Source organism: Arvicola amphibius, chromosome 3, assembly GCF_903992535.2.
Source record: "Arvicola amphibius chromosome 3, mArvAmp1.2, whole genome shotgun sequence".
NCBI lineage: Eukaryota > Metazoa > Chordata > Mammalia > Rodentia > Cricetidae > Arvicola > Arvicola amphibius.
Window position 1 is genome coordinate 77,741,746 of NC_052049.1, and position 144,179 is coordinate 77,885,924.

Here is a 144,179-nt window from a genome sequence, read left to right on the forward strand (position 1 = left end):
CTTAGCCTTCTTTTTCCCAGCATTCAGTTTAGCCCCGAACCCCCTTCTCTCCCCCGTCCCTGTCTAGCTCTACTGTGTCCTGTCACAGACCAAGGCAGCTTCTTTATTCATTAACCAATAAAAGAAGCACATATACAGAAGAACGTCCCACACCATTTAGGGACTGAAGGGACAGCACAGGGCTTAAGATTGCTGGCTGCTCTTTCCGGTGGCCCCTGATTTGATTCCCTGCACCCACATGGCAGCTCACAACTTCTGTAACTCCACTTCCAAAAGAATTGGCACTGCGTTTGGCCCCTGCAGTCACCAGGCAGTACCCGGAAATACACTCAGGCAACACAGCCATATAAATTAAAAAAAAAAAAAAAAAAAAAAAAAAAAAAAATTTTAAAAAAAAAAAAAACCCAGGGCTGGAGAGATGGCTCAGAGGTTAAGAGCATTGCCTGCTCTTCCGGAGGTCCTGAGTTCAATTCCCAGCAACCACATGGTGGCTTGCAACCATCTGTAATGGGGTCTGGTGCCCTCTTCTGGCCTGCAGACATACACACAAGATAGAGTATTGTATACATAATAAATAAATATTTTTTCAAAATCTACCATTGTCCTAGGCCATTATCAATGTTTGTGTAGATCACTAACTTTACAATTAGTTGACTCACTGGGCAGTGGTGGTGCACACCTTAAATCCCAGCACTCGGGAGGCAGAGGCAGGTGGATCTTTGAGCTCAAGGCCAGCCTGGTTTACAAAGTGAACTCCAGATAGCCAGGGCTACACAGAGAAACCCTATATTGCAAAAGCCAACAAACATGAACCAAAGGATACATTTGGACTCTGCAACAGTAGACTTTCACCTTTGCTTCTCTTTAGCCACAGACCCATGTTGTTCGGAGCATGGCAGCTGGGACTTGAGGCTTATGGTCCTCTCCTCTTAACAGCCAGTCGGCAGTGTGGTTTCAGCCACATCTCATTTGTCATGACCCTCTCTCCTGAGCCACCCATCTCCCTCTTCCTTCTGCTCTTACTGGAATGTTTGCGACCTCCCAGAATTAATTCAGGCTGCACTTCATGTCTAGTGCATCAGAGCTTGCTCCCATCTGGAAGTTGTGATAATCCTTCTGCCTCAGCCTCCCAAGTGTTAGGATGATTTCGTTTCAACTTTTTTTTTCTTTCATGCACCACCTTGCCTCGCATATGGGCTCTAGACTCTTATCAATTAAAAGCTTCAACCAAGCATTTAGCGCTGTTCCTGAAGCTCAGTACTACCATTCCGTTGGTGGACTGTGATATGCAACTGGATGAAGTTATTCAATGTGAAACTTTAAACTCCACCCGTTCATCAGATGACGCTGTCTGTGCTGCATTATGAATTGGTCCTGTAAGAACATTCTGTAACTACCTTGGTGTAATGGTTGGTCCTGTTTCTTTAAGAGACAAGCCACACCCACTAACCCCCCCCCCTCCGAGGCAGGCAGATCTTCCTGCTTGCAGCCTAAGTCTCTTCCTTTTCCATCTCCCTCTCAAAGAGGCAGCTTCTGTCTCTCCCCTCCCTCCCTCCCTCCCTCCCTCCCCCCCCTCTCTCTCTCTCTCTCTCTGCTTTTCTCTTCTCTTCTCTTCTCTTCTCTTCTCTTCTCTTCTCTTCTCTTCTCTTCTCTTCTCTTCTCTTCTCTCCTTTCCCCCTTCCCTTCCATAACCCACTAAATAAATTTCCAACTTCACCCTGCACGGTGTGCCTATCCATGTCTCTGTCTCTCACCCACCACCGCATGGATCCCTGCCCAGGACCAGCCACATTCGGAGACCTGCAGTGTGGTCTTGTGGCATGTCTGTCTGTCTCTCTTCGTGGTCTGCTGCAGCCACTCTGAACTGCGCTGTCCTTGCCTGGGACTGGCTGCTCTCGGGACCTGCTGTTTGCTACCTGCTGCCACATGGCCCACTGCCTTCGCTCAGGGACCTGCAGCATTTTGTTTAATCCGTTATACTCATGGCATTAGTTCTTGTAAAAAATTATCTTGTGTTGGGGGGCTGGAGAGATGGCTCAGAGGTTAAGAGCACTGGCTGTTCTTCCAGAGGTCCTGAGTTCAATTCCCAGCAACCACATGGTTGCTCAGAACCATCTATAATGAGTTTTAGTTTTGGTGTTCAGGTAGAACAGTGTATACATAATAAAGAAATCTTTTTTTTTTTTTTTGTTTTCGAGGCAGGATTTCTCTGTAGCTTTTGGTGCCTGTCCTGGAACTAGCTCTTGTAGACCAGGCTGGCCTTGAACTCATAGAGATCCATCTGCCTCTGCCTCCCAAATGCTGGGATTAAAGGCATGGGCCACCACCACCCGGCAAGAAATCTTTTTTTAAAAAAGAATTTATTGTGTGTTAAAGGCATTAAACTGTTAACATTTTGGAACCAAGCTCATGAGGGTAATACCAGCACTTGGGAGGCTGAAGCAGGAGGGTTTCAGTGAGTTCAAGGTCAGCCTGGACTGCCTAGTTAGTTCCAGGTTGTCCTGTCTACAGCATGTAACTCCATCTCATCCAGGCGGTGGTGGCACACCCCTTTAATCCCAGCACTCGGGAGGCAGAGGCAGACGGATCTCTGTGAATTCGAGGCCAGCCTGGTCTACAAGAGCTATTTCCAGGACAGGCTCTAAAACTATGGCGAAACTCTGTCTCAAAAAACCAAAGGAAAAAAAAAAAGAAAACTCCATATCAAACAAACAAACAAATAATAATAAAAGAAACAGTCAAGAATGGTGGTGCCTGTCTGTTATACCACCATGGGAGCTTGATTCAGAATGGCCACAAGTTTGAGGCTAGCCTGGTAACAGTGTCATCCCTAGGGGATAATAGGGATATCCTGCACAAAAATGAAAAGTAGGCAGGTGGTGGTGGCACACACCTTTATATCCCAGCATATAAGCAGAGGCAGGCAGGTCTCTGAATGTGAGGCCAGACTGGCTTACAGAGTAAGTTCCAGGACAGTCAGGGCTGTTACACAAAGAAACATTCTCTGGGTGGTGGTGGGGGGGGGGGTCAAAAATAACTATTTGGAATGTTCCCAGCTTGGTAACCATTTCTTGGTGTGCTGGCGTGCCTGAGTAGACCGGAAAAGGAATAGAAGTTATCAGATCTTTCCCAGCCTCTTGGAATCCTGGTTAAAGGACACCTAAAATTGGGTGGATTGGTGCTCCCACATTTATTATGTCTAGTCATATTTCCTGGTGTCTGTGAGTAGCCACTTCTCACACCCTCATCACATTTATTCTTTACCTTTCTTCCCTTCAAAATTGGCTTCATTTGCAACTGCTCTGAGACATGAGGTCCCCATGCACAAGTCTCCCCTGAACCTGCAGAACCAGAACCACCCTGGCAGCTAGGAGTCCTCCCCTCCACAGCTGGTGCTGGGAAAGTTGGCCTAGGCTTGTACTGAGTGCCTTTTGTTCATTTACCTGCCAAGCTAACACACTGAGTTCTCCCTCCCTCCCTCCCTCCCTTCTTCCCTCCCTCCCTCCCTTCCTTCCTCTCTCTCTCTCTCTCCAGGTTTTCTCTGTGTAACAGTCCTGGCTGTCCTGGAACTCGCTTTGTAGACCAGGCTGACCTCAAACTCACCCTCCCAAGTGCAATCTGGGTCTTACTGAGCCATCATGGGAATTCTGTTACATCTAACATTTGAAAAACAATATACTATCATATTCTACACTGTTTTGTTCTTCAAATGAAAAACTCATTTAAGTTTATTATCTAAGTATACACCTAATACATATTTAGTTGATTGCTGAAAATAGTTGATTACATTTGTGTTGTAAAGGATCACTGAAAATGATGTCCTGAATCTTAACTGATAGCTAAGAAGTTTGAGATCATCTTTGAGAATGTGTTAGTTCTAGGTCAGCCTATGCTGCCTGAGATTCTTCCCTATTTAAAAATAATAATAATAAAAAGAAAGGCCAGATGGTTGCGGCATACGCCTTTAATCCCAGCACTTGGGGAGGCAGAGGCAGGCGGATCTCTGTGAATTCGAGGCCAACCTGGTCTACAAGAGCTAGTTCCAGGATAGGATCCAAAAGCTACAGAGAAACCCTATCTCGAAAAACAGAGAGAGAGAGAGAGACAGAGAGACAGAGAGACAGAGAGAGACAGAGACACAGACAGAGAGAGACAGAGAAAAAGTCAGGCAGTGGTGGCACACACCTTGGGAGGCAGAAACAGGTGGATCTCTGTGAGTTCAAGGCCAGCCTGGTCTACAAAGCATGTTCCAGGACAGCTAGAGCTGTTACACTGTTTCAAAAAACAAACAACCACCAAAAAAAGAAAAAAAGAAAAGAAAACCCACAAAACAAAAACTGACGTTATTTTTTTAATCTTTTAAAAAGGTTTTAATTTTTTGTGTGTGTCTGTGAGTGTATGCTGTGTGGCAGCAGTGGGTGCCTTCAAAGGCAGACTAGAACATAGGGTCCCCTGGAACTGGAGGTACAAGCAGTTGTGAGCCACCTAACATGGTGTCTCTGCCTAAGGCATCTTATTTGTTTAATCAAGAGATAAATGGCCAATAAGTAGGCAGGAGAGACTAGGCAGGACTTCCAGACAGAGAAAGAAAGAAACTGGGAGGAGAAATCTAGGCACTTGGAGAGGAAACAGCAGGTATAAGATGGAAGAAAGGAAATCCCATGTGGCAGAGCGTAGATTAATATATGTGGGGTAATTTAAGTTCTAAGAACTAGTTTAAAATGCCAAACTCTGGAAACAACTCTTAATGCCTATGTAATCCGGTCAGTGAAGAAGGACTGATACTCTTGAATGGCTTCTGTGCTAGAATATCGTGGTAAAGCTTGCTTGTCTGTTTCTCTATGCTCCTCAACTCTTCAGTCTTCTTCCTACAGCTCTGACTTGTTTTCAAATATGCCGTGCCTTTCTCCAGCTAATGGTACCGAATTCACACCATGGATGTTGAAACATCATTTACGAACACCTGATTAATACTTGCCTATTTGTCTGTATGTAGAAAGTGTTACATTCCTTTTTTTATTTTATTTTTGATTTTTGAGACAGGGTTTCTCTGTAGCTTTGGTGCCTGTCCTGGAACTTGCTCTTGTAGACCAGGCTGGCCTCGAACTCACAGAGATCCACCTGCCTCTGCCTCCTGAGTGCTGGGATTTAAAGGCGTGCGCCACCACCGCCCGGCTTAAAGTGTTACATTCTTTAGTAATGTATTTTGTCTGGGGAGATCAGAACTTGCTCTCCTCTGTGAAGCATGCCTTGCGTGAGCTGGAATGATGGTGTTGGACTGCACGGCAAACAATAGCTCGGATCATAGCTTCCCTCTTTGAGGGAGAACCTCAGCTTTCAGGGGCTTTCTCTGCACTGTCAGGCAAGACGACCACTAAAGGTTCTGAGAGCACACATGTGACCGCACTGTGTAGTTGTGTGGTGCTGACTTGAAGCAGCCTCCTCACCACAGAGGCTTCTGGTATGTCCTGGTGTGCGTGGTTTGCTTAGAGCCATAGAGCTCATCAGTAATAAGAGGATTCCGGGCTCTGAGGTACTTCACTAGAAAGACAACACATAATTATTTCTCTAGCTGGGCATTGGGTGCATGCTCGCAATCCCAGCATTGAGGAAGCAGAAGAAGGGAGGATTGTCATGAGTTTGAGGCCAGATTATTACACAAACCTTTTTCAGTTTCTCAACGAAGTATGTGTTGTAGGCATCAATCCTGACCCCACATGGGCTGCTTAAAAGGTGAGTTGGTTCAGATAAGATAGAATGATGGGTGTGCCTGGTGTGTGTGTGTGTGTGTGTGTGTGTGTGTGTGTGTGTATGTGTGTGTGTGACAGAGAGAGGAGAGGGGGGGGGAGACTGTTGTCTCTAGTCCCTCTGGCTTCCTCAGGAACATCAGCCCCTTCTCAGCTCACACCTCAGGTTTTTCAGTCAGTTCCTGGCTGCCCTCCCAGTCCCCATCCAATCTTTCCTGTTCCCATCCATCTTTTACCACTCAGCACCAGTTCTCTCTCAAGGGACATTTCCATTCTTGCTCACCCACTGAAAACTGCAGTTGGTCCCCGCTGTGTGTCTCAAACTAACACCAGCCATGAAGAGTTAACAGTGACCTCATCCGCACACTTGTCCAGTTCCCAAGGCTTCCATGCATTACTATGTGAGCCCATATTAGTTCCCATCCCTCTTGATCTCAAAGCTCCAGTTTACTGCATCAACAAACATATCACCATGCTAACTCCCAATTGTTCTATTAAGTTCTAAACAAGTCTCTTGGAAATCCACCAGTAAGTAACACTGGCTACAGCAATGTTCAGGGAAGCATCTGGAATATCCACTTCCCTCCATATATTATTGGAGGCTGTCACAGCAAACTGCAGACTTGACTGGTCTGAACAGCCAAAACTTTCCCCACAGATTGGGAGGCCTGAAGCCCGAGGTCAAGACCTTTCGAATTCTCATTTGTATTCCTGGTTTCTACACATTCCTCCCTGTTGGTCTATCTCTGTTCTGTTCTGTTTCAAAAAAATAATATATTTATTGGTGTGTGTATGTGTGTGTGTGTGCGTGCATGTGCCACAATTGTGAAAGTCAGAGGAGAACTTTTTGAAGTTGTTTCTTTCATTGAGGGTTTCTTTCATTGTGTAGTCAGGTGTATGCAGCAGCCTCCTTTATCCCCGAGCCATCCTGCCCAGCTCCTGTCTGTGTTCTTCTAAGAACGCCAATGAGACTGGACCATCCAATGGGTCTCCTGTTACAATCTACCTTCATCTAGCTTTAATTGTCTCTTTAAAGGCACTATTTTTAAGTAGAGTTATCTTCTTGGCTACTAGCAATTAATAAGTTTTTCTAGATAAAACGATTATATATTTGCAAGACAAATTCAGGAAGAGGACCCAGCACTTGCCATAACACTCCATCTTCAGAGACGCCGTCTGGCTCAGCTGCTTCTCATAGTCGTTGGCTCGGATACTGCCTTCCCACTTTACATGGCCTTCTTGACCGCTTACCACATAATGGCCATAGGGATCTTTCAAAATGTGCAGTGCCCCCCCACACCCTTAAACCTTCCATCAGAGCTGGGGACACAGCTCAGGGACTAAGGGTGCACACTGCTCTCCCAAAGGACATGATTCAGTCCCCAGCACTCACACTATGTGGCCTGGACTGCCTGTAACTTCAGCTCCAGGGGTCTGACTCCCCCCCCCCCCCCCCCCCCGCCTCCTTGAGCACTTGAGCATGTGACGTACACACACACAAAAATAAAAATACACCTTTAAAAATGCATTAAAGGTGAACATTTAACCTTGTAGAGAGGATGGGCAGAACAAGAGAAATGCATACCCTGAACTTTTTATTTATGTATAAAGTATGTGTATATGTGTGAATGTGTGCACATGCATGCAGATACCTGGGGAGGTCAGAAGATGGTGTTGGCTCCCCTGGAGCTGGAGTACAGAGGCTTTGTCAGGCTATCACTGCAGCTCAGGCTGGCCTCGAGCTTGCAGGACGCCCCACCTTGCCTGTCTAGTACTGAGACTACAAGCACTCGTCACTCCAAACCATTATTTAGACATAATATGTGGATCCTGGCTGGAACACAGTAGGCAATAATAATAAACATTTGTGGAATGAATACCAGGTTTTTGTTTGTTTTAAACAGGGGCTCACTCTATATCCCTGGTTGACCTGGAACTCAGAGGATCCTCTTGTCTCAGCCTCCCAAGTGTTAGAATTATAGGTGTGTGCCATCACACCCAGCTATATTATATACATTTACTGCTGATTAAGTGGTTAAGAGAATTTAGGATAGTGTGTTCCTTAAGAAGCCTCCAACCAGCTTTTAGTATCTGCAAATCTGTTTTCAAAAGTGTGAGAACCGAAGCTGGTTGAGTACTGGTTCAGAACAGCGCCCACGGCACAGCACAGTACCTACAGCACAGCACACTACCTACAGCACAGCGCCCACAGCACAGTACCTACAGCACAGTACCTACAGCACAGCACAGCGCCTACAGCACAGCACAGCGCCTACAGCACAGCACCCATGGCACAGCGCCCACAGCACAGCGCCTACAGCACAGCGCCCACAGCACAGCACCCATGGCACAGCGCCTATAGCACAGTACCCACGGCACAGCGCCTACAGCACAGCACAGCGCCCACAGCACAGCGCCCACGGCACAGCGCCTACAGCACAGCACCCACGGCACAGCACAGCGCCTACAGCACAGCACCCACGGCACAGCACAGCGCCTATAGCACAGCACCCATGGCACAGCACAGTGCCTACAGCACAGCACCCACGGCACAGCACCTACAGCACAGCACCCACGGCACAGCGCCTACAGCACAGCACCCACGGCACAGCACAGGGCCTACAGCACAGCGCCCACAGCACAGCACCCAGTGCCTACAGGGTTGTGAATCAGAGAACAAAGGCTCTAGGAATAAAAAAAGAAAGAGGAAGGGCTCCGCTGAGGGATTTCCCCATCTAAACACAACTTCCTCCCGCAAATCCCACTTCCTGTCCTCAGAGCCCTGTCACCTCAGAACTCACCCCCTTGCCTAACCCTTTCGTTTTGAGGCCACACTGATCTTGTCTTACTCCATTTCCTCTTTTGCAATATTCAGATTGAACTCAGGAATTCACAGCACTGTAGACAAGTGCTCTTGTATGGGGCTATACTCCCAACCCTAATTTTAATTTTTTTTGGGGGGGGGCAGCTTTGAGACAGAGTTTCTCTATAGCTTTGGAGCATGTCCTGGAGCTAGCTCTTGTAGACCAGGCTAGCCTCGAACTCACAGAGATCCTTGTGCCTCTGCCTCCCGAGTGCTGAGATTAAAGGTGTGTGCCACAACTGCCTGACTTGACTTACATTTTTAAAAAATTCTACTTATTTATTGTGGATAGATGAGCAAACAAGCATGAGCCATGATTTGGGTATGGAGGTCAGAGGACATTTGCAATTAACTGTCTTCTTCCACTGTTTTTGTCCTGGGAGCTGGCATCAAGTCTGTTAGACTTGTCACCAAGCCCCTTTCAGCACAGAGACATCTTGTTGGCTCATCATTTTCATTTTGTTGCTGGCTTTTGTTTCGGTCTTCCGAGATAGGTTTCTCTGTGTAGCCCTGGCTGTCCTGGAACTCGTTCTGTAGACCAGACTGGTCTTGAACTCAGAAATCTGTCTGCTTCTGTTTTCCAAGTGCTGGGATTCTTTGCTATTATTTTTGTTTAGAGACAGGAATTCACGCCTCCTAGTCTGGCCTCAGATGGCCTTGAAGTCATGATCCTCCTGCCTCCAGTTCTCTGGTTCCTGAGGTTCTGGGGATCAAACCCAGGGCTTTGTGCCTGTCTTTGAGGGCGCATTCGACCAGTGAAGTGACATCCCCAGTCCTGTTTTGTCTTCTTCTCCCTGAGCACTGTCTACTTCGTGGTGTCCAGACAGCCATCAGTTGGTATGAGTCATAGCTGGTGATCCCTGCTTCGATAGCTCCCAGCATGCCTCTGATCTCTGGACTTCCTTCAGCTTAGCACAACACAAGTCGTCTTTCCAGGGTACTGCTCAGTCTACTGATGGTGGCAGTGTGCTGCCTGTGACAGAATGGAGCTGCTCACTCGGTGCGGTGGCCTCCGTGAGCAGGTCCCCACAAAACTGCCTTCCTGAGCTGCGCAGTGTCCTGGACAGAACGCCACCAGTTCAGCTGCCCTCTCGGGTGCACCTGTGTTTCCCGAGTCTCCCATGCGTTGGGAGCTTGATTGCTCACGGGAAATACAGTGCCTCGCATTCCCCAGTCTTCACCCATGTCTCATCTAATATCCTAATTACAATCCATGACCTTCCTCCTTAAATAGCAGCTGGGATTTCTGAAGAACATTTTGAAGTCCCAGAAAACCATTCATATGACACTGGTCATGTCGGCTGTCACAGGGTCAGCTGTCCCAGCCCTTTACACTCTCAGTTGACTCCCCCCCCTCTTTCTCTACCCCCCCCCCCACAGGCTGCAGCTATTTTCCAGACCTCATGCGGCCTGAGGTGTGTTCCTAGGCTCCATATCTCACTCCACAGTGCACTACTAAATACAGGTTCTGACAGTTCAAAACTTCAATAAATGCTTCAGGGATAACTGGAGGGACTTAAGATGGGGCTTGTAGACAGCAGCTGACTCAGTGCTGGTATGCGTTACAGAGGGGCTCCTCTCTGTGCCCCGCCCCTGCCCCTGAGGGACCGTCTACCTCACTGCACATGCTCATCAAGGTCACTCCAAGGACAAGCTTCTCTTTGTCCAAAGACCTCTGTCTCTCCAAGGCCAGGTGCTGTGTCTGGCGCTGGGAGCACAGAGTGTAGATGGGTCCACGGCAGCCGCTTTGGGGCTGCCCACCTGAAATCCCCGTGTTCTGGAGGCAGAGGAAGGAGGACCGAACCAGTGGGGGACCAGCTGGGTCTATGACCCTTCCTCAAACAAACCCTCCACATATAAAACAAACAATAGAAAAATGCAACTAGACACGGGGCCTGGTTTTTATTTTGTTTTTTTTTTTTTTTTCAAGACAGGATCTTTCTTTGTGTAACAGCCCCGGCTGTCCTGGAACTCATTTTTGTAGACCAGGCTGGCTTCAAATGCAGAGATCCATCTGCCTCTCCTCCTGAGTGCTGGGATTAACAGTGTGTGGCTCCACCGCCCAGCTAGTAGCATTAAAGTGTATACTTGGCACCATTGTACACTCAAGATACGTTTTAATTTTTATAATTTTCAAAACAACTTATGAAGGAATCTCCTACATTTTACAGAGAATGTCACTTAGGAAAGAAAGGTTAAGCAATCCCCTCAGGGTCACAGTTTAAGTAATGGTAGAATTAAGAATACAAGACCTAGCCAGTTCTTGGGGCCTACAATTGTCACCCGGCACCTGGGATGTAGAAGCAGGGGGGGTCAGGAGTTCACAGTCATACTTGGCTATATATCAGGTATGAGGCCAGAATGGGCTACATGTGACCCTGTGCTGACATACCATAGTGGATAAAGCAGTTGCCTAGCATGCATAGAATGCTGGGTTCCACTGCTAGCAACACCACCTCCAATGGACCCATAACATTCATATCACTACTATGTTTCAGTTAGAAACTCTATGGCAGCCAGAGGTTTAATTCATTATATAATAAGAATTTATAATGATTTTTAATTGAGGATTTTAAGTGGAAAAAAAATGAAGCAAAAGAATTCTCTGTTTTTCCTACGTGTAGAGACATAAACCTTCCTTTTTCTTTTCAAGCCCTGGCTGTCCTGGAACTCACTTTGTAGACCAGGCTGGCCTCAAACTCACAGAGATCCGCCTGCCTCTGCCTCCCAAATGTTGGGACTGAAGGTGTGTGCCACCACACTGGCAAGACATATACCTTTCTGGGATGAGAAAAATGTAATTAACTGAAGTTTAAAAATTGTATTAATTCACATTAATGACTGGTGGTGGTGATGTCTAATGTTTCCATTCTAAACCAGAATTAATTAGTTCCCCAAACAAAGCACATAGAGCAAAGCCTGGTGGTACACACTTGCATCCCGACACTAAAGAGGATCAGGAGTTCAAGACCAGCTTCAGCTGCATAGGGAGTTCAAAGCTCACATGGGATACTTCCTCAAACACTAAAACCAATCTTTTAACTAACTAATTAATTAATTTGGTTTTCTGAGACAGGGTTTCTTTGTGTAGCCCTGGCTGTCCTGGAACTAGTTCTGTAGACCAGGCTGGCCGTGAACTCCCAGAGACCTGCCTGCCTTTGCCTCCCAAACAATTTTAAAAAATAGGAAATTGAGACTGGCTACATCTTGATAGAACAAACATAAACTGTGACATTCTACTTTGTACAGGCTCCACCAGGTGTTCTTGTGTGAGTGTGCCAGGCTAACGAAGAGAAAGGCACTTTAGTGTTTGCTTTCTTCAGCTCAACTTTCTCTTTAGAGCTGCTTTTGACGGATCTGCAAGAAAACATCTGTCCGTCTATCAGTGCTGACGAGGAGACACAACAGAGGGTGTAAACCAAACTAAGCCATCTCCCCCACACCATAGCAATGGTACAAGACGTTCACGTGACGCTTGATGGGATCCACGACGAAGTAGGAAAAGGTCTGCTCATGCTCCTTAGCTGAAGGGTAGCACAAGCCAGCAGAGTCCTGAAAAGACAGGCCTGAATTTTTCAGTGTTCAACCACATTGAAGTCTTTGACTGTCACACATTTTTCTGCCCAAGTATCATGAAACATAGGCAGGTGTAATGGCACACACCTTTAATCCCAGTCCTCTGGGGGCTGAGCCAGGAGGATTAAGTTTGAGGCCAGTCTGGAATGCACAGCAAGATGTCTGTCTCAATAAACAAGAATCATTAAACATACCTAAAAGTTTTTGATAATAAATTGACAATAAACTTCCAACAGCCGTACTAGCAGTACAAATCCATTGTGCGCATGTATCACAACTCTTAACTCCGGCCTCAGGGAGTGGCTAGTGCAATCATAGGCTTCCCAAGAGCTTGTTGCTGTTTGCTGTGCTTTGTGTAAGTGTGTGCCCCCGGCTGGCCTCAACTGATGGGTCCTGCCTGACTGCGGGGATGACAGGTGTGAGCCATCACTGCCGGCTTTTTTCTTGTGTTTCACTATGTAGACTACACTAGAGCTCAGCAGCCCTCTGCCTAAGTCCCCTGGTGCTAGGACTCAAGTCTGTCCCTTCCCCGACTCTATCAGATGGTTTCCATGAACCACGGAGATACTCGGTGAGTGAAGTGCCTGCCATGGGTGCTGTTTGCTTTTGTCAACTTGGCTCACACCTAGACATGTCTGCGGAGAGGGATTTCTATTCAGGAATTACCTCCATCAGACTGGCCCGTGGGATGTTATCCTGACTAATGATGGATGGGGGAGGGCCTAGCCCACTGTGGGTGGTGACAACACAGGGCAGGGGTCTGGAATGCATAAGAAAACAGGCTGAATAAGCCACAAGGCTTGTGCCTCTGTCTCGGCTTCCTCGACAGTGGACTGAGGCTTGGACATGTAAGGTGAATAAAATAAAGTAAAGCCTCTCTTCCCCTCAGCTGGTTTAGTCAGTGTTTCAGCACAATAGAGAGCAAACAAATGGAGAACCTGGCACCAGATGTTGTTTGGGGAGGACTGTGGAAGGAGCTGGAGTTTGGGCTGGGAAAGCAGTTAGTGCTCCTCTCAGGGCCTTGAAGAAGAGCAATGAGGGAAACCAGTCAGCGACACTCCTTCAGTCTCTGCTTCTGCCTTGGCTCCAGGTTCCGGCCCTAACTCACTCCCATGAAGCTGTACCCAATAATGTCAGAATTTTATAGAATAGTCAGCAGCGGCATCTTTTCTTCCAAGTATAACAGGCTCTGCTTCCTAAGCCACAAACATAGCGGCTCCATCTATAATGAGTAATCAAGAAGCTCAATACTGAGCCAGGTGATGGTGGCGCACGCCTTTAATTCCAGCACTCGGGAGGCAGAGGCAGAGGCAGGTGGATCTCTGAGTTCGAGGCCAGCCTGGTCTACAAGAGCTAGTTCCAGGACAGGCTCTAGAAACTACAGGGAAACCCTGTCTGGAAAAACCAAAAAAAGAAGCTCAATACTCACGTAGGCCTTCACTTTAAAGACGGAAGAGGTAATTTGTATTTCTTTGGTTCGAGGATGTTTCCGAACACTAAGAGGAGGAAAAAAAGGCACATTTAAAATATAACAAGCCTGGGGATTGGAGAGATGGCTCAGCGGTTGTGAGCACCCACCGCGCTGGCAGGGGACCTGGGCTCAGTTTTCCAGGATGTACATGGCAGGATGCTTAGAAACATCCTTACCCTTGGTTCCAGGGGATCTGATACCCTCTTCTGGCTCATCAGGCAGCAGGCAGACATGCAGACAAAATGCCCTTATAATATCTTTAAAAAGAGAGAGCGATTGCTGCTTTGGCCAAGGATCTGGGTTTGATTCCAGGACCCACATCACTTGCCTCGTCAACCCAACACCCTTTCCTTGGACTTGTGCGTGTGTCCACATACAGATAAATCTTAAAAAGGAAGCATCATCAGCTTAGCTGCTCTTTTCATGAACGGTTGTTACTCTTCAGGGCTTTTTAAAATTTAACACACCAAAATGTAGAAGAGGGCCATGAGGAGAAGACAATCCAAACACATTGGACACATGTATATTAAATTATCATCATAAAGCCCATCATTATGTATAATTCAAAGCTACCAATAGAACCTTTGTAAATGTAAAGGAAGTTGCAGGCTAGGCTACCAGGAGGATTCAGTAGGAAAAAGCATTTCTATTTAAGCTCTAGAACTGTTTGTTTCAAATACCTCAGTGAACCCTTCCCTACCACACACAGCAGTGAGACATTCCACAGACTCCTGTGGCAACAGAATGGTAGTGTGGTAATGTGTGCGTGCACGACTGGGGTGCAGAGGACCTCAGTCTCCTGGGTCCACAGGAGCTGGTAGCATGTGCATGCACTGCTGGGGTGCAGAGGACCTCAGTCTCCTGGGTCCACAGGAGCTGGTAGCGTGTGCATGCACTGCTGGGGTGTGGAGGACCTCAGTCTCCTGAGCTCACAGGAGCTGGTAGCGTGTGCATGCACTGCTTGGGTGTGGAGGACCTCAGTCTCCTGGGTCCACAGGAACTGGTAGCGTATGTATGCGTGGCTAGGGTGCGGAGGGCCTCACTCTCCTGAGCTCACAGGAGCTGTAAATGTGCAGAACACACTGCCTCGCATGTTGGCTGCATATTCCTGAAAATGTTTTCTTTTTATTTCCTTTCTTTTACATAGCATCAGTGTAGAGGTCAGAAGTCACTCTGTGAAGTCTGCTCTCTCCTACTCCCTTTACATGGGTTCCAGGAACTGAGCTCAGAGCTCAGGTGGTTTGGTTAGCTAGCATCGTTACCTGCTGAGCAGCTTGCTACCTCCGTGTTTCTGTGACCTTTTTCTTTTTCTTTCCTTTCTCGTTCTCTCTTTTTCTTTTTCTCTCTCTCTCTCTCTCTCTCTCTCTCTCTCTCTCTCTCTCTCTCTCTCTCTCTCTCTTTTGGAGGCAGAGTTTCACTTATAGAGCCTAGGCTAGCCTGGAATCAGAATGTATAAACCAGGATAGCCTAGAACCCGCAGTGATCCTCATGATTCTACCTCCTCGGGGTTGGAATTAGAGGCATGGCTCCCAATTCCTAATCTTGAAATTATGGGTTTTTTTTTTTAAAGATTTCTTTATTTATATTTTATGTGTCTTAATGTTTGCCTATATGCATGTATATATACCATACAGTGCCCAAAGAAGCCAGAAAAGGACCATAGGTCCCCTGGAAGTGGAGTTACAGGTGATAGTGAGCTGCTGTGTAGGTGCTGGGAACGGAGCTGGGGTCCTCTTAGAGAGCAGAAGACTCTCTAGTGCTGAGCTTCTCTCCAGGCTCGAGTTTATAGTTTAATCTTCATTTGAGTTTCAAAAAGTAAGAAAGGGTGGAAAGGAAGGAGGGTGGGGAGGAGGGAGGGTGGGAAGGAGGGAAGGTGAGCCTAGTAGAATACTTAAAATTAACTACCCGTCTTTGGGATTAATTTGGGAGGGCGAAAGATTACATCTAAATTAAAATTCTTCCACTTCTTTTGAATAAAGGTTTTGCACACATTCTCTCTCTCTCTCTCTCTCTCTCTCTCTCTCTCTCTCTCTCTCTCTCTCTCTCTCTCTCTCACACACACACACACACACACACACACACACACCTGAGCAAAGTCACACATTCTTTGGGATCTCTTGTGTTCTTTTGGTATTGAAAAGAGAGTGGGAGGAGAGGAAGGGAAGCTGGCAGAACCAGGTGGGACAGAGTCAAGGAGGTCTGGATGAGAAAAGGGGAAGAATGAAAGGCTAACAACTAAGCCTGGGGGGCTGGGCGTGGCAGTAAGACCCACACTTAGGCTGGACAGCCTGGGTCACAGAATGAGTTCTAAGGCAGCCTGAGTTGCAGTGTAAGACTGTCTCACAAGACCAGACACACCAAACCTCACAAAAACTGATAATGACCTGAAATACAAGGCTGCTGCCTCAACGGTAGAATGTTTGCCTATAAATCAAGGTCTTAGTCAAATACCAGCTCTGGCAAGAAACAAACAAAACTGAAAACAAAAATATAGACACAAAATCTTCTGGCCTGGAGAAGAGAAAGGCCGGCCGCCAAGGGCCAGTGGAGTCGCCAATATGAACACAAGCGATGCTGGGTAATCCTACCAGGGTCACACAGAAAGGATTTTCTCTACTAGGAAGAATTTACACACTGAGAACATTACCTCACCATATCCTTATAGATCAGCTTTGCGGTCTCCAGATACGGCTTAATCATATCTTCATACTGACAAAGGGAGCCTCCAAGGCAGAGATGCTTAAAAAGACGGAACAGGAACTCTTCCCTTTCCAGTAGGCTGAAGACTTCATATTTGTCAGAGTCTTCCATGAGCAAAACCTAAGATGATAAAAATCATCTTCAAGCAATGCAATGTAGAATATAGGGTTATGATTTTGAGCTTTTAGAAGGTCGAGGCCACCCTAAACCACACAGTGAGTTCAAGGTCAGCCTGTACAACACAAGGCCACCTAAATCAAACAATACTTGGGTTGGAGAGACGGCTTAGCTTCCCTCTCTTGCAAAGGACTGAGGCTCAGTTCCCAGCACCTGAATGGTGGTTCAGAACCATCTGTAACTGCGATACCAGGGGATCCAGACCTTGTTTGGTCTTCATGAGCACTAGGCCCACATGTGGTGCATACACATGCATACATATAAAACATTCATACACATAAAATATATCTGTTTAAAAACCAAACTACTGCTGGGAGGTGGTGGCGCTCACCTTTAATCCCAGCACTTGGGAGGCAGAGGCAGGTGGATCTCTGTGAGTTCGAGGCCAGCCTGGGCTACAGAGCATAGAGACAGGCTCCAAAGCTACAGAGAAACCCTATCTTGAAAAACCAAAAAACAAATTACTAATATCTTTTTTCTTTTAATTCCTGGGCAGGGTCTCATGTACCCCAAGCTAACCTTGAACTACACAGATGAGGTGACCTGTAACCCAAGTGCTAGGCTAATAGGCATGTGCCACCACGCCACACGTATGGAGTGCTGGGGATCAAACCCAAGGCTTTGTGCACTAGATTAAATACTCTCTCAACTGTGCTGTGTCCCAAGCTCCATTTTTAGTTTAGTCTTGTTGGTCTTGCTTTTGAGATAGGTCTTGCTATACAGCCCTGGACAGCGTGTAACTAAGTAGGCCAGGTGGCCTTGAACTCCTGATTAGATTCCCTGTCTCTGCTTCCTGAGTACTAGAATTACAGGCGTGCCACTATTATCAACTTTTCAGGTATATTCTTAATATCCATTTGATGTAGAGACTGATAGGGAAGCCAATAGCTCATCATTAAACAGGCCGGAGTTTCTCTGCTGTTGACACACTGGGCCCGATACCTGTCGGGAGTGACCTCCTGTGCACGTGTAGCGTCAGCCCAACCACCACAGTCACGTCAGCAGTCCACATCAGTCCACCCTGAGAAGGTCGACTAGCTAGAGAGAACTCCAGGTTGAGCGGCTGAAGGTTTTACCCTTTCGCATTTCCTTTCATAAACCCCCAATGCAAAATTTAAAAACTCTATACTTACTTTTCTCAGTTCATCTGAAATGAGAAAGGGATCGCAGAAAGAATCCAAGCACTTGACAATGTGTCCACTCTCTCGAACGATATTTTCACTGTATAACCGCTGGAAAAATGACATTGAAAGCTGTGTGCACGGGACATTTATAGCTTCAATTTTTTTCACCTCAGTTCCTGAAAAAGATATTTTGTAAAGGATGACAATATAAAAGTGAAATTTAGTGATTTTAGTTATTTCTAAACTTTTTTAAAGATATGCTTTTATCTTTTACTTCTGTGCATATGTGGCGTCTGTGTGTTTGCCACCTGTGTGTAGGTGCCCACAGAGGCCAGAGGTAGCACCCATGACCTGCAGCTGGAGTAACAGGTGATCGTGAGTCATGGGACACAGATTCAAATTCCATCCCTCCGTTTTTGTTTTGTTTGTTTGGTTTTTTTTTTTTTTTTTTGGTTTTTTCGAGACAGGGTTTCTCTGTGGCTTTGGAGCCTGTCCTGGAACTAGCTCTTGTAGACCAGGCTGGTCTCGAACTCACAGAGATCCGCCTGCCTCTGCCTCCCGAGTGCTGGGATTAAAGGCGTGCGCCACCACCGCCCGGCTTGTTTGTTTTGTTTTGTTTTGTTTTTTGAGTCAAGGTCCTGGAACTCACTATGAAGATCAAACTCATGGACAGTTGCCTTTTCTTTTTTTAAAAATATTTATTTATTTATTATGTATACAATATTCTGTCTGTGTGTATGTCTGCAGTCCAGAAGAGGGAGCCACCATGTGGTTGCCAGGAATTGAACTCAGGACCTTTGGAAGAGCAGGCAATGCTCTTAACCTCTGAGCCATCTCTCCAGCCCCACAGTTGCTTTTTCTTGAGTGCTTTGATTAAACTTGTGGGCCACCATGCCTGGTCCCAGCCCCAATTTTTAGTTATTTCTAATACTAACCATTATGCATGGATTCTAAGAAGTAACCAAACACAACACATATCTCAATGACTCAGTGGATAAAAGTGCTACACAAAGTCATGAATTAGGTCCCTGAACTACCATGAAAAGACAAAACCTGTCCCCAAAGTAGCTTCTGTAGTGCACACAAACACACACACACACACACACACACACACACACACACACACACACACACTACTACCTACTACTACTACATTAACCTGAAATAAAGGTTAGGGACTAGAGAGGTGAGTTGGTGGGTAAGAACACTTGCTGCCTCTTCCCAAAGACCAGTATTTGGATTCCAGCACCTTCCTCAGGTGGCTCACAACCACCTATAACTCTAGCTCCAAGAATTCTCAGTAGGTACCCTATCTCAACATACAGATATAAAACAAAAATAATCTTTTTCATTTATTTAGGTGTTTTGGTAGCCAGATAAGGCCAGCATCCAGGAGAGTAAGCCAGGAGGATTGCCACAGTTTGAGGATGGGCTGGGCTGCAGAGCAAGTTTTAAACCAGGACTTACGGGATATACGGTGTTACTCAAGTCTCAAAACAAAAACAAAAACATGTATAATAAAGTATTATTTCAGAGCTAGGTGAACATAAACTAGAGCAGTGGTTCTTAACTGTCCTGATGCCGTGACCTTTTATACGGCTCCTCAGGTTGTGGTGACCCCAGCCATAGCATTATGTCATTGCTACGTCATAACTGTAAATATCCAACACAAACAATATCTGATATGTGGCCCTGTGAAGTGGTCTTTCCACCCTAAGGGTCTTGACCCACAGGTTGAGAATCAGTGAACTAGAGAATGCTTAATGCAAAAATGCTTTGTGTGTTTAGTAGGGGGGTTATGACTGTGTGTATGTGTGTGTGTGTGTGCGTGTGTGTGTGTGTGTGTGTGTATGTGTGGTGTGTGTGGTATTATCAGGACAAGGTTTTACATAGTCTATGCTAACCCCGAAATCACCGTGTAGCTGGGGATGAGCTTGACCTTCTGATCCTCCTGCTTCTACCTCTTCAGTGGTGGGATTTCAGGTATGCACAGGATTACAGCCATGTCTAGCTCTAGTCAGTGCTGGGGACAGAACCCAGGGCTCTTACAGCCCGGCATGCCCTCTACTGAAATGCATTTGTCAGAACTGCCTAGAAAACTTTGCTCCTTGGCCTTCTGGCAAAGATCAAATATAGAATCAATAAAATTCCTTCACATAAGTTTGGATTTCCATAATGAAATGCTCTATAATTCAAATTTAGAGCTAGGTTTGATAACACATACCTATAAGGCCAGCACCTGAGAGGCTGAGGTAGACTAGCATTTTCAGTCAGCTACAGGGCCAGTCTGGGTTTCAAAGTGAAACCCTGTCTCAAAATAGGTAGGTATAGGTGCGGTGGGGTAGTCCAGAAAGACGGCTCTGTGGTTAAGAGCACAGACTGCTCTTACAGAGAAACTGAGGTCAGTTTCCGGCACCCACAATGGATGGCTCACAAGACTATGTAACTCCAGCTCCCAGATGTGACAGCTCTGAACTCCATAGGCACACACGCATGTACACACACACACATATATACACACAAACACACACACCCTAAACCAAAACACGAACAGTTGGTGCAATGGGTTAGTGGATAAAGGTGTTTCCTACCAGTTCTGATGACCTAAGTTCAATCCACATGGTGGAAGGACAGAGGAGCTCCTGCAAATTATCGTCTGGCATGTATGCACACATAGAGACACGCTGACTAAATACACATTAACAAGAGGAGGAGGAGCACTGTTGTGCCTCACGTCTACCACCGTCACTTGAGGGAAAGGCAGGAGGACAGACATACACTGCAAGTTCCAACTAGGGCTGCATAGCGAGGCCTTGTTTCAGAAAACAAAACATCAAAACCAAAACAATAATTTAATTAATGATCATTTGTAAAGTCTTTGAAGATACCTTGAAAATATTTTTTCTTCATTACAAAGTCTCCTATGAGATCTCGCTGACAGTGTAAGACACAAAAACTTTTCCAAGCCAAGGTTACACTCAAGGCAGGGCTGGTCGAGTCATCTTAGACCAGAAGAGAAATGTGGGACAACCGCACTGGGGCTCAACCGCTTCTTGGTTTTCTGAGACAGGGTTTCTCTGTGTAGCCCTGGCTGTCCCAAAACTCACTCTGTAGATCAGGCTGTCCTCGAACTCACAGAGATCCACCTGCCTCTGCCTCCAGAGTGTTGGAATTAAAGGGATGTGGCACCACTGCCTGGTGGGCTTGGCTTCTTTTATATCCTTAGCTCCTCCCTCTTTGAGTCCTGGTCCCCAGACCACACTTTTTCCTTAAATATATCTTTTAAAAATAGTTTTTCCTGTGAGTACACCTTAAATTACATAGCCATAAAGATTAAGACAAATATTTTTATTATTGCCTCAATCAGCTTTCCCTTTCTTTTACCTACACATAGTTTGGTACAATGTTCTTTTGTCTTCTGGCTCCCTTGTTGGTATTAGGGAGCACAGGCAGGGCCCTGCACATGCGGAGTTCCATCTTCAGGCCCCACTGCTGTATTGCTAGCCTGAGAAATGCCAGGGCTTAAAAGTAATCCTGGCAATTGTTTGCCTTTCCTGTTTTGACTCTCCACCAGGTCATGCTGGAACCTGTTCTTACAGGTCATGATCCTGGACGTGGGGGACAAGAAAGATGCCTGGAGCCAGGAACTATGCATTTCAATGACTTCAAAAACTGTGCTCCTGAGAGAAGCCCTTCTTGTTTTGAGGCCCAATCCTTTTAGGGAGTAGATGAGGCAAAAAGCCTACAGACTGTGATGGAATAACTCTGAATGCTTCAGAAAGACTGGGCGGGGGGGGGGGGGTAGTGAAGAGAGCCTGGCAGCTCCAGAACATGGGCTGGTGAGCACAGGGGAGAGATGATGGTGGTAGGGTGTGTGCATGTGTGCGTGTGTGCGTGTGCTCGTGTGCTCGTGTGTGTGGAGACAGTCTTTGTAACCCAGGTAGTCCTCAACTGGCAATGCCCTGCATCTACCCGACCCAGCAAAGAGACTACTGGTGTGCACTCCCACCTGGCTAGCATGCCATTTTAATAAGTCAAACTTACTAAATTCAACTCAAACCCCTTAGTCTAAGTTGTGAAAATGGCATCTACTATGCACTGATGTCCATCACCTCAGAGTTCAGAGGATGATGGCCTAACCCAGTGCCACTGCATTCTGAGCTGTGGCAGCCTCAAAGTGACCTAGCACACACAGAGTCATCAGGGGGCACTGGACTTTGGGTAAGACAATTCAGCCAATCGGATTTCGTCCCCAGCTCCTAACTTCAGTTTCCTCATATGGAAAGTACTATTCATTCCACTTCAAAAGACTCCAAATTTGAACTCACTCAGGTTCAGAGTTTCATCTAAATGCTATAAAAGGTAAGACTGAGGTACAGTTCATTCTGAGGAAGAATTTCTTTCTATGTAAACCTGCTACACGAAATGTATGCTTCTAAAGTACACTGGTAGGCCAGGCAGTGGTGGTACACCCTTTAATCCCAGAACTCAGGAGGGAGAGGCAGGAGGATCTCTAGGTTCGAGGTCAACCTGGTCTACAGACTGAGAAACCATACACTGATGAGCTGAACACAGGACAGCCATTTCCACCCCAAAACCAGATTAACAATTATTAGGCACCAGGTGAACCAGTACCTAAGGTTTCTGTTTACTTGGCCCCAAGTTCTGTGTCTGGGTGGCCCAGCCTCTGAGGATAAGATTAGAGGCTGTCTCGTCTGGTAAAATGAACTCTCACTGACACTTTTTAAAAGATTTGTTATGGAATATTTGTGCACTGTGTGAAGGTGTAGCCAGGCAGGAGTCATAGGTGGGACTTCTAGGCAGAGGGAGAAAGTAGGGGGATCTAGGTGTGCCAGGGAGATGAGAGACAGGGACGAGACGAGGAGGAAACAGGATGGGTGGTCCATGAGATAATGTGAATTAATGGGAATGTGCTAATTGAAATTATAAGGGCTAGTTAGAAATAAGCCTAAGATAATGCCAAGCTTTCAGAATTAATAAGAGCTAGTTCCAGGACAGGCTCTAGAAACTACAGGGAAACCCTGTCTTGAAAAACCAAAAAAAAAAAAAAAAAATTGTGTGTTGTGTGTGTCTGTGTGTGTGGATGTGGATGCAGGTGCCTTCACAGATCAGAGGTGTTAGATCCCCAGAATCTGAATGGCCTAGCATGGGTGCTGGGCACTAAACTCAGGCCCCCTGGAAGAGCAGTACAAGTTCTGCACTGCTGAGCCATCTCTCTAGCCCTGATTTACCTTCTGGATCTTTCCTTAACACACAGCTCATGTTGGCAGCTGAGAAGCTTTATGGCCCAGCCCACAGGAGTAAGAAGTCCAAGAGCCCTTTAGATCAGCATCTTCACTGATAACCACCCCATTCTACTTTTGGTTTCTGCTGAAATGACTGATAACTCCAGAGACACGCCCTGATCTCTTTATCAGATGGTTTTCCTAGCACATCCTTGGTGTTCTCTTCAGAACAGGGTTTCTGGTGTCTCCTGATCGAGCAGGGCTATAAACATTCACAGGTGTCCCTTTCCAGTCTCCTCCTTCTTAACAATGCCTTCCTGGGCTGCAGACAGCTGCGGTGGAAGACCACTTCCTAGCTTCCGTGAAGCCCTGGGTTCAAGCCCCAGCATGGCACAGAGTGGGTGTGCTGCTGTAAGCCTGTAGCCCCTCAGCACTCCAGAGGCTGAGGCAGGAGAATGCGGTGGTGAAGGCCTGTAACCCAGCACTCCAGAGGCTGAGGCAGGAGGACTGCTTTGAGTTCAAAATTAACAGTCCAGGCTGTTGAGATTCTAGGCAATCCAGACTGATTTTGGGGGTAGGGATATAAAGACTCCAAATGAAAACTGAGGGGAAAAAAAAAAGAAAACTGAGGGGGAAGACATCAATATACCAGAGAAATAACAACAACAATAAAAAAAAATTGCAAAAAATGAGAGGAAAGGAAGCCAAGTTGGTAGAAAAGCATTGGTAGCATTCAAAAAATTCCTCTTCAAAAACACGAGTGCTGGGCTGGAGAGAAGGTTCATGGTTAAGAGCACTTGCTGCTCTTCCAGATCTCGGCATCAGTCAGGTAGCTCAGTGCCTCTAACTCTAGCTCCAGGGGAGCCAACACCCCTTCCTTGTCTCTGTGGACACCTGCATGCACGTGCACATCCATACATGTACATACAAATAAAATATCAATCTTAAAAATCCAACCCAAGTGAAGTGTTGTAATTTTAGAGTTCTTTTCCTACCTGTCAGGCCCGTGTGGCCTCTCAGAGTCTCTGTGCGGCACTCTGTTCCACACTTAGAATAAGGTCTGCTGAGATGGCTCAAAGGGGGAAGAAAGGGACCTGATGAGCCAAGCACCTGAGTTCCATCCCTGGGACCTACCTGGTGGAAGGAGAGCCAACTTCTGCTAACTGTGCTCTGACCTATATACACACACACACACCATAAATAAATGTGATTTTTAAATTCAACAACAAAGGCTCAGGGAACACTTGCTAGAGGCAGCAGACAGAATGCAGTGAAATGCTGTCCTCTAGACATGGCAGGACAGCTGCCCTCAGCTCCAAACAACTGTGCTCACCTGCGCAGGACTGAGCTGGCTAAATCCCAACAGGGATGCAGGGTGAGGGTGGGGAGGCATGAGCTAAGAAGGACTGGTTCTTACCAGAGGAGTTAGTCTGGGGGGAGGGAGAATTCTTCTTTTGGGAGACTGGCCTCTGGTCAATTACCCATACTCCAGGGGATGCCCAACACCCATGCACACCTGGACAGCACTACTATTGGGCCTGGAGAGTTAGCTTAAAAAATATAGAAACCAGGTGTTGGTGATACACACCTTTAATCACAGCACTCGGGAGGCAGAGGCAGGTGGATCTCTGAGTTCGAGGCCAGCATGGACTATAGAGTTCCAGTACAGCCAAGGCTGTTACACAGAGAAATCTTGTGTCTAAAAACAAAAACAAAAATCTAAAATACATTAAAAAGAAATTAAATCATTGTGGTTGTTTGAAAGAAAATAACCCCCAGAGGGAGTGGCACTATTAGGAGATGTGGCTTTGTTGGAGTAGGTGTGGTCCTACTTGGAGGAAGTGTGTCAACGCGGGGGCAGGCTTTGAGGTCTCATCCATGGTCAAACCTTACCCAGCAAATCAGTTCACTTCCTATTGCCTGTGGATCAAAGATGTATAAATTCTTAGACCCTTCTCTAGCACCATGTCTGCCTGCATGCGGACATACTCCCAGCCACCATGCTCCCTGCCATGATGATAATGGACTAAACCTCTGAACTATAAGCTGCCACCTCCATTAAATGGTTTTCTTTATAAGAGATGACATGGTCATAGTGTCTCTTCACAGCAATAGAAACCCTAAGACAATCATAAAAAACAAAATAAATTAACAAAATCTTGAACAAAACTTAGGACCAAGTCAGACCTTTCTGTGAAGCCTGTGCCAAGAAGACGGAGACTGCACACACTTCTGCGGACTCTGTTTTCTTTTTAATTTTTTAAAAAAGATTTTATTTATTATGTATACAGTGTTCTGCCTGCATGTCTGCTCGCAGGCAGACCCTAACTCTAACCCTCTTTAGCCCACAGGTCCTTTTTCTAAATGGAATTGTTGGGGAATATTATTTCCAGAAGTGTGCCTTTTGTTTCCGCTGCATTTGTTCAACTCTGTGAAGTTGTGTTACTGTGCCTGTCTACAGCACCTGATAATGAAGAGCTGAATGGCCAATAGTGAGGCAGGAGCAAGGATAGGCAGGGCTGGCAGGCAGAGTATAAATAGGACTCTGGGAGGAAGGGAGGAAGAGGAGCAACGAGAGAACAAGGAGAGGAGGACACCAGGGGCCAGCCACCCAGCTACACATCGAGCCACAGAGAAAGAAGTAAAGAAAGGTATACAAATAGAGAAAGGTAAAAGCCGATAGGCAAAAGATAGTCGGGATAATTTAAGAAAAGCTGACAAGAAACAAGCCAAGTAAGGCCAGGCATTCATAACTAAGAATAAGTCTCTGTGTGTGATTTATTTGGGAGCTGGATGGTGGGCACCCCAAAAAGAAAAAAGTGTAAAACATCATTCAGCATGGAATGGTGTTACCAGTTCCACAGTTGAAACCTCAAACTTGAATTTAAAATATAGTATTCATGTTGGTTTTCAATGTGGACTTTGGGGGTGATGACAGCACAGGTGGTAAAATGCTGGACGTGGACGTTTGGAAGAACTGGTAGGAATCAGTTGTCTTCTGACCCCATGTGGCATGCTTGCATGCTGCATGGGTAGGCAGACACAGTCAAGGGGCTGGAGAGATGGCTCAGCGGTTAAGAGCACCACCTACTCTTCCAAAGGTCCTGAGTTCAGATCCCAGCAACCACATGGTGGCGCACAACCATCTGTAATGAGGTCTGATGCCCTCTTCTGGTCTGAAGCATACATATAGACAGAATATTGTATACATAATAAATAAAAATGAATAAAAAAGTCACTTCTCTATGATTTGTTATTCTAAACAATTCCAGGTCAGCCTGTTCCTGTGAAAACCACATGTGCCCAGGAATTCCCATCATCGGACCTGTCCCGGGTAGAACTGGCCATCTCCCTCCCACACTCTCACTTCTATAGGAAAACTTGGAATGTACAGTCTTCCACGATTTTTAATTATGTGACTGTATCTGTCCATGTGAGGGGGTGTGCATGTGTGCACAGGTGCCATGGAGGCTACAGGTCCTGGACCCCCTGAAGCTGGAGTCATAGGCTGTGGTGCCATATATGGGCACTGAGACGTGAACTCAGACTTCTGGAAGGGCACAGTGTCTCTTCACTGCTGAACAGGACTATCTCTCCAGCCCCTCTTTTTATTCCCTCCATCACATCCTCTCCCTTTTAAATTTATTATTATGATGATGATGATGATGATGATGATGATGATGATGACAGGATCTCATATTGCCCAGGCTGGCCTCAACTTGCTATGTATAAACTTCTGATCCTCCTGTCTCTACCTCCCCAGTGTTGGGATTACAGGAGTTACAGGTGTGTACTACTATACTTGGCTTTATGTGATTGTCTAAGTTAGGCTTTCTATTGCTGTGAAGAGACACCATGAGCACGGCAACTCTCATAAAGGAAAACATTTAGGGGCTGGAGCGATGGCTCAGTGGTTAAGAGCACTGCCTGCTCTTCCAGAGGATCTGGGTTCAATTCCAAGTACCCACACGGCAGCTCACAACTGTCTGTAACTCAGTTCCAGAGGATCCAACACCTTTCACAGACACACCAATGCAAATAAACAAATCATTCAAAAGCAGAAAAACAGTCACTGGAGGAGGCGGCTTACAGTTTCAGAAGTTTAGTTCGTATCTTCATGGCAGGGAGCGTGTGGTGGCTGGTTGTCCGCATGCAGGCAGACATGGTGCTAGAGAAGGTTCTAAGAATTCATACATCTTTGATCCACAGACAATAAGAAGTGAACTGACTTGCTTGACCATGGATGAGACCTCAAAGCCTGCCCCCACACTGACACACTTCCTCCAAGTAGGACCACACCTACTCCAAAGAGGCCACATCTCCTAGTAGTGCCACTCCCTCTGGGGGTCGTTTTCTTTCAAACCACTACAGTGCTGCTGGAGAGTGAACCCAGATGTCAGTACACGGAGCTGCATCTCCAGCAGGTATCCCTTGATGCAGCAGTGAGCTCCCGAGTGCCCTTTCTTCTCACTCATCTCAGTGTGAACAGCATTTGGCAGAGTAAATGGAAGGTACGGGGTGTATGCTTTCTAAACTACTGAGAGAAAATCGCTCTGATGTGCTACGCCAGGATGATAGCAGATTTCCAGGACAGAGATGCAGGGCGAGCGTGCTACAGCTGGTCACACATTATGAATGTCACAATTTGTATATTAGTGACACAAATCACTAGTAATAGTTGCTGAGGCAAACTTTTATTAAAATAGTTAACTTGAAAATACGAAAATTAATTTTCTTTACCTAATGTGGTCCACTGTCCAGAAGAATCTGAAAGTAACTGCAAATTTGGAATGATATTTGGGTCTTTGAAAAAAGCCTAAAATACAAATTTCAAGGGAACATGTTAGAAACTTTATCATAAATAAAATTAACTTCTGAAACAAAATTAATAAAAAATCATTTAATCTAAAGAAGAAAATCTCTGCTTTAATTACTGTTCCCCCCCCCACCCCGAAAATACTGGGCATTAAACCCAGGACTTTGTCTATACTGAGCAACTGCTCACTCCCGAGGTATTTCCCCAGCCCTTGACTTTTTGACAGGGTCTCATTATGTAGCTCAGACTGGCTTTGAATTTGCTTTGTATTCCAAGTTTCCCTAAAAATCTCAGTTCTCTAGCCTCAATACTGTGGGCTGGGATAACAGGTATAAGCCATTATGTCCGGCTTGAAGGACTTTGTGATTTTTTAAATTTTATTTATTTTTATTTTATGAACATTGGTGTTTTGCCTGCAAGTATATCTGTATGAGGGCATCAGATTCCCTGGAAAATAAGTTACAGGCAGCTGTGAGCTGCCATGTGTCCTCTGGAAGAGCAGCCAATGCTCCTAACCGCTGAGCCATCTCTCTAGCCCCCACATATCCTTTTTTGCAACAGGATCTCATGTATTCCGGCTAGCCACTCACAGTACACCTGGGGCTAACCCTGGACTCCTGAGACACCCGCTTCTATCTTTCGGGTGTTGGATAAGGTGAGTACCATTACACTGACTAGAAGAACCTTAAATTAAGAAAAAAGCTAATGAATTTTTTAAAGAAACAAACTAAATGAAACCAAGGGAAAGTGAGACGGTTCAGAAGCTAAAAAGCACAAGGCTTATGGCCCATGCCCAATGCCCAGGCTCCACGTAGAAGAAAAGAACTGACTCCCAAAGTTGTCTTCCAATTTCACGTGTGCACGGTGGCACAAGCTCGCCCTAGCACATGAACATGCACACAGAAAATGATAGAAATTTTTTAAAAGAAAGAAATTAAACAGATATGGAGGCATGTGCTTACAATCTTCAGCGCGTAGAAGGTGGAGGTAGGAACATCAAGAATGTAAGGCAGCCCTGTCTCATACTGTGAGCACCACTGTTTAGATGCCATAAATAGACCAACTGACTCACAGCAGTTGACCTAAAGCCAATCAAAATGTGTTTAAAATAAATTTTATAAACATATTTTACTTTATTAGTGTACATGAGCATTTTGGATCTGTATGTATGAAGGTACCCCAGAAGAGGTCACTTCTGGAACTGGAGTTACAGGTTGTTGTGAACCACCATATGGGTGCTGAGAACCAAACCTGGGTCTTCTTCAATAACAAGTGTTCTTAATGCTAAGCCATCTCCAGCCCCTGAAATATCTTTTTAAATGTTCATTAGTGTTTTGCCATGGGAAGTTTCAGATCACCTGAAACTGGAGTTGCAGACAGTTGTGAGCTTCCATGTGGGCGCTGGGAGTTGAACCTGGGTTGTTTGGAAGAGCAGTCAGTGCTTTTAACTACTGAGCCATCTCTCCAGTCTCCAAATACTTTTTATAAAGGCCTCTTAAGGGGCTGGAGAGATCGCTCAGTGGTTAGGAGCACTGACTACTCTTCCAGAGTACAGTTCCAAATGTTTGTAACTACAGTTCCAGGTGATCCCACACTCTCATGCAGACATGAATGTGGAAAAAAAACACCAAAGCACATAAAATAAAAATTAAATAAAGGCCTCTTAAATAAGTCAAACCAATTCTTTAAAAATTGAAATTACAGCTATATCCATAAAAATGAATTAAAAACAGTTTTGTCGTTTTGTTATAGTACTGACATCAGCTGGGCGGTGGTCGCACACACCATTAATCCCAGCACTTGGGAAGCAGAGGCAGAGGGATCTCTGTGAGTTCGAGGCCAGCCTGGTTTACAGAATTAGTTCCAGGACAGGCTCCAAAGCTACAGAGAAAAACAAAAAACAAAAACACCCAAAAAACTGACATTAAGGCATCAGAAGGGACTTCCTGTATGTCAACTTTAGGAAAACTGATACACTTTTCAAAAATAGCAGCTGACTCATAAACTAGTTTGCAGTAACAAATTTATACAGATATCAAAATGCGCACAAAGATTAGATGATCTTGTTTGGTGCCATGAAAGAACATACACCCCCGTAGAGCTGGCATGCGCCCATCCACATCTGCTAGGGTTGGCGGGACGCAGCCATGGTCTAAGTTCTGCTCCTGAGATGTACATGGGAGCATGTGCCAGCTTCTGGGGAAACCGTAAAATAAACAGCTTGTCACTGTTTACATGGAAAAGTCCTTCTCATTATCGGGCACATTTGATAGAGCTCTCGTTAGACCCTAAAGTGAGATTTACAGCCAACGAACTAGAAGACAGCTAACTCTCATCAAATTTACTCTCCATCTTTTACGTGTTTAAGAGTGTAATACACACACACATATAATATATATATTGCATATTATATATATATATATATGAATATATATTACGACTATAACAGAAACCTGGGATTTGTCCTCATGTTCCTCTCTCCCTGCTCTCAGCATCTTAGTCTGTAAACTTTCTTCAGAAGTATGTCTCTGAGTCACTTTTAGGGTTAGTCTAAAATAAGGGCCTCACCAAACACTGTCCAGAAGGCAACCATACTCATCATGATACTGCCAGTGCAGAAACCACACGCTGTCTGCCAATTTTGTTTCACTATTTCCAGACTCTACGCAGAGCAATAAGCCTTTCACAAACTGCCAAACTGACATTAGTGTTTTAATTATGTTTTCTTTGAAAATAGGGCTTCACACCTTGTATGGTGGCACACAATTTTAATCCCATCTGGTAGAATTCTGAGTTCAAGGACAGTTGGATCTACAGAGCAAGTTATAGGACTACCAGGGATACACAGAGAAACCTTTTGTACAAACAAATAAAAGAACCAAAAAAGGAAAGGAAACAGGGTTTCACTATAGCCCAGGCTAGTCTTTGACTCACACTCTTCCCACCTTAGGCTCTGGGTGCTGGGAATCTACACATAAGCTATCATGCCTGGTTTTAATTACTTTAATAAAAAGGTACTTTTGAGCCAGGCCTGGTGGTCAAGCCCTGCTTGGACTTCAAAGTAAAAAGAAAGCTGGCTCAGCGGCTGAGAGTGCATATTGCTCTAGCAGAGGACCTGGGTTTGGTTCCTTGCACTCAAATGGCAGCTCACAATCGCCTGCAACTCCAGCTGCAGAGACCAATTCCATAGGTGCTGCCTGAACATATGCCCTCTACACACAGATACACATCTGTAAAAACTGGCTGCAGAGGGCTCAGTGGTTAAGAACACTTGCTGCTGAGTCATAAGGACTGGTATACCAAGCATAGCCCCCATGTAAGATGGTTCACAACACATGCAACTCAAATTTCAAGGGACTCAGTATCCTCTTCTGGTCTCTGGGCATAGGTACATACAATAGATACACATAGATATAGATACACAGACACACCCATAAATCTCATCATTTTGGTTGTGAGCTCTCGTCTTTAAAAGCCATCTCTCCAGCCCCACAAATTATCTTTAAGAAGACTTCAAAGAATCGTATGCACGTTTTTTAGTGCCAGAGATGGAACTCAGGTCTCCGTGTATGCTAAGTAAGCACTCTGCCACCGAGTCACTTCCTTGGCTCTCCAACATTTTAGTTATTTGTTTGTTCATTTGTTTGTTTTAGACAGGGTCTTTCAGTATAGTCCTGGCTGTCCTGGAATTCACTATGTAGACCAGGCTGGCCCCAAACTCACAGAAATACACTTGCATTCTGAGTGCTAGAATTAAAGGCATGCACCACCACACTGTGCTGTGGGGTAATGTTCTTGTACACTGTAAAGATTTGTCACTCATATTGGTTTAATAAAAAGTTGATTGGCCAGTAGCCAAGTAGAAGTATAGGTGGGGTGAACAGACTAAGAGAATTCTGGGAGGAGGAGAGGCAGAGAGCCAGTCACCACCCAGACATGGAGGAATAAAGATGAGAATGCCTTACTGACAAAAGGTACCAAGTCATGTGACTAAATATAGAAATGAATTATGGGTTAATTTAAGTTGTAAGAGCTACTTAACAATAAGTCTGAGCTAACAGGCCAAATAGTTTATAAATAATATAAGCCTCTGTGTGTTTCTCTGGGACTGAATGGCTGCAGGACCAGGCAGGACTGAAACTTCTGTCTACAACACTGGATCCCCAATATTTTAACTATGAATCTTAATTTGGTTTTAGTGATGGCCTGGGCCAAAGGTGACCTTGAACAATTCTGATCCTCTTGCCTCCACCTTCTCAGTGCTGGGATTATAGGTCTATATCATCGTGCCTCGTTTATGTAGTGTGGGGATGCATGATAAGCTAGTACCCTACCACCTCAGCTATATCCTTAGCACAAGAAGAACTTTAAAATGAGAAAAAATGCTTGGGGTTATAGAAAAAAATCTATTGAATTTTATGAATAAATATTGAACCTGCAGAAGAGCTCTACTGAGCAACCAAAAAGAAAAAAAAGAAACGTACTCCTTCTCTCACCTGACCTTCCTTCTGTGCCCAGAACATTTTCTACAGCATCTAACAGACACTATTTCAGTGTCCTGTGGAGACTGGCTTGTTGAAATTGTGTGTGCCTTACAATCTGGGAAGAGGTTTTATCTTACTTTAAAGCATTAAAGAAATATCTAATAAATAAACAGGCATATTAAAAGTTATATATGAGATGGGAGGGTGGTTGCATGTCATTTATTCCAGCACTTAGGAGGCAGAGACAGGTGGATCTCAGTCAGTTTGAGGCCATAGTCTACAGAGCTAGTTCTAGGAGAGTCAAGACAACAAAAAGAAACCCTGTCTTTAAAAACAAACAAACGTACAAAAAGTTATATATTAAAACAAAAAGAGTATCAAAGAAAAAAAGCCAGTTGTGGTAGCACACACCTTTAGTCCCAGGACCTGGACAGGCAGATCTCTCAGTTTGAGCCCAACCAGGGCCATATAGTAAGAGCCTGTCTCAAAAATAAATAAAAAGAAAAAAAATTACAGCATTCCAAAATTCTGGACTTAAAAAAATAGTTAAGTATGCTTAGATGGCCAGGAACTGAAAGCTGGACAGCTCAGAGACCTAGGGTAGACCAAACAGTACTGACAAGAAAAAAATAAATGATTCCTAACAATATTCTGCTATATTCATAGACTGGTGCCTAGGACAGTTGACCCCAGAGAGGCTTCTTCCAGGAGTTGATGGGAGCAGATGCATCAAGCCATGGCCAAACAGTAGGTGGCATTCAGGGAACCCTGTGGAAGATGGGGAGGAAGGATTATAGGATCCAGAGATGAGGACACCACAAGAAAACACAGAACCAACGAACTTGGACTCAGAGGGGCTCACAGAGACTGAACAGACAACTACCCAGGTCCTCTACATATATGTGACAGTTGTGCAGCTTTTTGTTCTTTGGGGACTCCTGACAGTGGGAGTGGGGGCGTCTCTGACTCTTCTGCCTGCTCTTGGGATCCGTTTCCTCCTACAGGGTTGCCTTATCTAATCTTGATATAAGGGTTTGTGTCCATTCTTATTGAATCTTGTGATGTCATGCTCAGTTAATATCCCTGGGAGGCTTGTTTGTTTGTGAATGGAAATGGAGGCGCAGTGGATCTGCGGAAGAGGGAACGTTGGGGGGGGGTGGCACGAGGAGTGGAGGGATGGGAGGCTGTGGTCAAAATGTATTGTATGAAAGAAGAATAAGAAATAAAAATAGTTGAGGGCCAGTACTGATTAATTATCAAAATCTAGCCACAAATAAATTGAGACTGTTGGGGAATATTATTTTCAGGTGTGTTTTGTTTATGCAGCATTTGATTGACTGTGAAGCTGTGATTCTTTGCCCGTCTAAAACACTTGATGGTCCTAATAAAGAGCTGAACAGCCAACAGCGAGGCAGGAGCAAGGGCAGGTGGGACTGGCAGACTGTATAAACAGCAGGAGACATGAGAAAAAGGAGGAACAAGAGAACAAGGAAAGGAGGACCTCGGGGCCAGCCACCCAGCTAGCCATGGAACAGGAAGGAAAGTGAGACATACAGAAGTAAGAAAGATAAAAGCTCAGAGCCAAAAGGTAGTGGGGATAATTTAAGCTAGGGCAAGCTGGCTAGAAACAAGCCACTCTATGGTCAGGCATTCATAACTAAGAATAAGCCTTCGCGTGTGATTTATTTGGGAGCTAGATAGTGGCCCCCCAAAAAGGCAAAATAATAAAACATCATACAACATTAGACATGTCATAATAATAGTATCATTATACTACAGTGGCATTATAACCCTATCACAGGTAAAGGAAAATGAATGAATTTAACTCAGTTCAGGTCCTTCCTTCAAGCTCAGAAAATGCCCTCAGGAAGAGGGCCACTGCAGATGTTAATGGTGTAGGATGGGTGCTAATTCAGTACGACTGGTGTCTTTAGAAATAACGACAAGAACTATGGGAAGCTGCCCAGCCAGAGCCAGCAGCAGGCCAAGATTCACCTCTACAGGTTTTGGCAGAGTGAACCACTTCTGATCTTCAGAATTAAGAGACTTTCTCTCTTCACTCTTGGCAGTGTGTACGATGACCTGTGTTATTTGCTGCCATTCTTGGTAAGGACTGAACATTCTTCAAAGACCATCCTTTGACTCATTTCTGTCTCTAGCTATTGAGAAGTTTCTAGCACACTGTGGGCCTTCAAGAAGTGTCAGAGTGAATACATTACACATGAACTATAAAGCCAGAGGACAATGGCAAAAACAAACGAAGGTCATTTCACAAACCTAACAATACTTTCCCCTTTGTTGGGTAAGAGACAACATTGAAAACAGTGGGGCTGGGTTTTAAGACACACGCCTTTGAATGAACTTTGCCTTCTTCAAAGAATTCCTCTCTAGTTAAAGGCTTTTTCCACACAAGCCATTGCTTGACACCTTTGGGAGGAAGTCCTGTTTGGGCACCGTCTTGGAGCTCAAGGCCCCCTTCTCAGACTTTCAGAAACCAGAAGTATTTAGAGTTAAGCTTAATAAAGTCAGAGATAAAGCCGGATAATAGTACTTAAAAACAAGATGTACTTATTTAAAAAAAATACCTCTCACAATGTTCAGTCAGAATTGATAGCACAACCCTGTATTCCAGCACAGGGGATGCTGAGGCAAGATGATTGACATGGGTTCAAGGCCATGAGAATTACATTGAGACTGTCTAAAAACATTACAGAATTGTAAAGTTATCTAAGGAAGAATCCCAAAGGTAGGTAAAAGATGCTGTTTGCAAGGAGGTCGTGGTGGCCCTTGGAAGGCAGAGGCTAGAGGATCCGGGGAGTGCCAGGCCAGATACAGAATGAGACACCGTCTCAAAAGTTCCCTAAGAAACAAAACAAAAGAAAACCCAACTTGCACATTCTATTACTCCAAGAACATGTCATGGAGTATTCCCAAGAACTTCAGAAGAGACCCCCCCACCCCATACCAACCATGACGAAATCATCCTTCTGGTAGGGCTGGAACGTCTGGTCGAAGCTGAATGCCTGCGCCTGGATTCTGCCCAGCATGGACCTGGCAGAGGGGGAGAGTCAGTGGGCTGAGGCCGGAGTTTGGGAACAGAGTGCAGAGTCCGGAGCCCGTATCCCTGACCCCGGACCCCGGATCCCCGAGCCCGGATCCCGGAGCGTAGAGCTGCAACCCCGAGCGCGGCCCTAAGTCCACAGGACGGGAGCGTGGCCGCTCCCACCTCTCGCTCCTCACCACTGGCGGAGCCGACTGGTGATCTCCCGGGTGCTCAGGGATGAGAAAGTTCTCTGAGGCAGAAATCTGAAGTAGAAGCCACCTAGATAGCTCGACTCCCCAGCCGCCATTCTGCTTGTGGCCACAGGAAAGCAGTAGCGGTTCCCATAGAAACAGAGCAGCAGGCGCCTCATCACGCTCGGGGGCGGGGCGCCGCTGGGGGGCGGGGCGCCGCTGGGGGGGCGGGGCGCCGCTGGGGGGCGGGGCGCCGCTGGGGGGGCGGGGCGCCGCTGGGACGAACGCCGCCCGGGGGTCGGAGTTGGAGGGGGAGGGGACGTGGCCCCTTCGGCGCAGGGGCCTTGTTCCCTTGCTACTGAGGACGCCTGGCCTGGCTGTTAGGAGATGGAGAGAAGTTGCCGGTCGCTCTCTGCTGACCCGAACTCAGTTACTCTGCAGCGGCCAGTGACCTAATATCAAAGTCTACGGTCTCAAACTGACTGCGTCTTTAGACGCTTTGCTGGAAGAAAAAATCTAATTAGGTTGATTTGATTTAAAAGACAAAGGGACTGCTTAGGAGAATAGTCTGCTTTTCTGTGGCAGACGCTTTCCTTTTGAAGTTGCATTTCAGGGAAAAAAAAATTCCGGCAGGCACTACACCACAACACGCTATTCAGTAAGGAAAGTACGTTTATCAGTTGAAAATCGCTTTCAGGAGCCAACTTTCAGATTTTGCCGTAGGAGCTGGACAGGATTTAGGGGGGAGAATTTTTATTTATTTATTTTTATTTTATTAGTGTTTTGCCTGTATGTGTGTCTGTGTGAGGGTGTTGGATCCTGGAGTTAATGGTTGTTAGCTGCCATGTGGGTGCTGGGAATAGAACCTGGGTTCCCTAGAAGAGCAGTCAGTGCTCTTAACCACTGAACCATCTTTCCAGCCCTGTAGCTAGGGGAATTAGTAAAGGTTTACAATTTTTTTTCTTCCTCTTGATCTTTAAGAACCAAGAGGACATAGAGATAGATCTGGAGGGGGGTGCAGGGAGAGAGAGTTGGGGAGACTTGTTGCTTTTGCTGTTGCTTTGTCTACTATCTACTATTATGCCACAGTTTATCCTTTTGTGTTATTATTACAATTTGAGGCTGCTAGGGATGCAGTTGTGAACATTCTTATGTAGATTATTTTCTTTCTTTTAGTTTTCCCACCATTCACAAGTTTATAAATGTTTTGCTTGTTTTACTTAATCTTTTTATAATTTATTTTTATTTTATTCACATTGCATATGTCTGTGTGAGGGTGTGAGATCACCGAAACTGGAGTTACAAACAATTGTTAGCTGCCATGTGGGTGCTGGGAATTGAACCTGGGTCCTCTGGAAGAGCCGCCAGTGCTCTTAACTGCTGAGCCCTCTTTCCAGTCCCCTCCAGCCCCTCCAGTCCTGCACTATGTGGAAGCCTGGTGCCCTCAGAGGTCAGAAGAGGGCACCAAATCCCCTGGGCCTGCAGTTCACAATTGTGAGCTGCCATGTGGGTTATGGGAAGCCCTGTCCCTTGCAAGAACAGAAAGTGATCTTAACAGCTGAACCATTTCCTAGTCCCTCATAAGTATTTTTGTAAAGGAAACAGAACTTTTTTTTTTTCAATATACATAGAAAGGTTTTATTTGCAGGGGAGCAGAGATTTAATCAAACAAGCCAAATCCCATGTCATCATCCGACTCCTCGGATTCCTCCTCCTCTTTCTTCTCTGCCTCCCAAGTGCGACCTTGGTAGCATTGGGCGGCGAAGGGCCAGAACGTTTTATTATAAGGTATAAGTACAAACTGCCTTAATTAAGGTTTCTATTGCTGCTATGAAATACCGTGAGCAAAAGGCAAGTTGGGGAAGAAAGGGTTTATTTGACTTATACTTCCATATCATCAAAGAAGTCAGGACAGGAGATCAAACAGGGCAGGAACCTGGAGGGCGGAGCTGATACAGAGGCCATGAAGGAGTGTTGCTTACTGACTTGCTCCTCATGGTTTGCTCAACTTGCTTTCTCAGAGAGCCCAGGACCACCAGCCCAGGGGTGGCAGCACTCACACTGGGCTAGGCTCTTCCCCATCAGTCACTAATTGAGAAAATGCTTTAAAGGTATGCCTACAATCAGATCTTACGCAGGCATCTTCTTAATTGAGATTCCCTCCTCTCAGATGACTTTAACTTCTGTCAATTTGACATAAAATTGTCCAGCAAATTAGCCTTGTCAGGTTGACACACAAATACATCATTGCTTAACCACAACCTTTCCTTTCTCATTCATCCCCCAAATCTCACATTAAAAATATAACTTTAGAAACTACAGGGAAACCCTGTCTCGAAAAACCAAATATATATATATATATATATACATATATATATATATGTATATATATATGTATATATATATATATATTTAAAAATCATACAGTCCTTACAAAATCAAATGCAGGTCAGACTTTTTAAAATAGCCAAGCTCTTAAAATCCAAAGTCTTTTAAGATTCTAAGTCTCTCGACTGTGGGCTCCTTAAAATAATAATAAAAAATTACTTTCTTACATCAAGAGGGAAGAACCAGGGAAGAGTGACAATCAGATCAAAGCAAAACCATACTCCCCAATTGTAAATAACTCAGCATCTAATGTCCGGGACACATTGGCATTTTTCTGTGTTCCTCCAGGGAGCTTGGGTCATTTCTCTCACTCTGTCTTCTTCATCACACTCACCTTGTTTTCTAGCTCCCCTCGCTGGTGCTGCAGTTCTTTTTGCTTGTCTCTTGGCACTGGCATCTCTGAAATGCTGGGGTCTTTTGTGCAACTGGGCTGTACTTTCTCCACTGGTCTCTCATAAGCTCTCTTCATGGTGCCAAGCCTCAGCTTCTCTGCATGACCCCTTCAGGCCTGGGTCTTCAACTGCCACTGAGGCTGCACCTTCAATGGCCTCGCCTGATCTTTCACAGTGCCAAGCCTCAGCTGCTCTCCACGATCCCTTCATGCTTTCAAAGCCAGCACCACCTGGGTGACTCTTACACTACCAGGTTCAGCTGCCAGCACAAGGTAAAACCTTGACCACTTCCGGAACACAGCTTGTGTGTGCTGACCCTGAGCAAACATTTCCCAGAAGATTTCACCTCGACAATGCTGGTCTCTTCTTAGTCATCACTAATCTTTCAGCTCCAGCCAACCAGCATTGAGTATCCCAGCAAAGCAAAGGTTTCATTAGTAATTCTGGTCTCTTGTTATTCACAGCTGATTTTTTTCAGTCTCAGATAACAAGAACCAAAGAATCTTAATTCAGAAAAGTAAATGGCCCTGAGAGTATTTAAACTTCTCTCTGAAACTTCACAAGCCAGGCCTCTGTGGTCTGTCTTGCCCTCAACATCCTTCTCTTCCAAACGCCTAAAGAACAGCTCATGAAGTGCTAAAAGTTCAATGGCTGTTCTTGCACAAAGCTCCAAAGTCCTTCCATAGTCAGGTCTGTCACAGCAACACCCCAATCCTTGTCTTAGGAAGAATTTCTGTTGCTGCAATGAAACACCATGACCAAAAAGGCAAGTTGGGGAGGACAGGGTTTGTTTGGCTCACACTTCCTCATCACTGTTCATTATCGAAGGATCAGGATCCTGGAGGCAGGAGCTGCGGGGAAGGCCACAGAGGTGTGCTGGAGGCAGGAGCTGCGGGGAAGGCCACAGAGGTGTGCCGTTTACTGGATTGCTCAGCTTGCTTCCCCCGCCACCCCCTTCGGCTTTTGAGACAGGGATTCTCTGTAGCTTGGGAGTCTGTCCGGAACTCGCTCTATAGACAATGCTGGCTTCACAGAGATCCGCCTGTATCTGCCTTCCGGGTGCTGGGATTAAAGGCGTGTGTACCACCACTGCAACCACCTGGCTTCATCCTGCTTTCTTATAGAACCTAGGACCACCAGCCCAGGTATGGCACCACCCACAATGGGAAGAGTCCTCCCCCATTAATCATTAATTAAGAAAATGCCTGACAGGACTGCTTACAGCTCCATCTTCGGGAGACATTTTCTCAGTTGTGGTTCCCTCCTCTCCGATGTCTCTAAACTTGTGTCAAGCTGACATAAAACTAGCCAGCATACAGAATGAAGAGGGAGTGGGAGCTACTCAGCACAAGGTAACAGAAAAATAGCCATTTTAAAGACCAGACTCTAAATGCATGAGGGCTAGTCATGACTTGGGGAAAGAAAGATGTGGAATTTCATGGGGAAAAAGGGTATTTTCCCCTTCTCTGTCTTGCTGGTTTGGGAAGAGAGAGGGTGTTTTGAAACAGGGTTTTACTATGTAGCCCTGGCTGGCCTTGAACTCACAACGTAGCTCAGGCTAGCATCAGACTTGGTACAATCCTCTTATCTTAACCTCTTTGGTTGCTGGAATTATAGGCAGGAACCATAATGCCAGACTCCTTTTCTGCCTTTCTATGGGTTTTCAGGTGCATGGTGTCAGGTGGCATTTTGAAGTGCAGGTGGTGCAGTCCTGAAATCCCAGTACGTGAGAAGTGAAGGCAAGAATCACTGTGACACCTAGGGTAATCTGACATATACAGGAAGTGAGGTCCCTTTCCAAACAGTAAAAGCTGGGAGTGGTGTCCCACTGGGGGATGGGAGGGGGGAGAATCTGAAGTTCAAGGTTATTTTTGGGTACTCAGAGAATTAGGGGCAAGCTCTAGGTCACATGACACCTTGATTTAAAAAAAATACCAAAGTAAAGTAAAACGTCAGTCTACATGTTTAACTTACAAAGTACATTTCATTTTAATACATTGCAGTTTTGATTTTTTTTTTTTTCGAGACAGGGTTTCTCTGTGGCTTTGGAGCCTGTCCTGGAACTAGCTCTTGTAGACCAGGCTGGTCTCGAACTCACAGAGATCCACCTGCCTCTGCCTCCCGAGTGCTGGGATTAAAGGCGTGCGCGATTTTTTTTTTTTTTTTTTTAAAAAAAGCCTACAGCACCCGGTATTCCCAGGCAGTCTCCCATCCAAGTATTAACCAGGCCCGACTCTGCTTAGCTTCTGTGATCAGAAGAGATCTGGCAAGTTCAGGGTGGTATGGCAATATATGTATTTTTATTTTTATTTATTTTTTTGGTTTTTCGAAACAGGCTTTCTCTGTAGTTTTGGAACCTGTCCTGGTACTAGCTCTTGTAGACCAGGCTGGCCTTGAACTCACAGAGATCCGCCTGCCTCTGCCTCCCAAGTGCTGGGATTAAAGGCGTGCGTTACTACCGCCTAGTGATTGTGATTTTTGTTTTTTTTGAGACTCACTAGCCCACTCACTAGACTGGCTAGCCCAAAGCTTGCTGTGTAGATCAGGCTGGCCTCAAACTCAAAGAGATCTGCTTTACCTTTGCCTCCCAAGTTCTGGGGGGGGGGGAACCCATGCACTGCCGTGCCTGCTAAATTGTATATTTTTATAGCTAAAAGTAAAAAATCTTCATCGTAGTGTTTGTGTGTGCCACAGCCTGCATATGGAGGTCAGAGGACAGCTCGGGGGGTCAGTTCTCTCCTTCCACCTTTACATGTTGTGTCCAGGATTGCTCAGGCCTTTACCCTCTGAGCCATCTCCTGGCCCAGACTGCTAAAGTTTTCATATTAACTCTGTAGGCAATGCATTAAGTATAAATTACTTTATAGTCAAATCAGTGATTTTAGGGTTTAGCCTCAAATCTGCCTGCCTCTCTACCTGACTGATGAGACCATAAAGGTTTTAAGTTTGTTTCCTCTGAGAGCTGTTGTGTGTGTACATGCTCATGTGCGTGCATGCGTGCATGAGGGCGGGTGGATGCGGATGCTCTCTGACAGAGCTTGGTATCCACCAAGCACAGTTAAGCACATCCTGTCCATCCGATTTTGTGTGGTGAGGCAGCAGCCTGTTCACAATGGAATGTGTCTTCAGGTACAGGTTGGACTTAAACCTGACACAAAGCTTTCAGTTTCTGGAAGACAGATTTCCTGGGAGGAGTTAGGGCCTCTGGAAGAGGTAAACAAGCAGGGACTGGAGCCTGTCTCTTCTGTGGCAGGAATGCTGGCTGGGGTTTCCATTAGTTTTAAGTTCTGTAGGGCCATCAAGCAAAACTGCTCCTTCAACTTCTGGCAGGCTGGATATAATAGCACGTGGCGGCCTTTGTTTGGTCCCCATAAAAATCAGATTTAATTACAGAATCCCAACTTACAAAATGATACAAATCAAAGTAACCAATTTCCTCCTTGTATAAATTTTCAGCACTTTGGAGGGGCTGGGCCAGGGGTCCATGGCTAAGGCAGGGCAAGGGACTTGGCCTAGAGGCAGAAAGGGCTAATGACCCAAGTCAGGGGATCCAGTCTTAGAGAAACTGGTGGGGAGAATTAAGGCTTTAGTGGGAGGAAGTGACCTTTTTTATGCATTTTATTTATTTTGAGAGGGAGGGGAGAAGGAAGGGAGAGCTATGGAGCGCACACATGAGGGAGACTTAGAGGACAACTTTAGGGAATCAGTTCTCTCCTTTCCCCGTGTAGGCATCGCTCAGCAGCAAATGCCTTTGCCTGCAAAGCTACCTGTCTTGCCAGCCCACGTGACCTCCTTTTCTCCTCAGAGGCAGGGTCTCTTGACTCCCAGGCTAGCCTCGGACTCAATTGTATAGCTAAGGACATCTGAGGTTCTGATCCCCCACCTACACCCTGAATCTCGAGGTTATAGGAACAAGCCTGCTTGCTATGGTCCTAGAGATCCAGCTCTTGTACATGCCAGGTAAACTGCCCACTAAGTAGTAAGCATCCATCCCTAGGCCACAATTTATTTAGACTTCCTTTTGAGACAGGGTGTCATGTCTCTCAGGTTGGTCTTTAACTCACAGTCATTCAGCTGATGTTCCTGCTCACAAGTGTTGTGGTTACAGATGTGGATCAGCGTGCCCACTGAGAAGGTGGCTCTCTTGACTGGTATGCTCCTCATTGCCGACAAACCTATAAATCTGTAGGTAACCCAGGAACTCTTCGGTAGTGTCCAGAGGAGAGGATATCAGCTAACTTTGTCCTGCTCTCAATATACTCAAAGATCAGTCCCTGTCCCAGCTATCACCAGGAAGTTTTTTTTTTTTTCTTCAGCGGATGGAACAAATACAGAGACCCAAAGCCAGATGACACGTAGAGGGAGAGACCTTGGAATACTCAGCCCTGAATGGAGCGACTCTATCAAATCCCTCCCCTCGGGGTTCAGGGACCCCTGAAGAAGGGGAGGTGGAAAGAGTGTAAGAGCTGGATGGGATGGAGGCCACAGGAACAAGACCCTGCAAACCAATGGGAGAGATTCACTGGGGCAGCATGCACCTGGCATGCACCGCGCATGTACCGCGCATGCGCCGGTCTGCACCAGGTGGAGGTCCTAGAGCTGAAAGGAGAAATGGACACGTACCACATCCCTAACCCAGAAGCTATCTCCAATCGATAACCACATGCAAATAAAAATTTAATTTCCTCCAAGGGAGCCTTACTGGAGAAAGGAGCTCCCCTAAGGAAAGGCTGCATGCCCAGCATTAAACGGCCACTGAAAAGTGGACTCACTGGCATCTTTGGTGGTTTCTTGTCTCATATGGGCCTGTCAGAGCTCTTCCTTTTTTAAAATTAGAAAAAAATTATATATATGATAAATTTTTTAAAAATTAAAAAATTTATATTAAGAATGTATATTTTTATTTATAAATTTAAAATCTTTAAATATATCTTCTTTTCCCCTATAGGTCCTTTGCAAATATATTATGCCTTTCAGTTTAGTGTTTTTGTGGGATTCCTGAGTGTACAAACAAGTGGGTCTCTGTTTCTGTGCCTACTCTTGGGTCTTTACCTTCCGTTTGCTTGTTTTGTCCTATTCTAATGTATGAGTTTTTGTTTTATCTTATTATATTACATTAGGTTATCCGATAGACATCTGTTTGTTTTCTACTGAGAGACAGAAAGGGGGTGGATCTGATTGGGACAGGAAGTGCAGAGGAGCTAGGAGGAGGGGGGGAATCATAATCAGGATATGTTATGTGAAGAAAAAAATCTATTTTCAATAAGAGGAATAAAAAGAAAAAGAAAAAACTGCCTCAGCCAACTGACAGAGAGCAGGGTGATTTGGGCTCAGGAGTTTGTTGGTTGGATTTCAGAGCCAGGCCCACGGCTTTGAACTGCTGCTGAGGCCTGTGGTGGGCAAGCTATTTACCACCTCCTCCAGGAAGCGAAAAGCAGGGGACCCGGATTCCTCACCCTACCCGAGGGCAAGCCTGCCAGGGCCTATGTACTTTCTATTGAGCCCTACTTCCCAAAGGTTCTCAGCTACCCAACAGTGCCAACCCTGGGGACTGAGAGCCTTTAAACACGGAAAGGACAGTCATCGAAGCCGGAACAGTACCCAGTACCTGGTTTATGAAGTCTGCTTTAGGAGGCTTTTGTTTGTTTATTTGATAAGATCTCGGGTGGCACAGACTGGCCTTCAATTCTTTGTCTAAGGAAGGGCGACCTTACATTCCCGATTCTCCTGCCTCCCTCTCCTGAGTGCCCAGCCTGTGTGTGCCGTGCTGGCTAGACAAGCCTTCCACCAATTAAGCTGTAGCCCCAGCCCTGGGCCACACTGTTGTGTATTAAAGCTGGCTTTGGTTAGAGCTCTGCCACACTAGCAGGGCCACAGCTTCCTTCCGCACATCCCCGGCCGTCTCTCCTCACCCTGTACCCCAGGTGTTGTTTTCTCGTTTGAAACTCTGGCCACATCGCTAGTGCTCAGGTGGCGACTGCTCCCCAGGGCCTCTTGTATGTGTGATATTTATCTGGCTTCCCAGTCAAGGAGGTGCAGCTGCTTTCGGGCCACAGGCGTCTTTTCTGTTTGTGTGCCACCACGTCCTGTCACTGTGGGGCAGGTTGGGAGAAGCCAACCAGACAAGTCTTTTTGCAGATCCTAGATAACAAATTCTTGAGATGTTTAAATAGTTCTATATGTATTTCCAGAAAGGGAAGGGCCTTTGCTGATGCGTTTGAAAGATTGTTATGCTTTGAAGTCAAAAGCTTCTCAGAAATACAAAGTTTTGTCAAGCAAGCCCATGTAGGGTCCTAGAGATTGTCACATGTGTTTGCTCATCTTTTTGGCTATAGAGTCAATAGAATTTTCAGGTCTGTGTGTTTCTTGCAGCTCACTGTCAATGGTACTTTAAATCCTTGTCGTGGCAGAGGTGCTGACACGTGAGGCTGCACTTGGAGTTTCACCACCTGTTTCCTCGTCTGCTGCTTCCTCCCTGTCCCCTTTTGTTCACACAGATTTCTCAAGATTCTTGGGTGTATCCAGGCTCCTGTGACCTAAATAAATCCATTGCCTCTGATTCAGCCAGATAATTGAGGTGGCACGTTTTGAAGATTCATGAGTTGGTTGATATATGGAGCATACGTAGACCAGTCTCAGCGCACAGTAGGCACTGGGATGCTCACCGTTACTGCTTATTGAGTGCGTAAGGAAACCACATGTGCCAGACTGTGATTAGCGGCAGAGGGGTCTTCTAAAAGCTGAAAAGACAGAAAGGAGTTGGCATATACATGATAATTTGGGGGTTTGGGTGTGGCTCACTGCTTGAGTACAGTTTGTGTTTAGCAGATGTGAGACCCTGATTGATTTAAGACCCCAGAACTTTCTCCTGCTCTCAAAACAAACATCATCCCTAACCACCTGATCACACACTGTTGTGTTTCTGTTAATTTGATGGTTTGGTTTTTGAGATAGGATCTTGAGAAGTAGCCCAGACCGGCTTTGAACTCATGGCAATTTCTCTGCCTCAGTATCCCGAGTGCTGGGATAGTAGGAATGAACACCCAGCTGGCCTGAAACTATGCCAGGATGTTAGCGCTTTGGCCTCTGCCTACCTCTTCACCCCTTCTAGACTCACACTGTTTCCCTTGTTCTCCAGCTCTGATAACACTGGCTCCTTTCATTTCCCCGACCAAACGCTCTGGGGCAGACACTTTTCTTCTGTTTTGGCTCCCTGATGGAGCCGGAGCACTTCAGATGTCTGGCGTGGAGGATGGGGTGACACATGGACTTGTGGCATGAATTCAGGATTAGCATTTGCTCTCTGACTCGCCACCACGTGCCATGTTTCCACTGTGATGACGTCTGCTTCTCCCTCTGGCCTGAGTATATCATTCTGTAGAGAACTGATCCCTGATACCCTCCTTTGAACGAACTGTCCCTCACATGCCCCTCACCTGCTCCCTTGTGTTTGTGGATCTGGATGTGAGCTCTCAGCTCCTGCTCCAGGGCCATGCCTGCATGCCTGCTGTCGTGCTCCCCACTGAGATGCTTCTGGACTCTCCCTCTGAAACTGTGAGTCCTCAAGCTCTTCTTTTTTTGTCAGTTGCCTTGATCATGGTGTCTTTGCACAGCAATAGCTAAGTAACTAAGACACCGTCCATGGGCTAATTGTTAAAATCTGGGACTTCAGCCGGGCGGTGGGGGCGCATGCCTTTAATCCCAGCACTCGGGAGGCAGAGGCAGCCAGATCTCTGTGAGTTCGAGGCCAGTCTGGTCTACAAGAGCTAGTTCCAGGACAGGCTCTAAAAAAGCTACAGAGAAACCCTGTCTCGAAAAACCAAAAAAAGAAAAATAAGGAAAAAAATAAAATCTGGGACTTCTAACTTATCTACCAAGGCCTTCTTCTTCTTCTTCTTTTTTTTTTTTTTTTTTTTTTTTTTTTGGTTTTTCGAGACAGGGTTTCTCTGTAGCTTTGGAGCCTGTCCTGGAACTAGCTCTTGTAGACCAGGCTGGTCTCGAACTCACAGAGATCTGCCTGCCTCTGCCTCCCGAGTGCTGGGATTAAAGGCGTGCGCCACCGCCGCCCGGCCCAAGGCCTTCTTAATATGCGACATTGGTGTCCGGCCAGACTCACTTCCGCATGGTCAACATCAGCCACCTCTCTTCCTGCTTCTCCACCATTTTCCCAGTTGGAGTCCAAAATATAGGAATTAGGGGAGCCTGGGCTGTGTAGCAGGACCATGTCGCAAAACCAAATCAAAACACCCAAAAGCTAGTACAGTGATCAGACTTATAACCTAGTACTCAGGAGACAAAGGCGCGAGGCTGCTGTGTGTTCAGCCTGGCCTACAGGAGGAGACTGGCCTCAAATACAATACTAAAGCAACAAAAACGTGGGTGGGTGTGGTGTCCCAAACCTGTAATTACAGCATTTGGGAGGCAGGGGCAGGAGGATTACCACAAATTTAAGGCTAGCCTCATTTACATTTATAGGGAATTCTAGGCCAGCCAGAGCTCCACACTGAGAAGCTGTCTCCATGTGTGTACAGGGCTGGTGAGATGACTTAGCAGGTCAGGGCTCCGGATGCTACGCTAACCATACATGTGCCATGGTACAAGTGCCCATACATTTCCACACTCAGGCACACACGACAAAAATATAACCTAAAGAAATTAATGATATGTACATAAAAAATATACATTCGATTCTTATCTTTTCCTTGTACAGTTTCTGTAGACTGTTCCTAGAATATCCCATGTCTGTTCCCGCTTGGACAATGAGCTCCTCACCGAGCTCTCATTCTGCCTTTATTCATGGCCACTGCTCAGCTCAGAGCACTGCACATACATACCTGCTGAAAGATCCTGTCATTCTGTTTACAGTCCCCCACGGGATCATAGAAACAAGCTATCTGAAAAAGGACACATGGTCAGATAGAAGGATCACCGGACGTGTACAATGGTTGGGAGAGTCTCGCAATGGTCTCTGTCATCAGACCTTAAACCACAAAGCCACACGAGATCTTGTTGCTCCCTTGTTTTATGCTGCCCAGGGAGTATAGATCCTAGCGTCAAAAAGAAAGTCAAGAAGAATGACTTAGTGGTTTGAAAAGACACTCACTCCAGAGGATAAATGGAAGAAAAACAGCATAAGAGAGAGCTGACACCTTTGGTCCTTAGGGAAATGCCAATTAAAACAAAATTGCATTGTTCCTCTGCTCAGCCCTTGTCCAGCCGTCCATCACTTCTCCCCTGGACCTGTGTGTGTGTGTGTGTGTGTGTGTGTGTGTGTGTGTGTGTGTGTGTTGAGGCAGGCTCTCTCAACTGTGCTCTTGCGTGTGTGCGTGCATGCATGTGTGTGTGTGTGTAGGTCAGAGGACAGCTGTGGGAGTTGGTCTCAGCCTCTTGAGTGCTGGGATTTCTCTCTTATTTTGTTTTGATTATAATCAGTTCTTACTGCAGGTGCGTGGCCTTGTTTGAAGTACCTTGTTGCACCTCTGGTGTCTCACTGGACCATGGACCATAGACTTATTGTAGGTGCTAGACAGTGGGAAAACTGAGAAAAGATTCCTTTTCAAACGAATGGAATGATTATATAAATAATATAAATTATATAATATAATATCATACATATTATATAAATAATATAATACATATAATAGACAATTTTGAATCACACTGTGTCATCTATAAAACAAACTCAAAATGTACTGAACTTAGAAGAAGCAAAATCTAAAATTGTGAAACTTCTGTGAAAAAACAAATGGGAGAAAAATCTATTGAGTCAGCAAAAGTTTCCTAGGTGGGTCCCCGAACATGAACCATATAAAGAGGAAAGCTGCTCAAATGAACTCAATGAAAAGCTAACAGTGGCCGGGCCGTGGTGGCGCACGCCTTTAATCCCAGCACTCGGGAGGCAGAGGCAGGCGGATCTCTGTGAGTTCGAGATCAGCCTGGTCTACAAGAGCTAGCTCCAGGACAGGCTCTAAAGCTGCAGAGAAAAACAAACAAAAAAAAAAAAAAAAAAAAAAAAAAAGCTAACAGAAGACCCTGTCCAGTGACTTATACTGAGTGATCTTGGTCAACAGTTTCCTTTCCGGCTGCTCCAAACTGGAAGCAGTATCAATGAGTGTGTTTGTGTGCACGTGGACAGGTGTGAGTGCTAGTGTGGAGGCCATAGGTTGCTGTTGGGTATCCTCCTCAACTGTGCTCTTCTGTGCATGCGTGTGTGCATGCGTGTGTGTGTGTGTGTGTGTGTGTGTGTGTATGTGTGCGTGAGTGTGCGTGCGTGTGTGTTGAGGCAGGATCTTCCATCTGACCTAGGTGAGTCTAGGCATCCAGCTTGTTCTGGAGGGGTGTGTGTGTGTGTGTGTGTGTGTGTGTGTGTTGAGGCAGGATCTCTGAACTGTGCTCTTCTGTGCATGTGTGTGTGTGTGTGTGTGCGTGCGTGCGTGTGTGTGTGTGTGCGTGTGTGTGTGTGTGTGTGTTGAGGCAGGATCTCCCATCTGACCTAGCTGAGTCTAGGCATCCAGCTTGTTCTGGAGATCCCATTTCTGCCTTCAGTGTTTGGATTAGAGGTGGCATTTATGTGAATCTGAACTCCGGTTCTCATGCTTGCGCCGAAACTCTTTGCCCACTGAAACATGTCCTAAGTCCTCCTCCAGGGTCACTGTTGGCTAGGTTGGCTTCCGGTAAACCCGGTAAGCCCAGGACTTCCTGTCTCTGCCTTCCCAGTACTGGGGTTACAGGCACAGACCACCATGTACAGTTTTCCATGTGGGTGCTGGGGATTCAAACTCAGCTTTTCTGTTTGTGAGGCCAACACCCTATGAACTGAGTGCTGGCTAGTTTTATGTCATTCAGAGGGGAGGGAGCCTCACTTGAGTAAATGCCTCCCTAAGGTTAGTGATTCATGGGGGAGGGCCCAGCCCAAGGTGGGTGGAGCCATCCAGGGCTGGTGGTCAGGCTGAGCAAGCCATTGGTGGGCAAGCCAGTGAGGAGCTCCCTCTGCCTCCGTTCCTGCTGTTAGGGATCAGATCCCCAGTTGCTGGGTTCCTCCAAATCAAGCCGAATTAATAAATTCAGATTTAATAAACAGAGCAATGCAGAGCAGAGCACTCCGGGGTGGCCCTCAAGGCACGAGCCAGGAGAGCACACGGCACCTATGGGACAGGTCTTAAATAGCCAGTAGGCTAGGTCCCAGGCGTCTGGGGGGGGGGGTCACCATTGGAGGGGCTTCTGGATGCCCCCACCCCCGCCCAGCTGGAGATTACAAACATTCCAACCTTTTTGGGTCTATGTGGATGGGGATAGGGCTTCCACCTAAACACTTGCCTCCAGGTTTCTGCTCTGTTTGGGTTCCTCTCCTGACTTCCTCTGCTGCTGAACAGTGCTGTGGAACTGTGAGCCAAATAAACCCTATCCTCCCCTTGAATGGAAAAAAGAAATAAAAAGGAAAGGACAGGACTGCTACAAGGTGTGGTGGAAGGTGGAAGGTGTGGTGGAAGGGCATAGCCAGAGGCATGACCCTGGGAGATGGGGGCTGGGGTGGGGTGGGGCAATGGGACCAGACACAGTGGCCAGGAGCCCCAAAGAGAGTAGACAGGTAGCTGAAGTGACTGGATTAAATAGGGAAGGGCAGTTGGGGGAAGAGCAGCCCAGCCCCTGGGCTAGAGAGGTCAGGGTAGTGGGTGGGGTGTGCTAGCCAGGAGTGCCCTGTCAACAGATAGGGACTGAGGGGTGCAAGGAGAACCTGGTAGCGGGTGTCCACTTTGACATGTTGTCCCAGGTTTGAAACCCAAGTTTGCTTTGATCATGGTGTTTCATCATAGCAATAGAAACCCAACTAAGACACTGCCCTCTCTCCCTAGCTCTCCTGGGAACTTTCTATTTACGTTCTATCCCACTCAACATTTCCGTCAATCAACTTGTATGAAGTTGATGGTATACCTATGGAACAAAACAAAAAAGCAGTTTGCTGTTGTTTGGCTATAGAATGTTCCCCAAGGGTCCATAAGCTAGAGGTTTAGTAACTAACTTTGTGCTATGGAAAGGTGCTACGGAGGTCTTCCAATTCCTGGGAGCTTGCTTCCAAAGGGAACAATGGGGCCCAGAGCCTGTCTTCCTCCCTTCACACCCTGGCCGCACAGCTCTGTTGTGTGTTGCTTCTGCCACGCCGAGCTACTCACTTACCACCAGAGACCTCATGCAATGGTGTCTGCAGTCATGGCCTGACACCTCCAAACTGTGAGCCACAATAAACTCATTAACACACAACATCATCAAACACAAGGAAACAATGAACTACAAGCAGTTCAGGAATAAACATTTTTTAAAATATTTATTTATTTATTTATTTATTTATTTATTATGTATACAATAGTCTGTCTGTGTGTATGCCTGCAGGCCAGAAGAGGGCACCAGACCTCATTACAGATGGTTGTGAACCACCATGTGGTTGCTGGGAATTGAACTCAGGACCTTTGGAAGAGCAGGCAATGCTCTTAACCCCTGAGCCATCTCTCCAGCCCAGGAATAAATTTTGAAAAATTATTTATTTATGGACAGAATGTCATGTAGCACAGGCCAGCCTGGAATTTATTATGTAGCCGAGGATGACCTTGAACTTAAACCCCCCCAAAAGTTTTTAACTAACTTGGTGTCCACCTATCTGATTTGTGTCCTAAGAACTCCATGAGGAAGTCTTGTGCCTCCAGGCCCTAGCTGCTCTGGTTTTTGTTTCTGATGGTCTCCATGGTCTCGATGTTGCTAGCTTTAAATAAACCCTTACTTCCAAAACTTATTCTGAGCTCAATGGGACTTTGATTGGGGAGTCACAAGCACACCGGGATGGTAAAGGGAAAATCAAAACCACAGGAGCTTAACCTTAGGTTTTCCACCATCAACTTAGTCTGTGATTAGAAAAAGTCACCACGCCAAAGCTGGGTGATGGTGGTACGCCTGTAATCCTAGCACTCAGGAGGCAGAGGCAGGCGGATCTCTGTGAGTTCGAGGCCAGCCTGGTCTACAAGAGCTAGATCCAGGACAGGCTCCAAAGCTACAGAGAAACCCTGTCTCGAAAAAACAAAGGAAAAAAAAAAAAAAAAGAAAGAAAAAGTCACCAACCTTCTCAACCTTCTTTCATTCTCAATCGGTCCTCCTGTACCCCCGCCCCCACTCCCGCCTTCCTGCCTCTTAGTGCTGGGGTTACTGGCTTGTACCATCAAATCCAATATTGTTTGGTGCTGGGGAAGGAGCATAAGGTCTTGTATTTGTTTAGCTGGGATCTGCTGGGGCGGGGGTGTGGAGGGAGTTGGGGAGAGCTCCATCTCTCTCCAGATCCTGTCTTCAGAAAACCCAAGCAGTGGCTCCTTCCATGGAGCTACTCAAGACCTCTCCTACAGGGCTTTTAAATTGCCTCCTGGAAACTAGCCGTGTGTTTTTTTTTTTCTGGCACCCACTCCAGTCTCATCTCTAGGGTCTAGAAGATCACCCAGCAAGGTTTTTTTGCCCTTTAAACTTGGTCTTTGATTTTTAACTTGGCTTGATTTGGATTACTGAGATGGTGGAGAGACTTAACACATTGGTACAGAAATATTTCAGTGTTTACTTGGCAAACACTACTGAGCAAGCCCCAGGCCGGGAATAGGCACCTTCAAATGCTGACGGCTGGGGATGGAGAGACAGTGGCTAGGAGTACTGGCTGCATTCGCTCGCAGAGGACCCAGATTCTTTCATTTCCCAGCACCCAAGTGATGGCTCACAACGACCTGTTGTTACTCCAGTTCCAGGCAGTCTAACCACCACTTCTGGCCTCTTTGGGTAGTAGGCATCCATGCGGTACATATATACTCATTCAGGAAAATACTCATATACATAAAAATAAAATAAAAAAAGTTTAAATGTTGCCAAGTGGTTGTGGTGCATGCCTTTAATCCCAGCATTTGGGAGGCAGAGGCAGCCTGATCTACAGAGTAAGTTCCAGAACAGCCAAAGCTATTCCAAGAAATTCTGTGTTGAAAAACAGACAAACAAACAAATAAACAAACATGCAAATACACACACACACATATATACATAAATAATATATATATTTAAATGTTGATGGTTTTCCACAGCAGTTCATCTCTGTGAGACCTGGAGTGCAGAAGCAGACTCTTGAAGGGGTCAACACATTCAAGACTTATATGTTAAAAAGAATTAGTGAAAGAGCTTCACAGCTCCCAAGCTAACAGTTAGCTTCTTAGGAATGAACCTCCTGCCCACCAGCACTATCACAGTATCACAGTGCAGGATGTGTGTGCTCACCAGACCACAGGGGCACCAACGTCAAAAGAACAGGAACTGAACTTCTGGAAGCCACTGCCAGCTCCAAATTAAAGGGTCCAGAATAGAAATTACCAGCATCACTAGGAAGCAAGCAAATAATGCAGAACCCAGGCAGCTGGGCTCCTCCGTGTGCTGCTGTGTGCATGTGTTTCCTCACCCAACAAACACCTTTCTCAAGGGCTGATTCTGTCAGCTGCTGTCTGAGATTTCTCTGCTGCTACCTCTTGTACTCCAGACGTTTCCAGCCTTTTAAGTCTTTAACTGGCAGAGAAAACAATCTCAAGAAAGATCCCTGTACTGTATTATTTTGGGAGCTCTTCTTGGGTTTCTTCTGAAGATGGTATCAGTTTGGGATCTTGTCCTGGGATTTCTTTTGAAGTCCACCAAGTCATCGAGATGCCACTTGGCTCATATGATAAATGGCAGAGATAGACACCATCACCAAATGGCTATCTGATATTCTCATCTCCATCGTTGCTTAAGTTTTATTGTGGCTCCTCAGAGAGGAGCCCCTGAGGCACGCTGGCTGCTGCCTCTCCAGCAGTTCAAAGCCCTCAAAGCCTCTGAGAGGACAGGAAGAAAGATTAGGAGTTCAACAGACTCTCTGGTAGACTGCGAAGGGGCCTTGGCTAGGTAATAAATGTGACGAATTTCCAAACAGACACATAAAAACAAAAACTAGAGAGAAAGGGAAGTGACCCCCATCAGAAGCAGTGATGATACACAGCACCCTGCCAGCTCCAGGCACCCTTCAGGCTCATTAAGATCTGCACCCATGCCGGCATCCCAGAGGAGCCAGGGCTTTTCTGCTTGGCATTCTGTTACCCACCACATCCCAGAGAACGAAGTGTTTATCAGCATGGTATTCCACGAACCATCTCAGATAAGTAAAGCTCGATGTTCCGGAACGTGGAGCTGAGGGCATATTTTGAGCTGCCCAAATGAAGAAAAGTAAAATCAGTGTGGGAGCAATAGAGCAGTTAGGGTGGGAACATCCTAGGGTCAGTGATTCCCACAAGGAGGCTCATTCTCTGGGGCTCACACAGAGAAATAGAGAACGAGCTCTACGGATTGTCCTCTGACCTCCACCATGGTGTTAAGGCAAATGTAGGCCAACACACACACACACACACACACACACACACACACGAGAAAGACAAGACAGACAGACACACACACACACACACACACACACACACACACACAGAGAGAGAGAGAGAGAGAGAGAGAGAGAGAGAGAGAGAGAGAGAGAGAGAGAGAGAGAGAGAGAAGAAAAGCAAGCTCTATATCTCCTAATGCTTTCTTGGCAGCAAAGACGGTGACTCCAGAAATAGCATCTTTAGGTTTTGTACCTACAAAAGTTTTCTTTAGGGATTTGAATGAAAAACCTCCAGAAATGTTTAGCATGGTAAAATAAGATGTATATGCTTAAAATAGTAACTATTATTATACTACCATCATCGTTAGTACTGCACCTGGTGCTTGTCATTCCTTGTGGGAGACCTAGGCCAGCAACTGGGGCAGAGGTATGGAGACAGCACAGTGCTTTTGACATGGGAATGCTTTAGGCCTGTTCCAGGATAAAAGCAATGCTATACTACAGAGAACAGGAAAGTTCTCGTTATTTTTTTTTAAATCAAATATTTTTATTTTATTTATGTGTATATGTGTGTCTGTGAGTGTATATAATGTTTGTGTGTGTCCTGTGGAAGACAGAAGATGGCACTGATCCCTAGGAGCTGGAGGTACAGGCAGTTCCGAGCCACCCTACTTGGGGGTTGAGAACTAGCTAGAAACTGAGCTGAGCTCTAGCCCTGGTACACGCGTAGTGGAGAGGGAGAACGGACTCCGGCAAGCTGTCCTGTGACAACGGGTGCTGTGGTGAGCTGTCTGTCTCCCACCCCCATTCCCTTCCTCTGTTCCCACATACAAGTAAGTGACTGTATGTAACAAAAAATTATTTCACACTTTATCATCTTATAATTGTCTTTTCTAGACAAAAAAAGAGCAGTCATATTACCTTAAGGTTTAGGCTCAAGGACACGGGCATTCTCTCCCACTCTGTCTGTCTCACACAGAGTAATAATAAAAATGTTTTAAATTTTCTGGGAAAAAAGAATTCCTTAGTAAAAGAAGTGTAGGGTACAGGTTTCTAAGCAAGAGCAAATACTAGTCAGAGAAATACATGCAACTAACTTCCCTCCCTCCTCCCTCCCTGCTTCCTTCCTTCCTTCCTTCCTTCCTTCCTTCCTTCCTTCCTTCCTTCCTCCCTCCCTCCCTCCCTCCTCCCTCCCCGCTCCCTGCTTGCTTGCTTCCTTCCTTCCTTCCTCCCTCCCTCCCTCCCCCCTCCCTCCCTCCCCCCTCCCTCCCTCCCTCCCTCTCTCCCTCCCTCTGTCCTCCCTCCCTGCTTCCTTCCTCTCTCCCTCCCTCCCTTCCTCCCTGCTTCCTTTCATCTCCCCCCTTTTTCATTTTCTTCTCTCCCTCTTTTTAAAAACTTATTAATATTTGTTTATTAAACGTGTGTGAGTGTGTGTGTCTGTGTCTCCCTGTGCTTGCAGATGACAGAGCAGGGCAGTGTGTCGGTGTCTTTCTCTATCTCTCTTCATTTTATTGCCCTGGGACAGCTCTCTCACTGACCCCCCAGCTCCCTGTTCCGGCTAGGCTGGCTGACTTGGCTGTCCAGTCCCTGCCTGCCTATGCTGGCCTTACAGACACAGCACACATAGTCATTTTCGCACGAGATTTGGGAATTAGAATTCATCTTTACACTCGCATAACAAATGCCTTTACTGGCTGAGCCACTTCCTCAACCCCGCCCCCACCCCATGAGACAGGGTCTCATGTAGCCTGAGCTGGCCTCTCAATGCTCCTGCCTCAGCCTCCAGTGAGGCCTACTACTACAGCTACATGACTTTTATTTTCTTGCAAATTGTTATAATACTATAAAGTAAGAATGTCAAAGAGAGAATGCAAACTACTCTCACATATTTTCCTTAGCTTGGTAAAATAAGCTTTGTTAAGGGCAAATGGATTGAACAAGTTAGTTACACATTTTGGATTGAGAAATTAACTAGGTATTTCTCTTAAAAGTTGCAGAATAATTAAGAGGCTAGTAGACATTTAATGAATATTTAAGAAGAAAAAAATGAAAACGTTTCATGTGATAGTTTTGGTCCCTGTGCTGTAAAAGGAAGCCACAAGAGGTTGAAGAGATGGCACAGGGTTAAGAACATGTCCTGCTCCTATAGTCCCCAGCACATGGCCACTTCAGGTGGCTCACAACCACCTGTCACAGCACCAGAGATCCTGACACTCTCCTACCTCTAGGGACAACCGCACTCACAGACACACAACCATAATCAAAAAAGAAAACCAACTTTATAAAAGGTAAACTTCCAAGATGATTTAAAATCACTCTGAAGTGACCGACTTGGGGGCTCTTTCCAGACACTTAACTTCTTGCTCCGTTTGACTTACAAAGTTAATTCAAAAACAGTTTTAGAAGTAGCATCTTCAGGGGGCCTGGAGAGAAGACTCAGAGGTTTAGAGCACTGGCTTCTCTTCCAGAGGTCCTGAGTTCAATTCCCAGTAACCACGTGGTGGCTCACAGCCAACCGAGTGAGATCTGGCGCCCTCTTCTGGCGTGCAGGTGTACATGTAGGCAGAACACTATACGTAGTAAATACATCTTTTTTTAAAATGTAGCATCTTCAATAAAATCTGTGATTTCTCACTGATTCCCCGTGGAGATGACTGGAAGGCAATGAGACAGGTCCACGGATGAGGCAGACACACTCCCGCTCTCAGAAAGGAGACTTTGGGCTGGTGCTTTGGTGGGCCTAGGCCTGTCTCTGCTTCCTGGCTTGGCACACCTTCCCTCCACTTGGTGAGAACCTGTTTTGAAGCCTTGTTTCAGACAGTAGGCACGTTTGGAAAGCAATCTGAACAAGTAACAGATGTGTGCATTAGGGGAGACCAGCTAGGTCAGGTGGTGGTGGAGCACGTCTTTAATCCCAGGAATCGGGAGGCAGAGGCAGGCAGATCTCCGTGAGTTCGAGGCCAGCCTGGGCTACAAGAGCTAGTTCCAAGGGAGATCAACTAGGTTTTCCTAGGACTACCATATTTTCTTGTTATCCAGAGACTTCAACGGTTACTTTTTTTAAAAAAAGGAAATTCCTCTTATGATCTGTTTTTCCCTCAAGTCAAGGAGAAACATCCTTACTTCACTGTTGGTCACAATAGACTTTTTGACAGCTTTAATTTTAACCTGTATCTTTAAAAAGCTATTGTTTATGGTGTTTTTTTTCTTGGTTTTTTGAGACAGGGTTTCCCTGTAGTTTCTAGAGCCTGTCCTGGAACTAGCTCTTGTAGACCAGGCTGGCCTCGAACTCAGAGATCCGCCTGCCTCTGCCTCCCGCGTGCTGGGATTAAAGGCGTGCGCCACCACCACCCGGCTCTTGTTTCTGGTGTTGGCATGGTTGTTTTGAGACTGTCTCACAGTCCAGTCTAGGCTGGCCTCTAACGTACTGGGTAGCTCAGGATGTCCTTGGATACCCATCCCTCCCTCCTCAGCATCTAAGTATTGGAATTCAGGCAAGTGCCACCAATGCCTGCTTTAATATCCAGCCTTTAAAATTGTATATTTGGGGCCGGGCGGTGGTGGCGCACGCCTTTAATCCCAGCACTTGGGAGGCAGAGGCAGGCGGATCTCTGAGTTCGAGGCCAGCCTGGTCTACAAGAGCTAGTTCCAGGACAGGCTCTAGAAACTACAGGGAAACCCTGTCTCGAAAAACCAAAAAAAAAATAAAATAAATAAATAAATAAATAAATAAATAAAATTGTATATTTGTTTCAAAGGAAAACCAACCCATTTTTATTAGCAATCGGTATGTAAATTAGAATGGAGTTTAGGCTCCCGGTTCTTCTGCCTCCACCTCCTGAGTGCTGGGACTATAAGGTATGAGCTGGCTTGCCCTGCTCAGTCATTCATTTATAATAGAAAATACTTGTTCTTGGATTATTTCATTTTTCTCCCACTTCTTTCTTTTCTAGTTTTACTTTTTTCTTTGGCCCTACAGATCTCATTGCTGCGGCTGCTTCTTTTTTTTTTTTTTTTTTTTTTTTTTTTTTTTTTTTTTGGTTTTTCGAGACAGGGTTTCTCTATAGCTTTGGAGCCTGTTGTGGAACTAGCTCTTGTAGACCTGGCTGGTCTCGAACTCACAGAGATCCGCCTGCCTCTGCCTCCCGAGTGCTGGGATTAAAGGCGTGCGCCACCACCGCCCGGCTGGCTGCTTCTTTCTTTTTCACCTTTTTTTTTTCTTTTTAATTACATCTTTTGTGGCTCTATTATTTTATTTTTTTCTCTTCTTTTTTGTGTTCTTTTTTTAGTTTTTTTTTTTTGGTTCCACTATTTTAAATAACAGATATATAGAAATGTAATTCAGCCAGGTGGTGGGGGTGCACACATTTAATCCCAGCACTCCAGAGGCAGAGGCAGCTGGATCTCTGAGTTCAAGTTCAGCCTGCTCTACAGAAGGGGTTCCAGAACAGTTAGGGCAGTTACACAGAGAAACCCTGACTTGGAAAAACAGAAACAAAAACAAACAAAAAAGGAACGGAAGAAATGTAATTCAAATACCACAATGTCCATATGTTACATAATTCAATGGCTTTTAAAGCATCTGCAGACTCGAAATGCTAACATTTACTGGAGAATGTTTGCATAAGCAACTGGAAGGAGCATATCTATCTGCACACATTTCCCGTCTCATACTCATAGCCCTGGAAATAGCCACCCATTTCCAGAAGAATGTCTTCACGCAATGCACGGCCTTTCAGGTCGGCCTCCTTCCACTTACCACGATCACTTAATGACTTATCCTCTTTGCATCATGTTATTTTTTATTTTTACATTCCAATGTGTGCATAAACCAGGTTAAATTTTGTTTACGTTTATTTTGTGTGATATATGTGGTGATCAGAGGACAACCTGTGGGAGTCAGATCACCCCTTCTATCCTGTGGGTCCCGGGCATGGAATCCAGATTGTCAAGCCTGGGGGCAAGGGTCACTCAGCCATCTTTCTGACCCATATTTTAATTATATACTCATTGTTCTAGAAACTTATGAGCTAGAATTAACTATGATAATTTATACCCCGTGAATATCTGTATCAACTTTTTCTGTAGACACATGTTCAATTTTCCTGAGTACCCACTTTTACTGTTTTAGTTACTATTGAATTGCACTTTGCTCTGTTTGTCTGTGTGGGCATTGTATCATATGTCAGGCTCAGCAGCAAGAGACTTCACCCACTCAGCCTTCCTAATGTTCTCTTTTGTTTGTTTGCTTTGAGACAAGGGCTCACTCTGTAGCCTTAGCTGTCCTGGAACTAGCTCTGTAGACCAGGCTGGTCTCAGATTCTGCCTCCAGAGTGCTGGGGTTAAAGGTGTGCACCACCACACCCTGCTTTGTTTCAGCCCTATTAAAACAAACAAACAAACTTCCAATTGATTCTAATTTCCAATTAGGGTTTTTCTTTCTTTTTTTTTTTGTTTTTTGAAACAGGCTTTACTAAAGGCTTTAAGCCTTACTTTAAATGAGAAACAAGGCATCTACTTTCTTCATTCTTATGAATACAGAATGAATCTGTATTTACATTTTGGTTTTTTGTTGGATCAAGTGTTTCCCCAGTTCCAGAACGTAGTTTTAATTGCTCCCAGTGTCTAGAAGCTCTCCTCAGAACACTTTGATTGGGAAATTTATAAAGGGTGCAAAACTAGAAGGAAAACCGAGTAGGTGAACAGAAAGGGCTGTCTGGAGGAAAAGAGGTGGGGAGGGAAGGCAGGGGAAGTATGGGGGCAAATATGCTCAATGTATAAGCTCATGTGAAAATGTCCTATATACCAGAGTGCAATGAATGCACACAAGGGAAAAAAAGATAAAAACCTTGTGTTTTCAACTATAAAACCAAACTTAAATCCAACTGAACCAAATCTACCAGTGTTGTCTGACAGGAATGTTTATTTTTCTGTCACCCCTAGAGGGCAGTACACTACATTAGTACTCAGACAACAGCTTAACACCAATTTACACGACTTTAAAACTGTTCATTTGCATGCTGGGCTGAGCTCCCAATGTCCAGTCTAAGAGAGGGAGGAGCAATAATAATGAGTAAAGGGGTCAAGACCTGATGGGATATCCACTGAAACAGCTTACCTGAGCTAGTGGGAGCTCACTGACTTGGCACTGACGGGAGTGGGAGGTTTTGGGAGGGGGGTGGGGGGTAGGAGGGAGAGGACAGGGACACGGGACGGGACCCTGCATAGGACCAAACCAGGCCCTCTGAATGTGGGTGATGTTTGTATGGCTGGGACAGTCTGTGGGGCCACTGGCAGTGGGACCAGGATTTATGCCTGCTTGTACTGGCTTTTGAAACTCATTCTCTTTGGAGGGATACCTTGCTCAGCCGAGATATAGTGGTGAGGACCTTGGTCTTGCCTCAAAGCAAATGTGCTACTTTGGGGGGCTGGAGAGATGGCTCAGTGGTTAAGAGCACCGCCTGTTCTTCCAAAGGTCCTGAGTTCAATTCCCAGCAACCACATGTAATGAGATCTGGCGCCCTCTTCTGGCGGGCGGGTATACATGGAGGCAGAATGTTGTATACATAATAAATAAATCTTTAAAAAAATGTGCTACTTTGTTGATTCCCCATGGGAAACCTTACCCTCTCTGAGGAGTGGATGGGGGTGGGATGGGAGGGGCGGAGGAAGCATAGGAGGGGAGGTAATGGGAACTGGGATTGGCATGTAAGAATGTTGCAGAGCTGTTTTGTTTTGGTGTAGTTGTCTTTTTCTTCCACAGTGTGGGTCCTAGAGTTGCCAGGTTTGGTGGCAAGTGCTTTTATCTACTGAGCTATCTAGTTGACCCCTTTTAACCTATCATGAGTTAATTTTGTACTGAATCTTTATTCAGGTTTAGAATTCTCAGAGATCTGTTAATTTTTACTTGTTTCCAAAAGTGAGTTAGACAAACATTCAGGAGGACTGTGACTCCTATAAAGCTGTCCTTGAGAAGATTGTCCTGTCTCAGTGACCATCCATAGTCGCCCTGTAAGAGTCTGGTGGCTGCGGTCCTAGTCCACGCCCCAGGTTCTGACCCTGTGCTGTGCACGCCTGTTTTTATGCTCATATTGAGCTTTTGATTACTAAAGCTTTGTAGTATATTTTAAAGTCATACTTTGCTAAAAATAGCTTTTGCTATTTTTATTTTTAGAGGAGTTTCAAACAAATTTTTGGGTGTATTTTCTAGTTCTATGTAGAATGTCATTGGTATTTTGGATAGGGGTGCATTAAATATCTAAACTGCTTTGTGTAGTCTGGCCAATAATATTTATTATTCTAACTCATGAATACAAGGCAAGATACCTTTCAAGATTTTTGTGCTCCCTTTAATTTCTTTGATTAATGCCTTTTCATTGTCATTATAATCTGTCACCTCTTTGGTAAATGTAGTCCTAGCTATTTTATTTATTTTTTGACGGCTATTATAAAGGGATGTTGCTTCATTTCTGTTTCAGATAAGTTACAACACAACTAATTTTTTATGTTGATTCTGTATCTTATCTTACAGTTTTGTAGAGTGTCCTTCAGTTTTTTGGTGTTGCTTGGGTTTCTACACATAAGAAAACTCCACTAGAAGCAAGATGTGGCGATGCTCCTCTGCAATCCCAGCCAAGCTCTCTCGACTCCTCCCTTAAGGACATCTCATCCAGTTACGGCTATTTACATCAGGGGACACTGACAACTCCCCAGTTATATGTCCATCGGTCCCTGCATTCCAGACAGAAGTGTCTAAGGGAATAATTAGCCAAGTCACCATGGGGACAGCTGATAGAAAAATCAAAATGTAAGAAGTGTCTTTTAAAATAGCTACTCTTGGCTCTGTGTACTCCACCCCAGGATTTCTACCGTTCTCACAGCCAGCGTGGCCACAGTCACCAGTACAACCATACTGGACTTCTCCTTTCCACTCTATACTTCATCAAAATTTATCAGAAAATAAGAATTCAAAATATCTTCATTACTGTCTGCTTATTACCATTGCTGTTATTGAGACCCTGGTTCCTGGAAGAGCTCGTCCCTGGCCCTCCCTCAGCCCGTGCTGGTTTCTCTCCACTATAACATACAGAGGACTCCGAAAGGCCCAACCTCGGTCCGGTGTCTGGCCTTTGACTTCGTGTCCTCTGTGCGAGCGCCATCCTCCCAGCACCGAAGCTGCCTTACTCACTTCACCCAGACCTCTGCTCAAACGCCAGCTTCTTAGAGCTTCTCCGTTCCTTCTAGCTTCCGACTGTTATCCAGATTTCATTCAGTACATTGATAACAATCTCACAGCTTATTTTAAATATTTTAAATTGCATTTCTCATATAAACTACAGCCTGTCTTCTCTTCTCTTCTAGTTGAGTACGGAAGAGTGTTGGCTGTTTTCTCCTTTATTCCTGACTTAGGTCTACCATCGTTTGTTTAGACTACACAAGTGACAATATGGATCTTCCAGGGGAAGTCTCGACCTACAAGAGACACATATGTCTACAAGTAAATTCAGTTTATGGTACAAATATATCACTTGTTGGGAGTAAGGAGTAGAGATGATCATTATGAAAAAAACCGAACAAAGTTCAACCTCACAGGATTTAAGACAGTGAATATTAAGAATATTAAGAGGATCTTCCTGCAGGGGTTATTCTCCCCGGATACTGCCTCTCTCTTCCTGTCCCTTCCCAGCTTGCACCCAGAACCCCCTACCCCGCCTCATCCCCCCGTCTTTGGGGCCACAAAATCCCACAGCTCAGCCTGTTTGGGCTCCGGGGTCCTAGAATTGAGTGCACCCAGGCCAGTGGAAGGTCCCCTCCTTCATTAGCCTGCCTCCAGCGAGGCAGGCCCTTTGTCAGCGAGCTGCTTGGCCTGCAAGGAGACCTGACAGTCTGCCAGAGGATCCATCATTCATTGGGGTGGGTTAATTGAATTTATTGGGGGGAATTGAACTTCTAAAAGAAGACCCAAAGGGGATTATTCAGAGGAAGAAATGGGCAGGCGCCAATGCAAGAATTCCTCCAACAATTTGAAAAACAACATGAAAGCACCAGAACCCAACGAAGTTATAACAGGAGGACTTGAACACACTAATCAAGAAGAAGTAGAAAAAATTGACTTTATGAAAGTAATAGAGTCCCTTAAACAGGAGGTGAAAAACTCCCTTAAGGAAATGGACGAGAAGAATAACAAAAAGTTTGAAGAGTTGAGTAAATCCGTAAATGATATCCTAGGAAACCATGAAAAAACAATCAAACAGATAATGGAAACAGTGCAAGACTTGAAAACTGAAATGGAGGCAAGGAAGAAAACACAACCCGAGGGCCAGCCGGATATGGAAAATCTATGTAAACGAACAGAGACTACAGAAACAAGCATAACCAACAGAATACAAGAGATAGAAGAAAGAATCTCAGATTCTGAAGATACCATAGAGAAAATAAACGCACTGATCAAAGAAAACAGCAAATCCAACAAATTCTCATCACAAAACATTCAGGAAATCTGGCACACAATAAAAAGACCAAACCTAAGAATAATAGGCATAGAAGAAGGAGAAGAATTACAGCTCAATGGCCCAGAAAATATATTTAATAAAATCATAGAAGAAAACTTCCCAAACCTAAAGAAAGATATTCCTATTAAGGTCCAAGAAGCTTACAGAACACCAAATAGACTGGATCAAAAAAAAACATCCCTCCGCCATATTATAATCAAAACACAAAACATACAGAAGAAAGAATATTAAGAGCTGCAAAGGAAAAAGGTCAAGTAACATATAAAGGAAAACCTATCAGACTAACACCTGACTTCTCTATGGAAACCATGAAAGCCAGAAGGTCCTGGATAGATGTTTTGCAGAAACTAGGTGACCATGGATGCAAGCCCAGATTACTATACCCAGCCAAGCTTTCATTCACTATAAATGGAGAAAACAAAATATTCCAGGATAAAAACAAATTTAAACAATACATAGCCACAAATCCAGCCTTACAGAAAGTAATAGAAGGAAATTCACAAACAAAGGAGTCCAGCATTGCCCAAAATAACTCAGACATCTAGTGACCCTTCACCAGCACATCTCAAAGAAAGGAAACACACAATCTCTACTACCAAATAAAATATGACAACCGGAGTTAACATCCACTGGTCATTAATATCACTTAATATCAATGGACTCAATTCACCTATAAAAAGGCACAGGCTAAGAGATTGGATACAAAAACAGGATCCAACATTCTGCTGTTTACAAGAAACACACCTCAACCACAAAGACAGACATCTACTCAGAGTAAAGGGTTGGGAAAAGGTCTATCAAGCAAATGGACCTAAGAAACAAGCGGGTGTGGCCATACTAATTTCTAACAAAGTTGACTTCAAACTAAAATCAATCAGAAGAGATGGAAAGGGACACTTTATACTCATTACAGGAAAAATCTATCAGAATGAAGTCTCAATCCTGAATATCTATGCCCCTAATACAAAAGCACCCACTTATATAAAAGAAACATTACTAGAACTCAAGGCAGCCATCAAACCAAACACACTGATAGTGGGAGACTTCAACACTCCTCTTTCACCAATGGACAGGTCAATTCGACAGAAACCTAACAGAGAATTAAGAGACTTAATAGAGGTAATGAACCAAATGGACTTAACAGACATCTATAGAACATTCCACCCAAACAGGAAAGAATATACCTTCTTCTCTGCGGCTCATGGAACCTTTTCGAAAATTGACCACATACTTGGTAACAAAGCAAACTTCCACAGTTACAAAAACGTACTAGTAACCACCTGCATCTTATCGGATCACCATGGATTAAAATTAGAATTCAACAACAATGCTACCCCCAGAAAGCCTACAAACTCATGGAAACTGAACAGTCAACTACTGAACCACACCTGGGTCAAGGAAGAAATAAAGAAAGAAATTAAAGTCTTTCTTGAATTTAACGAAAATAAAGACACAACATACTCAAACTTATGGGACACTATGAAAGCAGTGCTAAGAGGAAAATTCATAGCACTAAGTGCCCACTTAAAAAAAATGGAGAAAGCACACATTGGAGACTTAACAGCACACCTGAAAACTTTAGAAAAGAAAGAAGCAGACTCACCTAGGAGGAGTAGAAGACTGGAAATTATCAAACTGAGAGCAGAAATCAACGAAATAGAAACACAGAAAACAATCCAAAGAATCAATGAAACAAAAAGCTGGTTCTTGGAGAAAATCAACAAGATTGACAAACCCCTAGCCAAACTAATCAAACGGCAGAGAGAGAACACACAAATTAATAAGATCAGAAATGAAAAAGGGGACATAACCACAGACACAGAGGAAATTCAGAGAATCATTAGATCTTACTACAAAAGCCTGTATGCCACAAAATTGGAAAATGTAAAAGAAATGGACACTTTTTTAGACAAGTACCATATACCAAAGTTAAACCAGGACCAGGTAAATGCTCTAAATAGTCCTGTTAGTCGCGAAGAATTAGAAACTGTTATCAGAAACCTCCCTACCAAAAAGAGCCCAGGACCTGATGGGTTCAATGCAGAATTCTACCAGAACTTCCAAGAAGACCTAATACCTATACTCCTTAAGGTATTTCATAATATAGAAACAGAACAGTCATTGCCAAATTCCTTTTATGAAGCTACAATTACCCTGATACCTAAACCACACAAAGACTCAACCAAGAAAGAGAACTACAGGCCAATCTCACTTATGAACATCGATGCAAAAATTCTCAATAAAATACTGGCAAACAGAATCCAAGAACACATTAGAAAAATTATCCACTATGATCAAGTAGGCTTCATCCCAGAGATGCAGGGCTGGTTCAACATACGAAAATCTATCAATGTAATCCATCATATAAATAAACTGAAGGATAAAAACCATATGATCATCTCATTAGATGCAGAAAAAGCATTTGACAAAATTCAGCACCCCTTTATGATAAAGGTCTTGGAGAGATTAGAGATACAGGGGTCATTCCTAAATATAATAAAGGCTATTTACAGCAAGCCGACAGCTAACATCAAATTAAATGGAGAGAAACTCAAGGCCATCCCACTAAATTCAGGAACGCGACAAGGGTGTCCACTCTCTCCTTATCTCTTCAATATAGTACTTGAAGTTCTAGCAATAGCAATAAGACAAAACAAGGGGATCAAGGGGATTCGAATTGGAAAGGAAGAAGTTAAACTTTCATTATTTGCTGATGATATGATAGTGTACATAAGCGACCCGAAAAACTCCACCAAAGAACTCCTACAGTTGATAAACTCCTTTAGTAGCGTGGCAGGATACAAGATCAACTCCAAAAAATCAGTCGCCCTCCTATATACAAAGGATAAGGAAGCAGAGAAAGAAATCAGAGAAGCGTCACCATTCACGATAGCCACAAACAGCATAAAATATCTTGGGGTAACTCTATCCAAGGAAGTGAAAGACCTATTTGACAAGAACTTTAAGTCTTTGAAGAAAAAAATTGAAGAGGACACCAGAAAATGGAAGGATCTCCCTTGCTCTTGGATTAGGAGGATCAACATAGTAAAAATGGCAATACTACCAAAGGCAATCTATAGACTTAATGCAATCCCCTTAAAGATCCCATCAAAATTCCTCACAGATCTTGAGAGGACAATAATCACCTTTATATGGAAGAACAAGAAACCCAGGATAGCCAAAACAATCTTATACAATAAAGGAACTTCTGGAGGCATTACCATCCCTGACTTCAAACTCTATTACAGAGCTACAGTATTGAAAACAGCTTGGTATTGGCATAAAAATAGAGAAGTCGACCAATGGAATCGAATAGAAGACCCAGATCTTAACCCACAAATCTATGAACACCTGATTTTTGATAAAGGAGCTAAAAGCACACAATGGAAGAAAGAAAGCATCTTCAACAAATGGTGCTGGCATAACTGGATCTCAACCTGTAGAAGAATGAAAGTAGATCCGTGTTTATCACCATGCACAAAACTCAAGTCCAAATGGATTAAAGACCTCAATATCAATCTGAACACACTGAACCTGTTAGAGGAGAAAGTGGGAAGTACTCTACAACATTTGGGCACAGGAGACTGCTTCCTACGTATAGCCCCAGCAGCACAGACATTAAGGGCAACATTGAATAAATGGGACCTCCTGAAGCTGAGCAGCTTCTGTAAAGCAAAGGACACTGTCACTAAGACAAAAAGGCAGCCTACTGACTGGGAAAAGATCTTCACCAACCCCGCAACAGACAAAGGCCTGATCTCCAAAATATATAAGGAACTCAAGAGACTAGACTTTAAAATGCTAATTAACCCAATTAAAAAATGGGGCACTGAACTGAACAGAGAATTCTCAACAGAAGAAGTCCGAATGGCCAAAAGACACTTAAGGGCATGCTCAACCTCCTTAGCAATCAGGGAAATGCAAATCAAAACAACGCTGAGATACCATCTTACACCTGTCAGAATGGCTAAAATCAAAAACACCAATGATAGCCTTTGCTGGAGAGGATGTGGAGTAAGGGGTACACTCATCCATTGCTGGTGGGAATGCAAACTTGTGCAACCAATTTGGAAAGCAGTGTGGAGGTTTCTCAGGAAATTTGGGATCAACCTACCCCAGGACCCAGCAATCCCACTATTGGGAATTTACCCAAGAGATGCCCAATCATATTACAAAAGCATTTGTTCAACTATGTTTATAGCAGCATTATTTGTAATAGCCAGAATCTGGAAACAACCTAGATGCCCTTCAGTGGAAGAATGGATGAAGAAAGTGTGGAATATATACATATTAGAGTACTACTCGGCGGTAAAAAAACAATGACATCTTGAATTTTGCATGCAAATGGATGGAAATAGAAAACACCATCCTGAGCGAGGTAACCCAGACCCAAAAAGAGGAACATGGGATGTACTTACTCATAATTGGTTTCTAGCCATAAATAAAGGACATCGAGCCTATAATTCGTAAAAAATCCTAGAGAAGCTATATAAGAAGGTGAACCCAAAGAAAAACATATAGTTATCCTCCTGGTTTTTGGAAGTAGACAAGATTGCCGGACAAAAAATGGGAACATGGGGGTGGGGTGGGATGGGGGGATGGGGAGAGAAAAGGGTGAAGTGGAGGATGGGAAGAGCTTGGGGGAATAGGATGGTTGGGGTATAGGAAGGGTGGATATGGGAATAAGGAACTATATATCTTAGTTAAGGGAGCCATTCTAGGGTTGGCAGAGACTTGACTCTAGAGGGGTTCCCAGGTGTCCAGGAAGACGACCCCAGTTAGTTCCTAGGGCAGCTGAGGAGAGGGTGCCAGAAATGTCCAGATCCTATTGTCATACTCATGAATATTTTGCATATCACCATAGAACCTTCACCTGGCATTGGATGGAGAAAATGACAGAGCCCCACATAGGAGCACCAGACTGAGCTCTCAAGGTCCTGATGAGGAGCAAAAGGAGGGAGATCATGAGCAAGGAAGCCAGGACCGCGAGGAGTGCTTTTACCCATTGAAACGGTGGAACAGATCTAACGGGAGACTACCAAGTCCAGTCGGAATGGGACTGATGGAACAGGGGACCAAACCGGACTCTCTGAATGTGGCTGACGGTGGAGGAGGACTGAGAAACCAAGGACAATGGCAATGAACATGAACTCTACAGCATGGACGGGCTCACTGTGAGCCTTGTCAGTTTGGTTGCTCACCTTCCTGGACTTAGGGGGAGCTGGGAGGACCTTGGACTTAACATAGTGAAGGGAACCCTGATGGCTCTTTGTCTTTGGAGAGGGGTGGAGTGGGGGTATGGGTGGAAGGGAGGGGAGGGAAGGGGGAGTAGATGGAAATCTTGAATAAAAAAATGAGAAAAAAAATAATGTAGCAATAAAATGATTCCAAATTGAAAAAAAAAAAGAATATTAAGAGGAATATTAAGAGGGTGTGGGGAGAGCATTCCAGCATTGAAAGAACAGGCATGGAGGTATGAAACAACAGGCTTTACTGAGGGAAATAACAAATAATTTGATATAACTGTCACAGGAGGAAAGGCGGCAACTCAGATGACAGCAAAGCAGGACTCACAACACTAGATGCCAGATAAACACGGCTAAGGCCTGAGGAAAGGAAGTTCCTCCAGCAATGAGAGATGTGTCTTTTTATAGCGGCTTGTGATTCTCACTTCAGAGATCCCACAAGAAGCAAGAAATCAGGCTGAAATTGAGCTGAAATAATCTCTATGAGGGTCTGAGCAAAAAGTACTGGAGGGAAGTAAAACAGTGAGAGACGATCATAATTTCTTTGGTTGCTTTGTTCTTTGAGACAGGGTTTCTCTGTGTAACAGCCCTGGCTGTCCTGGAACTTGCTATGTAGACCAGGCTGGCCTCGAACTCACAGAGATCCATCTCCGTCTGTCTCCCAAGTGCTGGGTTAAAGGCGTGCACTACCACAACTCGTCTTATCATGTAACTTTCGGCTTTGCTTCAGTATTTTAGAAAGCAAACCTCTAATACAAGTCTAGTTGTACAAGTAGATATTCCTAACAGTGGATAAAAAGTACTGGTTAGAGAAAAGTTATCGGGCACATTTCAGTTTTTATGTTCGCCATCTGACCCCTTTGGATTTTAAAACTATATTGTTTACATGGATGTGTTTGTGCATTTGCTCATGTGTGTGAATACACCTATGGTAGCCACAAGAAGGTGTGAGATCCCTTGGAGGTCGAGTTGGTTACAGATTGTAGTGAGTCCTGGAAACATACTTCAGGCCTCTGAAAGAACAGCAAGGACTCTTAACTACTAAGTCATTACTCTAGTGCTTATGCTGAATTTTTAAAATGTCAGAGGTTTTTTTGGCGACAGATGACTCTTGAATAAAATGATAATATTAATTACTGAGCATGCAAGCTAGTAACTCACCCTCTTGGTAACATAAAAAGGCAGAGCTCCTGCAAAGTCTTAAACAAATAGCTTTATTATTTTAGGGGATGTTATTTATTATAAGCTTCTTGGATACTTGTACAAAAATGTATTATAATTAAGAATTTCAGAAAACAAAGCTTCACTATCCTACTTAACACATAATTTGAATAATAAAATAACCTCTTTTATTTTTACATAGAGAAAATTTATATCCATTAGCATGCTTATTGAAAACAATGAAGTATTTCATTCATTAAAAATGTATCAAGAAAATACATAATGAAGTATAATTTGTAGCATAAATATAAGCCAGTAAATTCATTTCCATTAACTATATTATGATTTACTTTTATAAACATAAAAGTCTAGTATTTAAAATCATTAACAAATGCAGAAATATAGAATTTATTTACAGAATTCTCAAAAATAAAGATTTCACTAAATAGTGACTGTCACAGTTGATCAGTATTTTCTTTGCACTCTGGATCCGACATCAGGAGAGGGCCTGGCCCGTGGCTGGTTGTTCTGTAAGAGAGTTCAGAGTGTTCTCTTAGCGTCATGGTACATCTTATCAACAATGCTGAGTCCTGCTCTATGTAGAACACTGTATGGCTGTAATAATCCACAGTCTTTATATTCCTAACGGTAATGTGCTTCAAAGAAACTTCCCTGGAGCAGGGGTACGGCTGTGGCTGTGCGTGGGCAGGTGTCCTGTCTCTATGTGCACTCGAGGCATCCTTTTCTCTACCCCAACTTATGTTATTATTACTTTTTTTAAAGATTTATTTATTTATTATGTATACAACATTCCTTCCCTGTATGCTTGCACGCCAGAGAGGGCACCAGATCTCATTATAGATGGTTGTGAGCCACCATGTGGTTGCTGGGAATGGAACTCAGGACCTCTGGAAGAGCAGTCAGTGCTCTTAACCTCTCTGAGCCATCTCTCCAGCCCTTATTATTACTTTTTTGAGACAGGGTCTCTTCACTGAACTTGAAGATCACTGTTTTGGCTGACTGCATGGCCAGTGGAGCCCTGAGATCTGACTGTTTCCATGCCCAAGGGCTGGGTCTCAGACTACATCCTGTTGGTATGTGGGCTGGGGATCTGAACTCAGGTCCTCAGGCTGTGCAGCAAGGACTTGACTCACTGAGCCGCCTCTCCAGGTCCTTAAGAACAGCTTTCTAAATTCAGGTGTGATGGCGTACACCTATCATCTCAACACTTGGGAGGAGAGGGGCAGGAGGATCAAGAGTTCAAGGCTAACTACACATTGCCCTGTCTCAAAAAACCCAACACAATGCAGAGGAACTTTTTGTCATCTGTTGTGTAAATGGTCAAATATAATAATTTCTTTCTTCCTTTCGTCCTTCCTTCCTTCCTTCTTTCCTTCCTTCCTTCCTTCCTTCCTTCCTTCCTTCCTTCCTTCCTTCCTTCCTCTTCTTCTTTTACTTTTTTTTTAAACAAAAGTACTTGGAAGCATGTAAGGCTTTAGGAATGTTTAACATTTATTTTAGGCCAAAGATAAAGTTGCTTCTTAAAAAAAATCATTAAATTTACTTTATTTTAAACCAGGTAGTGGTTGTGCACGCCTCTAATCCCAGCACTTAGGAGAGGCAGAGGCAGGTGTATCTCTGTGAGTTCAAAGTCAGCCTGGTCTACAAAGTGAATTCCAGGACAGCCAGGGCTACACACAGAAATCCTGTCTTGAAAAACCAAAGGGGAAAACAATTTACAAACTAAGTAAGATACTCTAAAATGAAAATTCTAAGAATTGTAGGGATTTTTTCCTTCGATAATGTGCACCTAAGCAACTGTAGGGCCTTGGCAGTCCCTGGAGACGGTTACATTGCACAGCTCACCCACTGCCTCAGGAGTACCTTCTCTTACAGCTGCAGCCTTAGCAGAGTGCATGCCACACAGGAAGAACCAGAGTCAGCCTGGTCTACAGACTGAGTTCTAGGACAGTCAGAGAAAGAGTAACCCTGTCTCGAAAAACAACAACAAACATACAAACAAATCCACTAATCCAGCATTTGAACCTATTAGATTCAAATGGTTACCCATCATTAACGATTAGCATCTATCATGATAAAACTGTTTTTTATAATTCACTGGAATTGTAAATAGTACAGGCGTAAGTATCTGTGTCCCAGATTGGATCTTCTATGTCATTAATTGACCTTTCTCCATAGATTCTGATATCCTTTAAGACAAAAATGTACTTAAAATTGGAATTTAACAATGTCTAATAATGCATGAATTAAAGTAAAGATTTTAAAATTTTCAGGGAAGAGAAAATATCACTGGAAAATTTAACAAATTAGGTAATTACAAAAATTTAGGGAAATCCCAAGCTAGAATGAACTAAGTGCTTGCCAACAAGGATGCTGCCAACCCGTGTGCCGAGGGGTGCACAATGGGGTAGAGAGGGCAGCGCAGCTTCCTGCTCTCTTCAGTGCCGTGCCAGTCAGACCTGGGTCAGGACAGCACGGTGCAAATACTGCTTCACAGAAGAAACAGTACTGAGGGATGTGGAGGCTTTGATAGCCTTATTTATTCTTTCCTGTCAAGATTTTAGAACTCAGGGCACCCAGTCGTCTTTGTCCTCTCCCCTCAAAACCTCCAGAAGTTCTCACATTAAAAAAGATTCCAAAAAAAAAAAAAAAAAAGAAAGAAAAGAAAAAAGAAAAAGCCAGGCGGTGGTGGCGCACGCCTTTAATCCCAGCACTCGGGAGGCAGAGACAGGCGGATCTCTGAGTTCGAGGCCAGCCTGGTCTACAAGAGCTAGTTCCAGGACAGGCTCTAGAAACTACAGGGAAACCCTGTCTCGAAAAAAACCAAAAAGAAAAAAGAAAAAAAAAGATTCCTGTATTTTATTCTGTGAGGGAGTTTGCCTGCACATGTGCACTGTGTGTGACTGGTTCCCGCCAGGCCAGAAGAGGACACTGGATGCCCAAGACCCAGGCTCACTGGTCCTAGGCAACAGCAAGTGCTCCTTACTGCCCCTCTGCAGCTGCACTCTAGCAATGCAGACACGAAACAGCACAGGAGAAAATTAGCACACTCACCAGAAGTGGTATTAACTGGAAAGTATTTTTGATGGATGGGTTTTTGAAAATGGCTTCTTGTACATCTGAAAAATCATACCATGACACAAAAAAATTAGTTATGTATATAAAGTGACTCACTAAAGGATTAATAACAAAATTCTCATGTGTCAGCGTATTTAAAATACGCTTTTCCTACTGACCCCAGAAATAGTCCTTACATGTAAGTTGGCCCCAAAATGAAAGCAATTTGATTAGGAACAATTAAATAAAGCTGACTGGTAAGAGGGAATTCTGAGTATCTTTATTTTATGAAACAATCTTCATTCAAATGTCACATTTTCCTTTTGTTTTAAGTAAAAAAAAAAATTCTTGCTGCTTGTGGTGGCGCACGCCTTTAATGACAATAGTCAGAAGGCAGAGGCAGGTGGGTCTCTGAGTTTGAGGCCAGCCAGCCAGTCTTATGCAATGAGCTTCCCCCACTTCCTGTGCTGGGCTTGAACTCAGTACCCCACTCACACAAGAGAATTTCTCTTTTTCTCCTTCCTTCTCCTCCTCCCCCTCCTTCTTCTTTAAATTTTACGTGCACTTCCGTTTTGCCTGCATGTACGTCTGTGTGAGGGTGTTGGATTCCCTGGAACTGGGGTTACAGATAAGACAGTTGTGAGCTGCCATGTGGGTGCTGGGACTTGAACCTGGGTCCTCCAGAAGAACAGCCAGTGCTCTTAACTGCTGAGCCCTCTCTTCAGCCTTTGAGAATTTTTTATTTATTTTGAAATGGGCTTTTTGCTCATGTGTGGGTAATATTGGTTAAATTGGCAAGCTTAGCAGTTGGGATCGCTGCATTGTCTCACAGCTTTGCCGTTTATGCTCTACTCTGCTCTCTCGCACCGCCTTGTACTTTATTCTGGATAGGCACTTCTGACTTATATTCTAGTCTGTGAATTCTCCAGATGTCTATAATCTGTGTCTAAATAATCAGTTGAATTTTAAATTTATTCATATCTTCCATTCAAATTTTCCAAATAGCTAAGTCATTTTATATTGCATATTTCCTTGCTAGGTTTTGAAAGATATGTCTAAATATTTAAAAATACATAAACATAGTTATTTCATAGTATTTTGTGTCTGGCAATTTTATTATATAACATTTCTTGGGTTCTATTTAGTATGTGTTGTGATTTCTTTTGATTTTTAATGGATTTTTTTTCTTTATGGATTAGTGTTTATGATCATTGACTATTCATTTCCCTTAGATCTCACTTGTTATAATTCCTCGAAGATTGGAATATAGACCACATCTCCAAAAGGGACATAAATATACTTTTTCTCAATGATTTTGGGGGTGTTAGCAATTTGAGATCATTTTCAATTATGTTATTTGCTTCAGGCTTCATAGACCAGCAGGTGTATGAACACGGCTGGACTCCAGGCTTCATAGACCAGCAGGTGTATGAACACGGCTGGGATTACTGTGAGGTGCCCACTAGGCTACATTTCTAAAGCACCAGAGATGTTTTCCTCCCTTCCCTCAGCTGCTCCACAGTGACGTTGAAGACATGGAAACATTTTGTGACGGAAGGCATAGCCTTCTCGATGGTCTGGCTTCATGGTGAAGTACCTTTTGTGACACTACTGTGTATTGTTCCACTAATCAAATATCTTCAGCTTGAAGGTTAGCTGTGCTCTACCCTTATTTTCCTAGTTAAAAATTATTTTCACTTTTTTCCCTTAAAGACAGGATCTTATCAAGTCCCCGAGGGTGGTCTGGTGCTTGCCACCACAGCTCGCACTGCTGCTCCCATGGGAGCCACTCACGTGCTGTTATTACAGGCTTTGCTCCATGCCCACACACACTTAGCTTTAAGAATTCTGTGTATGTGTATCCAAAGTTGAGAATTAAAAACACTTGATAGGGACTGGAGAGATGGCTCAGAGGTTAAGAGCATTGCCTGCTCTTCCAAAGGTCCTGAGTTTAATTCCCAGGCTCAACCATCTGTAATGAGGTCTGGTGCCCTCTTCTGGCCTACAGGCATATACACAGACAGAATATTGTATACATAATAAATAAATAAATATAAAAAACACTTGATAAAGTTATTTTCATGACGGTCAGTAGAGACACCTAGCCTGTTTATTTTTAAAACATAAGTAATATGTTCACACACATATATGTATGTGAATATATATTATATATATATATATATATATATATATATATATATATATGCCTTTATTGGGGGAGGGGTTTTGTGACAGGGTTTCTCTGTGTAGCTCTGGCTATCCTGAAACTTGCTCTGGAGACCAGGCTGGCCTCAAACTCAGAGAACCACCCTGTCTCTACCTCCCAAGTACTGAGATTAAAGGTTTGTACCACTATGCCCACCTTATGTTCATATACTTCTAAAACAGAATAGTATAGAAACTTTGATCTTTTTTTTGTTTTTTTGTTTTTTGAGATAGTGTTTCTCTGTAGCTTTGGAGCCTGTCCTGGAGCTAGCTCTTGTAGACCAGGCTGGTCTCAAACTCACAGAGATCTGCGTGCCTCTGCCTCCCAAGTGCTGGGATTAAAGGTGTGCGCCACCAACCGCACGGCTTAGAAACTGTTATCTTTATAAATGATATGGTACACCTGCAATAATCTGAAATAGTAACAATATTCTCAATTTTAGATGAGTTATTAGCTCTATTTGGTGTTTTTACTTCAGAGTTTTAAATTAAATAAAGCTTAAGAACAGGGTGTTCCTTTCTTACAGACCTGCGCCTCCACACTTACAATACAGCCTTGCATTGAGGCGGCGGAGGGACTGCAAGACCTTCTCTTCCTCAGCCGACACTGCGCAGATACTGGACGGCTGGGGCTTACTGGAGGACAGACTTGGTTTCTGTAGCTGCTTGCTGTTTACAGTGGTCAGAATGTCATCCTCAGGCATGGAAGAGTTCACGAGGTTTTCTGGTACCGAACACTCAGAAGTACTGCCTGAAACTACAGAAGCCGTCTTTCACTCGTCCGTCACTTCTAATACCGACTTCTTGAAGTTACGTCTGTCCATGCTCAAGTCACAGACAGAGGTCAGCAGCAAATATTCTCTAACTGTCTATTTTATTTATTCATTTTTTTAAACTTTTTTTTTGAGACAGGGCTTTTCTGTGTAGCCCTGAGTGTCCTGGAACTCACTCTGTAGAGCAGGCTGGCCTCAAATTCAGAGAGATCCTCCTGCCTCTGCATCCTGATTGCTGAGATTTAAAGGCCTGCACCCCTACCTCCTGGCTTTTTAAAATTTTCTTAATTTTTTTTCTAGAATTAAAAAATTATTTTAAAATTAAAACGTAATCAAATTTCCCCCTTCCCTTTCTTCTCCCATACCCCCTCTCCCATGCATGGCCTCTTTTTGTTTTTGTTTTCTTTTTGGGTGGGTTTTCAAGACAGGGTTTCTCTGTGTTGCCCTGGCTGTCTCAGAACTTGCTCTGTAGACCAGGCTGATCTCGAACACAGAGATTCAGAGAGCTTAGAACTGCCTCTAATTCCTGAGTTTGTTTTGCTATTGTTTTACACACACATTATACATATAACAACCTGGTGAATTAATTTAGTGTTGCTTGTATACATGTATTTCTGGGCTGATCATTTGGTTTTGGATAGCCAATTAGGGGCTCATCCCTGGGGAAGATTAATCCCCCCTTCAGCATTTCTTAGTTGCCTATTCTTTGTTTAGGGGTGGGACCCTGTGATATTTTTCCCCTTCCACATTAGTATGTCTGTCTTGTTCAAGTCTTAGGCAGTCATATTGTTGGGGTAATATTTATTCATTTACTTGTATGAGTGTTTTGCCTATATGCATATCTGTATACCGTGGGCATTTCGTGCCCGAGGAGGCCAGGAGAGGGTGGTGAATCCCCTGGGACTGAAGTTACAGCTGATGGTGAGCCTCCACACGAGTGCTGGTAATTGAACCTAGGTCCTCGGAAGAGCAGCCAGGAGTCCTGATCCCCAGCCACCTCTCCAGCTCAGTGTACATTTACATTTTCAGGATTCTCTTTATCTGGCATTTTCCCACTCCCAGTTAAGAAAATATTGGCACATACTTTTAATCCCAGCACTTGGGAGGTAGAGGAGGGTGGATCTCTATGAGTTTGATGCCAGCCTGGTCTACATTGTGAGTTCCAAGATGCCAGAGCTATATAGTGAGACCCTGTCTACTTCACAATTAATTCTGAGAATCTATCCTACAGAAAAACTGGACAAGTCAGGAGATAATTTAGTACATTATTATTCAAAACAACAACAACAAACTGGGAAGGAACTGAATACACCTTCGTAAGGACAGTTCAAGTCTAAGTAACTGCACAATTCACAAGTACCTGAGAAGTACCTGAGAAAATACAGCTCTCGGGAGGTGGAGGCAAAGGCAGGCACATCTCTGAGAGTTTGAGGTCAGCTAGTTCTAGAACAGCCAAGGCTACACAAAGAAACCCTGTCTCAAACAAAAAACAAAACAAAACAAAACAAAACAAACAAAACAAAACACCAAAAGCCAAAGTAACAACAACAAAACATTAAACGCTTCCAGTAGCAGTCCTGTAGGCTAACTGCAGGCCCTCACCTCTCCCTCTGCTCCTCTAAACCAGACTCCCTAGCTCCACCTCCATCTCTGTAGAAGAGCCCCTGCAGCAGCCTCACAACCGCTGTCTAGCTCACCTTCCATGGGTCCTGAGCTTCTCCTCCAAGCTTCCTTCCCACTCATCCTGTTATCCCAGCCCCCGCTCCAGCAGCCGTTCTCTGGGAACCTGCAGGTCTTCTCTCGCCCTCCTCTCGCACTCTGCAGCAGACTACTGCTGCGCCTTTCCTCTCGCCCAGCCCCGGGGCTGGTCAGATCCTGCAGGAGCACCCTGCTTTCCCACCTCCAGCACACCCCCGAGACACCGACTCTTAAGTGTCAGCTCCCAGAACTCCCAGTGGACACACCTAGCAGTATCCCAGAAGAATTCCCTCCCAGGCAACACAAAGCTGCCATACTCTCCTAAGCACCAGAGAGGGCAAGTGAAACCAAGGAATAAAACTCATACCCAACAAAGACAAGATCAGATATCAACACCTAGAATGACAATCTTTCTGAACCCAGAAGCCTAGCCGGCAGTGTAAAACCACAGTTAATGACAGCCAGGACAGTATGTCTCCACTAGAGGCCAGCAACCCACCACAGTAGAACCTGAGTACGTAACTGAAATGGAAGACAAAGACCTTAAGACAGCCTTTATGAATATAATAGAGGTCCTTAAGAAGGAAATGAATAAATCCCTCAAAGAACTCTATGAAAACACAAATAGTGGAAGGAATGAAGAAAACCATTGAAGATCTGAAAGTTCAAGTAGAATCAATAAAGAGGACCTACATTGAGGGAGATCTGGAGATGGAAGTTTAGGAATTCAAACAGAAAAATCTCAGCAGGCATGCCTCATCAACAGAGACCACAGGTACTGAAGACACAACAGAAGAAATGGATAGTTCTGTCAAAGAATGTGAAATATAAAACATTTCTGGCATAAAATATCCAAAAAAATATGGGAAACTATGGGAAGATCAAATCTAAGAATAATAGAAATAGATGAAGGAAAAGAAATTCAGGTGAAAAGCACAGAAAAGATTTTTTTTTTAAAAAAACAAAACCATACAAGAAAATTTCCTTAGGTCAGAGAAGTCAAGTCTATTCCTTATATCATGTTAATGAAGTCTGCTGCATTCACCCTCCCCTTCTGGAGTGAAGTGTATAAAAAGCGTATGGAATATATACAAGGTGCATTCAGTATTAATTGAATTTCCCTCCCAATGCTGTTCTGTGTTTCTGTCTTTTATTTCTCTCATATCTCTGTTCCTTTTGCTTAATAATTCTAATTCATGCTTCCACTCTGGAATGTATGAATTTCGAGACTGGTCTTTAACAGTACAAGATGTAATGGATTATTAAAAATCGCTGCGGATCCCCAAGTAGCTTGCTGCAGGACAGGGACATGCCCCCAGGTCTCTGAAGGTGCCTGGTCCCCTGGTGGTGGCGGCAGGCAAGAGACAGATGGAGGCGCACCATGCAAAGTGAGGTTGGGTATTTATTTAGTAGTCATGGAAGGGAAGGGAGAAAGGGAAAAAGAACAGAGAAGAAGAGGGAGAGGGAGAGAGGGAGGGAGAGGGAGAGAGGGAGGGAGAGGGAGAGAGAGAGAGGGAGGGAGAGGGAGAGAGGGATGGAGAGGGAGGGAGAGGGAGAGAGGGATGGAGAGGGGCGATATTCTAAGTCTGTCCTGGGTTGGGTGGGGGTAGGTACGCTCGAACTCCAGGCTGGAAGCTGAAGATCAGCTTGCCTCAGCGGATGGGGAAGGGAGTGGGCATGGCTTGTCTCTTAAAGTGACAGAACAATCATTACACAAGAAGCATACAGAACACTGAATAGAATGGACCAAAAAGAAAGTCCCTTCGGCACACAGTAATCAAAAACACAAATTTACAGAACAAAGAAAGAATATTAAAAACTTCAGAAAGACCAACGTAAATAGGGCAGACCTATTAGAATCATACTTGACTTTTTAGTGGAGACTATAAAAGCCAGAAGGGTCTGAGACAGATGTGTTTACAGATTCTAAGAGATCAAGATACCAGCCCAGACTACTATATCCAGCAAAACTTTCAATCACTATAGACGGAGAAACAAAACCAACTTTAATCAATATATCTATCTACAAATCCGCCCTACAGAAGGTGTATAAGGTAAACTCAACCTAAAGAGGTTAACTACACTCCAAGAAACAAAACAGAGGGAATAAATAATCCCAGGCCAGAAAACAGAAAAGTCTAAAGAAGGCACACCACACCACACACACACACACACACACACACACACACACTCAAAACATGCATACCACTACACCAACAACATATCATAATCAACAATCATTGATATCTCTCAATATTAATGGTCTCAATTCCCCAGTAAAAAGACACAGGGTTTAACACAAGAGATGTTAAATAAATGCAAAAACAGGATCTCCATCTTTCTGCTGCATACAGAAACACATGTTAACATCAAGGACAAACATCAACTTAGGGTAAAGGATTAGAAAAAAAATATTCCAGCAAACAGACCTAAGAAACAAGCTGTGTAGCCACTTCAACATCTGACAAAACAGGCTACAAACCAAAGCTAGTTAGAAGAAGCACACTACATACTTAAAGAAAAACTTCACCAACAGGACATTTTGTTATTCTTAACATCTATGCACTAAACACAAGGACACCAAAGGTCATAAACCAAATACTTCTACAGCTTAAATCACATATGGACCCTTACACACTGATAGTGAGAGACTTTAATACACCATTCTTGCCAATAGGGCTTCCAGACAAAAACTAAACAGAAAAATTATAGAGCTAAAAGATGTTATAAACCAAATGGGCCTCACAGACATCTACAGAACATTTCACCTAAACAAAAAACGAATATACTTTTTCAGTACTTAAGGAACTTTTTCCAAAATGGACCACACATTGGGACACAAAGTAAGTCTCAACAGATACAAGAAAACTAAAATAACATCTCGTGTCCTATATGACCACCATCAGGATTAAAAACTAAATGTTAAGAACATAAACAAACAAGCTTACAACTCATGGAAACTCTACAACTCACTACTAAATGAAAAATGAGTCGACAAGAATCAAGAAAAAATAAAAAACTTTCTAGAATCGAATGAACATGAATACACAATATACCCAAACTTATTGGACATAATGGAAAGCTCATAGCACTAAATACAGACATAAAAACTTGGAGAAATCTAATACAATTACTTAAGGACATAATTGAAATCCCTAGAACAAATAGAAGACATTATACCCAAAAAGAGTAGATGGCAAAGAATAATCAAACTCAGGGTTGAAATCAATAAAATAGAAAAACAAAAACAAAACTAATGCAAAATATCAATGAAAACAAAGAGTTGGTTCCTTGAGAAAATCAGTAAGATTGACAAATTCCTTATCCAAATTAGCACAGACACTGAGAGAAACAATTAATAATGCGACCGTCCTCAAACTGAGAAGCTTCTGTAAAGCAAAGGACACAGACAACAAGACAAAATGACAACCTACAGAATAAGAAAAGATCTTCACTAACCCCACATCAGACAGAGGTCTGATCTCCAAAATATACAAAGAATTTAAGAAATTGGACACCAAAAGAGCACATAATCCAATAAAAAAAATGGAGTACAGACCTAAACAGAGAACTTTCAATAGAGGAATCTAAAATGGCTGAAAGACACTTAAGGAAATGTTCAACATCCTTAGTCATCAGAGAAATCAAATCAAAACAACTCTGAGATTCCATCTTATACTTGTAAGAATGGCCAAGATCAAAAACACTGATGACAACTTATGCTGGAGAGGTTATGGGGATCTCCTGAGTAAATTGGGAGCATGGGGACCTTGGGGGAGGGTTTAAGGGAGGAGGGGAGAGGTGGGGGGGAGCAGAGAAAAATGTAGAGCTCAATAAGTATCAGTAAAAAAATTGCAAAACCAAAAAAAAAAAAAAGAAATGAAAAGGGGGGCATAACAACAGATACCAAAGAAATCAAGAGAAGCAAAAGGACATATTTTAAAAACCTGTACTCCATTAAATTGGAAAATCTAAAAGAAATGGGTGATTTTCTTGATGCATACCACTTACCAAAGTTAAATCAAGATCAGATGAGCAATTTAAACTGATATATAGCCCCACTGAAATAGAAGCAGGCATTAAAAGCCTCTCAACCAAAGAAAGCCTAGGGACAGCCATGGTTTTAATACAGCATTCTATCAGACTTTCCAAAGGAAACTAATGCCAACACTTCTCAAATTATTCCACAAAATGAAAGAGAAGGAACATTGCACAATTTGTTTAACAAAGCCACAATTACTCTGATAGCCAAACTGCATAAAGACCTATCAAAGAAAGAAAATTACAGACTAATTTCCCTTATGAACATAGATGTAAAAATTCTCAATAAAATCTATGCAAACAGAATCCAAGAACATATCAAAAAGATCATCCTCCATGATCAAGTAGGCTTCATCCCAGAGATTCAAGGATGGTTCAACATACATAAATCAATAATGTAACCAACCATATAAACACATTGAAGACAAAAACCACATAATCACCTCATTAGACGTAGAAAAGGCAAAATCTGATACTCTTTTATAATAGAAGTCTTGGAGAGAGCAGGGATACAAGGGGGACATACTTCTACATAATAAAGGAAGTCTACAGCCTCAACATCAACTTAAATGGAAACACAAAGCAATTCCACTAAAACCAGAAATAAGGACGACTGTCTGTCTACACTTTCCATATTTTTTCAATATAACATTTGAAGTCTTAGCTAAAATAAGACAAATGACGAAGGCCAATGGAATACAAATAGGAAGGAGAGAAGTCAAAGTATCTTGATTTGCAAATGATACAATAGTATAAATAAGTGACTCTAAAGATTCCTTTGGGAAACTCCTACAGCCGATAAACACTTCAACACATAGCTGCATACAAAATTAACCCTCAAAAATCAGAAATCTTTGTATATACAATTGACAAATGGTCAAAGAGAGAAATCAGGTAAATGACACCTTTCACAATAGAATCAAATATCTTGGGGTAACTCTATCCAAGCAAATGAAAGATTTGTATGATTAAAAACTTTAAGATATTTGAAGGAAGAATTGACAAAGCTATCTGAAGACAGAAAGCTCTCCCATGCTCATGGATTGGTAGCATTAATATAGTAAAAATGGTATCCTATCAAAAGATTCAGTTCAATCTCTATCATAATTTTAACACAGTCCTTTGCAGATCTTAGCAGTATGATTTTCAGCTTCACACAGAAGCACGAAAAAATCCACAATAGTTAAAACAATCTTGAATAATAAAAGAACCACTGGAAGGATCACTATCCTAGATTTTAAGCTGTACTACAGAGTTAAAGTAAGAAAAATCACATGATATTGGCACAAAAAGACACATTGATCAACGGAACCAAACTAAAGACCCAACACTTATAAATCCAACACTTATGGACACCTGATTTTTGATAAAGAAGCAAGAATATACAATGTAAAAAAGACAGCATCTTCAACAAATGGTGCTGGTCAAACTGAATGTCTGCATACAAAAGGATGCAAATTGATTCATATCTATTACCCTGCATAAATTCAACTCTAAATGGACCAAAAACCTCAACATAAAACAAAATACACTGTGCTTCATAGAAGAGAAAGACTTTATAAACAGAATATTGTTAGCACAGGCACCAAGCTCAACAAATTTAAATGGGAACTCATGAGACTGAGAAGCTTCTGATAAGGCAAAGGACAACATCATTGGACAAAGCTGCAGCCTACAGAATGAAAAGAGATTTCCACCAACTACACATCTGATAAAGGGCTAATATCCAAAATATATAAAGGACTCAAAAAACTAGATATTGAGAAAAAAATAACCCAATGAAAATATGGGGTACAGATTAAACAAAATTCTCAAAAGAAGACTTAAAGAGATGTCCAACATCCTTAATCATTAGGTAAACACAAATCAAAACTACTTTAAGATTTCATCTTACACCTGTCAGAATGACTAAGCTCAATAAAAGCACATGAAAGACTGAAAAAAATGACTAAGCTCAATAATATAAGTGATAGCTTCAGGCTGGTGAGAATATGGAAGAAGGGGAACACTCATACATTTTTGGTTGGAGTGCAAAGTAGTAAAGCACTATGGAAATCAGTGTGGTAGTTCCTCAGGAAGCTGGCAATCTTTCTACTTCAAGCATACTTGGGCATACATCCAAAGGATGCTTTATCCTCCAACAGAGACACTTGGCTCAATTATGCTCATTGCTATTATATTCATAAGAGCCAGAATCTGGAAACAACCTAGATATCCCTCAACAGATGAATGGATAAAGACAATGTGGTATATTTTATACAATGGAACATTACTCAGTCACTAAAAAATTAAATAATGAAACTTGTAGGTAAATGGAGGAACTAGAAAAAAAAATCATCTTGAATGAAGTAACCCAGACTCAGAAAGAAAAAAAATACATATTTCCTTATATGTGAATATTAAATGTTAAGTCAATAATAACTAAGATATAACCACATATGTTAGGCACAGAATAAGAGACTGATGGAGAGCAGGGGCAGATAGATCTCACTAAAAAAGGAAATAGCTATGGATAAATGGGGGCTGACTGGAATGTGAAAATCAAGTAGAGAGAGGGAGGGAATAGGGAGAGGAGGGAAGAAATACTTAGTTAAAATTAAAGACCATTTGAGGGGTAGTAAGGAAATCTAGTACACTAGAAGCTTACACACACACACACACACACACACACACACACACACACACACGAGAAAATGATCTAAATGACATCACCAAACAATGGGGGAAACAGAGCCCAACTGGACAGCTTTTGTGACCAAAATGAAGCTTCCAGTATTGGTATTGGGTTTTTATCTAATTGAATGTTGTCCAAACAACCCAGGACATTAGCAAGACTATTGGTTGCTCTCTATAAATTGATGCATGGCCTCATTGCTAAAGACAAAAATCTACATGACTCACTGAACTGATATGGAGAAGTCCAACTTGTACCTACCTAGAGCCTACCTTTTCCCCTACGAGCTAGTGTCTTTGATACAGAAAGGTACTATGCAGACCACCAGAGCAGAAATGTAAACACCAACCCGCTTTGACCTACAATAGTGTCCTGCAAGCATGATGTGCTAGTGCAATGGTGGCACAAAGCTTGTTGGAATAACTAAGCAACATCTGATTTGAGTTAAGCCTTACTCTGCACTGCTTGGGTGACAAAGAACCTGAGACTAGATTGCCTAGGGACCTAGAGTAAAACCTAATACTACTGTTCTTAAACCAAACCAAACCGTAGCAATGGAATGACTTCTAATGACATTTTACAATAGTCATAGATCAGGTCTTTCTCAGTTGTTATCAGAGAAGCTTCTTCCTGCAGCAGATGTAACAAATAGAGACCCACAGCCAGACTTATGCATAGAGTGAGAGACCTCAGAACATTCACCTCTAAATGGGAAATCTCCATCAAATCTCTCTACTCAAGATCAGGGAACCCTGTAGAAAAGGAAGCAGAAAGAGGGAAAGAGCCAGAAGGAGATGGAGGACACCAAGAAACAAGGTCACCTAATCAACAAGACAGATACACATATGAACGCACAGGGACTGAGGCAGCATGCATAGGGCTTGCACAGGTCTCCACCAGATGGGATCCTAGAGATGAAGGAAGTAGACACAAGCCCCATCTCTAACCCAGGAGCCATCTCCAATTGATAGCCACTTGCAAATGAAAATTTAGTTTCCTTTGGGGAAGCAAATTACTTCACCCAGAGACAGGGTTTCTCTGTGTAGCCCTGGCTGTCCTGGGACTCACTCTACACCAGGCTGGCTTCCAACTCAGGGATCTGCCTCCCTTTGCCTCTTAGGTTTGTGCCATGACCGTCTGGTGGAAACAAACTATTCTTAAGAGTGTGCCAGCTGTAGATGGTCAACAGAAAGCTAACTCAATGGCATCTTTGGATAGTCCTTATCTTATAATATTGTGGCAGAACTTTTCCTATTTTTTAAAAATTATCTTGTTATTTTTAATATATATACCTTCTTTTTAACCTATAGGTTTTTTGCATATATATTATGGCTTGTAGTGTTTTTGGGATTTCTGAATTTGCAAATGAGGGTCTCTGTTTGCTATGCCTTCTCATGGGCTTTTTTCCTTCTGTTTGTTTTGTCCTATTCCATGTGTTAGCTTTTGTTTTATCTTATATTGTATTCTGTTACATTTTATTTTACTATTATCCCTTAGAATCTGTTCATTTTCTAATATGGGACAGCAAAGGAATGAATTCAGATGGGAGAGGAGATGGAGAGGAACTGGGAAGAGTAGAGGGAGAGGATCTACAATCAGGATATGAGATAAAAAATCTATACACAATAAAAGCAAAGAAAAAGAAAATACATATAGCAAAACGTACCTTCTTCAGGTCTTGGGACCTCTTGTAGCTTGTATTGGCTCACTTGTACTTTGAACAGTTTGTCCAAAATGCTATAAAATAGGTTAAATAAGAATAGAATTTCACATTTAAAATTCATGATATGGTCAAGGCTTTTAAGAATCTATAAATCATTGCCTGCATTTTTAGTTGTCACTCTTTGTATAACTTGCCTATATCTTTTGTTTTGGAGCAGAAAATCAAGAACTACTGGATTAAAGCCTTTCATGATGAATAAATATTTAAAACTGTCTTATGTCTAATACAAAGTTTCAGGTTGCAGTGTTCTTTTGGATAAGTACACTGTGTGGTATCAGCTGGAATAGAAAACTGTTAAATGTCCCATCCCACTTTACACTGGATGGCTTTGTACGTGTGAGTCACTGCTAGACCGTTCTGAGTGCAGCTGATGTGGAGGACAGAAGTATCTACAAGACTGCAAGCAGAAGCAGCAGAGATCTGAACACATCTCCTGAATACAGCCTGTCAGACTGCCTATCAGGGACTTATACTTGGCTCTGCCAAGCTGATCTGAAGAGTTACCGACACAGGCCACTGCAACAGCCCCAACCCCAAGGCTGTCTGAGCTGTATTTTCCTCTTGCCACACCTGGCACTGAAAGTCTGCTGTAAAATGTTCAGGGTGACGTTTCACTTTTATCTGTCTTACATTCTTTGCACAAAGAACTAGGCAAAAGATGGCATTTCAAAACACATTTCCTAAGACATGGTGATAAGGACCACTACTGTAGCAACAGAATGCTTCACCAGCCTCTAGAATAAAGAACAAACTAAACAAAATAGTGAATAACAATTCTCAACTCTAAGATTGATTTTGATCGAGAACACTCATGTAGTCTAAGAGTGGCAAGACCTTGTGAGGTGTGAGGTGTCCGAAGCAGATGTGTAAGTGACAGACATGTGAAAGGGGAAGGAAAACTGGGAAGACAGTGAGACAGCAGGGAAGGTGCAAAAGGCAAGAGCAATCACCAGCGCCCAAAGAGCAGAGACAACTGAGAGGACACTGAGCTTGTAACTTGTACACGTTACTTCTAAGATTCGAGGTACCTCTTTCCTTTTTCCTTTCTTTCCTTCTTTCCTTTTTGTTTTCCTTGAGACAGGGTCTTACTATGTAGCTCTGGTTAGTCTGCAACTCAGAGATTCATTTATTCTGTCTCCCAAGGTGCTGGGATTAAAGGTGTGTGATACACCAGCAAATCTGATACAGCTTAAAACAAGTTTAATAAAAGATAATGTATTCCCTGCATAGATTTTTGATATGAATGGCAGGAATAATATGCGATTTCAAAGAGGATCTTATTATTGCTGCTACATTTATAATCTGGAAGGTATTTACATTTATTATTGAGCTATAATCATATAGTGATAATAATACCATAACATATACAAACATAAACTAAATGGTTCACTCTGCTGGTAAGATTAGATCATGATTGTTATCTATTTTAATAACCTTATGCACATGAAAATTATACCTCTTGGGCTGTAGGTGTGGCTCAGTGTTTTCCTTGCATGTAAGAAGCTCTGAGTTTGGGGGCTGAGAGATGGCTCAGAGGTTAAGAGCACTGCCTGCTCTTCCAAAGGTCCTGAGTTCAATTCCCAGCAACCACATGGTGGCTCACAACCATCTGTAATGAGGTCTGGTGCCCTCTTCTGGCCTTCAGGCATACATGCAGAGAGAATATTGTATACGATATAAATAAAAATAAATAATAAATAAATTAAAAAAAAAAAAGAAGCTCTGAGTTTGATCCCCAGAACCAGGAAGGAGAAGTGTGTAAAATGCTCCTATATGAATGGCAAGACCCTTAACTTCTTCAAAATGTACAGTTTTTTACAGGGCACCTTAATCCATTCTATAAATAAATAAGAAGAGATACTTACAGTAGAAGCTCCAAGTAAAATGCTGTTAATTATTCATCTCATGTTTCTCAATATTCTAAAATCAATTCGTAAATAGACCTCTAAAATGTCATATTAAACTATACTTATTCAGTCCTCATATAATTTCCGCATCATTTAAAATTGTTAATACGCTTTGAGATTATACTCAAGATCTCTTCCCCAAAAGCCATAGTAGGTTTGTTAAACTGTTCCTAAGACAAAACCATCATGTATTTCAAAATCTCTTATAAAAGGGTTCCTAGATGGAAAATGTCTTTTAAAAAGTACTGTATAACATACAATATTACCAACATCCATCCCTTCTTTCCTCCTCCCCTTCTTTCATTCTGCCCAGTTATTGCATATTTAAATAACTTTGGGGAATTTTGTTACAAATGACCTTTCTACAGAAGTAGCTATAAATAATAAGTTAATTAATCATAGATATATCTTATTGATTATTACTTATATTATTATATATTATATATATTATATATATAATCCTAAATGTTTGTGTGTGTACCACTTTTTTACCTGTGCATTTATAGGCCAGAGGGTGGCTTTGAATTTTTTTCCACACTGGAGTTAGAGATGGTTGTGAGCCACCATGTGGCACTGGGAAACTGAACCTGGGTCCTCTCAAAGAGCAGTCAGCACTCTTAACTCTCTCTAGCCCCAGAAATAATTGCTTAAAGATAATTAAAAGCCTTCACTGGCAACTGATCATATGGACTCATTTAATATAGCAAATAAATACAATAAGCTACTAGCAATTAAGATTCAAGACTGTATAATGAATGGCTTTGGCTGTATTCCCACTGATTCTGAGGCACAGCTTACATCACCAAAAGCATCGGTCTTAAAGCAGTTTCAACACTAAGAGTCTTGCTAAGACCATACTTTTACAATCATTTGCTCGGTGCACTCACTCCTACAGATCCAGAGACTTTTCTCTTCTGCTCTAACAAGCTTTCCTCCACTATTTTCAAGCAGCTTGTTTCTTCTTGTAACAGCAGAATCTAACAAATGCCAATGTAAAAAATTATGAAAATTGAGTAGGTAATTATGTTAACCCTCTAATTTTCAAATTACTGTCTGGCAGTGCAGGAAAGTTCTATATATTCATCCATTTGGCCAGCAGACTTCTATTAATTTTCCTCTAAGTTCTATACATGGCCCATTTGCAAGGATTCATTCAACACAGTTCCTGCTATGGAGAGAATATGGGGAATACAAGAGATACATGAGGCATTTTATACTGTTTGCAGGAAGAGCACTGAAAGATTATAATTTAACATTATCAAAAAAATTAGAGGATGAAAACTTTAACATGGCACCTGTTACATTTGCCAGAGGGGTCATATACTGTATAGTGAGTGTCATTATCCTGAAAGAAATCCGCAGGGGCAAGAGGCTGGCCCCACACCCTTCATTTTTGTAGGGTCCTAGTGTGCCCAGGGAAGTGGATTTATGCATCATCAAGGTAGTATCTGAACAAGTTCTCAGACAGGATTTAGCTGTGAGCTGTGGTGCTCCTCACAAGATTTCCTATGCTTTCTCTATAGCTACTTAACTAAGACCGCCATCACTCTAACAATGCCAATTCCCAAATATAATAAAATAATTTAAGGACAGGTGAGGAAGAGCAAGGCAGAGCAAACACACCCCATCATTCTTGTATAGTCCCCTCGTTCAGTCATGGCCAGTGTCTTGTCACAGTGTCCATTCCAGACTTTGTTTCATAAACTTAGAAATTATAAAAAATTAAAAGAGTGAATCCTACTTTAAAGGTGTATTTTTTTTTTACAAAATGTAAGGTAATGATATTATACTAAAGTCCTTATAATTGAAAAAGATGGTTGAAAATTATGTAATGGAAACTTAAGAACAGAGCAAAAACATGTTATACAGGTCAAAATAAAATATTTACAATTATTTGAAATACACTGTGATGCTAATAGATAGATATATAATCTGTGTGGTCTAGAATTGGTGGGTCATAGGATCTACATATGTTCAATTTTTGTAGACATGAGAATTTTAGTTTCATACGAAACTTTACTAACCCTTAGTAATGTGTCTAATTTTAGCTAATGTTGATGTATGCAGTTGTTATCTAAATGTCTAAATGTACATTGCATGATTGGTTGTCATTTTATGGCTTTTATATATGAAAAGCTTATTCCAGTATTGTTTGATTTTTGCTTTTTTTTGTGTTATGTGTGGTATGTTTTATGTATAAGGAGGGGTGTACACTTATGGTAGCATGCACACATGTTTGCCATGTCTGTGGAGGTCAGAGGACAACTTCATAAGGATTAAAGCATAGAACATCACACTCATGTGCATTAAATATTTTTTATTAGATTAACTCATTTTATTTTCTAGTAGTGTTTTGCCTATATTGTACTGCCTGTGCCCTTGGAGGTCAGAAGAGGACACTTGGATCCTCGAAATGTGAGTCCAAGGCGGATGTGAACCACTATGTGTGTGATGGGGAATTGAATTCGGGTCCTTCATAAGAAAAGCCAGTGCTCTTAACTGCTGAGCTATCTCCTAAACCTCTACTGTTATTAACATGGGTTTTCAGGCCCTCTGTTTGCAAGTCAAGCCTCCCTTACTGAATATGCTATCTTCCTGGCACAGTGATGATCTTTCTGATGTAGTCCTGCAGTTTCAACTAAAAACCACTATCAATATTGCTGTGACATTATTTTGTTCATCCAGTTTCTTTGAGGGAGACAATCTAGATAATCATGGTAGCATTTGAGTCAATCACACCGTAACACTGGTGTTAGCCCTTTTTTTGCAGTCTTTTAGTCTGTTCTTTATAATCTGTCCCTACAAATGTTAGTTTGCCTAGCTGAGCCCATATTAATTTAAATCAATGCTTTTGAAGCAGACCTCTTTAAGCCTTTTTATCTAGTACGGCTTCTCTGGCTTAGTTAGCCCTGATGATAGAATTATCCACATTTTTATATTCTCTGTAGTCTTTTATACATTCTGCCTATGAGTCTGGATTAGTTCAGAGATTACAACACATTTTCCCATTCAGAGGTGTGTCATTTTAACCTGTTCATTTTTTTTTATATGAAAACACTCCAGTTTCATTGTATAAGTACCATTCTTCTTAAATAATTTATATTTTACATAGAACATAAGCAATCTGACTATTCTAAAACCATATTACTTCCAGAGATTTTTTTATTTTTCACATTTAAATCTCCAATTTACATGGAATTGGTGTTTACGTATGAGTAAGGAAAAGTCCCGTTCAACTGATTATACATAGTTACCCAACTGAAGTATAAAATGAACCCCCTTTTTTCCTGCCATGCATTGCCAGCTTTGTTATTAAAATCAGGCAATTAATTATGTGGGATTAGCACAGATTCCAGACTGTGCTAATTGTTGCAGATTTAGATAGACTATCTAGAAATGAAAGTTCCAAGACAGGGTTTCTCTGTGTAGGTTTTGGAGCCTGTTCCTGGATCTTTGATCAGAAGACCAGGCTGGCCTTGAACTCACCGAGATCTACCTGCCTCTGCCCTCCCGAATGCTGGGATTAAAGGCATGTGCCACCATACAACCTGGCTTTAGAGATGAAGTTTTTAATTTTGCTCTTGAAATTGTCTCAACTATTCTTGGTCTATGCATTTTATTATTATTAAATAATAATAGTAAGTCTTGGCAGTTTTCACAGAGCCTTCGGAAACTGTCATGGCCCTCAACACCTCCTTGTCCCACCCCGGTCTTCTTTTCATTCACGTCTTCATGCCTTTTAGTCTTCGCTACAGGTTATTCAAATTTACATTTCAGTTACTCCTCATAGGCTATATATTTTTAATGCTATTTAAAAAAATAGCATTATTAACATTTATAAGTCTGGTACCTCCGAAGTTCCTAATCTCCATTGCTATCTAACTTTGTTTCAGTTGCCCCGTTCCTACTCAGCTGCATACTTAGTCCTGTCTGGAGAGGAAGGCATGCTGTGTTTCTCAGTAGCAGGGCAAACCACTCTGACAGTGTGGTGACATGCTTTGCCCTGGAGGTTTAATGTGACCTTTATCTAAACCCTTTTAGTTGGCTTATTCATCATAATTTTTTTCTTATTTTATGATTGAGGATAAGCATAATTATTTCACTGTAAGGAATTAGTTCCTGTGCTTTAGAATATGACCTCATATAACATGTGTTTCAAGGTTTTATAACTTGTACAATAATTTTACTTATTTTTCTCATATTTTTTCTTCCTCAGTTTCTCTTCATTCTTTAAAAAACTAAGTGTCTATCCTTGCTTAGAATTTTTTGTAGAGAATAGTGAAGAGATTTAGGTTACTTTCTTTGCATTAATTTTCCACCTGCTAATGTAGTTTGTATCCATCCCAGTTTATGAAAAGTCTTGTGGCTGGAGAGATAGGTCATTCATTAAGAGCCCTAGTTAGGTGCAGTCTCCACCCAGAAGCAGGCCTGAGGTAGCAATGCCTCACAGGAGTAGGTACAGGGGAGTGACCACTGGGAGAGCTATTAGAGAAATGCAAATCAAAACACTCTGAGATTCCATCTTACGCCTGTCAGAATGGCCAAGATCAAAAAGACTGATGACAGTTTAAAAGCTGGAGAGGATGTTGGGGTAAAGGTAACACCCCTCCATTGCTGGTGGGAGTGCAAGCTGGTGTAGCCCCTTTGGATATTAGTATGGCGATTTCTCAGAAAATTAGGAAACAGCCTTCCTCAAGACCCCAGTAATACCACTTTTGGGTGTATACCCAAAGGATGTTCAATCATACCACAAGGACATGTGCTATGGGACAATGATCTTGTACTCTGTAAAGATGTGTATTCATTTAACAAAATGCTGATTGGCCATAGCCATGGCAGGAAGTATAACTGGGTAACTAGGCAGGATGTATAAGGCGGGGTGACCAGAAAAGGAGAATTCTGGGAAGAAAGCTCAGTCTGCAGTCATTCACCCAGACACAGAGGAAGCAAGATGAGAATGCCTTGCTGATGAAACGTACAAGCTATGAGGCTGCACTGGACAAAGAATTATGTCTTAATACAGGATGTAAGAGTTTAATAAGAAGCAGTTTATGATTAATGTTGACCTCTGTGTTTTTCTTTAGACTGAATGGCTAAAAGGACTGGTGGGACAGAAACCTTACCACTGTCAGACACGTGCTCAACTATGTTCATAGCAGGTTTGTTTTCATAGCCAGAACCTGGAAACAATCTAAAATGTCCCTCGACTGAAGAATGGATAAAAAAAAAAATGTGCATTTACACAATGGAGTACTACAGACGCCAAAAAAAAAAAAAAATGACATCTTGAAATTTGTGGGCAAATGATGGATCTAGAAAACATCATATTGAGTGAGGTGACCCAGACCCTGAAAGACAAATATCATATATATTCATTCATAAGTGACTTTAGACATAAAACAAAGAAAAACCAGCCTACAATTCACAATCCCAGAGAATTGCAGACAACAATGAGGGCCCTAAGAGAGACATACATGTATCTAATCTACATGGGAAGTAGAAAAAGACAAGATCTCCTGAGTAAATTTGGAACATGGGGACTTTGGGAGAAGGTTGAAGGGGAGGGGAGGAGAAGAAGAGGAGTGGAGAAAAATATATAGCTCAATAAAAACAATAAAAAAGAGTCCTAGTTTGCCATCACAGAGGACTGAGTTTGTTGGTACTTACGGTAGGTAGCTAACAAGGAATCTGTACTCAAGTGTTATGGGGATCCTGACACCCTCTTTTGGCCTCCATAGGCATCCTCACACATGTGGCATAGATATACATAGACCAAGTGACAAATAAAAATAATCAAAAAATTAAGTAAGGTGTGGTTTACACACCTTTAAATCCTGGCACAGTGTGAGGCTGAAGCAGGCCAGATCTGTGTGAGTTCAAGGACAGCATGGTCTATTTACTGAGCTCCAGGCCAGTCAGGGCTATACAGTGAGATCCTGTCTCAATAAAACAAAACAAACTAAACAAATCTCTCAGGTCTCAAAAACAACAAATAAACAAATGAACGAATGAAACAAAAGCCAGGGTGTCCTACTAAGTGTCAGGCCCTGTTGGGGTCTGGAGTACAATGTGTAGTACACAGAGAATCCCTGTCTTTAAAGGGACACTGAATATGAATGTTTAAACTTTCTGTGCACATTATTACTTATTATTACTGTAGTGTCCGTGCCCTCTATGAACAGCTCTTTCTCAGTAGGGAAACTGATTCCCACTGGAAGGAAGTTTTATGGACTTCTAGTCCATTCCCTTCAGTAGGGGAGTGGCTTCACAAGCCGTGAGTGACAGGGCCAATGGCATTCAATAGAAGAAGTAAAATCTCAAAACTGTTCCAAACAACGGTGTCTGTTCTTTCCCTACTTGAAAACAGAGACAAAAAGCCAACAGAGGGCAGAGCTGCAGTGTTTCTGGAAGGGATGGGAGGGCTGTATACTTATCAAAACACTTCTTTCTTTAAACTGCAAGGTATTGCCTTATGGCACCTCTGTGGCATTTGGGAGGTCACCTAGGAGTAGACAGTTCTCTCCTTCCACTATGCAAGTTTCAGGGACTGAATTTAGGCCATCAAGTTTGGTTGAAAGCATCTATGTTCACCTGCCACCTTGACCAGCCTGTTAACATCCACTATTAGCATATAAGGAATTCATATAAAATTTAAAAAATAAGCCGGGTATGGTAGCACACGCCTTTAATCCCAGCACTTGGGAGGCAGATGCAGGAGGATCTCTGTGAACTTGAGTCCAGTTGGTCTACAACATTAAGTTCCCAGGCCAGACAGAGCTATACTCTATGTCAAACAAAACAGAGTAAACAAGTGTGGGGGCCCAAAAATGAGCCTATTTTCACCTTGTCTGAAGGTCAGAGAGTTTGAGGTTGCTCAAAATTGTTGACAACAACCAGAGCTACACATCCTGACCTAGGTGCGGTTACCTGGTCCTTTGACATTAAGATGGCTCATACAGTAGATCTACTCCGTCCTGACTAATGGTCAGGACATTCAGCATACTTCTGCTCCTTCTTTGAGATAGGGGGTTTGACCTTGAGAGTGGACCACCTTCAGGTTACTTGGTGTAGGGTGAGTTCACTGACCTAACAATAAAATGCTAATGACTTGATGTTGTCTTTTGTATCACGTGTAAAGCGGTCTTTTGTTTTCTTCCCCCTGTTGTATTGGGTTATAAAAGTGTAATGAAAAATTAAAGGCGTTTGCATCTTTGTTCTCTTTACTATTTTTCTAATCCCCATTACCCTACCCTATTTTTGTTGAAGCTGGTCTTCAACAAGTAAGTTGTGACATAATCTATTTAAATAAACAATGCTGTTTTCCCATGGTGCTCATGTGACAAGAAATCTAATTACAACAGCAATGCCCAAATCACCTGGAACAAGGATCCGATGCTATTCATTGTCTATTCTTTTTAAACATCAAGGGAGGTTATAGAAAAGAGCTAGCAAAAGTTTCCGATTTTAATTGAGTACAGGTTAGGTAATTCTCTGAAGAACTCCAGCTACTAGAGCAAGTTATAGTATGGATTAGCTAAATTATCTTACTATAACTCACTATACAGTATACACTGCCATACCCAATATGGAAAATGTCACATGACTCTGAAGAAGGTATACATTTTATCCTTACCAGTGGCCCCTCTCATTTGGCACCCATGGTTCCTTCTTCTCCATGGGAAAATTGATTCTTCTTCGGTGTTTCTAGGAGTCAACGACTGGTAGCTCTCTTCACAAACAGGACTTTTTTGGGTACAACATACTGTCCCGTCTTGCTGGAGCTCGTGCGAGAGCCATTTGAATGGTTTCCTTTGGCTGAGGCTTGGCACTCTGGAGAGTAAGAAGATGGTGGAGCTGGAGGCAAAGCGAGGAGGTCAGAACAGGCATCTGAGAACGGGAGGCGACTTTCCTGAGTCCACTGGTTCAAAAACGGCACTCTGTTGGGAGAGCACACATGAACTTAAAACAGTTCTGTGCCATGACGCTCTGGGAGTGTTCAGGTGTGGCTAAGTGACATGGGGACACTTGTACAGTGTTACTACTTTTAGTATTTGTTGTGGGTGGTTATAGGCGAAGGATGAGGTATAATTAGCTTCCCCTGAGTTTGGGCCAAGCGTGTTGGCTTTGTTTGAAGATGGTGGCTGGCTGACAGTGGCTTTTCTGTTCACATTGACAGTGCTTGTCTGGACCTTTGCAGATCCTATTCTTCTAGTCACCTTTGCTCGCCCTTGGAGGCCTTAGACTTTGGAGTCTTAGTGTCACCAGCATGTATAGGACCAGCATGTACAGGGGGCTTTGTTCTCTACTCTTCTGCAGGCTGACCAGGCTTGTTTAGCAAAGCTATAGCCTGAAGATATAGAAGAGTTCAAGGACACACTGTCTGCGGCACACCCTCCCAGATCAGTAACATTTTCGGAGACACACATCACCCCGTGGCCTTCTTTCCAGCAGCAGAATGCACAGGGCAATCAGGAGCAGCTGTTAGGCTGCAGGTGCCACTGCTGGTGTGACAATACTGTAACCACTGTGGAGCCGTCCCCTCCCTGGTTCCATCATTGGGTGGCCATCATCCACACAGTCTCTCCTGCGTTGCCACTTTCGTCAAGCCACCGCAGCTTTTTGATAGTCTTTGGGGTTCCTGTAACCTTTCCCTTTCTGTCTTGTTAATTCAATACTATCTCTAATAGCTTCTGCCTTTTGGATGGTCTAAACTTAAAACCCTGATTTATAACTAGTGCCTTGAGATAATCATGCTCGTATCTGGATTCTTTCTTTAATATGCTCTTTGGCAGCCTCACCTCATTTTGTTCGTGGACACTATGCTTCACACCGTACTGGTCAAGCAAGTCACAGTCAGGGGTTACGTTACACAGTGGTGCTGATGGCCCACTTGCTTTTTGTTTCCTATCTTTTGAATTAGAATTTTGAGGTGCGTAGGTGGCCTGGAAATTTTCTGAAAATAGAGACAACTTTTCCTTATTACAGTTAAAATAGTTTATCTTTTCACATTTCACATCTTTCATTTCATATAACTTATCAGAACACTGCACGGGATCGATCTCTTTCACGCGTGTGTTGTTCTCTGATAAAGGGCCACCTGACTGTGAATTAGGTGACAAAACAGGGACAAATGAAAGTAGAAAGTGAAGCAGTTCTATTTTTCTGAGTTAACTCAGACAGTTTCTCTGGATGGAAAATGAAGCTGCTTCCTGGGTCAGAGATTCTGGAGTAGTCCAGGCTCTACTGACTTTAAATGTTGGGCTCTCGGCACCTGATGGCCTCTCCCTTTGGAGAGCCCCATCAGCAGGATCACTGGTCCTCACAGTGTGGACTTTCAGAGGGGTTTCCTCCTTTTTTATCTAGAGCAACTACGGAAGGACTGCACACCAAGAGCACTGAGTCATTAGCAGTTCCTGTGGTTCTCTCCATGGCCTCTGCTCAAAGTAGGTGGATTCTGTTCTTTATTAGCCAAACATTCCCACGAGGGCAGAACACTAGATTTACTGAACATATCTGAAAAGGATGCAACAGGCTGAGTATTCTGAGCATCTAAGTTTGTAAGCCAATTGTTTATATGCTGAGTTTTTAGGAGAATGACAGGTTGTCTTCATCAAAGCAGTTTAGATTGAGCTGACTGCAGATTCGCCGACTTGAGGGGAACAGAATTCTGCTGGCTTGATGTGGAAGGAGCCATGCTAAGTGTTAAGTACATCTCTTTCCCGCTCTGTAGCCTCAAGGCTGTCTACACTCGAGAGAGTTTCAGAATTGGTTATCTGATTAACTTCATCACAGAATTTCTGAGGGGGAAAAAGAAGACTGTTTTATATTGTAGACTCACCCTATTGTTACTAGGTTCAGTTCTCCTAGACACAGAAAATAATGTGACTATAAACAGTACAGGCATAAGTTACTCCCCTGAAGCAGACCTCATGGTATAAAGAAAGTAACAAAGCCATAAAAAGTGTGTTTCCTTTCACTTCAACTCCCAAAGGAAATGCTCAATTATTCTGGCCACCATGATAGCTTAGAAATAATTGCTATTCCATTTAGGAAGGGAGTTTCTTCAAGTTTCATAATACTAAATTAATTCTGAAAAACATTTGTTTATAAAGTCGATTCTCTTCCTGAACCTTCACTGGCCTTCAGAGACTCTTGATAGTCCTGTGACACAAGGGCCCCATTACCACCAGCTCTGAGCCCTTCCCTTCAGGTTGAGATTGTGTGTGATCCTGGGGAGGCTACCCGTGATCCAGCAGGTAAGTCTACACACATACCTGTACAGGCAGCACCAAGTGGACTTGGTGGGCTTGAAAAAACAAAGCACAAGTTGGGAGGGAAATGGGCTGGTGGTTATGAATAGGAGGAAATAGTAGGATTAGATCCAAATATATTATATGCACTATGGAAGTCTCAAAAATAAAGAGAATTTTAAAAAAGAAAATAATGTTATGTGACTCTAACATGAACTTTCTGTTGGTGGGGATTATATCTTTTTTATAAAGGTCTGGAGTAAGGTTTTCAACTCTGGTTGTATGTAAGAGACAAAGCATTTCATAAAATAAATATGGCAGTGAGGATCAGAAGTTCAAGGATAGCATTGGTTACATAGTAAGTTTGAGGCTAGCCTGGTCTAAATTAGATCCTGTATCCAAACAAAATACCAACAAAAAGCTATGTCTGGGCTCCATGGTTCACTTCCCACATGAGATCCATGTAGCAGTCTTATACTTATTTTACAATTTCTATAGAAGCATGTGAATTTAGGTTCAAGAACTAATGGTTTTAGGGGCTGGAGAGATGGCTCAGTAGCGTGTACATCATAAGCTTAGGCTGCTTTCTTGAATATAATCTCTAACAATAATACTTCTATACACTATACTTACTTTCAAACAGCTTTTATATTTGTTAGAAAATAACAGTCACACACCCTATGTTTTTTAAATAGATGGAAAAAGAAGAAGAGCAGAAAGAGCACTGGGAACAGCCAGGGAAACCCCAGGGGTTTCTGTTATGAGGTGGTGCTGACTCACTGCAGGCAACATTCTTACAGCCTCTGTTAGCTTGTGTGGAGAACACTGTGAGGCAAGACAGAATATGACTAAAATTATAACACCAGTAACATAGTTATCATTCATACTTGCAAACTGCTTAAATGCTGGTTCTCTAGGAGTTTCTGAGTCTCCTCCAGTTTAAGCTGGAACACATTTTTGTTAGTAGCTAGGCTTGCTATGTTGTTTTCCCGTCATTTCTTTATCATGGTTAATTCTGCGTACGAGGTATTTTTGATGTTTGTAATCATTTTTAGACAACGCTGAAGGCAAGGCAGAATCTATAGCTCTGTGAACCAGATATGAGAAGATTTAGTACATTTAACTGAAATGAACTTATTTCTATAAGTATATAAACGACACAGTTGTATACTATGTGCACATGTCTAGATAATTACATATAAGGATATTGGAGGAAATATACAGACATATTAGAATGGGAATTTGAATAAATGAGTGTGAGGGCGGAGTGCAGACACAGAGGAGCTTCACATAGGGATGCTTATTCACCCAGGGCTGCCGTTACTATAGCCCATTCTTTATCACTCGGGTAGGGGCAGAGATACTGTGCCTGTGTTGCCACTTCTCATTTCTCTAGGTATGTGTTTATACAGATAATATCTATTAGCTTCAGTCCTTAGTTATGTCATGACCAGTAAGAATTCCTACATCCCTAGAAGAGTGAGCAGAGCCTCAAACAGGTGGAATTATGAACACTGCGTAGTCAGGGAAAGCATGAAAGTCCTCCCTGCAGAACTAGTCAAGGGAGTGTGGCTCTTACGCAACCAAGAATATAAACCTTTCTTTTCAGTTTGCTTCAGGAATATAATCAGAAATATAAGCATATTTTTTAAAAATTTATTTACTTATTTAATGAACATTGGGGTTTGCCTGCATGTATATATACAGAGGTATGAGGCCATCAGATCCCATTAAACTGGAGTCACAGATAGCTGTTAACTGTCATGTGAGTGATGGGAATTGAACCTGGGTCCTTTGGAAGAGCGGCCAGTGCTCTTAACCTCTAAGCCATCTCTCCAGCCCCATATAAACATATTTTTTAATCCTATAAAAAAAAGAGTATCTTCAATGTAGTCTATTTTTAGTGTGTTCAATCAGGACTATATTTCTATATACATACATATTTTTACCAATGTTGTACTGTCTGGAAACTCAGGACATCTATTAGATCTCTGTCTGTCTGGAAGCTGAGAGTTTGCTACATTTCCGTATATATACACAGAGAAAAACTCAGTTCCTTCAAGGACAGGTGGGTGATGAAGGATACATCTGACTGAGGGGCATTTATTACCAACTCAGTTAAATTAGTTCCAATTAAGTCAGGATAAAGAGATGTTTTAGAAGGTGGCATATTGCCACATGTGACATTACTATCTCCAATACCCATATATGTCTTTATTTAGACAGACCAGAATCAACAAGATCAGTGATGACTACATTCCTAATTATTCCTGTGTCATGACCAGGAGACCATGGCTAGTGAGAAGGTATTTAGTATATATTCCTAAACAGTGAGGGCATGTTTCTTCTATTTATTTTTGTTTTTATACTTTCTCCTTTCTTTTCTTTCTTTCTTCTTTCTTTCTTTCTTCTTTCTTTCTTTTCTTTCTTTCTTTCTTTCTTTTCTTTTTCTTTCTTTCTTTTTCTTTCTTTCTTTCTTTTTTCTTTCTTTTTTTTTTTCTGGGGGGGGGGGATACAGGGTTTCTCTGTGTAGCTTTGGAGCTTTTCCTGGACTCACTCAGTAGCCAGGCTGGCCTTGAACTCACAGAGATCCCTCTGCCTCTGCCTCCTGAGTGCTGCGCCACCGTTGCCTGGCTGTTTCCATGCTTTTCTACTCTTATGTAATTGTTTCCCTTTTAGTTACCCTTCCCAAACAAAATAGAACTAACTCTACAAAATGTCTAATAACTCAATTTATTTACCTTTAAAGTTGTCGTCTCTCAACTTTTTCTTCTCTATTCCTTTCTTCTCTATTCCACCTTCTTCTCTCCTCTTCTCTACTTTCTTCCTCCAGTGAGGAGGATTGAAGGGATGAATAGGAAGTAAAAGGAGATGGGGAGGCAAGAAATGGAGATAGAGTGGAGCATGGGGAGGAAAGGAAGAAGAAATCATAAAAGAAGAGGGAGAAGGAGACGCTGGAGAAGGAAAAGCTAGATAAGTTGGATGGCAAACACGAGAAGATGGTGAACGCAAAGGAGAGGGCAAAGAGGGACGGATGGACTAGGTAAGGGAGGGGAGGGGAGGAGGAGAAGAAAGTCTGGATGAAGAGGAAGAAACAACTAATAAAGGTGACGAGGATGTGGAAGCTGAAGGCGATGAAGGCAAAGTAGAGGATGGAGAAGGACATGGAGGTGGGAGGGGGAGAATCAAGGCAGGCAGATGGTCTACAGAGGCCCGAGGCTGACTTGACAGTGTAATGGCTTGTGGAACAGATTTTGAGCTGACTGACAAGCATCAACCCTAGCAGAATGTTCAGGCAAAGGAGTGATACAAGGGAGGGGTGGGGCTGGTTGCAAACCTGGAAGGGCTTCCAAGGGGGTTGGGGAAAGAACCAGACGAGTTGGAAGGGAACGGCGGATCAGAGCAGGCCTTAGAGTTGCAGGGGTAGAAGGCTGCGCCGCAAGCAAATGTTTGGGTCTGAAAGTTTTATAAAACAATCTGTTCTGTGCGTCAGGATCAGGAATGATGGGAGAACTCTGGGACTTGGGGAGGCTGAAGGACAGGTAGCCCAGAAGGAATAGGAGCTGGAAGACTAGGGAAACTCCTAGAAAAACTAGAGTAACTGGGGCTGGAGGGTGAGGGAGATATCTGATAGGGTCAGACAGGAATGGGGATGGTAAAAAGGTCTCTGGAAGAGTGGACGGGACAGATAGAGGGACGCAGGTCTGGGGGGTTGGAGCAAACAACAGGGTAGTCAGGAAGAATTTGGGGAGGATGGGGTAGCAATGGGGCCCGTGAAGCAGACAGCTGACCAGGTAAGTAGGGATCAGGATTGGAGATAGCTGGGACAGGCAGGAATGGATCTGCATAGGTGGGAAAGTATTTGGACAGGCAAGTAGAAAGAAACCTCATTAAGATTTAAAACACTCTATTACTGGGCTGCCTGTAGGCTTTTGATTGATTTTGATTTTATCCTTTGGGGGTCCATGCTTGATCTTCCATTGATCACACTGACTGAGTGATGACCCAGATGACTCGAGCTCACGTGTTCTCTCCTTTTAAAAGTCTGATGCATGGGTATCGGCTGGAAAATCTAGTTTAAAACACTAGTGTGAAGAGCATATGCAGACGTCTCTGGGTAGTGGGTGGTTCAGAATGGACTACCTCATGACAAATACATGGGTATTGGAGATAGCTGTCTAACAAAATCAATCTGTTCCAGAGAGTTTAATGCAGGAGAGCTATGCCCTCTTCTTCTCTCCGTCCACCAGATATGCCCAGCAGATTAGCTTTGTGCTAAGAACTCAATTGTGATGGAAGGCTGGTTATTTCTTATAGTTTAAAAGTTAATACATTATTAATATTTTTATATCTCATTACTTCCTAAAGGGGTTTCTATATTCCTAAAATCCTATTGCCATTTTTTTATTGAGGCGTAAGAATTAGCCCCCACTTTTCTAAACAAATTTTCCTTTTAGATTATAATTTTTATTTTTATTTACAATTAGCATTCTATGTTAGAGCCACCTCTTGGGCTGAGGCTGTGGCTAATAGGAGGGCTTGTGCAAAGGGCTTCTCAGTCCCTAGCACAAGTACTGCTATCCTCTGCTTCTTTGGAGCTGTTTCGTAATATTTTATTTCTTAACTATTTTAGGTTTATATTCCACTGAAATGTATTTGTAACATGACAATAGCTTATTAATCTTGTAAAAAACATTTGAAAGAAACTTATTTCCATAAAACCAATAATGATTATTAATAGTTTAAAATTTCATATTATATGGCATTTATCACATTGTATACTTAATATACAATATTTAACACTGTTAGTTATTTGGGGAGAGAAGTCCAACTTTTTATTGGTTAATCATGGTACCCTTCTCGCATAGATTATACATATTGGCTTTTCAAATAAAGACATACACACACACACATACATACACAATAATATCACAATGTCACAGCCAAAAGTATATTATGAAACCAGGTATTCTGATACAGAATGTAGGTTATTTCTCACAATGACAATACATAATATTTATTATTTTAGTACCCATCTGCTAAAATGATAGCGTATTTGTTTGCTTCTGAGAATTGAAGCTATTCTGACAGTTTAAAGAAAATCTTAAACTAATTGCTGAGCTCATGAAAAACCACCATGTCTTCATTTATTTTGCAAAAGAAGTGTTTTTAAAATGGAAAATGCCTGATCAGCACAAAATAATAGTTGATATACAGAAAAAGAAACTGGAAAATGAAGGGTCTCTGTACAAAAATGTTAAGTAGTTTTGAAGTTTTAAATTCAAAGCTCCCTCTGAGCCCTGCCTGCCTTGGCTATTAGGTGCCATCTGTCATCCAGGCAAGCCTTCCTAAAGTATTATAAAATCATACAGTCTTCATATCTCCAACTTTGGGTTCTTAACATACATTTGTAAGATTGTTTCACTTCAACGTGTTGCTTTGCTTATGATTAACCACTTAACTGTAAAGGTAGGGATTTGAGCACTGTCTTTAAAGGCTTTAGTTTTCCTACTGTCTTCTCCTACTTCTCTGGTTGCTTCCTTTCAGGCTCATTCTTGAGGTCAGCCTTTTGGAAGCTTTGAGTTTGGCCTCTCTTTTCTTACTCTACGAGAACTCCTCACAGAATCTGTGTAAACTGACTGTGATGTTCCACATATCTGTGTGTCTAAAGGTTAACAATATCTCTTAGCCTTCTCAATGGACTACTTCAGCATTGGGGTACCTTTCTAAGTTAGCTCCTTGGGAAGTAGCTCATCTATTGTGATCGCTTTGTTTTACAGTAGTCATTTGTAGGAGGTATGGACTCAGCAAAGATTAGCTTTCAACTGCTCTGTGGCCTGCCCTAAAGAATGCTCCTATACTAGGATAGTGTCTTGTTCCATACAACGTTTGACTGCTTGCTTAACTCAAGGACACCACTGATAGATACCAACCACTGTTTTGTTTTTATCTGTGATGAGACTGTGATGAGACACATCTATATTCATGTCCTAGACTTCTTATCCTGAGAACCCTGCATTTCAAACTTACAACTCACCCTAGCTTCCTTTCAACCATTCTCCTAAATCTGTCGACTCTTTCCCCATAGTCATATTCTTTTTATTGTGGCGAAAAGCTTAACACAAGATCTGTCTTCTTATCTGCATCTTACGCTATGATAAATGGTTTCACTCTTTTGCCAGCAATTTGCTGACCAAATCCTGACTCTGCAATCATCCCCAACTCTTCATCTTCTATTTCCCTCCTTGGTGGTTCTGAAGAAGTCATCATTTTGATAACTGAAGTACCATATGATCTGATTTTCCCCCATTTAGTCTGTAAATGGTTGGAAAACTTCCAAAACATATTATTGGGAGCTTGCTTCAATTTTTAAAACTAATTATTTCTAGAACACATTATTAACAGATTCTCTTCCCCTTTACTATTGGCTTCCTTTGTAACTTTCCTACCGACAACTCTCTTTTCACTGTACATGTAAGCCAAATTAAACTAGTTAAACAGAGGGAAGTGCTTGCCTCTGATGACTAGCCTCCTTACACATATGCCACAGACCGCATGCAGAGTCAGAAGACATAGCTTGTTGTCTCTCCTTTGACCACATGGATCCTGGGGATCACATGTAACACTGTCCAGCTTGGTGGCGAGTGTATTTACCTTACTAAGTCATCTTGATTGCCTCAAAGTTTATTACAGATGCATCTCAATTTCTGATCTCATATCTAGTTAAGCTCTTAATATTGTGTTCTCTGATTCACCTGTTATTATTATTATTATTATTATTATTGTTGTTGTTGTTTTGGATAGGGTCTCTTGTAGCTGAAGTAGGCTATCAAGTCTTAATGTTCTTGATTCCACATATGAGCTCTGGGATTACAGGCATGCACCTCCATTATAACCTCAAAATATGAGATCTCTCTTTGTCTCTTGCCTACTATCCTGCCTCTTTCTCCTTTCTCATCTTCTTTCTGTAGGGCGAGGGTCAAGCCAGGGTCTGGTACATCCCAGTAAGCAGGCTATTGCTGAGCTCTAGCACCAGCTGATTCGACACGATCACCAGTTTGTCACTTGTAAACTTGGCATGTGCTCAGAATTCTGTTTGCAGTGCCATTCACCACTTGTCCTGGTTAACTCATGTTTTTTTTTTTTTCAAGAGTTTGGCTGAAGCATTCCTTTTTTTAGTGTGATTCTTTAGGCTGAGAGTCTAGTACTTCCCAGCCTCTAATGAATACTGAAAGGATGGAATTATTTGTTTTTTAGCTCTAATCAAGAGAATTATTGACCAGAAGAATTCTAAGAACAGAATAATGTTCTGTATAGGTAGAATATTAAAACAATTTATAGCCTGAATTATTAATATCTTCATGTAGTAAATGTCTGATTATTACTGTTCATTGATGTAATTCTATGCATTTTGGGGGTTCTAGGGATCAATCCCAGGCCTTACATATGTGAGGCAAGATTTTATATATATATATTATATATAGTACATTATATATATGTGTGTTGTGTGTGTGTGTGTGTGTTTGGTTGATATGTGTGTGTGTGTGTGTGTGTATAGTTAGAAAATCCTTTGGAAGGGGCAGTCAGTATTCTTAACCACCGAGCCACCTCTCTAGCCTCTAGGGATTATATTTTAACTGTCTACTCACATTGATTTCCAATGCTTCATCTAGTTTCTCTGCACATAGTAACATCAAAACTATTGGGAAAAATGGGAAAGACATTTATTGGAGGAAGCATATGATTGGCTAGTCCATGCTATTGCTTTATATGATTTACTTATGCAACTATGGAAAGAAACTACAAAACATTGTAATTTTTACTGAGATACTGACACAAAAAATTATGAGTGAGAAAAAAATCACTGAAACCACAAAATTACCTTTTAAAACTAAATTTGTATCAATACAATTTAAACAATGTTATCTATCAGTAAAGGACAACAACAAACATCAATATATTAAAATAGTTTTGATATTTTTTCATATAAAATATTCACTATTGACAGTATTTGTATTTTAAGTGACTATAAGACAGCAAATTACAATTGACTTAATTCTTAACTTGTAAAAAGAACAAATTCTAAAACAGAGATAAGAAGTAACCAGTAAGGCTGGAGAGATGGCTCAGAGGTTAAGAACACTGCTCGTCCAGAGGTCCTGAGTTCAATTATTCCCAGCAACCACATGGTGGCTCACAGCCATCTGTAATGAGATCTGGTGCCCTCTTCTTGGCCTGCAGGCATACATTGGAGACTGAACACTGTGTACCTAATAAATAAATCTAAAAAAAAAAAAAGTAACCATCATCGTGGTAGTGGTGGTGCATGCCTTTAATCCCAGTGCTTGGGAAACAGAGGCAGGTGGATCTCTGTGAGTTGGAGCCAGCTTGGTCTACAGGGTGAGTTCCAGGACAGCCAGTGCTACACAGAGAAACCCTATCTGGAACTGCTCCACCCCCCTCCCCCAAAGAGAGAAGTAACCAATGAAAATGACCACAATTCAGCAAGCAGAAAGCCATATGGTTATTACATATAAAGTGATAAGTCTAATATATTAAAACAGTAATAAATTACTTACCGCCAATTTGTTGCTGGTCTGTGGTAAAGAGGAATGTTTACTTCTGATTTTAAGTTGGATTCTTGAATTTGTTTAAGTGCCTCATCCAATGGAGGGACTGATTGTGAAAAACTAAGCAAAATAGAAAAAACATAAGGAATAATTTTTTATCACAAATGGTTTATTGATAGATACTGGCCGATAAAGTATTCAAAGTTCTTTTATAATATATTCAACAGAATTAAAAATTTAAACTTTGATGTTAGTCTAAAAAAGAAATTGTTACCTTTGAGATCTCCATCATTAATTTTATGAGGTTATGATTATATTTATTTGGAAGAAGTTAATTTGAAAATGTGTAGGTATGTAGGCTTTTCTGATACATAAACTCTTCTACAGTTGATCTCATGGTCTCAAACTTTTATAACAAAGTTTTACATATTCTCTGAATAAAATGAAAAAAAATCAATTGACTTTGGGCATTTACTGCTACAGAGCTTATTTTAATCACTTTGTAAGTCCGTTCATCCTGGCTATAGCGCTATTATTATTATTATTATTATTATTATTATTATAGTTTTGGTTGTTTGAGACACGATTTTCTCTGTAGCTTTGGAGCCTGTCCTGGAACTAGCTCTGTACACCAGGCTGGTCTTGAACTCACCAAAGATCCTCCTGTCTCTGTCATTGGGATTAAAGGTGTGCTATTTGAATTTTACAACTAAGGAAGCCAAGGTATATGAAGAAGGCAAGTGATGTCCTCACGACCACATGCTACATGAACACTAATCCCACACAGCACTTTAGACCTCTTATCCAATTTGTTTTCTGTACACATCCATTTTGAAAGCCTTCCAATGTGCACTAAGTCACGGCAACATAATTTCTTCCTTTCCTTCTAATGTTCCCTCACTGTCATTCAGGTAGAAACACAGCTGTTTCTTAAGAATGCTGCCTCTTGCAGCCCTTAAATATGGAAATATTATGTTCCAGCCATCAAATTCTATATATAATTCAAAGCCTGGGGATAGAAGAGATGATGTTCTAGGTCCAACTCTTTGTACAAACCTAACATTTTACTATTCTATTGTCTGTAGTTTTCTCCAAGGTGTTTTAAGCGAAGCCACTGACAATTACACAGGGGTTAGTTCAGACTTGAGCTCTAGACACAAGAGAGGGTAACAGGGGTGAATATGATAATAATATTATATACATGTATAAAATATCAAGGTAAAATTTATGACATAGAATGAATACATGCTAGTAAATACTGTCCATTTATTAAAGAGTATTATGTGTGATGCTCCTGCTGGCCAAGTTCTCCTTGTAGCTTGGCTACTCCTACACTTAGTGATCCTATCGACTGTGGTATCTGAGAAGATTACCTCTTCTGTCTATACAGTTAATGCTTGAGTGAGGAACATAACACATCTCAGTGCTAGTCTCCTCCTAGCCTTTACTCAGGGATGTTGCTACTTCCATCCACATTCCATGTTGTCACTAGAGTTACCCTTCTATAAAGAGACCTTACTATGGGAGGACTCTCTAATATTAATTTCTTTTCTTAGTAAAGGAGCTCATACTGTTACAAGTAGAAACATATCCAATATTGAAAAAGTTTCAGTTTCCCTTACAAATGGAGCTAGATAGGTTAAATTATATAAAGGGAGGCCTCTAAGGAAATGATTTTAAAGGGCACCCAGAGGCATAACCTTAATGTCTTCTTTTTTCTATTTATCCAGTCTTATGGCTGGTGATCTAGCAGCTATCATATCCACAGAGTAAAGATAGAAGCCACTCTGTAGAAAGTAGTTAGCTGAAAGACAGCAGAAGTCTGTACAACCGTGGAACCAGCTCTTGACCCCCGACCTCAGGACCTAGCCTATGAGAGAAAAAGAAAATTCTACCATGTTTTTGGTGTCTTCTGATGGTGTTCAGTGTTCCTTGCAGCACCTCTTTACACTAAGATCCCTTACCAATAGAGAAATGGCTTGATTTCCAGTTAAAAATGGCATTTTGTATAAAGATGAACTTTCTAGTATGACATCCGAAGTTCTTCAGGAGTTGGTCCAACTTATTCCCAGTTTGAGTTAATATTCTCCTCTTCTTATCCCTAACTTATGCTTCTGATACACGGAAGACGCGGTTCACCTGTAGGAACTGTTCCTTCTGTCTGGCTACCTCTGTATTTCTCTTTGCCTGTCAGATACTAATTCACCAGTCATGCAGTCATTGTTCTAGAAACAATGACTTAGTGTCCTGACATAGGCTAATGCTCTTTCCTGTGTTTTCACACATTCTGCTATCACATCAATTATTGTACCAATGATACTATTTAAATTCTTATTCAAAATAAGTTGTGATTTTTAGCATTAGAGTACAGTTTCCTATTTCTGTAGCTCAGTACAGCTGGGGACTGAGTATAACACAGTATAGTACATGATGGCTGGATAGATGATGGTATTGCCAGATCTCTTTCTGTAAGCCTTGACATATTGTTTAGTTCTGTCTCGCTGTTTAAGGTCCAAAAATGTGGATCTGATATGAAAGCATCAATCACAGTCATAGCTTAAATTCCTTTTTGAAATGTATGTATGTGTATACATATGCTCACATGTGTGGAATGCATGTATATGTAGATGTGTGTGAAGGCTGCAGGTTGGCACTGAGTGTCTGTTTCAATTACTCTCCACTTGGGTTATTCGACAGGGTCTCTCAATGAACCAAAAGCTTGTCAAGACTAGCTAGCAGCTTTTCCAGGGATCCCCTGTCTGTGCTTCCTTAGTGCTGGAGTACAGGCCTGTGGTCACAGCTGTCTCACTTTACATGGTTCTGGGGATGCAGACTCCAGCCTCATGCTTCACAGTGCTTTCTTTATACATGAAGCCAGCTCCTCATCCAATTATATATCCTTCATTCTTAATTGGTTACGGCCTTATATTATTGGATTATATTACTTTGTAGATGGTTGTGCTTTGCCAATCGTCAAATAAGAATTTGAAGTGAACTACAAGTAAAATACCAGAATGAATGTGGACACTAATTTCTGAACCCAACAGCTAAATTTTCTGTTAAGTTACTTGAAAGAAAAAATTGATTTTAAAAAAAAGACCAAAACACTGTGAACTAGCATGACATTGAAAGAAACTCGTGAGTGAAAGAGGGTTTAACCAATGCAGCCAACATGTATTCTCCAAATTCAATTTAAGTCACATTCCTGTTTTCATTTGCTTAAAGTGCCTTGCTACTCACAGCACACAAGACTGTTGTGGGTTTGATTTCTACTTCAATTTTTTAAAATCTGTAATTTTAATTGTTTACTTGATTTAAAGTTAATTACACGTTCATTTTGTTTCAGAATTGTTTCAGAAACGATCGGTACCTGCTCTCTTCTCTGAGAGAGAGGAACATGGGCAACGCTGGAATTTTTCAGTGACTTATTCCAACTTCTGTTTCCCTCTGTTGCAGGATGCGCTCTCTAATTTGATATTCTCTTTCTTCTTGTTCTTTGCGCCTTCTCTTCAAAAGCTCTAGATTTACGATATGACGGAAACAGGAAAGATAGACATGAAGTTCTGAACAAAACAGAGCAAATTGATGTGAAAACAACCACTACTTATGAAATAACAGTTTTCAATTTTACTTAGAGACAACACATTTTTTTCTTTCTTTTTTTTATTTACTATGTATACAATATTTTGTCTGTGTGTATGCCTGCTGGCCAGAAGAGGGCACCAGACCTCATTACAGATGTTGTGAGCCACCATGTGGTTGCTGGGAATTGAACTCAGGACCTGTGAAAGGCAGTGGCAATGCTCTTAACCTCTGAGCCATCTCTCCAGCCCCGAGACATACATTTCCGGTTTAACAGGCCATTGGCTAAGAATTAAAATATCCTTGGAAATGGTAATTTCAGACCACCATTGAGATCTTTTGAATGAAGAGAGAGTTCTTCAGTAAGGCCCCTTTCTGATTTCTGGCAACATCCCATACCTTGCTGGTGTAAAAGACTTTCCTAAGAGCATGCTGCTTCTGGTATTCACTGGTGAAAAAAGAAGCAGCATTGCAAATTATGGGAAAGTCAAGGAAATGACTTTTCTACCTTTTACAGCAAAAGCTTAAAAATGAAAGTCATATAAATTTTAACTTGGCTAAAAATACAATTTTTATAAAAATGTTGGTTTTGTAAAAACGAACCGAGAACTCTTCAGTAGACAAAGTTACAAACATGTGCCCTGGTAGTGGTCCAGTTTGGAAAGTTATTTATTTATTATTATTAGTTATTATTATTATTATTGGGTGTGGTGTGGTGCATGTGCTCTAGCACCTGTGGAGGGCAGAGGCCAACTTTGAGGTTTTCTCCCGTCTTCTCTAAGGAGTCCTGGGGTCACACTCAGGTGCTGGCTTGCCAGGCAGCACTTGTTATTTACTACTGAGTCATCCTGTCTGGCCCACATCCCCAGAGCTCTTAACTTTCCTCTATATTTATAATTGCCCCCTACACACTTTCTATTTTTCTGTCTTTAGCTGTACTGCCTTAAACAGTTAATTTTGTTCTTGCAAAATATGTTGTATCACTCCAAGACACGTCTGATAAAAAGCAAGGCCACAGGGCAAACCTGTCACTGGCAGGAAGGCACCAAAGGCAACTGCTCTGTCGTGTATGAATTGGGGACAGCTAGGTGAACTCTTTAAGGTCCTTCCTGTTCTAAGGCCCACTGTGGACCACTATTTTAAAGGCCCACCGTGTCTATGGAACTGGTCGTCTAGAGAGCTGCAGCACCAGGGACAGAACTTTGGGCTTCAAGAGGTAGTAGATGTGGGGTGCAGCACCTCAGGAGGGAAGAGAGTCTGATCTCCCTAAAGAATTTCAAGGACATAGTTTCACAGCTTCATTAAGTACAAGTATTGGATTACTAGCCAGAGAGCTTAGGAAAATAAGAAAAATACAAGGCATCCACATTGTAAAAATAAAATTACCTGTTTGCAGGTAACATGATCTGATGTACATAAACTCTAGAAAAAATTCTACATAAAGCTGATACTAATACATAAATTCAGAAAATATACAAAACCAACACACAAAATAAAATGCATTTCTATGTACATCATTATATAATGAATAATTCAGAAAAAACACCATTGCATTTTCATTTACAATAGCATCCATGAGTATGCATGTGCATTTAAGCATGCATGTACACACACCCCCCACACACAAATACATATTTACGGGATAAAACTCAACCAAAGAGGCAAAAATGACATATACCAAAACTACAAAATACAGATGAAAGAACTCCAAATGAAGGCTTGTCTGTATTTATGGATTATTAGTCAGTAGGCTCAAAGCTTACAGGTTCTATCCAGTCTCCACTTGATTATGTAGCTCCTTCATTAATGAGTCCTGGTCCTGTCACTCTCCTATGTCATGCTATGACACATGACAGTGATGCTATGTGACTTCCTGGGCGACACGGGATGTTTGCAACACTTAACGTTCTGTTTGAGAATGCTCACTTTAGGAAATGCCAGGATGCAATAATTATTATTGATGACCTTGACCATCGCGGAGACGCAGCCTAAGTAGCTAGCTAAAGGGAGAAACAGCTACAGGCAGAGAACTGTTTGGTTTGCTTTCAGCAATATTGGTGAATCAAGTAGCACAAAGCATGTGACTAACGAAGCATAATGAATGTCAAGTTCAGCAGGACCGTAAGATCACCACAGATAAAAACTTGAGGAGAACACAGATGAAATCTGAGTGCAACAGCATGAGACTTCCAAGGGAAAATCAAGCAGCTACATCAACACAATCAGAATATACTGTTTTAGGTTACCAAGTTGAGGGGGATTGTTATAACTGTGTGGTTACTGTGTGACCAGGCTGGTTTAGAACCATAGTGATCTATAGCTGCCTTTGTCTAATGAATGCTCAATAGTGGTCCTGTGTTCTATTTTAAAATGTGCCCAGAAAAGAATTTAACACTTCACTTTCCAAGACTATAGAATATAGGCTGTACTAAGCTGTTCAAATTAAAGCACTGACAGATGTGGCCAGCAGAACCAAAGTTTTTCCTCTTGAGCTCTGTGGACATAACTCTAACATAGAGTCTGAAAAATTAAGTATAGTAATATTGAGATTATAGTTCTTTCCTTAGTCAGGAGTTGCAGGATTTCTTTTATTTGGTGATGTGTCAGCACTTGGAGAAGTAGTGGGAATGAAGAGGCAGGTGATGGAAGTGAGGAAGAAAGTTTCCCCACCTCTATAGAGTTTAAGACTCAGAAACCATGTGTCATTCCTATTGTCTAAGACACAGTTGGTCTTGGTGACTTTTATGAAGGGTCTGCTCAATGTGCCGCAGTTTCTGCTTCATTGAAATAGGTACAACACCTTGGCTCAAGGTGAGGCGCACTCATTAAATGACAACCATATGCCAAGCTTTGTTTTCGTTTCCCAGGAGTCTACATCGTGTAGTATCATTTGCTGGAAGTATTCCGAGGAACAAATAATGTGCCATGGTGATGTTTCTGTAGCAACATAATAAGCAGTAGCATTAAGAGTACCTGGGGCCCCCCAAGAGATAGGTGGGTGGGATCCGGAGAGGGCTGCCTTTTTGTGTTGCTTTCCTTTTCTCCTGGGCAAGCTCTATTTCAGATGTAGGTAGTTACAGCCTTCAACTGATACTAACTTTAAAACTCAACCACATTTTGAGATATTAGAAATAATAAAAACTAGGCACAGAGTACCCCTTTCAAGTTAAAATGCAATTGGAAGAATCTTTTTCAAGAATAAGATATAACAAATGATGGTGTTAACAACCTGCAAGAGATAAAATCAAGAAAATACCCGGAGTTTTCTACATGACAAAGAGGCACATGTTTTTACATTATTAACCCTGTCCTTGTCAAAGGTCAAAATTAATTACAATTTCCAAAATCTATACTGAAATCCTAATTTTTCAATGGATTACTTTTCATTTGATTGGAAAGAAAAACAAACAAACTGGTAAAGAAAACACACCCAAATACAGATCACCCACATTCTGATTAACAGACAGAATTAACAAAGTATATAATACAAAGTACTACTGCCTCCCCCCACTCTCTCTCTTTTCCTCTCTCTCTCTGTTTGAGGACAGTTTTCTTGGAGTAACAGCTCTGTCTGTCCTGGAACTAGCTCTGTAGACCAGGCTGGTCTCAAACTCACAAAGCTCTGTCCATCTCGGCCTCCTGAGTGCTGGGATTAAAGGCATGTGCTACCACTATCTAGCCAGCACTCCAAAGACTGTGATATCAGCTGGGCAGTGGTGGTGCACATCTTTAACCCCAGCACTCAGAAGGCAGAGGCAGGTGGATCTCTTTGAGTTCCAGGCCAGCCCGGTCAACAAGAGCTTGTTCCAGGACAGCCAGAGACACACAGATAAACTCTGTCTCAAAAAAAGAAAGAAACAAAAATTAAAAATAAAACGAAACAGAGTAAAAAAAAAAGAGTTACATAAAGACAGAAAATACACAGAGAATCTGGATACTGTATGTTATTGTGTTGTCTTTGAATTGTTTGACTGTTGAGGAAGGAGCAACAGCTACAAAAAGGCATTCAATTATAAATGCTGCTGGATTAATCCAACCTATATATTTTGAAAATGCCTTGACTTCAAAATTTAAATCAAAAGATATGTTGCTTTGAAGAAGAGGTTTTGCTTTTGTTAATACAGAAAATGAGAGGCTGTGGATTCATTCTGGGTTACGAAAAATCAGGTTTGATCAAGCAAGACCCCTTGAAAAATCTTCGATAGAAGCAGACGGCCTAAATGAGCCAATGTTTCAGAGCACCTCTGCTGCAGTTTCCTCTGAGTTCCACATTCAGAACAGCTTCAAGACTGCTGCCTGAGAAGATACAGTCTCACAGAATACTCCATAATCCTAAATTTTCTTTGGGTCCCCATGAAGAGTCTGAGAGATGAAGAAGAAGTCAATTGTTTAGGGCTTTGGGACAACTGGTTTGTTCTTTTCGGAAGAACAACATGGTGGTATATTGTAGAATAAAGAATTTAACAAAGCCCAAGCAATTCAGAAAAAAAAATCCAAGATGATCTGACTATACACTTCACAAAATGTGGAATACAATATCCAATAAATACACAAGAAAATGCTTAATTTTATTATCCATCAGGATGAATACAAGTCAAAGCTATAGAGGAACACCATCTTGTCCCATTAGGATAATAAATTACAGTAACTACTGTCAATGATGTGGAGAAATGAGATTCTATTATGTTGCTTGCAAGAATCAAAATAAGTATAGCTTATTGACAAACACAAAAAATACAACTCTCACCTCAAAGGGACTAAGAGATAATTAAGGCTGGAGCCAAATATAAGTGACCCATTGCCTGGCAATGTAGGTCTGAATTACTCCAAATATCATGTTCCATATATGGTAGCAGTTTCATGAAATTTCCAGAAAAAATAAAGTAATAAATGAAGATATTTTTAAAACATACTGGTAGAAACATCAGGTGGTTAGGTTAACGAAGGAGGGAAATGCTGCATATATGCTTAGATTCTATCTAATGACTTCTTAGCTTTTGAGTTGGTGGAAGCTAGAGGTCTGCCTATATATTTTGAAAGGACTTACAAATAGCCACAAGATATTAAGTCAAACATAGAGGAGGGCAATAAATTATTCTTTAGAGAACTAAGAGTGTCTAGGATAATTTCATTCTGGACCTGTAGTCTTCTAACTCTCTACATTCACTGAAATTATAATAAAATCCATCAGTCTTGTAGAATAATTAATGAGGGGGCAGCTTTAAAACATTTTTTAAATGGGAATGTCAGTTAACAAATCACTATGAAAACAGCGTGAATGTCTTTCAAATAACTAGACACAGAAATATCCTCTGATTCAGCTATTCCACACCTTGCAAAATATCCAGAAGAAATGAAGTTAGCATAGACCATCTGCATTATTGTGTTCACTGTAGCACTACTCTTCTAAGCCAAGTTATGGCATCAACTTAGGTGTTTGTCAACAGATGAATGGACAAGGAAAGTATGGTATACATACACAAGCAAGTGTCATTCATACAGAAGGAAGAAAAAGACCCTGCCATTTGCAGAAAAGCAGATGGAAGTAGAGGATACTATAGCACACAAATACTGAGACACAGAATGCCAAGCAATGTCTTTTCTTTTTCTTGTATGTGGAAAGTTAAAACAAAACAAAACAAAGGGCCTCAAGTGTCAGAGTAAATATCAAGGACTGGGATATAAGTGAGTGGGGGTATAGTGGGGAGAGTAAACATGTGACTGGCGGGAAAGTACAGAGGGTGGAATGGACATGACCAAGGCAAGCTGCATGTGTGTATGAAAAAAAAAACCCACAGTGAATAAATCAGTGTGCAAATAGTTCAGGTTAAAAGAATTAGAGAGAAGACATGAAAAGGACAGACAGGTGGTAAACAAGCACATGACGAATATTCTATCCCATTATTCATTAGGGAGCTGTAAACATAAAACACAGTAGGAGCTTTCTATACACCTAGCAGAATGGCTAATGTAGAAGTACTGAGAGAAGCAAAGGGTGAGCTATGTAGAAGATCTGCATGTTGTACTTCTGCGGGTACAGTGTGCTATTCTGTAAAAGGCTAGAGATCATGTTTATAAGCCAGTAATGTACTCCTTGCCATTCATTCCAGAGAAATTTAAACCTTATGTTCATATGATAACTATACATGAATGTTTACAGCTTCTATGCACAAGAGCACCACGCTCACAACCATTTGTGGGTAAGCAGTTTGAAAATTTAAATGCTGTTGTTGCAGGGCTGTGGCTGTAGCACGGTGGTATTAATCTGACAACAAGCAAAACTACTACTAAAAAACTCAACCACCACCACCACCACTACCACTAACAACAACAAAGTCTCAAACACTTGAGCTCAACACATCCATGGTACATGTGCATGCAGAACACTACCCAGCAATGAAAATGAAAGAACTCCTGAGAAGTACCACAGAGCTGTTCTGAAAGGAAAAACATCAGTCCCCAAAAGCTGCATATGACACAATATTATTTATTTAACAGTGCAAAAATGAACCAAATCAAACTATAAATGAAGAATGAGAGATCAAGAGGGTAAGAAGAAAAGGTTGTAATTATAAAAGGGACCCAGGAGTGGCCCTTGTGGCCACTGACATATGTTGTTCATGACCATGTCAATGTTACTATTCTGTCATTGGAGAAAACTTGGTCAAGGGCATATGGAAAATTCTCACAATTGCCAATGAAGTTGCAATTATTTAATGAGAAAGTGTTGAATACATCTTTAAGTACTTCATTTACATCATTGCTATAGATGAAGACAAGTTGTATTTAATATTCTTACATTCCAATTTCTGCATTTTAAATTACTGAAGTTAAAATTGTATTACTTCAGTTTAAAAAAGAGTTGAATTTCAAAAATTTTATAAACAGTAGAGAAGTCAGAAAATCTTCAAAGAAGATCTTACCAATGTTATCTGTCAGAGCACACTTATAGTACACTGCATGCATGTATGAAAAAAACCACAATGAATAAGTCAATGTGCAAGCAATGAATAGTTAAAAGAATTAAAGACATGAAAAGAAGAGGACAGAAAAACAGAATAGCTCAAGAACAATACAGTAATATAATAGCATAGGCAATTCCATGTTTGCTATACCCATATGTCTAAGGTACAAGGTCAAACTACCTTTATCAATGAATATAAAGCTTAAAATGTTAAGTTATTCTAGAAAGATTTTCATTAAAATATTAAATTTTCTTGATCTGTAAGAATCCTGACAATTCTGTTTCTGAGCATTTGTAGCTGGCTCTTGACTCCTGACCTTATCTACTCAGCCCTGAGTCCGTTCTATGCTTATGCCTAGACAGTGGGACTGCTTTCTACTGTGCTTTTGGTTTAAAGTCTGTTTTTTTATCTGCTTCTTCTTTGCTATAATGAACTAAGTTATAAATTTGATCATGGAACATCTCCATTTATTATAATATAAAGATAATTTCTTTATGATCTAGCACAGGGCAAATGCTTTAATTTCTTTAGATTGGCATACAAATTATTTCATAAATTACCTCCTGTCATCTGATCCTCATCCACATTTTCCACATAACACGTACATACATCTTCTGTCACATTTCCTAACATTAGACTTTCTTTGTATTATTCTAACTACAGAAAGTATGGCTCCATTAATGTCCCTTGGCTAACAGTGGCTAACTATTCTTCCAGGGACTCTTCCTGTCCTATAGTCTATGAGATGTACTTCTGTTCTGCTTCACAGGAGATCTGACCACAGTGCTTACTGAGTGTCATCTTTCATTGCTACATTATTAACAATTTGAATGTAAGAATATGTCTTTTACTTTTTACCTTCTAGAATATGAAATCTTAGAGATTCTTAGTCTATGACATTTTAAACAGTTAAAGATAACTTCCAAAGATAATGAAAAAATGGCAGGTGATTTTTCTCTGTCTGAAGGAAAAATACTAAATACTAAAAAGCTTACAATTCTGACTCCAACTTGAGTAGACAGGATATAGTCATCTCTACTGACAGCTGTCATGTGCCTTATACAATCCTCTGAAGCCAAAAAGTACCAGAAGACCAAGAGCTTACAAACAAACCAAAAAAAATTGAGTTATTCATTTAATAATTCAACATCGCTGAACGAGGGAAGGATTAAGTGCAAGAGAAATACAATGGCAGCAAGAACGTCCAGGTGAACAATTCTGTAGTTCACATGGGATCACAGCATGTGCCCAATGACGTGGCTAATGCGCTCCAGGGGTCTCTACTACCATGAATTACAGTAATATGGGGACGGCTCTAACGAAAAAATTTAAATGTTGGATAACCACTCTGACTGGAAAGATGGCTCAGTGGTTAATCGCTTGCTGAGGACTTAGGTTCAATTCCCAGCACCCACATGGTGGCTCACAACCATCTGTAACTTCAGGTTCAGGGAATCTGATAGCTTCTTCTGGTCTTTAAGTGAGTATCAGGTATGCATATGCACACTTACATACATTCAGGCAAATACTCATACACATTTAAAATGAAATTAGCAATATCTTTAAAAATTTAAACCAGGTGGTGGTGGCACATGCCTTTAATCCCAGTACTCTGGAGGCAGAGGCAGGGAAGATATCAAACTGTGAGTTCAAGACCAGCTTGGACTACAGAATGAGCTCCAGAGCAGCCAGGGTGACACAGAGAAACCCTATCTTTAAGAAACAAAGCAAAACAAAACAAATTTAGTAATTTAAAATCCTAAAAATGCTAAGAAGTGGTTGGATACTTTTGAATGTTCTCCACAGATAGCTTTTTTGGTAATGACTTAGAAACTGTAATTTAAGGCCTTCTATCATTGTTTATTTTTCCCCTCTTTTTGTAACTGAATGACGAGGGTCCCACATAGAAATTATATAAATGGTAAATCTAAATCAAATTATAGTCTATTGCAGTTAAATACTGGATCTTTTAATTAACTATGATATGATATAAAATCAAAAAGACCATAGTACATTTCATAGTCATCTTTGTCAGAATAACTGTTCTGTAACAAGAAAAAAACAATGACAGTCACAACCGGTAGCTAGAAAATAGACTTGGTCTTCCAGGTAGAAGAAGAAAACTTACAAAATCATGAGCATCTCGATCATTTGTTCTATAAACATGGTCATGACTCAAGTCTAGGAAGCACCCCAAAGTAGAAAAACAGTTAACTTAGAATAACTTTGAATTTCCATACTTCTGAATAAAATACAATTACATACTTTCTTCTCCGGTTTGACTCCACGAAATATTTACGTGCTCGATTCCGACATATTTTTTGTTGTTGTAGTAGTATCTGGCGTTCTTCTTCTAAGTTTTTCTCGAGATGGATTTTCATATCTCTAGTGATGCCATTTAGTTAAGAACAACAGTGTATCATAAGTGAGAGTAAATGTCTGATATAATTAGAGTCTCATGGTAATGACACTATAATGCTTTTGTGGGACAACTAATATGTGTACATATTAGTGTTGGTATATGATAGCAAATGTTATATACATAATATATACATATACACCAGCTGAGAGGTGTTTGGCATTAACGGAGCCCTAACATACCTGTCTTCCGCAGGAGATCTATATCCTTAGAACCTAAAGCAAAGTCTGCGGAAGAGGAGACCCTTAGTGAAAATTGATGATTTGCTATTAAAATCGTAAAAGAGTGAAAAAAATTCCAGAAGAAGTTGGGACCTAAGGAGGTCAGAAAATGGAGAGAGGATGATGGTGGTGGCAGGAACCCAAGTGAAGACTCTCCATTCCCTGAGAAAAACAGAGATGACCATACAACGCCATCACCGTCAGCCAAAAGGTCCCTTGAGAATGCAATTCTAATTATCACAACGTTCTCTGGAAGAATAAAGATGCTTTATATACTTTAAAGGCAAAGCTTACTGACATTCCCACTATGTTACCAACAGTAACATCAAATGGGAGCTCGACTATTTCTCAGGGAAAAAACAGAAATAATCCAGGCAAATTTCGGGTCCCCTGCTCTGTCTTTCTTATGCCTGACAACAGAACGGGCAAAGGAGGAAACAAAATGATCAGAACGTGCTTGGGTTCAGCAGCTCTGGGACCGGTGCGGAGGCGGGGGTCAACCACTAAAAAGGAATAGCACAAGATTTTACTCCTATGCATTTCGCTAAGAGCCCCGACTAGGTGCGGAGTGTCTATAAAAGTAAAGAGTATTACACTGTAATTCGAAAAGGCGAATCTTCGCCCATCCAATACAGGGCCGATGCATTTTAAAATTCAAAAAATGTGACAGCCAAGTCCAAGTGTGGACGCGGGGAGCCAGGGTGACAGGGGAAGGGGTCGCGAAGTAGGAGAAAAAAGTGTAACTTTAGATCGGGGGCGGGGGGGGGGGGGGGGTGGCGGCTGCTAAAGCGAACACCTGCACTGGAAATGACTTGCCAGTTTCCATGTCCCTGCGTGCGTGCTCCCGGGAGTCTCAGGCGCCGCCGGGTTGCGGCGGGAAGGATACAGGTAGGCGCCGGGTCGCGGCCGGCCGCTGCCGTCACGGGCGCCCAGCGAGTCCGAGGGGCCTGAGCCCAGGCCCGCGCCTGCGCTCTGGGCTCCGGGCCTGCCCGCCAGCATCCTTCACCCCAGCGCCGCCCGCATGGCCGCTCGGCCTCCCTCCTCCCTGGCGCTCCGGGCCCGCGCGCGCGTGTCTCCCGCCCACGTCACCGGCGTCGCAGGCTCTGCCGCGGCGGTCCTGGCTTCGCGGCCGCGGCGACTGTGGCGACGACAGCGGGGAGGGCGGCGACCTCGCGGGGCGACAGTAGAGGTGGCGGCTGCGACCCCGCTGCAGCCATCTTGACAACCAACCGACGCCGCGTCCTTCGCGACGGAAACCAGGGGGAACGCTGGGCGGGGCTGCGGGCAGGGGGCGGGGCTGCGGAGGAGGGGCCGAGCGGCCAATAGGGGCCCTGATCGCTCAAAGCGGGCTGGGGTCAGCTGAGGTAAACTGTGGCAAACCCGGGTTAAACAGAGGCAAGAGAAGCTGAGGTACACTGAAGTACACTGAGGTGAGGGAGGGTAAGCCTCGGTAAATTGAGGTAAACTGAGGGAAGCTGTGATAAACTGAGGCAAGTGGAGCCAAACAGGTTTACTGAGGTGAGATGAGACAAGCTGAGATTTTTTTAAAAAACCTAATTAAGCAGAAGCATATTGAGGCAAGCTGAAGATAAACGAGGATAAAATGAGGCAAACTGAGTAATCTTAGGTAAACTGACGGGGAGTTGAGGTTAAATTGAGATGACCTGAAGCAAGCTGAGCTAAGCAAATTGAGGTAAGTTAAAGCAAGCTGAGTTGTGCGATAGTACTTTTTCTTCGGACTGCCAGCAGATAATAAGATTGAGACTTCTTATTACTTATGAAAGCTTGGCCTATAGCTTAGGCTTATTCCTAACTAGCTCTTAGAACTTAAATTAACCCATTTATATTAATCTATGTTGTATCATGTGGCATTATCTCTCATATATCTTATCTTGCATCTCCTGTTTCTCCTGGTGTCTTTCCAGGAGATTCTCTCCTCCTACTTCCTCAGTCTGCCCAGAAGTCCCACCTATACCTCCTGCCTAGCTATTGGCTATAGTATTACTTGTGTTTTAATAAAGTTTGCCTAAAGATCAGAGCACATAGCAGGCATACTAGTCAGTCATACAGGCCAGGGAGTGGTGGCACACACCTTTAATCCCAGGACACAGGAGACAGAGGCAGACAGATCTCCATGAGTTCAAAGCCAACCCTGGGCTACATAAGATTGAATCTGTCTAAAAGAGAAACAGCTCACACAAAGGTGATCCCAGCACTTGGGATGGCATGCCTTTCATCCCAGCACTAGGGAGATGGAGAGAGGAATCTAAGGGGAATAGACAGGACCTCAGTGGTGTGTGACGTCTTCAGGATTCATGAAGACAGGATCTTGCCCATTTCTGTCCGAGGTAGAGGTAAGAGCCAGTGGCTGGCTGCTTTGCTTTTCTGGCCTTCAGCTTGAACCCCAATATCTGTCTCTGGATTTTTATTGTTCGTGCTACAGTTGGCCCTTCAGCTCTTGATCTAGCCAACCCCAGCAACGTATCCTCACCCAGTGTACAGATCCACAACAGAGTTGAGCAGATGGCAGCCCCTTTATTTCTGAGTGAGTACAGCTGAACTATGCTTTAGAGCTTGATTCAGCTCTCCCTTTTCAGGGTGTTTTCTGGAGAATACTAACAGATGAAAGACAGCAAATGGTCAAATATTACTTGGCAGTTTGGAAATAAGTATTTGGTGCATAATTTGTTAGATATGGAATCCTGTGGTTTTAGGTCATGAGTCTTCCCTGGGTATAACTCTCTTGAAAATCACTATCTCTTTAAGAAAAAAAAAGAAAGGAAAAAAAGGCTTGCTAAGTGGAAAATTCCTTCCCCTACTTACTCTCCTCCATGCCTTGAGACTTCTGCCACCCTCTCTCCACTGCCCTACTTATAATGACTTCACTTCAGCATATCCTTATGGTCCTCGCTTGCTGCCAGAGTCTGCAAATGGACCATCACAGCAAAAGTAGCCTAAAAAGAAGTCCAGATTTAGCTTAATAATCTCCTGGGGAGATGTGCCAGAAGAGATCATCACACTGAAATGACTCTGTATGGGAAATTAAACAGAGTTTTGAGCCACTAGGTTAATAGCTACGTAAGTGAAAATTTGGAACAAGGCTGAGCCTTTCTGATGGAGCCCAATGTAGAAACAAATTTTGACTGGATATTAGTTTAAAATTTTTTATTTACATTTTATATGTATAAATACTCCCAGATTGTTTAGCAGAATGTTCAGAACAAAAAGAGATCACTCTGGAGCATTAAAATATCTTTGCCTTTGTAAATTCCTAGCCATTTAAAAAACAAACTTTTCAGCTGAAACTATTTTAAAACAGCCTTCCCCCCTTTTCAAATGGAGATATTCTGATTCAGTTGGGTTGTGTTCAGGGGACTGAGCTTTTTAATGTGTCGCAAGTCCTCGTTTGATTTTAATTGCAAAGGGCTTAAGTTTCATTCAATGTCATGGCAAAATGACAAAACAAAACATATAACCCTAACAAGAAAGGGAAACTATGTGTGCCACTTTTGAATGCGCTAACCATAAGCGTCGGCCCTGGTTCTGTTTCCAATGCTATCATTAGACCTCTGTCTCTCCAGGACTAGTTTGAACCTTAGCAAAGTAGGGCACTGCAAAAGGCAAAGGAAAGTGAGAAATTTATGGTTGTTATTTACAATATTTGCATTTTAGCTTTCCTGAAAATTTTGTTAGACTGTATTATTTAGTGAGTGGGAGACGGTAGCCACGGTACTATTGTTTTACTTCACATGGCATATTGATTAACATTAAGAAACATGATCTCACATCAGCACAATGTCATTCTCGTAATCCCTGCCCGTGGGGGATGGGGCCAGGAGGATCACCCTTAGCTGCAGAGTGACTTTGACGCTAGCCTGTGCTACTTCACCTGTCTAAAAACCACAAAGAAGAAAGGCATGGTTTGTTTTCTCAGTGTCTACAAATGCCTGCTCAGAAGTTACTCGTCATCTAAGTGTTGCTTTGTAAAGGTAATAAAATATAAAAGGAAGATTTAACTTAAGGTTGTTATCCATTTTTAAAGCTACAGGTTTGTTGATTTCTAATTCTTTTCTTAAAACTTCAAAATATTAAGCCAGTTTTCCTACAGCCTATTTAAGAGATTCATTCCTAGAGTCTAAAAAACAGGGAGTTGAGAGGCAATAAAATTAAGGTGAAATACTTGTATGATAGATAATTTGAAGATTTTTTAAGAAGTTCATCTTTTTCCAGGAAAGGTGATTGTGAGGTCTTGGGCAGTAAAATGCTTGTAAACACAGGGGCTGTGTCCAGATCCTCCACACCCACAGGAAAGGCTGGGGTGCTGTGCTGTGCTGTAGTCCTGGCACTGGGGAAGAACTAGAGACAGGCAGATCCTTGCTCACCGGTCAGTCTAGCTGAACTGGCAAGCTTCAAGCTCAGTCAGGGACCTTGTCTCAAAAACTAAGGTGCAGAGTACTGAAAGACAGCCGGTGTCAAATCCGACTTCCACAAACATCTGTGTCCACCTATGGGTGTGTGCTTGCACACGCACACACACACACACACACACACACACACACACACACACACACACACACACTACATAAAGAATAAAACTAAAGTACCAATATTCTTCATAAAGACATTTTAATTAAATCTAATGCTTAATTCATTTATATTTTCTAACAATACAACTCATTTATTAAGGATTTTTTTTCTCTCTCTCTACCTATGTACCTATCTCTCACATCACATCTACTATATGCAACTACTTTCTAGTTAATGGGGATTTAGTGATGAATAAACTTCAAAACATACTACTCTTGTAGACAGCCAGAGTTTGATTCCCAGCATCCATACCTGGTGGTTTGCCTCTGCCTGTAGTCCAGAGCTGAAGTGTTGGATCTCTGCAGGCATGTGCACAGACATTCACATCATTAAAAACATAAAAATTAAAAAAAAACTTCAAAATGTTAGGGTTTGAAGTTTATATTAAATTTTCTTGCCAGTAGAATATATTAGGTTCCCAAATCTACTTTAGAAAAATGTAGTTGTGTGGAGAGAGAGAGAGAGAGAGAGAGAGAGAGAGAGAGAGAGAGAGAGAGAGAGGAGAGACTGTTGTGAATAGAGTGCTCAAGAATGTCCTCTAAGGAAGGGAAACTAGGTCAGAATACAGGAAGGGAAGTCTGACTCAGTTGTCTGCATGATGAATGTAAAGAATACATAGTCTGTATCTGGTAGGGTCTTATAAGGTCCTAATGTGAAGCCAACCTTTAGTGGAGAGAAGGGCATTTGGGAGTTAACATCACCTGACATTTAGAAAGGATCACTGGAGTGTTGCACGACTGATAAAGACTCAGAGACAGATATTGAGGTTCAACCTGAAGACCAGAAAAGCAAAACAGCCAGCCACTGGCTCTTACCTCCACCTCAGTCCGAAAATGGTGATCCTGCCTCCAGGAAACCTCAGAATGAGACTGTGACTGAGACTGAGAGCTGTCTCCTGTTTTATAATCCTCTCTAGTTCTGTGATTAAATGCGTGCACCACTACCACCTGGTTTCTATGGCAAGCTAGTGTGGCTACTGGGATTAAAAGCTGGCCAGTGTGGCTGTTTTACTTTTCTGGTCTTCAGGCAAGCTTTATTTATTTATTTGTTATTTATAAAATACAAATGAGGTCTCTGTTTCTCCCGTACCTGCCTCTCCCAAGCCTTCCCTAGTGTTCTCAGATGTCCTGCTCCTGTCCTAAGGCCATCCACCCAAAGAGGTCAGACTCTGGCCTCCAGGCAGGCCTGAGGATTTCTGCGGAGGGGTGCGGGCTCCTTCAGATTGTGCTGCCAGGTTCGCTGTGTGATAGTCCATCCCGCCCTGCCCCCACCTTGGCCCTTTTGTCTGGGCGGCATCCCTGGGCTGCCTGGAATCCCTAAAACTGTGCCCTGACATTCCATCTGAACTGGTGAGTGAATGCGGACCCTGGGGCAACCTGCCCTGGAAGAGAGCACAATCCCCTTCCCCCAGCTCCCTCTGCAGGCTTGTCTCTGTTTCTCAAGACCCTGTCTCTCCCAAGCCTTCCCTAGTGTTTTCAGGTGTCCTGTTCCTGTCCTAAGGCCATCCACCCAAAGGGGTCAGACTCTGGCCTCCAAGCAGGTTTGAGGATTCCTGCAAGGGAGTGTGGGCTTCTTCAGATTGTGACGCAAGGAATAGGTCCTCCTCTGGCACTGAGGAGATCCAACCAGTTTCAGTCACAGCAAAGTTTGGTCTAGGACACCAAGCGCCTCCCAGCTCCTTTTGAAGGAAGAGATGGGCAGGCGCCAATGCAGGAGCTCCTCCAACAACATGAAAGGCAACATGACATCACCACAATCCAGACATCCCGAAACAACAAGAATTGAACACCCTACCCCAGAAGATATAGAAGAAACCTACCTTAAACAGTACTTTATGAAAATAATAGAGGACCTTAAACAGGAGGTAAAAAACTGCCATAAAGAAATGGAGATGACAAACAAAAAGGTAGACGAAATAAATAAATCTCTCAAAGATACCCAAGAAAAACAAGAAAAACAAGAAAAAGCAATCAAACAGGTAAGGGAAACAGTACAAGACCTGATAAATGAAATGGAGGTATTGAAGAAAACACAATCTGAGGGAAGACTAGAAATGGAAACTCTGAGTAAACGAACAGAAACTTCAGAGACAAGTATTTCCAACCGAATACAAGAGATGGAAGAAAGAATCTCGGACTCTGAAGATACTATAGAGGAAATAAATTCACAGATTAAAGAACTAAACAAATCTAACAAATTCTTAACACAAAACATTCAGGAAATCTGGGACACCATGAAAAGACCAAACCTAAGAATAATTGGGGTAGAAGAAGGAGAAGAATTACAACTCAAAGGCCCAGAAAACATATTCAACAAAATTATAGAAGAAAACTTCCCCAACCTAAAGGAGGATGTTCCTATGAAGGTACAAGAAGCCTACAGAACACCAAATAGACTGGATCAAAAGAAAGCATCCCCATGCCATATAATAATCAAAACACAAAACATACAGAATAAAGAACAGATATTAAGAGCTGCAAAGGAAAAAGGTCAAGTAACATAAAAAGGGAAACCTATCAGAATTACACCTGATTTCTCAATGGAAACCATGAAAGCCAGAAGAGCTTGGATAGATGTGCTACAGACACTAAGGGAACATGGATACAAGCCTGGACTACTATACCCAGCAAAGCTTGCATTCACCATTGATGGAGAAAACAAGATATTCCAGGACAAAAACAGATTTAAACAATACGTAGCCACAAATCCAGCCTTGCAGAAAGTAATAGAAGGAAAATCACAAACCAAGGAGTCCAACAACGCCCACAATAACTCAGGCATCTAGCGACCCTTCACCAGCACAACTTGAAGAAGGGAAACACACAAACTCTACTACAAAAAAATGACCGAAGTTAACAACCACTGGTCATTAATATCACTTAATATCAATGGACTCAATTCACCTATAAAAAGGCACAGGCTAAGAGACTGGATACGAAAACAGGATCCAACATTTTGCTGTTTACAAGAAACACACCTCAGCCACAAAGACAGACACCTACTCAGAGTAAAGGGTTGGGAAAAGGTTTATCAAGCAAATGGCCCTAAGAAACTAGCGGGTGTGGCCATACTAATTTCCAACAAAGTTGACTTCAAACTAAAATCAATCAGAAGAGATGGAAAGGGACACTTTATACTCATAACAGGAAAAATCCATCAGAATGAAGTCTCAATCCTGAATATCTATGCCCCTAATATAAAAGCTCCCACTTATGTAAAAGAAACACTTCTAGAACTCAAGGCAGCCATCAAACCAAACACACTAATAGTTGGAGACCTCAACACTCCTCTCTCACCAATGGACAGGTCAATCAGACAGAAACCTAACAGATAATTGAAAGACTTAATGGAGGTAATGAACCAAATGGACTTAACAGACATCTATAGAACATTCCACCCAAATAGGAAAGAATATACCTTCTTCTCTGCGGCTCATGGAACCTTTCTGAAAATTGACCACATACTCGGTAACAAAGCAAACTTCCACAGTTACAAAAAAATATTAGTAACCACCTGTGTCTTATCGGATCACCATGGATTAAAATTAGAATTCAACAACAATGCCACCCCCAGAAAGCCCACAAACTCATGGAAACTGAACAGTCAACTACTGAACCACAGCTGGGTCAAGGAAGAAATAAAGAAAGAAATTAAAGTCTTTCTTGAATTTAATGAAAACAAAGACACAACATACTCAAACCTATGGGACACAATGAAAGCAGTGCTAAAAGGAAAGTTCATAGCACTAAGTGCCCACTTAAAGAAAACGGAGAAAGCACTCATTGGTGGCTTAACAGCACACCTGAAAGCTCTGGAAAAAAAAGAAGCAGACTCACCTAGGAGAAGTAGAAGACTGGAAATAATCAAACTGAGGGCAGAAATCAACAAAATAGAAACACAGAAAACAATCCAAAGAATCAATGAAACAAAAAGCTGGTTCTTGGAGAAAATCAACAAGATTGACAAACCCTTAGCCAAACTAATCAAACGGCAGAGGGAAAACACACAAATTAATAAGATCAGAAATGAAAAGGGGGACATAACCACAGACACAGAGGAAATTCAGAGAATCATTAGATCTTACTACAAAAGCCTGTATGCCACAAAATTGGAAAATATAAAAGAAATGGACAGTTTTTTTAGATAAATACCATATACCAAAGTTAAACCAGGACCAGGTAAATGCTCTAAATAGTCCTGTTAGTTGCGAAGAATTAGAAACTGTTATCAGAAACCTCCCTACCAAAAAGAGCCCAGGACCAGATGGTTTCAATGCGGAATTCTACCAGAACTTCCAAGAAGACCTAATACCTATACTCCTTAAGGTATGTCATAATATAGAAACACAAGAGTCACTGCCAAATTCCTTCTATGAAGCTACAGTTACCCTGATACCTAAACCACACAAAGACTCAACCAAGAAAGAGAATTACAGGCCAATCTCACTCATGAACATTGACGCAAAAATTCTCAATAAAATACTGGTAAACCGAATCCAAGAACACATTAGAAAAATTATCCATTACGGTCAAGTAGGCTTCATCCCAGAGATGCAGGGCTGGTTCAACATACGAAAATCTATCAATGTAATCCATCATATAAATAAACTGAAGGAAAAAAACCATATGGTCATCTCATTAGATGCTGAAAAAGCATTTGACAAAATTCAGCACCCTTTTATGATAAAGGTCTTGGAGAGATTAGGGATACAAGTGTCATTCTTAAATACAATAAAAGCTATTTATAGCAAGCCGACAGCTAACATCAAATTAAACGGAGAGAAACTCAAGGCTATCCCACTAAATTCAGGAACACGACAAGGCTGTCCACTCTCTCCTTATCTCTTCAATATAGTGCTTGAAGTTCTAGCAATAGCAATAAGACAACATAAGGGAATCAAGGGGATTCGATTTGGAAAGGAAGAAGTTAAACTTTCATTATTTGCAGATGATATGATAGTGTACATAAGCGACCCCAAAAACTCTACCAAAGAACTCCTACAGCTGATAAACTCCTTCAGTAACGTGGCAGGTTACAAGATCAACTCCAAAAAATCAGTCGCCCTCCTATACACAAAGGATAAGGAAGCAGAGAGGGAAATCAGAGAAGTATCACCTTTCACAATAGCCACAAATAGCATAAGATATCTGGGAGTATCTCTAACCAAGGAAGTGAAGGATTTATTTGACAAGAACTTTAAGTCTTTGAAGAAAGAAATTGAAGAGGATACCAGAAAATGGAAGGATCTCCCCTGCTCGTGGATTGGGAGGATCAACATAGTAAAAATGGCAATTCTACCAAAAGCAATCTATAGATTCAATGCAATCCCAATCAAGGTCCCATTAAAATTCTTCACAGAGATTGAGAGGACAATAATCAACTTTATATGGAAAAACAAGAAACCCAGGATAGCCAAAAAAATCTTATACAATAAAGGTACTTCTGGAGGCATTACCATCCCTGACTTCAAAGTCTATTACAGAGCTACAGTATTGAAAACAGCTTGGTATTGGCATAAAAACAGAGAAGTTGACCAATGGAATCGTATAGAAGACCCGGATCTTAAACCACAAACCTACGAACACCTAATTTTTGATAAAGGAGCCAAAAGTACACAATGGAAGAAAGAGGGCATCTTTAACAAATGGTGCTGGCATAACTGGATGTCAACCTGTAGAAGAATGAAAGTAGATCCATATCAATCACCATGCACAAAACTCAAGTCCAAATGGATTAAAGACCTCAATATTAATCTGAACACATTGAGCTTGATAGAGGAGAAAGTGGGAAGTACTCTACAACAAATGGGCACAGGGAACCGTTTCCTACGCATAACTCCAGCTGCTCAGACATTAAGGGCAACATTGAATAAATGGGACCTCCTGAAGCTGAGCAGCTTCTGTAAAGCAAAGGACATTGTCACTAAGACACAAAAGCAGCCTTCTGACTAGGAAAAGATCTTCACCAACCCTGCAACTGAGAAAGGTCTGATCTCTAAAATATATAAGGAACTCAAGGGACTAGACGGTAAAATGCCAATTAACCCAATTAAAAAATGGGGCGCTGAACTGAACAGAGAATTCTCAACAGAAGAAGTTCAAATGGCCAAAAGACACTTAAGGTCATGCTCAACCTCCCTAGCTATCAGGGAAATGCAAATCAAAACAACTTTGAGATATCATCTTACACCTGTCAGATTGGCTAAAATCCAAAACACCAATAATAACCTTTGCTGGAGAGGTTGTGGGGTAAGGGGTACACTCATCCATTGCTGGTGGGAATGCACACTTGTTCAACCACTTTGGAAAGCAGTGTGGCGGTTTCTCAGGAAATTCGGGATCAACCTACCCCAGGACCCAGCAATTCCACTCTTGGGAATCTACCCAAGAGATGCCCAATCATACTACAAAAGCATTTGCTCATCTATGTTCATAGCAGCAATATTTGTAATAGCCAGATCCTGGAAACAACCTAGATGCCCTTCAGTGGAAGAATGGATGAAGAAACTGTGGAATATATACATGCTAGAATACTACTCAGCGGTAAAAAACAATGACATCTTGAATTTTGCATGCAAATGGATGGAAATAGAAAACACTATTCTGAATGAGGTAACCCAGACCCAGAAAGATGAACATGGGATGTACTCACTCATATTCGGTTTCTAGCCATAATTAAAGGAAATCGAGCCTATAATTTGGGATCCTTGAGAAGATAATAAGAAGGTGAACTCCCAAAAGAAGATATAGTAATCCTCCTGGATATTGGAAGTAGACACAATCGCCAGGCAAAAATTGGGAACTTGAGGGTTGGGCGAGACGCAGCCAAGGGAAGATGGGGAGAGAAAAGCGTGAAGGGGAGAATGGGGGGAGCTCGGAGGAATGGGATGCTTGGGATACAGGAAGGGTGGATATGGGAGCAGGGAAGCATATATCTTAATTTAGGGAGCCACCTGAGGGTTGTCAAGAGACTTGACCCTAGAGGAGTTCCCAGGTTTCCAGGGAGACGCCCCCCAGTTAGTTCCTTGGGCAGCTGAGGAGAGGGAGCCTGAAAAGGCCAGTTCCTATAGCCATACTGATGAATTTCTTGCATATCACCATAGAACCTCCACCTGGCGATAGATGAAGAAAATGACAGAGCCCCACATTGGAGCACCGGACTGAGCTCCCAAGGTCCTGATGAGGAGCAGAAGGAGAGAGAACATGAGAAAGAAAGTCAGGACCGTGAGGGAACCTCCATCTGGCGATAGATGAAGAAAATGACTGAGCCCCACATTGGAGAACTGGACTGAGCTCCCAAGGTCCTGATGAGGAGCAGAAGGAGAGAGAACATGAGAAAGAAAGTCAGGAACGTGAGGGGTGTGTTCACTCATGGATACGGTGGGACAGAACTAATGGGAGATCACCAACTCCAGTTGGAATGGGACTGATGGATCATGCGACCAAACCCGTCCCTCTGAATGTGGCCAACAGTGGGGGCTGACTGAGAAGCAAAGGACAATGGCGCTGGGCTCTGATTCTTCTGCATGGACGGGCTCTGTGGGAGCCTTCTCAGCTTGGTCGATCACCTTCCTGGACCTGGGGGGAGTTGGGAGGACCTTGTTCTTAGCATAGAGTAGGGAACCCTGATGGCTCCTTGGCCTTGAGAGGGAGGGAGGGGAGGTATGGGTGGAGGGGAGTGGAGGGAAGGGGGTGAAGGAGGGGAGGAAGGGGGAGGAGGAGGGGAGGGAAGGGGGAGGAGGAGGGGAGGGAAGGGGGAGGAGGAGGGGAGGAGACGGAAATTTTTAAATATAAAAAAATAAACCATGAAAAAAAATACAAATGAAATGCCACTACACTGTAGTTACTCTGAAGAAACTAATGTAGATGCTAGGACTAGAAACAAGGAAGAGTAGCCCAAAGGTTGTCACAGGGTATAGGGGGAAGTTGACGAGAGACTGCATTATGATTGCAGTGATAGAAATGACAAGTGTTTAAAATTTGAACGTTTAGTCAGTAAGGTGTGTTGATAGATGGTTATAGCAAGTGTGAGGAAAATGTCCTTATTGACTTTCAGGACATGGGTGATGGTTTAGCAGGTAAAGATGCTGCCACATCTGAGGACCTGAATGGAATGCACATTGTAGTAAGTGAGAACCAAGTCCTGAAAGTTGTCTTTTGGCCTCCCTAATCGTGCAAGGGCTTACATGGGTACACACTGACACTGATCTGACAAAATTAAAATATGACCTTCCAATTCAGAATAATGAGCATTGTGATTTACTTAAATGGGGAAGAACAGTAGGAGTGGGGCGAGGCCTTTACAGCACCATCCATACTGGAATGCTGAGCTGCTGGATCCTGTGTGAGCAGTCCCAGCTTCTGTGGAGGGAAATAATAAAAAAATTAAAGGAAGGAATAAGAAGCCTGGTGGTGGTGGTGCACTCGGGAGGCAGAGGCAGGAGGAGCTCTGTGAGTTTGAGGCCAGGGTGCTCTACAAAGTGAGTTCCAGGACAGACTCCAAAGCTACACAGAGGAACCCTGCCTCGGAAAACCAAAAAAGAAAAGAGAGAGAGAGAGAGAGAGAGAGGCATAAGAGGCTTCGACTTCATTAACATTATCTCATAACTTAATAATGTTCTACTTACAAAAGAAACTAAAAGCTGTTTTATTGTTATAGAAATAATCTCAGTGGAATACTGGACCAATTAGTAGGAAAATTTGAGACAAATTAAGTTTAATAGGGTTTCTTGAGGAAAGAGTAATTATTGAATCAGGCAAACCACAGAATTCAGAGAGCTCCAGCTAGCAATGTAGTCACAGACTACACTCCACACAGAAACAAAATAGAGAAATCTGTTTGGGTGCAACTAGGCATTTTAAAAACAAGTTTAAAAACTAAATATTTATTTTATGTGTAGAAGTGTTGTGCTTGCATGTATACACCATGTGTGTGGTAGTTCCTACGGAGACCAGAACATAGCATTGGGTCACTTAGAATTGAAGGTAGTTCTTGTGGAGACCAGAAGAGAGCATTGGGTCACCTAGAATTGAAGCTATGGATGGTTGTGAGCTACCACATAGGTTCTGGGAACTAAAATTAGGTAGGGCCTCTGTAAGAACATGTGCTTTTTAAGCCAAGTGGTGGTGGCGCACACATTTAATTCCAGCACTCAGGAGACAGAGACAGGTAGATCTCTGTGAGTTTGACGCCTGCCTGGTCTACAAAGTGAGTTCCAGGACAGCCAGGATTGTTAACACAGAAAAATCCTGTCTTGAAAAACAACAACAACAACAACAACAACAACAACAACAACAACAGCAACAGCAACAGCACTAACAACAAGTGTGCTTTTGATTGCCGAGCCATCTCCCCAGCCCTAGCTAGGCATTTGCTACATGGGTCAGAGTTTAATCTGTTGGATATCTACTCAGCTGTTTGTGTGAGCTGAAACATAGCTATCCATTACCAGAAATACACTCTTACAGTAGGATAAGGTATCTTTAACAGAGGAATTCTCCAAGTATGAGTCAGCCTTACCAGCGACTCCTGCTTTAATCAAACAGCTGCTACAAACTCACAAGGCTTGTGGCAGCCTGGGATGGGCAAGCTTTTGTGCTCTCACTTTGATCTTGTCTGAAAATGGTTTTTCCTGTTTTTTGCAGAAATATTTTCCTGCATAAGTGAGAGTTTCCTAAGTTTATATCTGGGAAAGCTGTGACAGAACAAAGTATTTTAAGTTCTACCTGATTTAGAATGCTGAAGATAATGTCTTCTTCATTCAATTTCATAACGATTTAATTAGAAGCTTAAAATTAAAGTAATACATATACTAATATGTTATCGAGGCTACGCATATTGTCAGTAGTTTTGGAACTGCATATAGATGATGAGAAATAATACAAAAGTGACACATGTCACATTCGATTGCCTGCTGCTTCTGACATGGTATGTTAAGTATGGATATATTTTACCTAATTAATCCACACAACGATTCCAATTCTGCAAGAGAGGAAATTGAGCTATGGTAGCACTGGGGAAATTTCTCCGATGTTCAAGAGTAGGGGGTGATGAAATCAGGGTACAAACCAGGCAGTCCACACTTCCAGCCACCTCTGTTGCTTCGCTGGTGAACCCCAAGAAAATCATTTCAATAAATAATAGATAAGAGTGTTTGGGTTTACACAGTTGATAGTGAGGAAGTAAAGAGGTAATTAGTTTAAGATATTTATTAAGTAAATATTTGTGCGTCTATTGTGAACCAGCCACCGCACCACCACTTTCAAACAATGGCTCTGCTCTGGCTCTGAAAGGAGGTGCAGAAGATAATATCTTGAATGCGAAGCCAGGCCCAAGGGAACTTTACTGTTTTTTAATTTTGAAATTGATGAAGTCTTAAGCGTATATCCAGAATGAAAAGCCATTGTAAAGGAAAAAGCTAAGACTCACATTAGATATGGATCTTTTAGAAAATGATCTTTTTTAATTTAAAAATATTTTAAATTCATTCTTTGACAATTTCACATGTGTATATATTTCTATCAGATTAATTCGCAGTTTACCAATCCCATTCCCTTGGTGTTCTCCCAACATGCACTTTCACATCCTTTAAAAAATAACCCCAAATTCAATTATTGCTGTCACCATGGGCATGGGTAACTTACTTGCAGCTATATATCTGAAGAAAAAGGACCCCTCTTCCCCAGAAATTACTAATTGCCAGTAGCTGACTTCTTAGCTGTGGGTGGAGTCTAATGGGCCCCTCTCTTATCCAAGCTGACGTTCTGACTGGCTTGATCCCGTGTGGGTCACCATGGCTGCTGTGGACTCATGAGTGCAATGACTATGTTTTGTCCAGGAGACAGCACCACAGCACTCTCCCGCCCTCTGACTCTTGCTATACTTTGTGCTTCCTGTTCTGGGATTTTTTCTGAGCCTTGGGTGGTTGATGTGGATGTTCTGTTTAGAGCTTAGCACTTAGCAGTCACATATTCTAGAGCCTCTCCAATGATGACTGCGCACTGCAAAGAGAAACATCTGTGACCAACACCAGTCTATGGCTATGCACAAATATTTTGAAGGCATTTTGACATGTCCACTTAGCAAAACAAAAGTAGGAATTCCTCTTGCCCCAGAGACCTCCACAGACATGGGGTTTTCAATCAGGGTTACAGCACTAAGCTTGGATTTTCTGTGGAGTAGGCCTCAGATCCAAAGCAGCTGGTGAACTCTACCAGTCTTGTTGCTGTTGTACCTATGGACACATCTTGTCTGGAAGGCCAATGTTGTAGCATGCAGAGTGCACCCCTGGGTAAGTGAAGACGTTTTTGCCCTAGTGGAGTGCACAGCAGCATCTTCCAGTACTATGACGTCTAGCCAGTAAGGACGACATTTCCAGGTCAATTCCTACTTGAGTTTTCTATGCCTTGTGTTGTTCACAATAGGGTTTTATTGTCTAGTTTTAGTAAGAAACAAAGGGCAACGACACTAACCTACATTGTTTGGTGGCTTCTGGGGCTACCACAACCAGTAACTGATAAGAAGTAGCCCATGGCTAGCTTTGAGATTTTCATTTAATAACCCATTTATTCACACATTGAAGGTAGATTTGACTAAACTCCCCCTTTTAAATGTTTTTCTAGATGGGTTACAAAGTAGTGGGTTTCCAAAAGCCTTTTCATATATCCTTAATTTTGGTTAACCCACTGCTACCTTCCTACCCCTTATCCTGCCACTGCCTCCCCAACTTAAGCCTTTAACACCACGAATCCCCTCCTCTACCTTCCATAGCACGTGTTCTGTTCTGTGCTCCCTTTTGTGTCTTCTTACCTCTCCCCTGTTCTGGATCCTTTATAGAATCCTGACCTCTACAGACACAGCAGGTTAAACACACAATTCTAACAATTTGAAGTTAGGAACCACATAAGAGAGAGAATGTGTAGTTTTGTCTTTCTGGGCTTAGGCTGCCTGATTAGTATAACGTGTTCTAGTCCCATCTACTTTGCTGTAGATTTCATTCTCTTAAAGTGATATTAATTTCACTGTGCATTTGTACCACATTTCATCAGTTGTTCACCAAGTGATGAACATCTCAGCCAATTCCATTTCCTAGCAATTGTGAAGACAACAGTTATCTTGCATGTGCATGTGTCTCTGTGGTAGGACATGGAGTCTTTTGGATATATTCCCAGACTTGATATAACTGGGTCACATGACAGTTTCCAGAAAATGACCATTTTTCAGTAAATAACAGTTCAGAATTTCTGAAGTTTTACTAAGGTAGTTGTAAAGTGCACCAATCAATTGGAGCCAGAAATGTGGTTAATTAACTGGTTAATATGACCGTTGATGATTAAATTTGGCTAAAACACTTTTTTTTCTTTTTTTTTCCAGTTTATTTATTTTTTATTAAAAATTGCCATCTCCTCCCCTCCTCCTCTCCCTTCCCTCTCCTCCCCTCCACCCACACCCCCACTCCCTCCCTCTTGAGGCCAAACAGCCATCAGGGTTCTCTACACTATGTTGAGTCCAAGGTCTTTAAAAAGTTTAATTATCAACTTTGGACGTCGATATTGAATGAATCTCAATATTCAAAGATAATGTCAACATAATAGGGTTCCTGGTCTGCCAGCTGTCTCTACTTCATATGTTTATGAAAGCCATTTGACAGTGAAAACTTTGATTTTATGTGCATGGGTGTTTTGCCTGAATGTATGAATGTATGTTTGTGTGCCATACGTTTGGTTGCTGCCCAGGGAGGCCAGAAGAGGGCATTGGATCCCCTGGAACATCATGTGGGGTGACAGGATCAAGGCCAGTCCTGTAGAGGACCAGCTAGTGCTCTTAATCACTGAGTCACCTCTCTTGTCCATTCTACAGTTTTCTAAGGTGAAACTCCAGAATTAGATGACTTTAGAAAACCTCTGGTTTGTGCTGTAGGCAGGAAGCGATGGGAAGGATGTGTGTCAGTTAAGGTGTGAGTGTTGCTTGGACCTGCCTTGTTTTCCACCAAAGGGTATTGTTTCAGATGAGGAAGCATAGCAAGTATTGGCATGTATTTGTGCTGTCCACATTCCAGAAAGGCCATGGAAGCTTGTAAGTATCACATGTGTTTGTGCTGAACAACTTCCAGACAGTCTTAATGAATGACGCTATGCACCGTTCTTTGCACAGAGAGCTGATATTTGAGAAAGTGTTTGTATTAATTCAAGAAAAATATTATGTGTCTATCCCGAGCATCACTCTTGTTCTTAATGTATGTATTTTCATTTGTGGAGAAACGATACAAGGTAGCTGTGTTCATCATTCTATGGAAAGAATTTTAGCAATTTTATTTTAGCTTTCATAATGTATTAGAAACTTGAAAGTATACATTATACAACAAATATAATTTATGTAACAATTAAAATATTTGTTTCAAGAAGTTGATACTTCTTAAATGTTACATTTTAAAATAAACTAAATTTAAGATAAACATTTAAAGAAAGTTCTCTGTTTAAAAATATTTTAATTCTCTGCTTTCCTCTTTCCTATTACTTTTGATAATGAAACATCTGATGGTTAGTAAAAATTACTTTTTAAAAAGAAAGCTAGTCTGTCCTTAACCATTATAGGATGAAAAAAAAAAGCTAGTCTGTAAACCATGACATTTCAAATAAAGACCTTTATGTGGTTAATTAGGATGCACAAATATCTTATCTAAAACAACCTCAGAGTGACAGCTGGTATGCAGTGTGCAATGTTATGAATAGCTGAGGCTTGAATGCCCATATACTGAAGTGTTGGTTTGCATTTTTAAATGTTAAAAATGTATTTACCATTATATAAAAACCAAATGCCAAGATTCTGTGGTTGAAACAAGAAAAAATTCTAAGACAGCTGCACAGATACTAATGATTTAATTCTTGTAATACATTTACTAAAATTTAAGAGCCTTACTGAAAAAGAATATCTATTAAAAATATCAAGTCTGTCAATTATTATAGAAGTGAAAAGAAGGAACTAGAAGTTTAAAATAGTATGAGTAACAAAGTACAAGTTCTTTCAAAGGCAAATATCTTTGTAATGTAGTTAGTTCTATACCCATCTCTCAGTGTCTAGAAAATGGGACACACTTGTTACAGCATTCAGGAGGACTGTTAAATAGGCAATCTTACTCAAAGATTGTCTTGATAGTGAAGAGACTAATCACATGCAAACAGATAGAGATACTTTTAATGTCATTTGTTATTATCCTTTTAATGATATGTTACTGATTTTTACAAAACAAGATTCCATAATTTTAAATTTTATCCATGATAACATTAAAATCTATGAGTAGTTATCTTTTCAAATATTCAATTATTTTATATAAAAGCAAATATTCGTATACATTTTTCCTACAGTTTTAAACAGTTGGTGGCAGAAAATTCACTTGGCTAGAGGCATTGGTGATATCTCCGAGGAATTTCCTTTGTCCGGTGACAAGTGAGTCCTGTCACATACAAGTTTGTAGAAAGTAAGGGTCAAATTCATGGAGTCATAGAGTGGGAGCAAATCCTAAGCAAATTTGTTTAGAGTTTAAGAAGAAAAAGAGATAATACAAGTACTGAATATGCTTACTGACCAAAACTAAATTGTGCCCTTAAGGGTTATCTGTGGGAATTTAAACTAATATATATTATATACTTTAATATATATTAAATATATTTTAAGTGATCATCTACATAGTGTATTTCGATCTGTTTTCTGCAATCTTCTTGTGTAGAAGGTCTGACAGTATATTTTCACTCAATTTTCTCATTTCTGTTTTACAACTCTAAGGATTCTTTAGTAGGTTACAATGTAGAAGATAAAGCTCATCTCAAAGATGAAAGTCAAAGGAGCAATACCGTGTGCAAGGAAGACTGTAAGGAGTCACGTGATGCTAAGACCAAATTAACTTGAGAAGAAAGACATTTTATGTGCAGTATTAAAAATTACCACAATTATAATGAGATCAATCTTTGACACTAAAAAATGTGCCTTTGTTTTATATGGATTATTTTATATACATCTGATCACCCAAGGCCAAATGCTTTCTGTGTTTGACAATAAGTATGCGCTTAATAGATATTTGTTAAGTCAATGCAATCTTTCCTCCAGAGAGTCTGGTGGTATCCACAGACCATAGAAAGAAGGGCAAGCCAGAGGGCTTTGATAATGTTAATACATTGATTTCTGAGTGGCTGCTTTACTCCTTGCTTCAGAGTCTTGGAAAGTTCACCTTAGTTCCCCCCACCTACTACAGGGTGTTTCTAAGAACAAACACATTACTTCTAGAAGCTACAACAATAATGCAATAAATACAATACAAATCTAGTCATTTAATGTCAGAAAGGATCATAATTACAGTTCTAGTTTCAATGTAAGAGCAATGTAGTCACCGTGCAGTCATTCCTATCCTTTACCAAATAGATGGGGTGCAGTGAAGAAAGGCAGCCTGGGATGGGTGGAGCTAATAATGTGACCCAGTTTCTCTGGATAGTCATGTATAGGTTAGAGTGTAAAAGGCTGGCTTAAGTGTGCTCAGTTTCTGTGCAACATAAGTGTCCTGAGCTCCAATGCATGGACTCACTTTGGTCCCATTGAGACAGTTGTACAAATGGAGGGAAAAAACTAAGAGAAAGCAAGAGACTGAAAATAAAAATGAGAGATAAAGCTGGTTGAAACAGACTCAGCTGTCAGACGTTATTAACATCATTCTACTGCCGGATGAAGTAAACCTAGAGACAAAAACTGTTTTGAAGGTACTCAGGAGATAATGTGTGGGGCTTTTTGCTGAAAAGAGTGTCATTATGTAAAACTTTCTCAGTCTGAGAAGCAGAGGTAGTTGATATTTATTTTAAAATGTTTTATTTTGTGTGCACAAATGTTTTGTCTGCCTGTGTGTATGTACATACACCACATGTGTGCAGTGCACGAGGAGGCCAGAAGCTGTTGAATCTCTTGAACTGGAGTTACAGCTGGCTCTGAAACACTGCGTCAGAACCAATTCTGAGTTCTCTACAAGAGAAGCCAGTGCTTTTAACTACTGAGCCATCTCTCCAACCCAGAGGATTTTAGAGACTATGGGACACGATAGCAACAGGATTTCAAATGCCTTAAGGGAATGCATTTTTAGTGTTTGTGCAACCTTTCTTAAAATAAGAAATATTGTATAATTTCTATGAAATCAAAGGGATATATTATACAAGTTCAGCCAGAAACTAACAAACTGGAAATTTAATGTTTTTACATTTGTTTATTTGTGTGTGTGTGTGTGTGTGTACGTTGAACTCAGATTTTCTAGTTTAGTGGCAGGTGCCTTACCCACTTGAGCTGTCTTGCTGGCCTCCAAAGCTTTAGTTAAGATTTATTATGTAAATGTATGCTAGTCATAGGTGGATGCGATTTTATAAAATATAGTATTAGAAAAAATAAAACAAAGATGTATTTTTAATGAACTGGCATTTGTCTTATCTTCTAATGTACTTAGTGGCTAAGCAGGTTGACACAGGTCACTTGTATATAATCCTAGCATTTGAGAGTTTGAGAGATGGAGGCAAGAAGGTCAGGAAGGAGTTAAAAGCCAGCTTGTGCTACATGAGACCCTGTCCCCCACTTCCTATACTTCCTGCCCCTAAACTTCTTATCTCATAGAGTGAGAATAGACATTAAGAATCTTGTTTCTTAATTAAATAAATCATTTGAGGGAATCTGTATTATCAGGAAGCATAATTTCATTAAGAATGTTGAAACAATTACTTTTTGGCCAATCCCATTTTAAACAAATATGTACAAACTAAAACTTATAAATTCAAATAAATTGAGATACTATTCTTTTTTATTCCAAACCATGTGAAATTCATTATTTTCACTGCTATTGTTTTATATAAAATGTCATTTTCTTTCTGATTAAGAAAACCTGAAAAATTCTATTGTTTCTTATATAAGAAGTACCCAAAAAAACTACTGAGAAATATAGTAGATGAGCAAAAAGCTCCTTTGGATTGTTTATCTAGTCAGGTATGGGATTCTTTGGCATTCCATTACATTGTGTGTACACATCGGCATAGCTGGCTGGGAGTACAATCATTTTATTTTATGTTTAATGTTCAATGCCTCTGATGTGAGAAGCATTGTAACACAAAGCAATGAAGCAAGCCTTTGTTCAAGGGAGGTGAGGCCTGGTGGCGAGAAAACAAACATGGAAAGACAGAAATAATCTGAATGCTGTCAGAATGACATGGGAAGTCTCTCAGAAGAGAAAGTCTGTGAGCTGAGCAATGAGCCATGAATACATGCTTTAAATGTCATAAGGTTGCTAAGGAGGGGACAGCTTTCCCTTGGGGGAATTCATATGAGCTGGTACAGGAGTGGGAGGGCTGGTGAGGTTGGGAACGTGTAAGGAAATCTGACTAAGGGAATCAGGAACTAAATCTGTTTTTTATTGATTTTTATTGAACTCTACATTTTTCTCTGCTTCCCCTGCCTCTCCCCTCCGCCCTTCAGCCTTCCCCCAAGGTCCCCATGCTCCCAATTTACTCAGGAGATCTTGTCTTTTTCTCCTTTCTACATCCCCTGTAGATTGGATCTATGTAAGTCTTTCTTAGTGTCCTCATTGTTGTCTAAATTCTCTGGGATTGTGTTTTGTAGACTGGATTTCTTTGCTTTATGTTTAAAAACCACCCATGAGTGAGTACATGTGATAATTGTCTTTCTGTGTCTGGGTTACCTCACTCAAAATAAGTTTTTTACCTCCATCCATTTTTTTTTTTTTGCAAAATTCAAGCTGTCGTTATTTTTTTCTGCTGTGTAGTACTCCATCGTGTAAATGTACCACATTTTCCTTATCCATTCTCCAGTCAAGGGGCATTTAGGTTATTTCTAGGTTCTGGATATGACAAACAAAGCTGCTATGAACATAGTTGAGCACATGTCCTTTGGATATATACTCAAAAGTGGTATTGCTGGGTCTTGAGGAAGGTTGTTTCCTAATTTTCTGAGAAATCACCACACTGATATCCAAAGGGGTTGCACCAGCTTGCATTCCCACCAGCAATGCAGAAGTGTTCCCTTTTCCCCACAGCCTCTTCAGCATAAGTTGTCATCAGTGTTTTTGATCTTGGCCATTCTTACAGGTGTGGAGGAGGTATGGCGGCAGGAGCATACATCCCAGCACTGTGGGGAGGCATGGTCACAGGAGCATACATCCCAGCACTGTGGGTGAGGCAGCTACTCACTCTATCTGCAGTCAGGAAGCAGAGAGAGATGAGTATTGGGGCTCTGTAGTAAAAGGGGTGCGGGCCTGCTTTACATCCGCCCAGCTCCCGCATGGCTAGCTTTACACCCAAAATAACAACACACAAATTGTATTCATTTAAACACTACCTGGCCCATTATATCTAGTCTCTTCTTGGCTAACTCTCACATCTTACTTTAACCCATATCTAGTAATCTGTGTATCACCACGGGGTTGTGGCTTACTGGGAAGATTCTAACCCACGTCCATCTTGGGCCAGAGCTTCATGGCATCTGCCTTACTCTGCTTCTTTCTCCCAGGATTCTGTTCCACCTACTCCACCTATCTAAATCCTGCCCTATCAAAAAGCCAAGGTAGTTTCTTTATATAACCAATGAAAGTAACACATAGACAGGTGACCCTCCTACATCTGGGCTCAGCTCACATTCTCCCTTTAATTCAGTCTTGCACCTCAGTTCATGGACTTGGTGCCTACCACAATCAAGTTGCACCTTCCGTTCTCAGCTGAACCATTCTGGAGACCATCTTATGTACACAGCCGTAGGCTTTTGTCTCAGGTAACTCTAAAGCCAGACAAGTTGGCTGTGAATGTTAAACTCCGCAAGTCTTACAGAATTGCTGTGCAGGGCTAGTGAGTAAATCACGAAACATTCTGAATTATCCTGTGATGCACAGCAAGAGCAACACAGAGCCCTGCTCTGATACCCCCAGCATCAGGTGAAGAACATAACCCAAGAAGCCCAAGAAGCTTGCTCACTTTTGCCGACCGATGATGATGAGACAATGCTCTGCCGTAGGTCAGCCTTCACTGTTGACCTCTTCCCCCGCACTCTGAGCACAGCTCCATTAGAAGAATGTTTCCTTTCATTTCACAATGCAAATCCCCAAACTATTTACCCCAGAAACAAAGGGAAGCTGAACAAGTTTTTATAGCCTTTCTGTTGAGTTGTTTTCTACAGATTAATGTGTGGTAAACTCTGTGCTAAATGCTTGCCTTTCAAACCTCCAAAAATAAACAAACAAAAACCACTGCTATGGCACAGTGAGTCGTGCTATTTTTCCTACATTAGGTAAGCATTCTAAGTCTTCCCGCTAGTCAGTAGTTCCAAGCGAGGAAGTAATAGCAGTCACCTGAGTAAGTGATGCCCTGAAACTTGGTTTTGGAGGTGGTATTTGTGACTGAACTTAAGCTGCATGCATGTTGGGCAAGTGATCTATCAGAAAGTTACCCCCAACTTCTTGTTCTGATACAGGGTCTTATTAAGTTTCTCAGGCTGCTTTGAACTATGTAGTCAGGGCAAGATTTCCTGCCTCAGTTTCCTGAGTAACTGGGATCACAGGGTTGGAGTTATGTAATTACACTTAAAAGTGTACACTAGAATATCTTCAGGTAGAATGTAGTGCTCCTCAGCACATTGGTATCACATACAGGCATTTACAGTCCTATGTGGAGCTGAGGGCTTTGTGGATGGCAAGGGCTACAGCTTTAACTTTTGTAGAAAGAGTACACACTAGCCTTGCTTTGTTTCTTGTTAGTGAAGAAAGCAATTTCTACTTCCCTCCTGGTTATTGGCATTGGTGACTTCAACACACTACAGTCTGAAGTTTGGAATAAAGTAGTCAAGGATGTGTTAATCACAGTTAACCTACTTATTCCTTAACTTTTCTCCTTCACACCCATCCTTTATATGTTAAAGAT

General features: G+C 42.2%; 2 protein-coding genes and 1 pseudogene across 2 annotated transcripts; all 3 read right to left on the reverse strand.

The window, feature by feature from the left end:
* Positions 1 to 11,250: 11,250 nt before the first annotated feature.
* On the reverse strand, positions 11,251 to 35,606 carry Cfap300 (cilia and flagella associated protein 300). Its single transcript, XM_038323075.1, has 7 exons — positions 35,445 to 35,606; positions 35,174 to 35,255; positions 27,645 to 27,720; positions 17,668 to 17,834; positions 16,305 to 16,477; positions 13,616 to 13,682; positions 11,251 to 12,162 (listed from the first exon to the last, which is right to left on the reverse strand). The coding sequence occupies exons 1-7, from the start codon at positions 35,552 to 35,554 to the stop codon at positions 12,034 to 12,036; spliced, it is 804 nt and encodes a 267-aa protein (XP_038179003.1). The 5' UTR covers positions 35,555 to 35,606; the 3' UTR covers positions 11,251 to 12,033.
* Positions 35,607 to 40,393: 4,787 nt separating this feature from the next.
* LOC119810981 lies at positions 40,394 to 40,512 on the reverse strand (annotated as a pseudogene).
* A 29,336-nt stretch (positions 40,513 to 69,848) lies between these two features.
* Positions 69,849 to 124,560, reverse strand: Cep126 (centrosomal protein 126). The gene is given in 34 exon segments (XM_042054689.1): positions 69,849 to 70,074; positions 72,622 to 72,686; positions 75,377 to 75,586; positions 77,300 to 77,477; positions 85,690 to 85,752; positions 88,533 to 88,577; positions 88,579 to 88,622; positions 95,279 to 95,429; positions 95,432 to 95,572; positions 95,575 to 95,709; positions 95,711 to 95,758; positions 95,760 to 95,867; positions 95,870 to 95,920; positions 95,922 to 96,074; positions 96,077 to 96,193; positions 96,196 to 96,228; positions 96,231 to 96,287; positions 96,289 to 96,345; positions 96,348 to 96,974; positions 96,976 to 97,068; positions 97,070 to 97,231; positions 97,234 to 97,272; positions 97,274 to 97,360; positions 97,362 to 97,442; positions 98,783 to 98,887; positions 98,889 to 98,982; positions 106,475 to 106,585; positions 108,635 to 108,690; positions 109,836 to 109,868; positions 109,870 to 109,908; positions 109,910 to 109,966; positions 109,968 to 110,028; positions 123,439 to 123,545; positions 124,492 to 124,560. Coding segments are annotated over 34 exon segments (3,540 nt in total). The 3' UTR covers positions 69,849 to 70,011.
* Between the last annotated feature and the right edge of the window lie 19,619 nt (positions 124,561 to 144,179).

What these genes read in the sequence shown, in the direction of transcription:
- Cfap300 (XM_038323075.1), bottom strand. Translation starts at nt 35,554, where the DNA reads ATGGCGGCTGGGGAGTCGAGCTATCTAGGTGGCTTCTACTTCAGATTT. An exon ending in AGAAGGATGATTTCGTCATG is followed by an intron (nt 27,721 to 35,173) that starts GTTGGTATGGGG and finishes TTTGTATTTTAG; the next exon opens with GCTTTTTTCAAAGACCCAAA. An exon ending in TCTTTAAAGTGAAGGCCTAC is followed by an intron (nt 12,163 to 13,615) that starts GTGAGTATTGAG and finishes CTGTCTTTTCAG; the next exon opens with GACTCTGCTGGCTTGTGCTA.